Source organism: Alligator mississippiensis, chromosome 4, assembly GCF_030867095.1.
Source record: "Alligator mississippiensis isolate rAllMis1 chromosome 4, rAllMis1, whole genome shotgun sequence".
NCBI classification, from domain to species: Eukaryota; Metazoa; Chordata; order Crocodylia; family Alligatoridae; genus Alligator; species Alligator mississippiensis.
In genome coordinates, this window is record NC_081827.1 from 188,836,553 (window position 1) to 188,980,731 (window position 144,179).

At 45.2% G+C, this 144,179-nt stretch overlaps 1 protein-coding gene across 1 annotated transcript; it reads right to left on the minus strand.

Annotated features, from left to right (window-relative positions):
- Positions 1 to 10,123: 10,123 nt before the first annotated feature.
- On the minus strand, positions 10,124 to 91,054 carry COL6A1 (collagen type VI alpha 1 chain). Its single transcript, XM_006260987.4, has 35 exons — positions 90,762 to 91,054; positions 89,549 to 89,678; positions 79,507 to 79,707; positions 70,572 to 70,731; positions 68,867 to 68,986; positions 68,730 to 68,750; positions 67,863 to 67,883; positions 67,712 to 67,756; positions 66,365 to 66,418; positions 64,298 to 64,342; positions 64,154 to 64,180; positions 63,167 to 63,193; positions 63,024 to 63,068; positions 61,935 to 61,988; positions 59,296 to 59,358; positions 57,129 to 57,191; positions 56,503 to 56,556; positions 56,382 to 56,417; positions 55,648 to 55,710; positions 44,926 to 44,988; positions 32,637 to 32,699; positions 31,832 to 31,894; positions 29,253 to 29,303; positions 29,124 to 29,159; positions 28,381 to 28,443; positions 25,172 to 25,237; positions 23,662 to 23,697; positions 22,827 to 22,863; positions 20,283 to 20,291; positions 19,235 to 19,368; positions 17,973 to 18,082; positions 15,049 to 15,232; positions 14,393 to 14,567; positions 13,200 to 13,229; positions 10,124 to 12,240 (listed from the first exon to the last, which is right to left on the minus strand). Exons 1-35 carry the CDS (start codon positions 90,853 to 90,855, stop codon positions 11,630 to 11,632), a joined length of 3,054 nt encoding a protein of 1,017 aa, XP_006261049.1. The 5' UTR covers positions 90,856 to 91,054; the 3' UTR covers positions 10,124 to 11,629.
- Positions 91,055 to 144,179: the final 53,125 nt, after the last annotated feature.

Below are 144,179 nucleotides of genomic sequence, written 5' to 3' on the forward strand. Positions count from 1 at the left end.
GATGTTAACCTCATTGGAGAAATAAAGCACTTCCATGTTTATATCAAGCAATTTTTCAGATAAAGGACATTTATGCCACCAGGACCTGTATCAAGTCATCATCCAAGATAAGATTCAGTTGGCTTTCCCTAATGTAGAAGCAATATTGTGACTCTTTTTGAGTCTAATGGTAACAAACTGCTCAGGAGAAAGATCATTTTCATGGCTGAAAAAGATCAAGAATGAACTGCGAACAACAATGCTACAAGAAAAGCTGTCTGCACTAAGCATTATGTGCATAGAAAGTGATAAACTTTGTAGCTTATCATTTGAGGACATCATCAATGACCTTTCTCTCCAAAAATCATTAAAAAAATGTTTTAAATTTTATGTGATGTACAAACAGACATAGTACAGGTTGTATTGCTGTTCCCATTTAGTAAGTGCTGATCTGTGTAATTGCTCTTGTGTTGCTGTAGATTAAAGGTTTTCATATATGCTAATTAAGAAATCATAAAGTATTTTAGCTTGAAAGTATTTCATAATGCAAATAGGCTTATTGCAAGGTATATGTTTTAGTTAGATTATTAGTTTTTCATTGCACCTTCCCCTATGTATATATGCAAATATAAAGCTTTAATATTTCTATTTTCATTGTCCTTTCTGTTAGAATAATACACTTTTTTCATAATGCTATGGAGCTTCTTTAAGCTTAATATATCTTAGGGCCCCAGCATGTCATAATCCGGCCCTGCCTAGCACACAGCTCATAAGACATAAAAGAGATCAGTCTTGGGAGAAGCACATAAAGGAAGAGAGAGTGATTAACAAGCAACCAAAGCAGCACCTCTAAAGGGAGCAAACCAGCAGTGTGGGGAGATGGGCTACTGGGTAGGCTGAATTTCAGGACGGAAAATCCTTTCCGCAAACATGGAAACTGTGGAAGCCAGAGCTGATTCCATCAACAGAACCATCTATAGAGAATAAATATACAAAGAAAGCTGTACCTTTGTTTTCTCATCTCCTTGCAGAGGGAGGAGGGAGAGCACAAGGAACAAATGAGAAACTGGGCATGTCTACACATGCATGAATGCACTGTAATTACTGTACATTAAGTTTAGTACCTGTAACAACAGGTACTAAACTTAATGTGTAGTAACCGGCACTACTACGCAGTAGTACTACATGCCTTTTAAGTGGTGATAATGCGCAGTAGACTATTCCTACTGCTTATTAGCATGGCTTTTGCTGTGACGTGCTAATGCACAGTAAAATTATTCTACTGTGCATTTAGCATCTTGTGTAGACATGCCCACTGTTGCCAGGAATAATGCCTAAAGCACTTGAACAACTGAAAATGATGTCCCATTAAGGTGACCCCTACAAAAGCTTGTGCTTCTCTGATCCAGTTAGACCCTATGGCACCATCCTACCCTGCCTGGTGCCAGATAGAATAGGATTGTAGAGGATGCGGTCCATTTCTCATCCTAGCCAGAATCAGGGAGTTGAAGAGGGTATCACTACTTACATTGCAGAAATGGGAACTCTGGCATCATCTGCATCTAACTTTGGAAACATTTAAAGGATTCTCTAATGAGATAAATGGAGATATATGACTCCAGTTTGTACAAGAGACTGTTGAAAGAAACAGGTCTAATCCTAGAGGAATTCCTCCAACTCAAGGCGAGTTGAAGGGAAGCTCAAAGCAATGACAAGCACCAGTGCTGAACAGAGTCAAGTTAAGAAACTGAGAAATCAGGACAGTTGTAAGGACTGGTCCAGTGTGAAAAGCCCCACAGAAGGGGAAAAGGAGAAAAGCCCAGCCAATGGGGCAATGGTACAGTGGGTATGATGGGAAAACTACCTTATGTCTCAGTGTCACAGCTACCATAGGGGAAAAAAAGTATCAGGACAAGTGGTCATTAGGGATGTAGAGACTTTCAGTGAAAAGGAATGTATGTGCCTCACATGCTCATTGAGAGCTTCTGTATCTGCTAATGTGCCTGTAGAATACTCTCCACCATTCTGCTCTCATGTTTGCAACTATGGTATTGGATCAGCAAGCAATTTGGTTGTAGCTAGATCATTAAGCCAGTGCCAGTAGAACCCCAAAACACCAATAAACTGCATTCTCAAACTGGGGAAATGTGACCAGGTGCTGCTGATATATAATCAAACTATTCTGAGGCCAGTGAGCAAATGAAGACTGTTGATAAGAAACTTACAAATCAAGACAGTTTAACTTCAGTAAACTCCAAGTGATGGGGCACAGGAGTACCATCCCTTTCAGGAAGTAGGACTATACAAACTATGGCTTTAAGTGTCGGAGAAAAGCAGAATTTCTTCAATATGGGAAAGGAGGAAGAACAGCCTCCTTGGCCTCATGCTCCATCCTATGGAAATGGAAGGACATATTTTTGGAGGTAGATATGTGAAGGGCAAACTGAAGTTAGAAATAGGCCCCCACATGCAGCATATGAGATTATACAAAGTTCCATTAGTCCATTTTGGAATTGGCGAAAGAGGAGCTGGAAAACTCTTGTGGAGAAGAAGTATCCTTACAGCTATTGAAACTAGCCCAGAGTAGATCCACAGCCAAGTAATGCTGAAGTACCTTTAGGTAACGTGAGAATCTGCACGGACGCAAAGTCACTGAACAGAGCTTTGGAAGGTACTGCTAGCCATTACTGGCAATGGAGGTCATGTTAGTGCTACAGGGCAAAAGTGTTTACTGATGTCAAGACTGGGTTCTGATATGTTGAGCTATAGATGAGCTATCTAGCCACCCAACAGCCTTTGTCACTCATAAAAGTCGATCAAGCCCTACAATGTTCCACCATAAACTGATGTCCACACAGAGGAACTTCCAGTCTAGAAGAAGCTAGCAGGCACTAAGGAAATGTTCAGATCAAAGGATGTGAAAGGAGTCCAGCATATTATAGGGCCAGCCAACTGTCTTCAGATTCTGTGTACTCCTAGCACAAACCTGTGCACCCTCAGGAAAGAACTCTGAGCCAGAAACAGAGGTATGATTTGCAAGGTCTGGCACATAATCTTCAGTTTGCACAGGACATTGCAGTAGCATTCAAACAATTCAGTGGCAAGAGGGAATTTTCAATAAGATGCTTTCCCTGGGTACCCACAAAGCAATGGAAGGGCAGAATTAGTGTAGAGACTGGAGGCAAAGGCAAAGTGAACAAGAAAGACCCCTTCCTGTTAGGGTTGGACCACTGCAACATCCCATCCCAGAGACTAGATAGCAGTGTGAGGACTGATGGTGTCAGGGGCTAAGTCTGTTCCCCAGGACAGCTAGTCTGCTACAACCTGGCAGAGGAATGACACACAGGACACAAAGCAGTTAATAAACCAGAAGCCAGGCAGGAAGCCAACTACAGTGAAAGAGTTAAGGACCTGAGGTGACTCTGCACAGGTGAGCAGATCAGGGCCATCACTGGGAGGAAGCCCCAGTGGATTGGTACATCAGTCCTGCAGATTGGTACATCTGTGGATTGGTACATCAGCCCTTTGAGGATTAAATTTCAAACCAGGAAGAGCCACAACATTTACTTATACCAATTGGATTGGATATTTTTTCCAGTTGATGAGTTTTGCATTTGCTTTTCTGACTGGCTGCCTTGATGTCACTTTGCTATCTGTCCTTTATTTATCCCTTCAATGCATCTGTTTGCCATGTTGTGTTTGTGGGTTTATCACTTCAATGCATCTGTTTGCCATGTTGTGTTTGTGGGTTTTTTGGCTTTGCTCACATAAGGTATAACCAAAAGGTTAATGTGATACCTTCTCCCCCTTTTGACAGACTTCAGTTCTCCAGCTAGCACTACTGACACCCAGCCATTGCTTTCCTGGAACAGGGTACTCAGGGTCTGGGAGCAATGCTTCTTCAAGTAAAGAGAGTTTTGTTTCAGAAAAATGCTGAAATATGGTCCAGATTCTGTCCAACTTGCATAACTCCCCCGCTGAACATCTGGACAGCATCTGAGCTTTATAAAAAATGGGCCCGCAGACACAGAGATTTTTGACCTTCCTTCACTGGAAAAATAAAAGTACAGAGTGAAATGTCAAGGCGTATGAGAGTCTGCAACTGAGAGAGAGAAAGTGTACAGCATTTGTAAATTCACTCAAACAGAGATGCAACAGTCTGCCTCTGTTACCTGGACTGGAAGTTACAGAAGGACATTAAGGCAGTGGAACAAAGATAAATACAAGATACAAAATGCACACAAAAATTACAGCTGGTCAATATTTTTTGACCAAAACATTTCCCCATCAATATAGGCTGAGTGGATGGGCCAGAGGTCTTAGGAAATCCATAGTAGCAAAAGTGAAAATTGCAGGGCCTTAGTTTGTCAAACTGAGACTGGATCTCTTGCTGAAAGACATTTATTTGTTCAAACAGAAATTATTGGCTCGATATAGTAACAAGCTGGTGGTGTTCTTAGGCCTTTGTTATATAGGAGAGCAGTCAGTAGACTCAGTTCTGTCTGTAAAAGTCTATGAAGAAAGTAAGAAAGAAGAAAGTAATGCCAGAATTACAGCAACAATGTGGGAGTTACCAGATGAGAGAGTGCTTCCTCACAGGTACTGGCTTCACAGTGTAGACATGAATTCTCCCTTGCCAATCTTGTCCCTATGGATCAGTCTCAGGCTGAGTGTTTAATCCACTGGGCTATTGCAGGTATTGCTCTGCATGAGGAAGGTTGGCCGAGGTAGAGGTCAGTAAAAATGAGGGACCAGAGGTGTTTGTAACGAGGTGTTTCAGGCTTTAAATGGCTTGAGTACCAGACTCTGACTAGTAATAACTGTCTTTTGAGTGCCTTGGACTAACACCTCCTGGCAATCCCACTGCATCTGTATGACCTTGTTGGAAGCCAGGGAGGGAGGGTCCTTGTGCTGATACCATGGCTAAGGAACCTGCAATACTGTAGAAACTACTGCTCTTCCATTCATGAGGAAGAGATCAAGATGGCTCCAAGGGGTTCTGATTCTGCTGAGGCCTTGGTAATGCACCAAACAGGTCTTCACAGGGATGCAAAATCTGTGAAAGGATGTAGGTAAAGCCCCAACTCCCAGTCCTAGTTTGCAGCTGAACATGACTCATCACTAGGTCAGAGTCTGTGAATGTGAGATCATGGCCTGTGGTTCATTCTAAAGAAGGAAAGGAGGGAACATTTGGTTTTAATAAGGGACAGTGGACAGTGTGTCTAAGCTGCCTGGTCCCTTAGGGCATAGGCCTGAGGGGGCGTCAGAATCCTGGGATCGTATTTTACAAGACTCCTTCCCATTAATAGGAAATAAACTTCAGTTGTCTGGACTGCAGAAAATATAATGGGACAGGAAAGTATGTAGATTTAAAGAGCTGCTCCTTGCAACCTGGCCTAGCTGCTGTCCTGGGACTTTATCTCAGTCCGCAAGTTGTGAACTTTTACTGCAGTTCATTCTGCTGCCTGGCGCCTAGTTGTTACCTGGGCAAATCTCATCTCTATGGCAGCTTATCTAATACGTGCACTATCCATATCCACTGAACTGTAAAAACTCCAGGGCTCTGGCCTCTCCTCAGGAGCCTCCTTGGTGACCATCTCCAGGAGGATATTACTTGAACTGTTGCCTTGCCTCACCTCCTGCAGAAAGGATTGGAGATGGTGCTCTTCGAAGGAGCTGGAGTGGAAAGCTCCCTAGTACAGGCACCCTCATGGTCTCTCTGTGTGGCTTGACAGTGATGCTTTAGCAGAGGATGGAGGACCAAGCCTGTGATCACATGGGAGTGGGAGCAGCTGCCCGTTGTGAGCAGTGACATACTTTGAGGACATCCCTTATCAGAGCAAGACCTGCACTGTGTCCAAGAATGGTTGCAAGCAGCAGGGCCATTGCCCCCTTCCATGCCTTCTCTCAGCACCAAAAGCCTGCTGGAGTGAACTGGCCAGCAGTGCTGGGCTAAATGAAACCAGCAAGGACTGTTGTCCCATGTACCACCAAACTGTTGTGGGAGATGGCAGCAAAAACCTTATTACAAGGCTCTTCCCCACTATCCACAAGGTCACTATCCACAAGGCCATCATTTGCCATGGAAGAGAATCACCCTTTTTCCTAAGCAGGACGAGAAGAAACAGGTCTTGTGTGTCCTGGCATTCACTGCTGCCCAGCAAGTTGTTGAGTATCCCAGTGGGCAGTGCATCATCTTTCCCCTTTCTAACAGATGTTTCCTATAGGTAATTATTACCTATACCTGAGAATGCTGCCAGAGCTGCTCTTTGAACTCTAGTGACAGTAGTTCATCTTGTAACTATTAAGGCCATATTCTGATAAAGACTCAACCAGGCAATGTTGCACTTCAGTGTAATGAACTACTGTGCTAGCTTTGTGCTAAATGAAAATGCCTTATGAACACATTAATAGCATTATTGCAGTCATTGATGGTTCATCCATTGGAGAAATTCTTTAGCCAAAGTTTTCCTCTGAGTGTTATGTTATATTTTAAAGCATTTGTGGGTGCATAGCTTGAGAGCCACTTGTCTTGGGGGGAAAAAAGACATAAAACAATTAGACAAGAGAAACTATTTTCTAGAAGAGAAAATATCAGACAAACTCAGGCCACATTTTTCAAACACAGGAGCATGAATTTAGATGCCCAGCCTAACATCTAGGTCTCTATATCAAAATGCTCCAATTGCCAGAGACACTGAGAACTCTCATTTCCCATTACAGCCAAACCTAGCACTGGGTATTGCTACAACAAAGAGGCTCAGACATGAGAGCTGCAGTAGTGCTGGGAGCAGCAACATTACCTACAGCAAGATGACAGGCCCAACATCAATTTGTGTGTCCTTTTCCTAGGATTTGCTTTGAAGGTAGAGAAGGAAGGTCTAATAAGGGAACATTTGACAGCAGTCTTAGCATCCAAGATGCATGAGTGTGGGGAGGGATTTATTTTCCTTGCTTGCTTGTTTGAAAATAACAGGGAATAGGTTAGAGGTTTTAAAATTGGACAAAGAAATGTAGTTCTAGGCTTTCTATTTCCCCCTCCTCTATTCAGGTTTCCTGACTGTTGATATCAGGTTCTAACTGGACACATAGCCTTTATGTCTCTGCATTCCCATTTGTAAAAAAGGGCTAATGCCCTTCCCTAATATTCGAGGGGCATCTTGTAAAGATAAAGTCAACAATGTTTGTGAACCACTCAGTATTTTATAGTAATACGCACTGAAGAAAAGCCTGTGAGGAAATGAATGTGCATCTTCAAAGCAGGGTTTGAAGAATAGGAAATGAGCAAGGTCAAACAGGACACAGTGGCCAAGGACAGACATTACACATAAACTGGTTTAAGTAATCAGAAACTGGTTTAACCCTGTAACAGAACAGATGTGCAGTGCACATAAACCAGTTTGAAAATGGCTGAAACCAGTTAGTGATAAACCTGGTTGAATGTAGTATCAGACTTAACTAGTTTGGGTCAAGCCAGTTTATGCAATGTCTGTCCCAGACCCCTTGCTGGTTTAAGATAAAGCAGATTCCCCCAGCATCCTCTCTAAGCTGGATGGGGCTCTCTGCTCCACAGCAGGGCTGGCCCCTCTCCTCTGCTCCCTGGCTGCAGCTCCAGCGGAGCGATGCAGGCTGCTCCCTCCCCTCCCCCCACTCCCTGCTAAGCAGGAATTCCCCCCTCCCCTCTGCCTACCTGAAAGGTATCTGTGTATTAGCTAGCAGACCATGTACTGGCTCACCGGTCCCTGCTATGACAAAGGCAGGGACCAGAGGTACCTTCAACAGGTAGCTGGTAATGCCCCTCTGTTGTTTTCTTAATGGGGTGCTAAACACTGAGTTATGGTTGATAAACACTGTTATCAATTCCCTGCTGGGCTAATCAGTGTCCTGCCTGCCTATGCCCTTCCCAGCTCAGACCTGTGAAAGGGAAGGGAAGGCTGGTCTAGCTTTCCCCGGCTTCTAGCCTGAGCCACTGCAGGCATGTGCTTGCATTCTATTCACCTCCAAATTGGTTCAAGCTTTGCAGGTTAGACTAACCTGCAAAGATTGAATCAATTCAGACTTTTTGAATATCTGTCTCTAGCCAGTGAGGAGGGAGAAGAAAGTATTGAATGTCCGCTAATTTAGTGATTACCATCTATCTGCGCACCGAATGAAACAGGGTCCTGTAGAAACAACAGCAGGGGATCATATAATTAAAGACCATCTGGCTACTGAGTCTGCTTTTGCTGGGCCCCTGTCTCTGCCCTTCCTGGGTGCTGGGCCCCCTGGTCCCCAGCTTTGTCTTGCTCTAGGCTTTGGGCCCTCTGGCCCCCCAAGCTCTGCTTTGAGCTTGAACCCTGGTGGGGCTCAAGGCAGTAACATGTCCCTCAGACACTAATGGGATCACCAAACCATCCTTTAGTCCCTTCTACAAACCACCAGGTAACACAAACCAAAACAGCCCACCAGCTATAACTTAATTCTCTAGTGCACTGGCTATCCAAAATCCCCCATCCATACTCTCTGCCAGTTTCATTCCCTGCCAGCCATCAGCTCATCACTGGCCTCTATCCAGAATAGCAGGATCTCTAGCAGGCTTTCCTCAGCAAGCAACTTACTGCGGGGCTTCTTCTCCTTCAGCCTCCAGGGCCAGCCAACCCCTCCTGGCCTAGGGCCAGTTTTTATACATCTCCCTGCACCTGCCCCATGTCTCCCTGAACTGCTGCAGGTGTTTCCTGATTCACCTTGCTGGCTCAGCCTCAGGATGACTTACTGCTGCTGGATGACTTACTGCTGCTGTAGTGCTCCTGTGCAAGATTCTAGTCCCTGATGTTGCTGCCACCACTAACTCCGTGGTGAGTGCTTACTTAGGTCCCTTCCATCATCAACTCTGTTCACAGGGGCTTGCTCCCCCATCTCAGTAACGGGGCAGGGGCCCCATCACAAGGAGGCCAAATTAAAGTTGTACAAGCCACCTGAATTCTGGCAGATCCTAACCTGAGTGCTAGATGTTGAAAATGTCATATTCTTTTAACATCAGTGTTCATGTGTACAATAATAAAGGACCAATATATCTCTGAAATACACAATTTGCTGAATTTCTAAATCTAGGAAATTCATCAGTGCCCATTTCATGATCAATAAGCAATGGTTCCTTTCTCTGTTATTCATATAGAAAGTTCATGTAGAAAGTTCCTGTGCATATCTACAGATAATCCTAGGTCTCACAAGATCCCACAGGATATCTTGTGAGTTAGCCACATTTTCCACTGAGCAACTCTTAGCACAAGTTCTGAAACTGCTGGGCTTGCCCATCTCCTGGGCTAAGTACAGACAGTCAAAAATACAAGGTTGAATCAATTCAGTTTTTGCAGGTTAGTCTAAACTGCACAGATTAAATTGAAACAGAAGTGAACTGATATTTACCTTTGATTCATGAAATGCAGCCATATGCCTGCAATGGCTCAGGCCAGAAACTGTGGGGGCAGGAGGGTGCTAGAGCATGGCTCTCTGGCTGTGTGTTCACTTCCTCTTCCTGCTGCCCCTGAGGTCTCTGGGATTTGCAGTCCAGACTTACAGCTACAGGACTCTTCACGGTTGCTCATCACTTACTCCTCCTGCTTCCAGGTACCTCTGGGACTTGCAGTCCACAGTTGCAGCCAGCATCAAATTTGAGCAGGTGAAGGAGTGTTTACCCCCCTCCCTGGCCCCAGACCCAAGCCGGGGTTTTCAGGGGCGGGGGGGCAGTTCCCCCCTAGAGACTAAGCTGCATCTGTAGCTGGACTTACCCCCGCCCCCCCCCCAAGCCAGCCCTCACTGCCCCAGCTGGGGAGCAGAGGGGCAGGGCCAGCCCTGCTCTCCGGAGCATACAGCCCAGCTTAGGGCTGCAAAGCATGCTGGGGGACTGTGATTTAAGTTGAACCATGAAGGGGTCTGGGATAGAAGTTTCTTAAACCAGTTTGACCCAATATCAGTTAAGTCTGATACTATATTCAAACAGGTTTATCTTAAACCAGTTTCAGCCATTTTTAAACTGGTTTATGTGCACTGAGCTTCTGTTCTGTTACAAGTTTAAACCAGTTTCTGATCACTTAAACCAGTTTATGTGGAACTTCTGTTCCTAGCCCTGGTGTTAAACTTAGACACAGACAATTTCCAGCAGGGCTGTGGAAAACAATTTATTTGGACAAACTTCTGAAGTGAACACATTTCAGTAAAACACAGGCATAAAATAAAACTAGCTGGTAAAATGGATCTTGATTACAAAGTAAAATGAATAGCAACACTGATGCCATGTAATCAATGCCATTTCTTTTAGAAGCACATAATTTCATAGCAAGAGCACCATTGGAAACACTGAATGAAACCTCACCATATCTTCAGCATGGTCTTAGAAATTAGTGTGTAAACATAAAGGGTAGACATCACCCAGGTAGGGATAGCACCTTTGCTTGCTAGTATATCTTAGAGCCTGATCCAAAGTCCCCTACAGATAAAATGGATCTCTCCATAGACTTCAGCGGTCCCTGAATTAGGCCCTAAATCAGTATATACTGTATTGAGTGGGACTTTTAAAAAATGTCTAGGCTCTTAGGTGCCTACAGAGTTCAATGGAACTCTTATAGAGTCAAGCATCTCTCTGCTCCTTCTCTAGGGTTAAGAGGTAAGTGCCTAGGCACTTCTGAAAGTCCTGTTGAATGGGCCTTGACAGATTTTCTGAAGAATAATTTTGAAAATAACCCACATCAATAGATCATTTGCGGGGTCACTTTTTTTGTTGTGTGAGTGAGAATAGTCGGAAGAAGTGTCTTTAAGAAGTTTTTCACTATTGTCCCCTATTGTTATTCTCCAGTTTTTGTTCAAATGTAGTGGGGCCAATTTAATTGGATTTCTACCCACCCATTTCCAAGGGGGTGAATGGAAACCCAGCCAGTGCCAAAATGCACTCCATTACCTCCATTCCTGCCCTGGGAAATATGGATGGGCCACATTGTACTGAATCCCATGGCACTGGAAGCCATTTACGCTTTGCATCTGACTCTAGCACCCTGCTGCTGAGGGCAGTTTTGAAGGTCCTTCTCCCTGCACCAGTTAGAGACATGAAGCAAACCTCCCAGTTGTGACAAAAATCCCCTTCCCCTCCCTTCCTGCACAATGCTTACCAAAGACATGGTGGCTTGCTTTGGCAAGTTTTCAAAATGATGTTGGGTTAAAAACATTGTGACCTGATCATCTTTAATTTGGAGAAGAAAAAATTTAATAATATACAGAAAGAGGGTTGATCAACCTTGCGAAGTCAGGTAAATTCATAGTGGTATTAGTCTCATCAGTCTAATTTGCACCTAAAAACAGAGAAATGCAAGAACAGTATATGTTCTGAGGCTCGTAGCTGGGATGAACCCTATGCGTGTCTGCTGTGGGTGGCAGAGGGAGGAAGTTGCAAGGTGGGTGGGAACTTCCATATTCAGGGGAATGAACATACAAGGGATAAAATTAAAGCTCCAAAGCAAGGGAGAAGGGGTAGTGCACAGACAGACCCTGGTATTATGGCTTTTCCTGGAAACACAAGTTCATCAGGTTGATCAAGAGTATTGCTAACTTTTTCATTCTTAAGAGAAATAAAGCATATGTAGCCTGACACTTTCAGACCAGTGGAGGGGCATTCTGCAATTCAGTCAACAGCTATCTTCCTGGAGACTGTTTGGTAGAAGACACCACGCAGCAGGGAATGGTAGTCAGGTACTCTGAAGAGATGGCGCTCCCCATAGCTCACATCATAAACTCTGCTCTTCCCAGTGACAAGGGCACGGATGTTTGGCTCATTGACTTGGTTGCCCACTGCTAGCACATAGATCTCAAGGCCTTGATTCAGAGCATCTTGCACTGCCTTCTCTATGTCTGTTTCTTTGATCCCTTGGGAGTTACCATCCGAGAAGATCAGGACATTCTTCTTGACACCAGACGGGGAAGTCTGCCGATACACATTGGTGACATACCTGATGGCTGCATTGACATCTGTGGCATCGTTCATGTACTGCATTTTATCAACAGCATCAGCAATCACTGTGTAGTTCTGTGAGAACTCCACCTCGTTTTTCTGCTGTCCTTTACCACTGTACTGAACAACTGAGACACGCACTGTGTCACCCAAACCCTTTTTTGCCAACAGGAACCTCTCTGCCAGCCGCTTCACAAATGACTTGGAGGTCTCAAAGTTCTTACTCCCAACACTGGTGGAGCCATCCACCAGGAGCGTGATATCAGCTGAACCTGCAAAAATGACTGTGCAGAGAAAGGTCCATTGTTATTTACTCTCTTCAGATGATCCTTCTCCCCACCACAGCCCAGTGCATGCAGTGGTCACCTCTCAGGCTTCCTGTTTCTGAATGTCCTAAGAAATTTATTCTCTGATTATTTTACAGTTCTCTGTAAGCCTCCTTTCATAGTTGATCTTGTCCTTTTACCTCTCCATGCTCCCTGGAGGACTGGACTCCTGGACATTTTTTTAGCTTGAAAAATATATTAGCCCTTATAATTTAACACACCAGGTTTATTTACTTGACTTTGGGCTGTCTTTTGAGCTAAAGATGTGTACACTTTCTAAGACTGTATTTTATTTATTTCAATTATATTTCATAGTTGGCTTAAGAATGCTATCTGCCTAATTTTTGACTTCCAGGTGATTTTGACAAAATTCCACATGTTTTTTTTTAATGTCCATTTCTAAAGTTTACTGTTAGCGTGCTAAATTTATGTGCTTTTCCCTCCTCAGAGAATTATGAAGTTAATGTTGCTTTGATCACTGTGATTTAGTCATTGAAATATAATTACTTGTTTGAACCAACTTGTCTGCATCACTGGAAAGTGACCAGCCAATGGTCTGTAGCTATGCTGTAGGCAACCTGTTCTGACTTGCCTTATTCTGGCCCTCTTATGTTCATTGGCTGCTATGTATGCATCATGCTGAAGTTCTCCCATTGCTGCTGTCATTCTAAACTTGGTTGCCTCTGTCCAATACCACAACACTGTTCAATACTATTCAATAGTAGAGCCCAGAAAACATATTAATTAGTCTGAGACTCAGGATTTGTACCCATGCAGGTCCTATTGGGTGGTCCTTTCTCTTCAGAAACGCTCTCTCAGATTCCCTGGATTCCAGCAGAGGTAACATTACTCCCACACCTCTGCAATCCAACCTGCCCACCTGCCTCTGATGCATTTCATTCACAGTAAGTACTCACTTGGGCAGGTGTAGTCTGGACATTTCTTTTCTGTAAAAGAAATGGAGCAAAACACATCATATTAAATGCCATCACTCACTCAGAACATTTCCTGTCTTGGTCTACCTTGCTGGATATGAGACAGATGGCTTGTTGGTGGTACCCCGAGAGCAAAAGGCAGGGAGCCTGATCATAAAAAACAATTCAAAATGGTGCTACTTGGCATTAGTCACTAAAACAGATATGTGACACTCCCTGCTGCCCTTTGGTGACCAATAAACACAGTAGTGCTGACACTGTGGAATGCTAGCACCATTAACCAGGTCTTATTGCACAAACCCATGTTGCTATACCACTGAATGACTCAAGTTATATCTCTGAATACCAGTGTTACATGCTTCAGTTCATCTGCTCAAATGTCACCCTTGTAAAAAATGGAGACATATGAAAAAAGGTGTGTGTGTGTGGTGGGGAAGGGTGCCAGTCAGTAGAAAAAGTAGGCTTCTACTGACTGGCACCCTTCCCCCCGCCCCCCCATACGCACACCTTTTTTCAGATGTCTCCTGGCTTTACTGCTTCTGAAGTTATTTCTATGTGGCAATAAGTAAGCTTCACAGGCAGCAAAGCCAGGATGGCTTTGGCATGGCCTAGGGATAGTACCATGCTGCAATGTACATCTCCTTGTGTTCCAAAAGGAATGGGACTGCATTCCAGGCATTGTCCATGCCATCCAACGATGAGGTCTGGACACGCACCCGTAGGGCTATGATGTACGAACAGACATTGTCAGTAGACTTTGTTCCTGAAACTTAGAATGGGGTAGCCAAACTAGCTCGTCCTGCCCTGGCTGTGGGAAACCAACTCTCTCTCCTTTCTCCTCTACAAGGTGGGCTCCATATCACAGGGTGGGCTTGGTCCTTACAGCAAAGGCAAGGGAAATGGTAGAATCCCTTCATTCATTCAAATCAGGGCTGAACTTTTATCCTGACTTTAGAGCGCACCATGTCTGACATTATGGTACTAACTGAGAACATAATCATCTGGGATGCCATCAGGGCCACTCCCACTCCAAATCATCATTCAGGCTAGGTCAGCCACTCTCCTGGCTCATGTTTCTTGTTGCCCCTGCTGCACTCCCAGTTCTGAGGCACCAGCCCAGAGCCAAAGCTTAGCTGACTTCAACTATCCCCAGAAAGACACACGATGTAACCTACCTTTACAGACATGTGCGGTGACGTTTTGCAGGAAACTGTCTTCTAACAGTTCAGCATAGTTGTCTCTTTGAACAGATAGTCCTGGTTTCTGGGATGTGCCTTGACAAGAAATTACCCCTAACTGCTCAGAGTTAGGGGGCGTGCGGAAAATATCGCCAATCCCAAGAGAAACCACCTGCAAGACAAGGATAGCTTGCTGTGGTATTCCAACCTGTTGGTTATGCCTGGTTATTTATTGAGACCCTAGTAGTGCCTAAAGAGTGCAGATAAGAACTGGGCTCATATGGTGCTAAGTGCTTTATGAAAACAGATGCAGCCCCTGACTTGAAAATGTTTTGGTCTAAGACGACATGTATGGAGGGAAAAGAAGAAGGGCAGAATCAGAAGATGGAGATCATGTGTAGGCCTGAAGCCACAGTCTCTCATTAATGAACAATTGCTCCCCAGTAATACCAACACCAGCTCCTCATGCTCGTTGGATGTACGTGTACATGAATGTGGGGGAAAGCTCACTCTGCCTCAGGCCAGACTGTCGCCATTGCTCAGAACCAGCCTGCCCCCTTGCACTGTGGAAACTCTCATGCTTCACGTTTCCTGACTGATAAGGCAAAAAGGGCTGCCTAGGTCCAGGCCCGGACAGTCCTCTTTCCCATTACCTGGGTGACATCACAGAGCGAGGAGAGTGGGGCGGTGTCACGCAGAGTGTCTGACCGGCCATCTGTGATGACGATGGCAACCCTCCTTTCTGAGGCAAACCGTCGCAGCAGGTTATCCTTGGTGAACTGCAGGGCTTCTCCAGTGTAGGTCCCACCAGCTATCCACCTCAGGTTCTTCACAGCTCTGCAAGCACAACAGCAAATAAGGCTCAGACTGAATGGCCCCGGTTCCCAGATGGTCCTCAGCTGCGAATGTCATAGAAGTCAAATGTCTTCATGGCTTGAGTGAGTGCTGTGGCTGAAACGTTTGTAGTGTGGGACAGGAAGAGTTACTTCCTGGCCATATCATTAGCAAAGAAAGAATCCTCTTCACAGAGAACAAGGATTGTTCTGGCTTACAGTTTGCCAGCAAATCTGAGAGCCACTCTCAGTTAATTTTGTGGGTGAGAGCCAGGGACTTGGGCATTACATGCATGCACATGCCAGGGACCCATGAAGCTTGAATCCTGCTTCCACAACTGGTCAAATTCAGGTACCCGATTAGTTAAGTTGCAGGAGCTTCTACTAGCATAAGTTGCAGGCTTAGCTTCTACTGGCATAACAAATAACATGTACAATGATAGAGTGGCTGTGGCAAATGCATGCTGGTGTATTCAATGATACTATGTCACATACAGTACTTAGTATCACGCAACAGTTGAGTATCTATGGGCATGGCTGCCACTCGAGACTCAGACAAGCTGTCAAAGAGGGTTCTGACTGGATATGCTGCTAAATGGGGCTGCAGTGAGCAGTGCAGAGATATGCCATAGACGGGACTATGCCCACTCAAAGGAAATAATATGCCACCCACTGTCAATGTTGTACTTTGGAAGAGCCCCTCCCCATCTCCTCTGGCTCACTGGGGACAGAGGTAAGAGCCTACCGTCACAATCACAGTAGCATAACTGTCCTGGTGTGTATTGCCATAGGGCAGCCTGTTGCTGCTGCTTTCCAGAGAGGAGCCCTATAGAGCACAGGCCAGAAGGAAAAGGCAGAGCACAGGAACATATGTGATTATGCCCTGCCAGTTCGTGTAGCAGAGCAGTCTCTGCAATCCTTTCCCCTGCTGCTTCAGAGTTATACCCCACAAAGATGGGCCTGGGCATCTATATGTTCCTTGCACCATGGGGAATCCACAGGGATGCCAATATAACGGAGGCTGCACTTGTTGCCTTGTAGATACCCTTCATGCTGTGCCCCTTACCCCTTTTAAGGAATTCTCAGGGGCAGTCAGAGTTTGGGGGAGCAGCAGGGGAGAATGGGGCTGGTGTAGAGGCCCAGTGCCTTCCATGGAGACAGTCTGAGGAGCACCTTAGCTCTCTGGACTGAACCTAGTGCTCTGAGGTTTGAGGGGACAAATCCTGTCCAATATCCCCCAAGAAGAGTCTGGAAAGATCCTGCAGCTCTTGGCGCCTCTATTGGCTTCATACCAAAAACCCAGTTTGGCTGATGGTTGCTGTCACCTCCCACCCATTTGAATTCCATGAGTGCTTCCAGTAAGATTAAGTCAAGCAGACCCTGCATCTACTGCCACTTTCAAGCTAACTATGCTGTGGAAGCCATCCAAGTGAGGCAAGTGGGGAGGGTATCTAGCAGGCAGGGCACCTTTGCAAGCTGGAACTCAAGATTCTTCATGATTTCAGCTAGTCTGGTGAAAGCCACCAAACCAGTATCATATGAGTGATTGCATTGCAACTGGCAATCAAGGATGTTTCAAAGGAAGATGACATGGTGAGATCCCCTCTGATGCCCAGACTACGTGGGTGATTGTTAATCCCATCCCTCACACCTCACCAGCGCCTTGAACTGGTTTTGGTGTGGTGCTGGGGCTGGGACTGACAATCAGCTGATTTTCAGTCCCACCCCCAGCATGCATGAGAGCTGGTTCAAATCTCTGGTGCAGTGCAGAGGCTGGAACTGACAATCAGCAAGTTTTTGGTTTTTCCAACCCAGGGTTTGCACCAGAGTTTTCAGCCTACTAAGTGTCCTGGGTGATGTGGCCCTTCATGATTGGAACATGACTAGGCCTCCATTAGAGTGAAAATTAAAGGAAACAATGCCAGATTGTTTCCCAAATCAAGATAAAGACACTTGGTTTTACCACAGGAGGCCTAGCAAAGATAGGAGCTGATGAGGATGGGAACCCATGATGCTTCTTTTCATAAAGTGAAGCAGGGGTCAAGCTGAATCATGCCCCTCTGGTCTGTAAGATTACATGTTGATCTCTTGAATCTTCTGTGGGGATTGAGCCTTCCCCATGTACCAATCTTGGGCAATGGCTGCAATGTGCAAACAATAAGATGCAATTTGCGAGTCATTGATATTAGGGCTGTGCGAAACGGCGCTGTTCCGTTTTGCCTTCAGTTTTGATGGTTCGAGGGAACAGAATTCCATTTTGAATTTCATTTTGATTCGAAACAGCTGTTCCTTTCTGTTCCATTGGAACAGAAAGGCTCGTTCAACGTTGTTTCAACATTTTGCTGGGGATGGGAAGGCAGCCCAGCTGGGCTGACTTCCCGTACTGTGCCGGATCTTGCGCTGGACTGACTTCCCATCCCCAGAGCTATGGTTGAAATATTTCGACTTTCAAAACGTTTTGACTAGCCTTGTTTTGTTTTGAGGCTATTTCGACAACCTTTGTTTCATTTTGATTTTGCGGTTTCAACCTTGAAATGAGTTGAAACCGTGTTGAAACAAAATGGCCAGCAAAATTTCACGCAGCCCTAATCGATATGCACTTTTAGAGTGCTCAGCAGTCTCTACGCTGTCACGACTCATCAATCCAGAGGCACAAGCAGCATTATATGCAGATACATAACCACTCAAATAAGGCACATAGCTGACCTCTGATGGACATGCAGCTACTCAATCTATAGACTTACTGCTTCAAGGCTCCAATGTTGTCAATGTTGGCATCACCCATTGCCACCAACTCCTGGGTGTTGTCATGGCTGTACTGCACAACACCCACACGTGATTCCCCAGCCTCAAACTGTTGAACAATGGTTGGAAACAAAATGGAAGTTCTTGAGCCAAATGTTAGTAAGAAGGCAACATATCCCCTGGCACTGGCATGGGACCCTGAGGAGTCCAGAAAAAATCCAACCTGTAACTCATTTTGTGCCTGTGATGCCTAGATCTGTTTGCGAAGTCCTAGAGTTTGTCACTGAATGAGCATGAACGAAGGAAGGGCCTCACATGCAGGCTCATACCCTTCTGGGAGAATAGAGGGCTTGTTTCTGTAGTCCTAGGTCTATACTTCTTTAAGTATTCAGTGGTAATCCCTTCCAATCCTCCTCCATTTTGGCCAAGTTGGGCTCAGTGTGAGTAAGAGATGAAGGTAGGGAAAAGTGTCTTTAAACCACCTCTGTGCTTCCTCTAATTTTAGTCTGCCCTTGTCATACCTTAGAGCAACTTTGGATAGGATTTGGATTACATTGCCATGGGCGCTGCAGCAGCTAAGACATTTTCAGAGAAACTTATTGTCTGTCAAAGATTAAGTGCTTCGGGGAAACATACCCGTTCTTATAATATATTCTTAGGCCTATAATGGCATTTCCAGAATAGCTAACATCTCAGTGGCTAGGGCACTCACCTATTGTACTAGACACAGGCCTTGTACTGGGGTCCCCTGACTTAGAGCAGAGATATGAACCTGCATTTTCCAGACAAGTCCTCTAATCCATAAGCAATAGAGTGATCCTCTGTCTCTGGTCATATTTAGTTACAAGTCTAAATATTTAATTACTGGCACATAGGTGAACAGCTCCAAAAGGTGAGAGAAGTGCAGAATGATACTATTGCCTAGTGGCTCTCATGCTCATCTGGGACTGGGTTCTAGCCTATGTTTAAACCGGGCAGAATGAGAGCTCAAACTTGGGTCTCTCACATCCTAGGCGGGGTCTGTATACAGTCTGATATTGGCATCCTTCTGGCATGGGTCTCTCTCTCTCTCTGCCTCTCCTTCCCCCACTCCCCCCATTATTTCAAAAGGCCTTATCTCTGAACCAGCAGAGAATGAAAACAATGGTCATGATCCCCAACATCTTCTACAAAGTAGAATGATTGTCATCTGGCCAGCCCTACCTGTAAAGCCTTCCCCATTCTGGACACAGTACACGTTGGTGGCATGCAAAAAGCTCACCTTTACACGTTCATCTTTACTCAGCCTGTCAATGACTTTAATGATGAAATCCTTGGCAATTTGGAAGTTTTGCGAGCCAATACTCTCTGAACTGTCCAATACAAAAAGAAGATCGATAGGGCCGCATGTGCACTCTGCAGCAAGGAACAAGGTGAGAGGGGTTAGTTTTATATGCCTTAGCCATTTTAATATAGCATAATATTTTGCAGTATAGATTACACAGCCAAGCAGAGGACTCTGCTTGTGTTTGCCTTGCTGCTACAGAAGATGCGACACAAAAGAAAGCACTTAAATCACTGAACATACATTTGGAGATTTATTTAGCTCTTTTTCCTGTTGATTACTCGAAAGCCTGTTCTGACCCCTTTGTGCCTTACACATTATGTAAAATAGACATAACATTTTAAAAAAGGACAAGGGTCTACAAAACTCCTCTAATCGGGTTTAAAAAGAATCTTATCTAAAGGCTCCTCATTTCTTTCCAAAAGAGACAAAGGTGAGGCTGGTATGCTGCAAGCATAGGCTAATAAGCCAACTCAGCTAGAAAATGACTGTGCCATCTGGGTTTGATGAAGCAGCACAGTTTTCCCTGGGCAGTACCCCAATGCCTTTGGATTCTTACCCAGTCCATCAAGACTTTATGGGAAGTTAAATTGCAACTCTCTCCTCCCTGCAGGGTTTGGGAGTTGAAGGTAGCCCTGGATTTAAAACATGTCCAGTGCTTGATTCGCTTGCAAGTACAGAAAGGGTGGGAAATTATTTCCTAAAGATTGTTGGCATGGGTCAGTTGGATGCTTATTTTCCTCCAGCCAGCAAATATATGTGCAAGGCCTTGCAGCCTTCCAAATATTGTCCTGCCCCCTCCCTTCCAAGCTTTTCCTAATTTAGTCCATCCTTGGTTCTTTTTTTTCTGTGTTCTCACAGCTCATTCCATACTACAAGATTTCATTGCCTAGCTAGTGATTGTGGGTACAGGAAGGAAGGTGGGTTGGAAACAAGCAAAAGAACTAGCAAAACCTTCTTAAAACATTTGTAAAATGACACTTACCACAGCAAGCTGGAGGAGAAAGGAAAGAAAGAGAGAGGATGTTTAAACATAACATACTGCATGTTTTCTCCCACAATAATTCAGACTGCCTGTAGTACAGTATTACAGCATGAGGGATTTGCACAGTTGATGCATTTCTCCTTCAAGGAGAAATATCTCACATTTGATATATTTAAAAAGGGCTCCAAGGTTCAGACCCTGGATGTTCAGTATCTATCCTCAGTGCAGGCTTATGAAGGAATCAGACAAAATGGGTTATAATGTATAGGTCGAAAGGCTCTGTCATGTATGTGTGGAGTATATATTACATGACATAATAGCACAGCAAACTATCTCCCAGGGAGTATCCAAACGTGTCTGCAGCTCAGTGGACTGGGCAATCATTTTCTAAAGGAAATACATTTTGGAAGAGATGGTGTACCTCTTTGGGCTGAATACAAGCTGGGAAATGCTCATTCTAACAAAACAATAATATATTGTCAGAATGCACTGAAACCTTTTCTAAATATGATCTCTTTATCACATTCTGCAGTTTAGTGTGCATTAGGTAGTAGGAGGTTTGAAACAATATATGTAGCCACATTCTATTCTTCGACATATTGATTTATTACTTTTTAAATATAAATATAGGATAAACCCAGAAAGGTTAAGTAAATTACATGGCAAAGACCAGTTTCAGCTCCCCAAATACTGTGAATCCCCTGGCAATTCATTAATGTCTGCTGACCATGATTCCTTAGCACCATATGCATGGAAAGCAGCATTACCTTCCCTCAATCACAAGTATACAAAATTACACTGGCTGCTCATAGAGATCACAGAAAATTAGGGTTGGAAGGGACCTTAGGAGATCATCTAGTCCTTTTGCTCAAAGGAGGACTGTCCCCAACTATGTCATCATCCAAGGCTTTGTCTAGCTGGGTCTTAAAATCCTCCAAGGACTGAGATTCCACCACCTCTCTGGATAACTTGTTCCAGATGTTAAAATCCTTTTAGCAGTGAAAAATATTTAGGGCTTGATTTTCAAAAGTCAGCTGAAAAATTGTACAAAAAACTGCACGAGCAGCTGTGCATGTAATTGACTGTACAATTACCGTGAGTTAACAAATCCGGTATGCATATGCAATTCTGGAATTTATGTATGTCTAACTGGGAGGTGCAAATGCAAATTAATGATTTGTGCATGCAATTGCAGCAATTAAGCATTTTCATTCCCCAGCCTTTGCATGTGTGATATTAAAATTAAGTTCTGAAAGCTGGGGTCCAGAGCTTGGCTTACAGCTGCTTTGCCAGCTGCAAAGCTGAGCTGCAATGCCTCAATCAGATGGCATACTGGATGGGAACCACACCCGGTTCTATGCCTCTGAACCACTGGCAGCGACTGGCAGTTCTACATTTCATTGTGGGTTGAAAATAGGCTACAACAGGGACTTCCAGTTATTTTAGATGACTCATTTAATGAGGAAATGATTTACCATTAGCAAGTAATATTTCCCTCCACCCCAAGAGAAGAAAGTGCATGAAAATAAGGATGCCTTACCACCTCAAGTGCTATTTCAATATAGTTGATCTGACGCTAGCACAGAGCTGTTCTCTGCAGTACACTGGCATGGGCCTAAGGGCATCATGACTGTCTGTTTGTCACAATGCAATACGACTCTTCTCGCACTCAGGCTTAGAGCACTGAACAAATTTTCCCAAGCCAGAGAGTTTGGTCCACCTACACAGAGCCAAGCAAAGCAGCCAGCTTCTGCTCTAGGGGTGCGTCCAGACAGAGTGCGGTCATGTGGTATGTGGTGCTACAAACACATTTCCAGTGCCACATACCGCACAGTTCAGAGTTCTCTGTGCTGCAAGGGCATGCCGCCCAAGCATGCGCTGCTCTGCTTTTTTTTCCATGTTTTTTTTTGACCCCTGGATATTCAGGGGTCAAAAAAAAAAAAATTCAGACCCCCCCCCCCCCGAAGCAGTGCACACTTGGGTGGCATGTGCTGCTAAAAAGCAGAGCTGGGCCACTCAGAGCCACATTGCAGCTGGTGGCCAGCATCTGCCCGGCAGAATCACCATGGTTGCAGGTCTAGGAGGCCCCCAGGACTGCAGGTAAGGCTGCTGGGGCCAGCACGGTGCTGGCCCCAGCCTTCCCTATGCCACCCAGGGCAACTTACTGGGTGCCAAAGTGCACGTGGCACAGGCGTTCCCCAGGGACAAGAAGTGGTGGTGCAAGGTATACCATCACTACTTATCACCAGAGAACCAAATGTCCATGCACATCTGGAGATGCCCTAGGAGTCGTATTGTAGAAGAATGGCAGGCCTTTGTCCGTGAACAATTTAATGCCAGAATATTAAAAAAAAAAAATTCTCTTTTTTCCTTTTCCAGACCCAGCAAACCCAGGCTCTCTCTATAGTGTCACCAGTTTTCAAAAGGGCTTTTATTGCATAACCCAAAGGATATTTCTAGCTCATAGTCTTTTGGGTGGCTAGGCTGTATGTGTTAACTAGTTTAACAAATTGACAGGCATAGAGCAAAGGAGCACATACTCACAGCACATTTTCATTATGATGTCTAAAATTTCACATTCCTAAAAACAAAGAAAAAAAAGTTGAATGGTCAAGAAAAGACTTCCTCATTCCCTAGGCCTAACAAGAGAGGAATTGCTATCCAGTAAGCATTGGTGTCTCCAGAGTTGGACATTGTTTTCTCAAAGTTCAATCCTAGGAAAGCTGGAAACGGGGATTAGATTTGAATACAAATGTCACAAAGAACAGTACCGAACCCACAGCAGGTGAGAGCCAGTACTTTGCTGAAAACTGGTAAAACCTGTTGCTATGGCCATCCATGGCAGCTTCTGTCCTGCTTTAAATGCAGGAGCACTAGTCGTGGATGGTCATTTGTTCTCGTATCCAGTGATTACTGGACTGGAAATTGTGCCCTGATCACAGCACACACTGCAAGCTCATCAGTGTATGAAGTCATCAATAATCTCTGAAAAATCAGAGTCAATTCCCGTGTGGGCGGATTCCATCAAACTCATGGTAAATGCAAAATTCTGCATTTCCTCTGCCTTTATCAGGAGATGAAACACAAGCCCATAACCCTATCTGAACAAATGGGCTTCCAGTTCCACCAGTTCAGAGTGGATTTGTTTCCTTCATTTTGGCAGGGAACTTGAATTGGGACAGTGATCCAGAAGACATCACTAGGCTTTGCCTCCTGAAGGTGTCTGGAGTTTATGTAAACCCTCCTGGGAGCTTCTCTCTGTTTGCTGCTATCTAACAGCTTCCTAGAGGAATACATTTTCTGAAGTGCTTTAGCCAAGGGCAGCTGAAAACAGATGGAGGAAATTAAAAAGAAAGTGTACAAAATCTCTTTCACTCACATCTGGCCCTGGAGGCCCCCCGGGTCCAGGAGGTCCCTGTCAAAGGAAAACAGTAAAATGAAGATTAAGAGAGGAACCAATGCCATTTGCGGTTATCTTTGGACTATCTGTTAAGTAACACAAAGCAGAGTCTGGAAAAGTAGTTTTCCCTCTAGGCTAGGGTTTCAGCTCATGAGGCTCTACTTCAAGCAGGTACATCTGTCTTCTGTGCACTTCATGGAGCCGTGTGTAGGAAAGGGCTGGGGACAGCCATAAGGTACATTATTGGAAGCGGTCTCATTAAACACTCCGCCTGAGCAGGGTGGGGGAGGCACCATTCAAGCTATTTGCCAGGGAAGCCCTCCCCCACCCCCAACCAACTTCTGTGTACTAGTTCAATTCACAAGTTTAATCTGAGAGGATACCAGGAAAGTGTGATTAAGACCAGTAGCGTTACACTGGATAAGAAGGCAAATATCCTCTTCACTTTTGGCTGATCCAAGAGTGTTCTTCCTTTCTCACATGCTGCTTTCCTGCTATTGCAGCTGACTCCTGGCTAGATAGGACTCCTGGCCTTTCTTCAAAGTCTGTCACTTCCACTCCTTAAATGGCCCCAAAGATAGGCCACTGAGCAGGACATCTTCACTGACAAAATGTATGCTATTACCACAAGAAAACTAACAAGTGTTAACTATTTTGGTGAACCAAGAGAGCAGCAAGAAGGCTCTGTAGTTTTACTGAGATGCCCAAGGAGGAGAATAAGTACATCCAGTCCTCAAATGTCCATATGCTAAAGTTGGAGTACTGTCTCTTGGTGAACTGACTTGACATGAAACTTATGGTCCTGAGAGGGCTGGCAAGCTTTGTTTTGATAAAAAAATTTGAAATAAAAATGTTCTACCTTTTCAAATAAAACAGAATATTGTGTCAAACAAAAAATAAAATGTACCGTGTCAAGCTTTTGCTCTTGATTTGTGATGGAACCAGATGTCAAAATAGCAGAAGTGCCCATAGGATGGGAAATTCTGAATTTTGCTTGGCTCCAATTCAGCATGTCTACACTACATCGTATGGTACTAGAGAAAGTTACTGCCCACTCACTTCTGTTCCATACCCATTGTATGCCAAAAAACATCATGTGGTCACTGTTAGAGGTGCGCTGGCATCCCCTGTGTGTGTTCAGTTAATTCTGAAAGCAGCTACATGACAACTTTTTTGGCATATGCCATGTGTTAAGTAGGAGCAAATGGGTGTGGCATGTTTTGCAGTGGTGCTCTCTTGTGTCATCTGGCATACTACAGACATGCCTAGAGTGTCTACTTTGGATTTCATAGAGCTGCATAACTGGGCAAAGCTTTAGCAGTTGATGCCCATGACAACAACCTCTTTCAACCAGGCTTGCGTGCTACAGTCACTGGGTTTAAAGAATCTAATCAGAAAATTCTCAGTAGTCAGAACTCCTAGAAGCTCTGTCCATTTCAATAAGAAGTGCTTTCCAATGCAAACTCTTCCACAGAACTGTGATACTTACTGGGGGTCCTTCAGGACCTCTGTAACCTTTTGCTCCTTTGGGACCTCTGTCACCAGGGACTAAGTTCTACAAGAGAAGAACAAGCCATTATTGCATGAGCGGATTGAAACAGCCTTGTCAATTCTGCTGAATTATAGAAACCTTTCCACTGGATTTTTGGAGGAGTGACTTAGGTCCCCATGCATTAAATGGCCAAAATTTTGTCAATACAGCCCCTCCATCTAAAAGGCCAACTTATTATCCTTTACTCTCACTGACAAGCACTTATGGCAATAGATTGATAGCATATGTTTGACAAAGTTTGGGCCCTTCTCAGTTACTAGTATGCTTTTATAATATGTGGAAAAGACAAACAAAGCGAAGAACAAATAGATTAGGGGCCAGTGCCTGTATTTAGGAGCTCTGCAAGTTCCTATCCCTAATGAACTCAAGACAGTTACTAGCATGTTTAATGGTAGCTGGGTGGGTCTTTAGGTTGTTCCAACACAACCACTGATAAAAGTAGTTTGATCTAGCTCTGCCAATGAAGTTTGCCAAAGAACATTGCTCAAACAGGTCCAAAATTGATCAAACAGATACCTGGCTATACCAATCCACATTTTTTTTTAACATTTCAAAGTTGGGTTCCATGTATTGTATTGGATCCTACCTTAATAGTTACAATTCAAACTGAGAGCCATGAACAACCGTATTCCAAAATGTCAATTGCCCACAAGTGAAAGGAAACAGGAGAAACAACACAGGTTGCTTTTTTGTATGTCATAGGCTAACTGACATTGTCATTCATAAACATGGAGTACCACATGAATGTGGCACCAATATTTCTGGTTTAGGACACAGCCTGCATGGAGCAGAACAGTATGTTTGAAGATGCTGATCCTTGGCAAAGTAAGCGTCCCATGTACACAGAGCCATTGTCACCTATTGTATGAACAACCTTGCTATCAGAAAAATAGGGGTAATCCTGAAGGTTTTCCATGATTTTTCAAAAGACCTAGGATTCCAGGGCAACTAACAAACACCCATTAAGCTCAGTGCAACTGGAACTGCAAAGATACTGTTTCTTCAAAGATAAAACTTTGAACTATTTAGAACTAGACTAGAATGAAACACACTAGAGCTGTGGCAGGAGAATGCTATCTGGAAACTTCAGTAATGAAAGCTGAGAAGTGTAAAGCCATTTCTTGATACATTTTCTTGGATACAAGCCAGTGCTTGATACATAGCACTGTTGTGTCAGGACAGAGAATCCTCTGTGCTGTATTTTTCAATGGATATGAAACAACAGTATGGTGAGACACACCAGCAGGATTTCAAGTGAATCTGGCAAGTCCAGTTTGGCCACTGGGCTAAATGGAAGTGTGTATTTTTAAACACTTTGCACCTGATGGCTGAGCTTTGCATAGGCACCTCGTAAACATCTAAATGAAAACAATAAATAGTCAGAGAGCAGGCTTGTGTATTTTTCAATCTGGGGATTTTCTTCTTGGCCAGGCTGCTTTCCAAAGCCTACCTTCAGAGAAAGAAGCCCCACAAGAGAAACACCAGTGAACTTGAGTATGACACTTCTTCTGTCTGCTGTGAGGCTGTAAGGGAACCAACTCTCAGGACAGAGATGCCTGGCTGCTATTGAGCTGTTAGGCTGAGCATGTGACAGTTCTGAGCCCACTTTAAACTTGCAGTCAATTTTACTGTCTTCAGTCCCAATGCTTTCTACATTTCTTTTCTAATCTTTGGCTCTGGCATGACCAAACAAGGTGCCAGTGCGCCCCTAGATCACGCTGGTGGGGTAATCAGTCCCAGCCTGTATATGTGCTTCCAAAGCTTCAGGATTGCTTCTAAGGGGCTGAATTGCAGTTTCCTGCAGAAGATGCAAACATCCAAAACTGTAATTACCTTTAGATTTTCCTTTGCAAATTTTGCTTTGCAGCTCAGCACCAGACCTGAGGGACAGTACAAGGGGGTGCACTATACTCTTCTATTACTAGGAACATAAAGTGAACTCTCCTGTCATTGTGGCTGCTGATGCAAGAGGAACACTTCCACAACTAGCATTACCAGTCATAAAGTTCCTCCTGGGCGAGATACTAAAGTTTCAGCATCTTGCCAGAAGGGCCCTTTCAAAAAAATACTTAGTTCACAGGCAACATATATAAACTGTATTCCTTTAAGCTACTGGTAGAGTACATGATATGCCATGGGTTTAAAAACAATTCTGAGAGCAGTTATGGCACTGCAAGCCACACTATTCAGCTTGAAATGACCCCTTCTAGCATATGTTCCAGGAAGGTCTTTACCTCTCTTTCTGGCAAGGATTCATATAACAGAAAGTTTTAAACGTAGCATCCCAATGTAATGCCTTAAGAGAATGTAGCAGAACACAGCTGGCAGTGGCTGCCCTACCTATCTGGTAAGGAAACTCAAACAAGGAATCTTTTACTCTTCACTTACAAAGACAAATGCAGAGTTTATGCCAGCCATGTGTGCTGGTGCTGGGGAAAGGAGGATAAATTGCTCAGGCTTCTCTACTTCCTTATGCTCTTGAAATGAAAATGAGAAAGAATATTCTTGCTCTCTTCCATATGGTTCCTCCACATGAGAAGCTCGGCAATGGCCACAACCCTATTAGGAGGTACTGGTACTGCTCCGTGGTTCTTCACTTACAAGTACTTGAACATGTTCCATCTTCATTGACTTCTTCTAAGACTTTGACTGTGAGGATGCTTCTAAGACTTAGACCACATGACTGATGTTCTTAGCCAATGTTGAGACAGCTAGTCTTACACTCTGTCAACTATCTGCTTCTCCTGTGATACAGTGTACTCAGTTGCTAGCTTGCCAAGCTTCCTGTCTATTCAAACCTAAATTCAGGTACATCACCAATGACATCTGCTTCTGGCACACTTTTAGGGTCCTTGGCTTCAGGATGAAGCTATCTGAAGGAGAATATTGACACCAGGTTTCCAGTCTGTCAGTTATGATTTTTTTTCTTACAGAAAAAAGCACAGATCTAGATACAGTACCTACCTCAACCCCCAAACTATTTGACAGCATATAATGTCTGAACAAAATGATGCTACATATTCTTAGAACACGTCAGGGGCATGGCTGGAAGTTATAGAATAGGAGCAAAACTTCTGGACCATGTTCTTTTCAGGAAATGATTCAGCTTTACATAGAAAGTGATACTGATCTCACTCTTTACTCACATCAGTCCCAGGGTCTCCAGCATCTCCCTCATCACCTCTAGGACCTGGATATCCCTTTGTGCCCTGAAAGTTGACAACAATAACACTTTTCAATAAAAATTCCGGTGTTTGAGTAACATGTCCACTCCTAAGCCTATTGTGGGAGAACAGATACTCCTTGAGGAGTAAGAGATTTGTTTTAGTGTCATAATGCCCAGTTACAAAAACAATATCTTGTTGAGATAGGTAGTTTCTATATTATACAGTTAATACAGAGGAAATGCTAATGAGTACAAAGCACTCTGATTAGCTGCTACAAAACTAATGGGGCAATATTACTGCTCATCTAGGCATCAGTCTTCCTTTTTCATGGCTACCTCTCCAACTGGCACCAAACAGGACTTCTCACTACCAGTGCAGGCCACAAAAGTGCATCTGAGAAATACACACCCCAGATCTAGTCTGATGTCTACTAATATTATGACAAGTTACACCAGAAAAAGAATCCCATATAATGCACACACATACATGTCCCCACATAGCATAAGCACAGAGGTGAAAGGAGACATTTCAAACTTTTAGAAAAATAGGATTTCAAATGAGCAAGGCAGGCAGGTCAGCCCACTTTGGGAGGTTCATCTCATAGAATGGGAAGCCAACAGGCTCTGCAAGCCAATGGCTAGCTGTGAAAAATCCTAGCAGGCATAGCCAGAATGCACATGCAAAGCTCGCTGCTTAGATATGAGAGCCGGAAGCATACTTACATTAATGCCAGGATTTCCTTTGTCCCCTGGATAACCCTGGGAAGGATAGGAAGACAGTGTGTTAAACTAGAGGAACAGCAGAACTGTAAGTGATTGCCCAATATTTTCTGGATAGCAAAAGAAACTCACTGGTAAGCCAGGAAAACCAATTGTGCCATTTCCTGGAACGCCATCTTCTCCCTAGTAGTAAAGAGAAAAATAAGTGAGATGTCAACACCAAAACAATTCACTTGATTACCAGTAGTATCATGCTTTTTTCAGCAGGCTGCTGTCCACCAATAGCCTTTCACAGAGTACCATATTTCATCTTCAATAGGATATCACACTTTTCACTGGTTTGGATCATGGAAACACAGGCCCTTACTAATTTCCCTATGTGTCTGCTCCATTTAGAGTCTTACAGTCTGGATGGAAAAGATGGAAGTCCTCAATGGCAAGCCAACCATCATTTAACCATAATTTCTCCTGTGTAACAATTTTCATCAGGGATATGAATCACATGTCTTAAGAGCCCCATCTAAGAGGAGGCTTTCAAAGTTTTTCTATACAGCAGGAAACAAATTACAAGTTTCATACTGACAGCAACTTGTTTTTTGTAAAAGGACCTGACATGAAAAGCATAATTTGAACTTGTTCTTCAAAGGCTGATAGAATACAGGCATTGTATGCCCCAAGAGTATATAAAGATAACATTTTACTAGTTTGCATCAATACACATTCTCTTTATTTCCTTGAGATTCCCTTCCAGAATACTAATGTATGATAATGGTCAGAAAAGCAACTCCAACACAGTGACATCTCCTTGATAGGATCTACTCCTTGGTGCACATCCTGTCATACCTACTCACTCCACTATCTGCAATCATTTTGCTGCCATTTGCAATACAGAGGAAATCCTATTCCAAGAGGTCTTGCTAGGTTCTTCTGCAGTTCACATTTCCTAGAAGTGCTAGCTAAGTTCTAATCTCTATTCTTGCTGGGGGTCTCAGATGGAGTGAACACAGTCTGACTTTCAGATTTCCAGCCTGATTCCTCAGTGCTGGGATTAGAAAAAATATATATTCTTACTTGGAAGCCAAAGGGTTTTGATCCGGAATCACCTGGAGAACAAGCATTGGACCCACCAGTGCTATTTTAACATGATCATTTTAAGACCGCCACTGTGCTTCATAATTAATTAAAAATAAAAGCTACCTATATCAGACCTTTGGGTTGTTTATTGGAATGTATATTCAGAGGCAAGACTTGTCTTACTTAGATATGCTGGAGAACATTGAATGATGTATTTTTAAAAGGCAGTGACACTACAGCTACTATACAATTAATGTTTCTTCCATTGGAAAACATGTGAGTCAGAAGGGTCACTTCTTCATCTGGGTTAGGACAGAACCTTATTATCAAAATGAATAATGTGAAGATGTGCATACTGGAATTCTTCAAAGGCTCCAGACAAAGACTGCAAGCTATCAGATTTTTAATTCTTACATAGTAATTAACAGAAATGCTCGCTGCAGTTACATGTAAACAAAACTCAGAAACAGGATGGGAAAAGTTTAAAAGAAAAGAAAAGAAATAAAAGGAGAGAGGGAATGTTGTGGTTGAGCTATGGAAGGGGGTGGGAGAAAAACCCTCTCTGTCTCCTGAACCAGAGATTGCGTTTCTAATGACTCATTTTCTGTGGAAACTACAACCACAGACAAAAACCCTAAGCTAAGTGCTGGCTTATGGACTTTTACTACAAAATATTCAAAGCTTGGAAATTAAGTGGACAGATGGGTGGTAAAGTAACTGATTCTAGTGCACCCTTTCTAGGACATGAATGTGATTTTAAAGAAAAAGCAAACCCAATGTTGTGCACTGTGTTGGGTGCCCAGTCTCTCTTCTGTCTCTCTCCCACTTTAAATATGGCTCTGTTTAGACTCTTCTCTCCCAAATCCCTACATCCCACAAAGCAAAACTGGTGTCTAGCTTCTAGAGCTGACTTCACAGGAATAACTAGGCAGCTTCATGACCTGGGCAGCCATTCAATGCCTGGGACAACACCAGCTGTCATAGTCCCCATTGCAGCAATGCAATCAGATGCTGCTGTGGTCATCACTCTTGCCCCTCCCTGGTTGCCCCCCCTTAGTTATGCTACTGTCTGACTTAAATCCATTAGCTGAGTCTCCCATGGGCCTGATCTCTTGCTTGCATATATCATCCATAAGGTCCACTGGAGTCAATGGACCAGGTCCCCTATCTGGCATAAATTGGTGTCACTCCACTAAAGTCAAAGGCTGATATCTTTCAGCTGGTGTAGATCAGCACAGATGCACCAGAGTCAACAGGCCCAATCCCAGATGACATAAGAAGAGCATTACTTTATGAATATGATGGGATACACTGCGCCTGTTCAAAGTCAGTGTCACTCCACTGGAGTCAGTGGGCCACCTCAGCTGGTGTAAAGCAGTGTCACTTCACTGGAGTCAATGGGTCAGCTGGCATAAGTCAGTAGACTTCCAGGTGAGTGAACAGAGTGATGCTGAAGCACACCAGCTGGGAGGCATGGTCAGTGAGTGCCCATCTTACACATTCCCAACATGGAGTCTCCAGCAGGGGTTCCTGCACAAACACCAGCAGTTCTGTTAGGAAGACCAATTGGCCATCAGAGCACAACCAGTTACAAACTCCTTTTGGGTCCTCTTAGTTGGCTAAGAAATACAACTCACCTTTTCACCTATCGAGCCAGGGTCTCCACGCAATCCAGGTGCTCCAGGACCTCCTTTAGGACCCTGAAAGGACAAGGAAGAAATGGTCCTGCTTGCAGTAAAGTACATTAATGCATAGAAAGGATTTCTTCAGAGGCCAACAGCTGCCATTCATTTCATTGCTTTGTTCTGATCCCCCATTTCCTACCTTAGAACAACACTGGTAGTCTGAAGAATATAAATGGGAACAGTGAACTTTTCCAGATGGGGATGGGACTTCTATTTAGTCATGGACAGTCAAAAGAATGGACTGCAAGCCTTTTTTGCACTTCTCTTTTCCTCTCAGAGAAATGGCATAAGCCCCATCACAGAAGCCATTTCAAGCACCCTAGAGCAGACCAGAACCCAGAGGGTGCCCTACCAGGGGTGTGCCCGCGTTGGCTTCTTAGATGAGACTAGATGCTCCAGTAGGGCTCCTCCTTCAGAGACTGGGAATGATTTCACTGTCCCAAAAGCTTGTAAAGAGCTTGAAGTCATTTACTGTGTACCTCACTGTTAGCAGTACCCAAAAAACCAGACCAAAGAGATCCAGCCACCCTTACAATGAAGAGCCTGGCTGCTTGTCTTGAAAAAAAACAGCTTTGGTGTCCTTTCTCATACAGTATCAAGTGTTTATTTCAAAATCCACAGGATTGCATACCCTGTCTCCTGGGAGGCAAGAGACTGAGTTCAAAAGGATGGCCTTTTCCAACCATCACTCAGCAGCTTATTTGCCACACAGCCATTTCCTCCTTAAAAACAGACTAATTAACATGCACAAACTAACCTCAGGTCCAACAGTTCCTTCCTCTCCTCGGTAGCCCTTGGGCCCAAGTGGCCCAGCCTCACCCTGTGAAAATATAACAAGAGTAAAAATATGTAATTTCTTCTTTTTGTCACTGATTCTTGTCTTCTGAAGGCACTGAGCAGTGGTGAATCTACCCTGCTCCCATTTATCATGCTGCTTGCAGGTGCAGCAATAGAAGGATACCAACTAAAGGATAGATTTGACCTTGGATTACCAGCATGCAGCAAGCCAGCATTGCTCTACAATGCATTGTCACTGCTGCCATGGCCCAGACTCTGACAAGATGACAAGAGCTAGGTGACTCAGTCTCAAACCTCAAGGTGGGCCACATACTTAGTTCACATCCAAATTTAGCTCACCAAAACAGGAAAAAATTCCCTCATTTCTTGACACACACAGGGTGGGGTGGGGGACTATGCCTACAGAGCGCAGTAGATAGTAATGAGTCAGACATCCAGTTTGGTCACAGGTTATATTAAGGTAATGCTTACAAATGGAAATAAAAGATGAATAGATATTTCAATAAAAGAATAAAGCAATTTTTTGTGTGTCCAACAAGGCAATAGCATCATGGTTTATAACGGATAGTCAAAATACAGTGTGTGGCCTGGATCTGGCCCACCAAGTGATTCCATCCAGTCTTCAGAGGGCAGTGCAGACCATGGCATATGCAGCTGGTCCCCGCCCCCCACAGGTGCAGAGGTACTGCCTAACAGGGAGTGCAGCCCACCTTATTCCCACACGTGGCTCATCTACACAGGGAGCAGTGTACGGGGGGTGGCATGGCAGCGGGGTGGGCAGCATGATGACCAGACTTGGCTTCCTGGAATCCCCTGTGGCTGCCACTGCCAGTGTCTCTGCCACCACTGCTGGACCCAGTCTTGCTGCCTGGACATCCTGGCTTGTCTACCCAGTACCCACTGCCAGGGGCAGAGCAGGCAGGGTCTCCATTGAAACCAGCTGGGACCCCTGTGGGTGGGGTGTGCATGGGCTGGCAAGTGAGATAGGACTACAGGCAGGAGGGAAGCACGTCCAGGAGTGCGATGAGTGGATGGGACTGGAATCATGGGTGGTGACAGTGTGGGGCCACAGCCTGGGGCAGAGCTGCGATCTGTTCCTCACACACCTCTGCAATGGGCACCAGTTCCTTGGGCAGGAGCCAGCTGCTGTCCATGGAACTGCCCCCATCACAGGGATGTGCAGGGAGCAGATCGCAGCTCTAACCCACGTTCCAGACCTACGAGTCACCACCCCATTCTCCTGTCCTGCTCCTGGAAGCAGCTCCCATCTGCCTGCAACCCCAACCCATTCACTTAGCCAAGTATGCCCTGCCCTCAGGCATCCTAGACTGCTTTCTATGGAGAGCCCACCCACTCACCCCATCCAGCATCCCAGCAGTGGGTGCAGGGCAAATGGGTCTGAGGCCAGATAGGATCAACTGGCATCTCTCATTCCCTTACCCCCCACTGCGCCAGGCAGTGTAAACATCTGTGACATGGGGGCCGAGGCCAGGTCAGCACCCTCACTCCCCACCCCAGCCCTCAACAGCTCACCAAATCTCCTCAAGTGGCCCTCCAACCCAAATAATTGCTCACCTCTGGTTTATAACCATCTGTAATATGTACTACCTCTCTCTGTAACAAGACTCAGGGTCTTATTCCTGTGGCAGGGCCTTACACATAAGACTGTGAGGATGCTGTTGCCCATCACTCAGCCATTAGAGTGCCTCACTGTAGTCTACCAGTGTCCCAGTAGCAAAGCACAAGGGAACAATCCTTAGGTAAATATAAAGAAAGGAGATTGAGCCTTTCATCTCTTGGCCTTTAGATGAAGTCTTATTTCCATCTTGCAGCTTTACTGTGCTCTAAGGTTGTGGGTTTCCTTTCAAAAGTCTACGTTGCCCACTTAAACCACAGACATTTCCTATTCTCTCTAGAGTGGAAAAATGTGGCATCCTATTGAGCACTGTACAGTCATTCTCAAGAAATACGACTGGTTGATGGTGCCCACTACATCTAAAAGGAGTTGATGGTTTCAGTCCAGTTCATATGGGCAGGGGTCCCCTTAGCAAAACTACTGCAGCAATTGGCACCATGGCTTCAGGAAAGATGCCACATACACTGACCCAGCTTCCTGGTCTACATGACTTGACAAACTACCAAGGAAGTACCAACTGCTGGCACAAATGTGCTGTGGATAAACAGAGAATTTCTGTTTGAAGAGGTGCCATCCTGGTGGTTATTGTAATTCTTACATTCACATTAATAAATAATTTATGTGGTAAAGAAGTTTAATGGCTGTGCCCAGCATGCCTCATGTTTGCCTCAACTGTAAGCAACATGGTCAACTCTTGAGTAAGCTGTAGGTTATCTCCTCGGCCACTTACATGAGCATAATGGATGTAGAGGTCTGCACACTAGACTTCTCTGCTGCTTTGTGTGAGCCTTACTCTACTTTTTCTTTGGAACGAGCCTTCCATTACCCGTAAGAATCCAAACTCCCCCCGCTCCAAACACAGACCAAGCTGCTTTCTGGCTCAGTGTGTCAAAATGCAGACATAGATTGAACAGGACAAGCTTTCAGATCTGACAATTAGTATACTTGCCAGTGTAAAAGAATGCTGTTATAAATAGCCTCTATTAGCTCTGAGACCCAGAAACATCCAGGACTAAATTAGACTTCGCAGCTATGACACATCTGACCAAGGTCTCTGATTCTCTGGAGGATAATGCCATGAGTATAGCCTATATCTCTGGTTTTCCAGGTTAAAGTGACCAAGCACAGGGGGTCATGCTATGTCACCTGTGTAGATATTTAATCCCAAATCCTTTTCTAAAGGGCGAGGGACAGAAATGACACATACATTTCTGTGATTGGAAACTGGGTCATATCTGTAACACAACAGGGCTAGGGACAGATATTCAAAAATTCTGAGCCTGAGTTGATTCAGTCTTTGAAGGTTAGTCTAACCTGCCTAGATTGAATCAGTTTGCAACTGGGGGTGTGTGTGCAGTGGATGCATCTGTTGATGATACTGAACTTTTCAGTCTCCCTCTCTCTGCTTCTTCATACTGTCTGCAAACCTGACAGGCAAGGGAGCCAGCAGAGAACTGATAACACAGCATTTATCAGCCCATCAACAAAACAAAAGCCTCTCTCATTAGTTCAAACTCTTCTTAAATGGCTTTTTCCAAGGAAGGAAAAGAGGGACATTACCAGCTGACCTGTTGATTAGCTCCAAAAAGCCCTAAGTGGACACTGTTCTGTCTGCCTATCCCAGTGAAAACTGGAGACACACACACACAGACACTTCTCAGCATTAGCTAGCATACCACATGGTCCATGGGGCTGGAGTCTGGGCTGTGGGAGATGGGAGGGACAGAGGGGGGATCACTGCTTGAGCAGCAAGAAGAAGGGTGGTGGGGCGGGGAAGCCAGGCAGACCCTGTTGTGCCTGCAGCCTCCACCGGAGCTCTGGCTAGGGAGCAGAGGTGTGGGGCCAGCCTTGTTCTCTGGAGCAGAGAGACCAGCCCAGGGCTGCAAAGCATCTAGGATGAGAGAAGACTCTGGTTTAACTTAAACCAGGAAGGGGTCTGGGACAGACATTTCATAAACTGGTTTGAGTCAAATCAGTTAAGTCTGATACTACATTCAACCAGATTTATCTCAAACTGGTTTCAGCCATTTTGAAACTGGTTTATGTGCACTGAACTTATGTTCTGTTACAGGCCTAAACCAGGTTCAGATCACTTAACTCAGTTTATGTGTAATGTCTGTCCCTAGCCCAGAAGTTCAATGCACATAAACTACTTTCAAAATGGCTGAAACCAGTTTAGGATAAACCTGGATGGATCAGACTTAACTGTAGTATCAGACTTAACTGATTTAATGTTAAATCAGTTTATTGAACTTCTGCCCCAGAGCCCCTCCAAATTCAAGTTAATCCACAGTCCCCCAACATCCCAGCATGCTTTGCACCTCTCTTGCAAATCCTGCATTGCAGGGTGGACAGGCTAGCTTTGACCCAATCTGTCTGCTCCAGCCCAGCAGGGAAGTGTTCTCTAGTGCCCCCTGGCTTCTGGCCTGGGCCACTGCAGCCACGTGGTTGCATTTCCAGAATCGAAGGTGAATGTCTGTTCATTCACTTATCGGTTCAGTCTATGCAACTTAGACTAACCTGTGAAGATTGAATCGATTCAGCCTTGGGATTTTTGATTGTCTGTATTTAGCCAAGGAGTTTAAGTGCTATTTACACAGCCAAAGTTGGGCAATCAAGAGGTATTTGGGCACTTCCATGGATCTTAGACCTTATTCCCACTTGTGTGGGCCTGTATATGCTCTGGGATGATTCTATATTCTACCTGGGTAGGTATGTTACTCCATGTCAGTCCCTGAAAATGTGGTCAGAGAAAATCCATGAGGACAATCCATGAGTTTGACAGCAGAGAAGGAAAAGGAGAAGGGTAAGGGTTAAACTTTACTGACTGGACTAGAGAACAATGAAACACTGCATAGGCACCTTGACAAGCTTATTAGCTCCAGCTGAGGTTTAAGAAGGCTACCTGCTAACTGACCTGCCCACATTTAAGCACAACCCAAGTGATTATACTCTGGCTGCACAATGCAACTTTAGATCGTAGCCTGATTTCTAGTCCCTGTCCTCATGATTCCTGACCCTAGTTCCTTGGGTTGCAGCTAAACTTTGGCTACAGGTCTTGGCCTTGTATCTTGGCTTTAGCCTCTAGCTCCTGACCCTCAGACTGGTGTCCTGATTACTGACCTCTGCTTGGCATTATGGCTCCTGTCCCAAAATCTTGACCTGTAGACTGTATCCTGACCACTGATTCCAAGCAAGTACCCAGGTCTGTCATGGACTTGTAACCATCTGCAGTATCCCGTCTTCAGAACATCAATGCCCCTGTCCTAACTGATCCTGCTTGGAAATCAACAGCCCTAACCATTGGACTGGACTGCCCACACCCCAGTCCTCACAGTGTGACATATTAGGTAAGCTTGATACTGGTCTGAAAGATATCTGCTGCCTTGCGCAAAGTACAGATATTTTTGGTTTGGGGGTTCTTTTCTTCTCAGATGTTTTACATGTTGCCAGTTCACCTGAATCTTCCTACTGTTCTGTGGCAAGTAATACAGAGCTTCCTTTTGCTTCATGATCTAGAGATTTAGGAAGTGTTACCCTCACTATAATAATGCCCAGGAAAACAAAGGATTTCCCCTGCAAGTTTTTAGAAACACTCAGAAGTTTTCTCCAGTTTCAGTCTTCAAAGCAGTCTCTGAAAGACCTGCTGTGAAATGACCGAAAGATAGCAGTTGCTGCATCTAGCTCCATTTTAAGTCTTACTCCTTCTACTTATAATGAAACCCAAACAAGTCTTCTTTTTTTTTTTTTTTTGTCTTCCAGATTAAAGAGTTGTAGGAAGGCATCAGCATTCTCAGTGGACTCATTGTCTGTCTATGTGGCACAACACCGTGCTTCAGAAAGAACGTTGAATGAGCTGGCTCTGCCTGGATAAATATATCCCACTGAGAAATAGTCTATTGTTACTTGGAAGCTGAAGAATATGAAATCCCAGTCTCATCTCTCGTTGTCATATCTTTCCATCTTTACATGACAAAAACAACATTAAAAGAAATCACAGGAGCACTGCTGAGTGCCAAATAACCATGTCAACTCTATATACACTGTTTCTGGATAGATTTCAATTACTTTTAAAGCAAGGAGCATAATGAGTATCTACAAGAGCAGGGGATGGCAAAATACAGTCCATGGGCCAGATCCAGCCCGCCAAACAATCCTGTTTGGCCTGTGGGTGCCCCTCTGAAGGAGAATCATCTCTGGCCCACTGCTGCCCCTCTGAAAGCTGGTGCCTTATTGCCCTCTGTGCAGTAGGAGCTGGCCCCAGTTGCTAGGCAGCCAACCCCCACTTCCCAGCCTGCCCAGCCCCTGAGCCCACAGGCAGGGATGGTGGAGAGAGGAAGCCTCTGTCCAGTGGGGCTTCTGCCCTCTGTAAGAGTCAAAGTGCAAATATGCGCACCAGGGACTCATGTTCAGAGGAAGGGGGCTGGGGGTCATGGGTGATCCGGGCAGGGCCAGGCCCCACTGTGTGCCACCACATGTGGTTGGTACAGAGACCCATCCGCATGCCTGGGACTCAGGCTGGGAGCTGCAGGTGATTATGGCCAGGCTGGGCTGGGCCCTGTTGTGTCCTGCCATGTGTGTCTGGCAGAGACCCAGCAACATACCTAGGACTGGGACCAGGAGCTGAAGGGTGATCTGGGCCCAGTTGGGCCAGCTGTGAGCCGCCACATGTGGCTGCACATCCAAGATTCAGGCTGGAAGACATGGGTGATCCAGGCCAGGCTGGGTCCTGCTACGTGCTGCTATGTGAGGCTGGCACAGCCTCACACCTGGGACTTGGGTCAGGAGCCATGGGTGATCGATGGACATGGGCCCTGCTAATGACCATAATGTGACCCCATAAGAGGCACACTGTTCCTGTTGCAGCTGCTGGCCCACATGCACCTGCCCTTTATGTACCGCTTCTACCTGGCTCAGTTCTCTGAGCACCTAGGCAGTGGGTACAGGAACAACATCTACATGACTGGTAAGGCCAGGGGCAAGGGCAGGGGCACCCTGAAATGTGCTGAGAGCCCGATCTAGAGTGGGGGATGGGAACCAGCCCAGCTGGGCTGACATCCCATCCCTAGCCCGATAGTAGGGGGTTCTCACCTGTCTCCCACCACCTGCCTGCTGGCTGCTTCAAAACTTGAAACTTTTTGAAACTTTTGAAATGTTTAGACTAGCCTTGTTTTGTTTTGAGGCTGTTTCAAACCCCTTCGATTTGATTTAGCTGTTTCAAACTCAAAATGAGTCAAAACAGTGTTGAATCGAAACAGCCAGCGAAATTTTGTACAGCCCTACTCGACAGATCACCAAAACTCATTAAGTGGCCCTCCAGCCAAAATAATTGTCCACCCCTGTACTAGAGTATGCATACATTGTTTAAAGGGACATTGCTGCATTCCTTTACACTATAGTAACATGAATGCAACGAAAGCTTGGAAACAGCAGCAGAAAACTGTCCCTGTTCTCATTCATGTTCTCCGGAACGTTGTCCAGTTCTTGCATTATCTATGTCACCTCTACAGACTTGTTATAGTCAATGGAATGAGTATTGCTAAAGAAAATTGATGAGTTTGTAGACCAGGTTTTGGGGGGCAGGAAGTCTTAGTACCTCCCTGTCTACTTCCCTTTTGTGTGCTGTCCAATAGGGAGGTGATATACTACAGCTAGAAGTAACCGCCAAAGAGATCAAGGAAAGAATGCTCTGATCTCTCGCTTCTCTCATGAACAGAAAGAAAGTGAAATGGAGTCATGTATTAGCAGGAGCCCTGACATCCAGCCAAAAGAAATATGTTCCACAAGCCAGAGTTTGCAGATAACAAGCTTTGAAAAATACTTTTATTTGCCAAACTACTTCCCTCCAAGATTGATTACACTTTTATTTTTAATTTGGCCAAAATGAAGCATTTTTCTTCATGGAAAAACTAGGTCTTAAAATGCAATTCCTTATGAAATCTCATTGGAGCTCTGTGTCTATTTTTGCTAGAAATTGCTGGGGAGAAATCAGATCTAATGTTAGAACATATCCTGTTAGGCGACTGATAGAATCAATGGGATCCTGGGGCAGGAAGGAGAACACATGTACTAAAACTTGCGCCACAGTAGTGACTGGCTGAGACGGGCTGGCTCCCTTCATTTTACTAAGCAATGCCAAATGGAATTGCTGAAAACAGAATCCACTTTGTCCTGGGTGCTGAATAGGCTATAGAAATGAACCCATCTAAAAATCTTTGTTTTGAGCCTTGGGTTGAAGTTTAGATTGGATTTTATTTTATTATTTCCCTGAATGTCTATATCCCTAGCTTAAACTATAAACAGGCCTCAAACACAAATCAAATCTGGTGCTCTCATGTGAGTGTCCTGTGGATATTTTTTATCCACAGCACACAGCCGGTGTAACTGGAGAATGACGGGGTTACCATCACTGCCACTTTCTTGACATGCATCCAGTATATACTCAGTACCTTCTCCCCTCCCACACCTATGTACATTTTTAAGAGAACAAAATAGAATGAGAGTCTGGTGTGCTTCTGGGTCAACATAGAAAAAAAACAGGCATATATTAGGGCTATAAGCAAACAAAAGGAAGAACAAGAGGGAAAAAACAAACTCCAGAGATGCTGTGCTAGTGATGACAAGGTATGTGAGTGCCTGTGTTCACACTGAAAATCGAATGACTTTGAATGAGTAAGTTGTGCTGCAGTTGATAGGGATGAAGGCTTGCAATGCACCCCCAATCCTCACAGCAAGGAACAAGAAAAATGTTTTCCTATGTATGTCTGTGATGACATCTCCACCCCTCTCTAGCACGTGCAGATTTCAGAAGTGAAGTGGTGCTCCAAGCTGTCTTTCAGTTCAAGTGCCTGGGCTTGTCTCCCTTTAACAGCCTAATTAATGCATTATAACAGGCAGTTTCCTAATAAGGTCTATGCAGATCTGCTGACACAACCTTTGTTCAGCAGCCAGGTTCAGATGAAGTGAGGATGGCATTACAGTAGACACCTTGAGGCAGGGAGTCAGTGCTATACACGATTGCACCTACCAGATTAAGCAATTAATGATAGCCACACAAAGCTACCTGTAGCCTGCTCTTTGTTTCCCAGGAGCCATTTCTCTCATTTTCTCACTTGTTCAGGTCCCTGGTGTCATGTTCTTTCCCAGATTCTATGTTCCCATAATTTGGGTCCCTCCTGCTACTTGTTTTTACCTTTTTTCTTCTCCTCAGAAATATTCCTGCCTGCAGCCCTAGTGTTCTGGATGTCCTCTCTCATGGTTAAGACCTTCCCCTAACAACTGGCAAAGATATGTCCCACACCTTCCAAGCCCTGCACTGTGCCATCCCCCACTCAGTGACCTCTCAACACCTTAAACCACATATCCCAGAACCTAAAACAAAGGCCTTCTTCTTCCCTTACTGTACTGGAATTAGACTAGGGACATTCCTGACTAAGTATTACCCTTCTGGCCAAGTTCAGATTTGTGTGGCAAAGTTTTGGCGCAGATGGGAGAAGATGCCTGCAAGGGACAAGATTAGGTCTCCTGCTCCAGGATGGATGGATGCAGGGGAAAGTATGGGCTGAGACCTGCATTTCAGAGCCCTTTAAAATGACTACTCTTGGAAAGACTTTGGGAAGAGGCCCCCAGTCAGCATGAGGCAAATAGCATGAATGCCCTTGGGAAAGAACTGAGTTTTTTACCACAGAACTGTCCCAAGCAGCTACACTCTTTCCAAACAAATGGCAGAAGAGAGGCAGCCGCTCTGGTGTCACACTGTTAAAGGGCTTCATGTTGCTGCAGAAGCTTTACTCATGTAAAGACAGAAGGGTCTGGCTCAGCACCATCCACTCTGCCAAATGGATTTAGGTGTCAGTCCAAGGTATCCGCATACTGATTCTGATGAACAATGGCACCCACAGAGCATTATAAACCAGACTGGGCTCCTTCCCCAGAGCTTCACCTTTCCACACTGCTGCCCTGGGTTAAGCTGTGAGTTGTGTGAAGGCAGATTTGGAGTGCTTAATATCATTGTCTCTGATGTCTGCATTATGGGGCTTTGTACACATACTCTGATGCTGTCCTGACATAGGGGAGAATCAAAGCCACTGCTGTTATGGGCCACTTACCAGCAGCTGGGAGTTTTTATAATAGTGCTTGGTTCTATCTTGGGCCCTGTCAAAAGTTACCTTTCCCTATTATTTGGGCAGGAAGACCCTGGTCTCAGGGCTGAAGTTCTAGCAGGTTTTTGTTCTAGCGGCTGTTTTGCCTTTGTTCTGGCAGCTCAGCTGACAAGCAAAGACAGTTTATTGCAGCTGTGTTCAATATTACAGCTATAAAAGATTAAAGTTGGAGAGTGTGCTGGGTCTTAAGAGATTTGACAAGGAACCAAAAGTGAGTCACTGCCAACAGCTCCACTCTCAAGTGCAGAGGATTTAATAAAGCAGAGGAGTGATGCTCTGTGGTGGGCTGGAGACATTTGGCTTGGAGCTGGGTTCAAGGGACAATGGATGGTGCATCCAAGGAGGGTCCTGGTTGGAAGGGAAAGATGGGCAGGGGCAGAGAGGTCTCATGGGAAGGTCTGTTTTAATGCTGAGCAGATGAAAAACAACTGTGAGATAAGGCAGAGTGGCTCAGCACTCAGAAGGCTGAGGCTGTGCTGATGAGCTCGCTCAAGGTGAAGTGTATATGCCAGAAGGAAAGAGGGCTCTAAGAGTGTAGGCAAACTGTGGCAAATACATAAGAGCTACTTCAAGGATCCATGGCTGAGCTTGTCACACCATGAAGGAAAGTTGCAGGGTGAGTATAGAAGAAGGAAACGGGCCTGGGTGAATTTTTACCATCCCTGCGTTGGGGTCTCCACCCCAGCTGCAAGGCTGCAAACACATGGCAAGCTCACCATTGAAGTTGGTGTCGGGGGAGGAGGATGGAGCAGACATGCATATCAGCCCAGACGAAGTGCTCTTTGCCAGTCATTTGGAGAATGTGGGGCCCCTGTATCCAAGCTGGCTCAAGGACATTGCTGGTTTGAAGGTCAGGGGAAGTAGCATTTGGTGAAACTCCAGGCCCTGTGTTCATCTTCACAGTGGCCACCTTTCACTGAGGAGGGCTGTTCTGTTTCCCCCCCACAAACTTGCTTACTTGCTAAACTTTCCCACAGCCAGCTGCTTGCTTGTGGACCCTGCAACTGCTCCTCCCCTGATTAATCCCTCACTGGAAACTAAAGCTTGGCTGGGTTCTTTGTACAGTGACCAGATGCACTAGAAACAAGGGAGGCACAAGCTAGTGTCATAACCCTTCCCTGAGAGCCTGCAGCCACCAGACCACTATCACCCTGGCTATTCTACAGACCCTGATGCCTACTCTGTGCCAGTTCCTTCTCTGGTCTGGCACCCCCATGCACATCTAATCAGGGAAAAGGTTAACGGCTTGCCTGCTCGTGTGAGAACATTTCATTGGAAATGTTTGCTTCAGCAGCTTGTGGCTGCATGGCAGCCAGAAAATAATGAGAAACTAGGAGCAGACCACTAGACTAGGCTAGACCTGGAAGGGATGAAGCCCCAAAATACAGGTACAGGTACTCCTCACTTAACGACCTACCTGTCTAATGACCGCGCGGACTTACAACCAGCTCTCCGAGCAGTCGGTATTGTACGAAACGTATTGTGGAAACGGCAGCGCGGCGTCTCAAGCCAAGGCACGCAGTATCAAGGGGCGGCTCCTCGCTTATCGACCAATTCGCTTAACGACCTAGTCGCAGGAACGGAACTCGGTCGTTAAGTGAGGAGTGCCTGTACTATTTATGTTGGTTTTAGAGATAACAGTGTCTCCCATGCAGATCTCCATATGGTTGCTCATGGTTGAAAGAAAAAGGTCCATGCAGCTTTGGCAATTTGCTAAGTGCACATACACTAGATAGGGGTGGCTTGATTCTCACAGCATAGATCCCTAGATGACTGTTTGCTTTGTCTGTTAGATGGAAAAATTGGTCTTGCCTTTCCAAACGATAAAAACACTCAGAGCACCAACGAGACTGTTCGCGCTCTGGCTCATTTTCCACTGGATTTCCCTCAGCCACGGAGCTAGCACAAGAACTTGTGGGCATAATTCTTACAAAGTGACTTGAGGAAGTCAGGACTATTGCAGAAATGAGACCTTAAGTAGAGCCTGAATTAAAACAGGACATTCACAGATGCAAGAGCTGTCAACGCCAATGCCAGGGAGGGGTGGAGACTTTCCTCAGAAGTGCAGTCCCCCTAACTCACATGACTTGAAGAGCTGGATCTGGCCCCAGGCCTTAAAATTCTGTGCATTGCTGCAGTTCATATTTGTAGGTTTCCAAATCTCTCTGACAGACTTGCTGGCATCTGTTTCTATGGGGGATGAGGAAATGATGTGGAATTTTTTCAGTCCCAAACAGCCAGCCAAGTCTCCATTTTCTAGGTGTGTTCATGTCATGGATTCCTGTATGCACCGTTTCTACTACCCCTAAACTCAGATCCGTCTTTTCAGATCAGAAGCCTGGGAGCACACCCATTTTATCCTTATCCACGTGTTATTTATCTGACAGACTCCCCATTTCCCCTCCTTCTCAATTCTAGCAAGATTCTGGATCAATTAGCCAAGTTCTTACTGGATCTCCAGATGATCCAAGAGGTCCTTCCCGTCCTTGGTCACCCTGAGGGCCAGGCTCACCCTGAAAATGAAGACAACAAAATGTATAAGTTCAAGGAGGCATTTTGGAAGCAGAGTCCTGCAAATGCTAGGGGAGAGCAGTAGAAAAGCAGCACAAGCAGCTATACTGGGCAGAAAAAGGACTCTTCTAAAATCAGAACTTTATTCAGACATGGAGCATACTGAAAGGGGCACTAAGTCACAAAAACCAAATGGATTCATCTAACACCCAGGAGAATTCACATGCAGAGATCTGGCTTCACATAGGAAAGAGGCAGGATCTAACTGGAAAGTCCAACCTACTAAGGACCCAATGTCTCCCCAAAGAAGGGAGGTGGGGGATAACATTGTGTTTCAAACTTGGATTCATCTCTGGCAGCTGAAAAGGTGTTTTTTTTTTCTTTTAAAGGAATCTCATTGCTGCTTCAACAACCCTCAGAGGGTCACTTACTGCCATTGCCATCTGTTCAGAGGCTAGTGGCACACACTGGCCCCACTCTGCAAGGGGTTATAAAAATACCTGTAGCGGTGACCCCTTGCCCCAAAGGGTTTACAGAACAAGTCCATGTCTCTTTACAGCCTCTCTCTTCAGCATGCTCTGATTTTTTTTAATATTGCTGCTCCCAATAATATATACTGCCCTGATACTTATACTCAAATAAATATGGGCTCTCTGCCTGGGTTGAAGGAAGGGTCTTTCCCCTCCCCCAGGCCAAGAGCATAACAACAGCTGTTTCACAGCTGTTGCATCCTGTTTACTCGCACAGCAGAGTTGTAGCCAACGAACCTATGTAACAGGGAATGCAATGGTCACATCCCTTATGTCCAAACTGGTCCCCAGTGTCCACACTGCCAGAGCTACAGATGACTTACAAAGCAAGTGGGTGGGGAGAAATTGGGGATGGGGAATCCTCCTTGCTGGCTTCCCTAGGCCTTCCCTCTATTTCTTGGCAATCAACCACAGTGGCTCCTGTGTGCTTAGGAACTTCCGTGCTCACGGAGCTGGTGAGTGGGGATTTGGCCCTGGTGAAGAATTGAGGGGGAGAGGAGAGCAGATTACTCTAATTCACATTGCTGGGTTAAAAAGGTTTTCAAGGACCAAAGGCCAAGGGAACAATCCTAATGTTAGATAGCAGGACAGTGTGTGTATAGTGGGTGCCAAAAGGATGGGGATGAAACTATTCACCTTTTTCTCATGAAACACTTTCAAAGGGACAGGATATCCCCGCTACTCTGCTAGCGCTCTCTCCCTCACACCTGTTAAAAACAGAATGTGTGAAGCCCTGCAGGCTGGCTCCTCTGGCAGCTGGGAGGGAGTGAGGGGAGATATCAGACTGAGGTGAATAGACACCGGCTGCTGGATAGAAGCAGTGATTCTCCAATGAATCTGGGATTTTTAAACTTTCAGAGGGTTTATATATAATATTAATAACATAATAGAATTAACAATGCATACATTATTATTAAATTAATGTGTCAAATGTTTTATTTTAAATTAATAATTCATTTTATTAATAATGTAATGTTTTAACTATTATATATAGTTGAAACAGATTAAAATTGTCCTTTCTGCTCTGCTTTGGATAGCTTAACTCATTACATTTTAAATGAAAAACCTTATTTCCTTCTGAAATCTCCCATTTAACATTAAACCTTAGCACCCACTCTTGCGGTTTTGTCAAGAAGTTCTAGATTTAGGGCAAAAGGTAGGGATTTACACAATGCAAGGTTACTAAAGAAATATCTTCCAGTGACTATATCAGGCTGACTACAACCACCAGACAGTATGGGGCACTGTCTAAGTCTAGGGACGGACATTCGAAAAGCCAGAGCCTGAATTGATTCAATCTTTTCAGGTTAGTCTAATCTGGCTAGGCTAAATCACTTTACAGACATTTGTAACTGTACAGACATCCCAGACATGCAGGTACATGCCTGCAGTGGCTCAGGCTAGAAGTCAGGGGATGCTAGAGCAGCCCTCCCTTTCCTTCCAGTCCTGACCGGGGGGGGGGGGGGGGGCGTGGCCAGGCCCCAGCAGGATGCTTTGATTAGGGAAGGGCTCCCCTCTCCCACTTGACCAGCCTAGCAGGGAACTGATAACAGTGTTTATTACCCCTAAATCAGTGTTTATCACCCCATTAAGAAAACAGAGGAACATTACCAGCTACCTGTTGATTTTTCCTTTGTCCTGTCTACCACAGCATGGACCATAGCCAGCATGTGGTCTGCTAGCTAATGCTGAGAGGTGTCTGTAAGGCAGAGGGGATGGGAAGGGGAGGGGTTGTAGTTTCTGCTTGAAGTTTCTGCTTGAGCTCCGGCCAGGGAGCAGAGGGGAAAGGACAGCCCTGCTGTGGAAGAGAGAGCCCCACCCAGCCCAGAGAGCATGCTGGGATGCTAGGGGAGTCAGGTTTAACTTAAACCAGCCAGGGGTCTGGGACAGACATTGCATACAGTGGTTTGACTCAAATCAGTTAAGTCTGATACTACATTCAATCTCAAACTGGTTTCAGCCTTTTACAAACTGGTTTATGTGCAGTGAACATCTCTTCTGTAACAGGTTTAAACCAGTTTCTGATCACTTAAACCAGTTTATGTGTAATGTCTGTCCCTAACTTAAGAAATAAAAATCTGCAAACAACCCCCAGATATTTTGCACCATGCCTGCATGCAGGTGGGCACAGACCATTCCAATACACGTCATGTCTGTGAAAGAGATGGATGTACTGCTAAGATTCTAAATGGAAAGACAAGAAATGTTCATGCTCTGTCAATCCCAGGGCTCAGTGTGAACTCGAAGCCTTTTAGATGAATAGCTAAATCTCAGTAAAGCAAAATGCACTCCACTTATGTGCACAGCATATTGTTTCCCATATGTGCACTTCCACTGTGCATTCTCGTATCTACACTTAGATCTGTTGGCAATGCATGGTCTGACCAACTTGGTAAGTATCTAAACATTGTCCAAAAGAACTACTCCTTTCTCTATTTCATAACCTTATTTGAACCAAGCGCTTCTTCAGCCTGGCTGTGCTAAGCCAGTCACTGGCACACTGAAATAAAAAAAATCTTGTTAATACATCTCCGTTACTTTCCTACCTTATTTAAGACTCTGCCTATGGCATAGAGCTTGGACAAAATACCAGTTTAGAAGAATTAAATCCATTGTTTGCTAGCTAGAAACTTCCATCAGGGCTGGCCAAGAAGTAAATATAAAACATAACATTCAAAGGGCCCTGAATACTGATGGAGAAATTTCTGGCAATGCAGTCATACCTCGTGTCTAAACTGAATCTTGGAAATTAGTCCCTCTCTCTTTGTTAACAATTTCATTCCAAGGCCCTATTGTGGCTTCATTTTCATGCACATCTGCCCACATCTGCCTTGCAAACAACATACAGCAGGGTTGCTGTTCCCAGAACATAGCATGTAAACAGGAAATTACAATTTTGGCATTTTCCAGCAAGCAAGGTTCAAAAACCCCATGGAGCTTCCTCTGTACTGTGCTGTGCAGCTTCCCCCGTAGCCTTAAGAACTCCTGCCCAGTTTCTAAGCTGCTAGTGTCTTAGAGTTCCAGCATTCATTGCTAAAAAAGGGCAGAACATACTGCAAGAATTCCCCTGAGGGTAATCAAGCTCAAGTCAAGTCAGCCCTGAGGCCACTGCGACCACTGGGGTACTTTAGATGCTGTAACAACCCTCATTCACTCTGTCCTGTGTTTGGCTAGTTTTGTACACTCTACCAGTTGAAGCCCAATCCAGTCCTTAATATTGGTTCCCCAGCTCTTGTTGGGTCTGCCTCTTTTTCTCTTTCCCTCCACTGTGTCTTGCATTATGATGTTGGCAAGGGTGTCCAGTCTTCTCGTGATGTGTCCAAATCACTGCAGCTTCCTTTGTTGCACAACCTCCAACTATGGTTCATAGGTTCCAATTTCTTGACTGATTTGCTGCTTGACGGACTCATTGGGCTGGTGCTCTGTGTACAAGACATGAAGCAGCCTCCTAAAGCAGCACATTTCAAATGCCTGAATTCTGTTCTCTAACTTCTTATTAAGCATCGATGCCTCACAGCCATAAAGCATCATAGAGACGACTACTGCATGAAGCAGATGTAACTTTACCTTTTGTGTAATATTGCTGCTTGTCCAGATTTTCTTTAAGATTTCTAGTTGGCTGGTGGAAATGGCTATTCTGGTCTTGACTTCCTTTTCAGATGTTAAGTCTTCTCTGATGGTGGCTCCCAAATACTTACAACTTGTTACTCTTTCTAGTTTTTCATTGCCGATCTTCACATCAAATATGCTGTCAGTGATCTTGGGATTTGTCATGACTTTGCTTTTCTTAGCGCTTATTTCCATTCTGCAGCTCTTTGCAGTTTTGTCTAGCATTTCTGTAAGTTCTTGAAGCTCTTCAGATGTCCCTGCTATCAGTTCGATGTCATCAGCAAAACACAGGTTGTTGATATTCCACCCTCCAACTGATATGGTGCCTGTGAAATTCTCTAAGGTATCTGACATGATTTGCTCAAGGAAGAGGTTGAAAAAGCAAGGTGAGAGCAGGCAACCTAGGCACATTTCTATTGAAGTTGCAAACTATGCAACAATATTGTTGTTGATCACCACTCCACTACTTGCATTGCTGTGAAGTCCTTCTATTAGTGTTATCAGAAATCTGCTGATATTATGCTTCTTCTTAGTGAGCCAAAGTGCTTTGTGCCACACCCTATCAAAAGCTTTCTTGAAGTCTATGAAGTATGATGTTCTTTTTGGTGATCACAGTGCTTTTCACACAGTACTTGGATGTTGAGGATTTGCTCTGTGGTATTTCTGTATGCTCTAAACCCAACTTGCTTTTCTACCAGCATGGTTTCCACTTGAAGCTTTGTGCATTGGTGGAGATTCCCCTATTTAGAAGGGAAATGATGACTGATTTCATCCATTGGGTTGGCCAAGTTTTCTCCCTCCATATCATGTTGCAAATTTTGTGAAGCATGCTTGTTACGTTTGTTAGGGTGACAGTGTTTGGATCGTAAGAAGCACTGGATTTGCAGCTGAATAAAAGGCTATAACCTGTGGCCTAGCAAGCTGCTAACCACAAGGCAAAATGGTATGTTAAAAGTAACATTGCAAGATGCTCAGGTAAGCATTTTCCTAACAATATAATAGCGTTGTAAGATATTTAGTTCATCGTGTAAGAAGAACAACATGCAGACCACCAGCTATCATTGGGAGATAAAGCAGAAGCAAGACCTTGAAATGGTGAAGAAATCAGCAAAAGACTGCAAGTGACTGAAAGAAGCTGGGGTCAGGGTCTTAAACACACTCATAGCAAAAAGATATGTAAATAAGTTTAATGCATAGGCAATTCCATGCTAATGAAGTAAACAGTAAACAGAGGCGGAGCTTAAGATGGGAAGGACTAAGGGTGGAACAAAGGAGAGGCAAAGGTGGGGTAAATGTTAATAAGCATAAACTAAGGTGTATAAATATGGAAAGAACTAATTTTTGTAGCAGCTCCCTGGTTTGTTGGAGCATTGTCCAAAGCTGTCTCCATTTTGAATAAAGCTGTTGACGAGCAATGTGTGCAGGTGATGCATGATGGCATCGATTTGTTGTCTCCCTAGTTGCTGGGCATCACATGGAGTTGAGGTCTAACAATGTTGTCACCTGTTTTCAAGAATTCTGCAGCTATGTTGTCTAGCCCAGGTACTTTCTAAATCTTCAAGCATCTAATGGGTGCTTCTGCTTCTTAAGGTGTCTGGGTCTTCCTCTTCAGTGTTTCCAGGTACTCCTTTCTCTAGTTTGTCAAGTACCTTGTGCTCCATTTGCATGTTGTAATTATAGAGTTCCTTTGTATACTCTGCCCATATCTTGTGTATTGCATTGTTTTCAGTAAGTATTTTTCCATTCTTGTCTTCTACAGCCACTGTTCTTGCTTAGTGTGTTTTTGTTATCTTCTTCAGGCTCTCAAATGCTTTCTTGTTGTTGTTGTTCTCAAAACCACTTTGAATTACTTCACACCTGTTTAGAATCCAGTCTTCTTTCACCTTTCTTATTTCATTTCTTACATTCCTGTTTGCTTCTCTGTAATTGAGACTGCCAGATTCTGAATCAAAATGTTTAGCTTTCGGTGCTCGTCATGCATCATACATTTCCATGATTTTGTTGTTCATCCACGGTTGACTCTTTTTCTTAGCTGTTCCAAGCAAATCTTCTGCTGTTTCTTTGATTGCTTGAATGAATCCATCTGTAATGTTTTGTAAGTCAGTTAGCATTAGGAGTGGTTCAAATTTTCCTCCAATTTTTATGTTGAAGTCAGCCTTTATTGTGGGATCCCTGAACTTTTCTAGGTCATATTTGACTATTAGTATATTTTTGTTTGCAATCTTCTTCAGTTTCAGCTTTATTGTCATCATTACTAAATTGTGGTCACTGCCAACATCAGCTCTGGGAAATTATTTGGTTTATTCAGGTTGATGCTTGATTGGAAATCAATTAGACGTGAGAATGTAGTTTAATTGATTCTTGCAGGTGCCATCAGGAGACATTTATTTAACTCTTCTTGATGGTTTGTGCAGATAAACTTGTGTGGGTAAAGTGAAAAGTGTGATATGAGAAATAAAGTCACCAGGTCTAAACGGTGGAGATGAGATGGGCTGTTCAAAGCTTTCACAATCCACCGTGAGGGAGAAGGTAGTAAGACATTTCTGACATATTCTGGGGAAAACCTAGCACTGAATGTATTCATGGGATGGTTTGGTGGCAGCTGGCAAAGCAATGACATGACAACTGCACTGACCTAAAGGATCTGTAGGAAATCCCAGACCTAGCCTCCTAGATCTTGGTCTTCTCTGCACAGCTGTAGTTTCCCCAATGGCACGGCAGCAGGCTGGCTTATTGTGAGCCTGTTGGCTCTGTCATCCCACAGCTTTCTTTTTGAGCGTGGAGTTGATGCAGAAATAAATGACCAGGAGCAGTTTGCTGTGAGAGCCACTTGTTGTAGAGGGCATTCTTCTCCCCCTCTCTAGCTGGCCAGACCTTCTGAAATGGGGCATGTTCAGAACCACATAGAATTCTCCAGAGGGCTGCCAGCAGCTTCAAGTTGGAGGAGTGTGTCTGAATGTGCTTAAAAAGCTTCCCCCCCACTACCCCAGCACTTTCAATGCTCATCTCATCCTCAGGCCTTGCTTACTGCCCTGTACGCCAAGTAACAAGTGGGTGAAATGGCTCTGCAAGACCAGCAAGTTTTGGGTGACACTTGAAAGGGAACCTCTTATTTTTGATAGTGAGCCAAGCGAATAGAACAGCCTGCCAGAACCCTTGTTTGTTAACAGCTCTTTGCAGCAGAAAGACCTGCAGGGATGGAAGAACTTTGTGCCCAGTACAGGAAACCACTTTTTATTAACCAGATGCAGCTGTTTGATGTTTGAAATTCACAGCTCTCGAAGAAACTTTTTCTACCTGCCTTACACTGCTGCAAAGCAGACTGAGCAGGTTTTGAATCTACATCTCTGATCTCCACGGAGAGTGGCCTAACTGCCCGGCTAGGGGGTGGGCAAAGTGTTGAGGGAAAGAATATTCTCTCAGTCTCTTATTCATTGTATATCACTTTGCATAAAAAAATATTTACTGGATCAGAGAAAGTGAAAAGGACTCCATAGCTTGGTGGTGAGGGCACTCACATGGGACCTGATTTTAAATCCCTGTTCTGAAAAGACAAAAAGGGGATCTCAACCCAGGTCTCACCCATCTCAGGACAGGGGCTAGCAGTGGATTGTTTTCAACTTCTTCTTCTGGAGCTGCTCCGCTTCATTAAAAAAATCAAATATTCATTGACTCCAGGACTAGAACCTGAATGCTCTATGTGACTGCTCTGGTCATGGTTTGGAGAGTCTTTCTGGCCTCTCTCTCTGTCCCAGTCAATATATAGTTGAAGAACAGTGTGAACAGTATGACTAAGAAAGGTCAACACCATAACACACTAATATGGTGGACAGGGCACTTTCCTGGGGATTCAAGTTTTCTTTGGCTGTGGAAGGTTTTAAACCCAGGCTTTCTGACATCCCATATCACTGGCTTCTTGGCTTAAAGTGAAGCGGATGGTAGGAGGGGGGAGCATTTCCTCCAGTGAACTGGTTCTGTGACTCTCCCAAAATAACCAATGTCAGCAAAAACTATTAGCCATTCACTGAATATATGGAATAAAGAGCATTTCCAAACCTCAAAGGCCTTGCACACAAAGTGACAGTTTACAGACCACTACTGCTGTGCTGTTTGGACACAGATATGGAAATCTTAGTCAAGATACTTTGCACTGATCTTTATAGTTGCCCGGCTACAAAAGCAAAACATGGGGTGCGCGTTCCACCGACTCAGTTCTGAATCTGGCTGTTAAGTAAGCAGTAGCTTCCCAGGTGTTTTCACCGTGCATTTCTTAAAACATGTCTGAGGAGAAAGAACTCGTTTGTGTTTTGGTTGTACAGTAAAAAACAGCAATGACAGCAGCCTTACCATGTGTAAGAGAGGGACAGGCAGGCAGTAATTCATCAGTGACAGGTCAGTACGGTATGCCCTACTTGTTGTTGTTCTTATTTCTCATCACCACCACCTCACGAAGCAACAGCACATTTTCCATCTCCTTGACACAAAGTGTGGCATTGCCTGGTGTTTTCAGCACGTTGATTTTGGACAAGTGAGTACTACTGCCCACCCACTCCTCCTCATGAGCCTGTTGAATGATTCACCAAGTGGCAGACATGCAAAATACTTTCCTACTTACTCCCAGCCCATCCTGAAGACCTCAAACCCCTCTTAAAGGGGAACTGAGGGAGAACTCCCCCTTTCTCCACACATACACACACTTTCCTGCTCACCACCCATCAGTGAATGGCATCTGCACACTCCCTAATGAGTCACAGGAACAAGGAGACTGCTGTGACCCTAAAAACCTGTACAGGTCTCTCTGAAACAGCTCTCATGCAGAGAATTCATGGAGCTGAAATACCAGATTCATGCTAATGCCATATGAAAACTCAGAGCCATTTACTGCCAAGCACTTCTAACATTTTCACTTCATTTTCTCTGCTGTCATTTTCTTTCTTCCATCCCAGTCCCTTGCTTTGCTGCTATCCTCCACAACTGTCTTAACTTTTGAGGTAGAGAAGTTGGAAAATTTCCCTCCAAGTCCCAGATTCCAAAGCAAAAATCATTCCCAATGTGAGCAATCTTCATGCAGGAAAGGAGAAGTTTTCCCTGGGGCCTCTGAGACGGCAGCTTCCTTTTCACAGACTTCTTGTCACACTTTTAGCTTCTTTTCAACAGCAGAGTCTCCCAGGGCATTTTTACACATGCATGCACCGCAGTGCCAGATGCTTTGAAAAGCGCCTGGCGCTGCAACACTTGGAGTTGTATAGGTGGTGAAATGTGCATCAGCACTGAGAAAATGGCAGCAGTGCGCTTTTTAACTAAAACACATAGAAGGTGCTTTAGTTCAAAAGTGCACCACTGCCATTTTCTGCATGGTGACACACATTTCACCATTTATACAATTGCACATAGACCCGAACGCAGCCATGGGCAAACCAGGCAGCCACCCAGGGCCCAGACAGAAAGGGGGCCTGAAAATGGGGAAAAAAAATTGCAAAAGAAAGTTTTAATATTGAGCATATACAAGGGGCCCAATACTAAAAGTTCACCTGGGGCTGCCAGGAGTCTAGGTACACCACTGACTGTGCATGATGTAGTGCAGTGCGCATCAACTTGCATGCAGAGCAGACTCGATTAATCAAGTCTGCTACGAAGTGGCTGATCTCTGGTGCATTGTGGGACCCCAAACTGTGTGTATAATTGCCCCCAATGCCTGAAGAGGGGTGTTTGTGCCCAAAAGCTTGCAAAGAACTTTTCCCTAACTGTTTAGCTGGTCTAATAAAAGTTATCACATCTACCCAAAGAACCTTGCCTGTCAGCTTCCTTTAACACTCTTCTATCCTGGAAGAAGGGTTGGCAGCAGAGTGGAAGGACAAGAGGACATGATGAACTTTTCCTACAGAGAGTAAAGCTGTGCTGCTTCAGCTTGGCCATACCCCATAACTCCCTCCTTGCTGGCTTTGCCCCCAGGACCAGTAGAGAATCAACCAGATGGCTATATTCTCTGCTATACTGTTGACATCTGGGACCCACATACTACAGACCCAGATACACAAAGTACACAGGAAGGAGGAAGACTCTTTTCCACTGCCACTGTTACCCTCTGGCCCCACTGCCACAGGAACTGTTCAGATATGCACTGTTGGGCTGGGAGCATAACAGCCCTCATGATTAAGAGGTCCAAAGCTAACATTTCACGATCCTTTGGAACCTGGATCTGTCCATCCAAGCCCTCAGAAGCAATGGCTACGATGGTACACAGTTTCATTAAAAAAAAACCCAACAACTAGTAAATAGTAGGAACCAGGTATAGGAGAGATTTGTTTGAATGCACAAGAGACCTTTTCATGCTATCTTCTGACCTAGTGGTGAAATCAATGAGGTGCTGGCCTATGAAAGAAGTCTGATGGGATCAGATATTGGACACATATTTGCACTCTCTAATACATGCCCTTTCCTGGGTTATGCTGGGGAAGCACCTGTGCGGAAGCAGGCAGAGATAATGCAGTGAGAGAAATAGCATCATGAGTCAGTAGTTACCTTGTCTCCTCTTGGCCCCCGAGTACCAGGCGTGCCCTGCGGGCCTCTCTCTCCATTACTGCCCTGTTAGAAAAGAATCAAATGCTGGTTCAGAACCTGCTACACAGCAGTGCAGGCTCTGGTCACATTGTGCTCTTCATTTGCCCTGGTCACACAGATCTTGGATGATTCTTCGAGGAAGATCATAGCATTGGACCAGATTATCCTCCTACCATGTAAATTGTAAAAGGAGGCAGGAGAATCAAAATACCTCAGGTGCACTACCACTTCCAAACCCCACACAGCCTAGTGTGGAGTGACTGCTGAGGGCCATGAAAGGAGAAGTAACACATGGCCTCTGTGAGGATGGCTAAGGTCTCCCCTGAATCTGTTACTCCAGTGCCAACATGGAAGTATCCTGCAACTGAGAATCTAAGACAAAATGTCATGCATAGGTTTCATGTCTTCTTCCCTCATTCAAAGACTTGCACAGGATTTAGCTTCAAAATTCTGACTGAATTATTGGACTGGACTGGACTAAACCCCAGCACACTGTTGGTAAAGCCTCAGTGCTCTGAGGCTCACTGTGTACATCAAGAGAAGATACCCATTTCTTTCCTGTTAGACTTCTAGTTTTACCATTATGTTCCTGATGCTCAACACTGAGTTACCCCAGCTCTGTTGAGGACTAGCCAAACACAGCAGTTACAGTGCCCTATATCTCATCACTGTGACATATTGCAAGACTCTCTTACCCTTTCTCCAGGAGGGCCATCCTGACCAGGATTTCCCTGCACAAAAATAAAAGCTTTGTTAAAACATTTGAAGCTGCCAACAAATGTAGTCATCCATTCCAGAAAAGTACAGATGACTCACCTCATCCCCCAGCTCCCCTTTCTCTCCATTGGCACCAGCACTCCCAGGTGGACCCTACACAAATAAATGAGACAAAAAGCAAACAAGATAAATCCGAGATGAGTTTGAACTAAAGCCTTGTGGCATTGTCTTACAGCTGCAACCTACACAATACAGCTAATCTTCAGAAGAAGAAAGCTGGCCAGAGGGACAGCTTCTGCCTTCAGACAAGAAGGTTGCAGCAAAGGGGGAAAGTCTCTGAAGATCAAACTCTAAGATGTGCACTTGCTTCTTCAGCACTTGCTTCTTCACCTGTAATGGGAGTTCCCATGCGAATAGCCTGACACACTTGTGTAAGTGTTTTGAGGGTAGGTGCTAACAGGGAGCAGGGTCACTGTTCAAACAGTCCATGCATTCCTCTACAATTGCTTCAAAAGTTTGTGACAAAGCAGCAATGTTTCCTTTTGAGTCTGGATTTTTAGAAGAAATAAGAACCAAAGGCAGGAAGCTATTCTTGCTGTGACTGACTGGGTGGCGATGTTGCTACCATATAAAGCTAGTCATAGCCCTAGCACCAAGACATGTAGAAGGAATAACAGTACAAAGATGAAAGGAGGGGCAGCCTTAGGTGAAAGCACTTTACTGACCTTTTCTCCAGTGTTTCCAGGATTTCCTGGCCTACCAGCTTTCCCATTAACTCCAGGCTCTCCCTTAACAAAAAAAACAAACAGTGTTATTAAAAATAAAAATCACTGTTCCCATCTCAAATTGCTTCATCTAAACCAATACATTTCAGGTATGTTATATCATATTGTGAGCAATCAAAAACATTTCCTAGGTTCTTACCCAAATTATTTTCCTTCAAGATTTAGATCTTTTTTTTGTAGGCCATAGAGAGATAAACCCAGGGTAAAAGACCAAGAGGGTCTTTGTTACCCTCTACATGAGTAACAGTCTGAGTACAAGCAGATCTATCTATATGCTCTTCCAACTTCCAAGAGAATTGCCCACTTTGAGCCTTTTATAGCTAAGGATGTGAAGTGGCAGTGTTTATGTTATCCATCTCAAAGGAAACAGGAGTTCAAAAATGAGAAGCTATGAAACCAAACAGGCTTCTATATCCACCTTGTACTATTCTCTAACCAAGTCGGGATTGCATGCATGTATTCTGTGGATGCTTCTGTGCATTCTAATATTAACTCCAGGTCACTTGGCAAATTTCAGGAAGTGATATGTTATGGTGGGGCATCTATTCTTATGAGAAAGGCTTCAGAGCCTGGGACAGTGTTTTATAAGAACCCTCCAAAAACAAAATTCTAGGTTCATGAAAAATTTTACACTGCTGTTGAACAGAACAGGGACACAGCAGGTTGTTGACCTTGTAGGCAGGTTATAATAGGAACTAGAGGGAAAAAGGGAGGGAGGAAGATTTCTGAGGTTACATTAACAGGCTCAGCATAGTTTTATGAAAACTTGCTAAGAGCACTGAAAAGCCTTGGGGTGACAGAATGCAAGTCAAGAAATTGGGCTTCCAAAATTCTAACTCCTTTAGTTGACAAAACCCAAAACCTCCTTAGAAACATGCCTATTTTTTAAATTAAAAAAAAAGATGTGATGGTTCTAGATGCCCACAAGCCACAGAACCAGAACTGCCTTGCTGAATCTCTGCTATAAAGCACAATATTCAGCAAACTGAAAGCATTGCTGGGGGGGTTACATACTATGCATAGTCTGCATCATGGAGTTTTGTGTAATGGCTGATATTTTAAGACCTTTCAGAAATAATTCAGCAACAGCCAGAGGTATAACAAGGCATCTGGGTGCCCAAGGCAACAGGATACATAGGGGCCATGATCATACAGCTGTGGTAGACGCTCTTATTTTTCCACCCTCCTCCCACAAGTTGGTGTCTGGGGCTGCTGCCCTGTTGCCCCACCCTGGTTATGCTACTGGTGACAGTCGTTTCAATCTTCTTTTATGAAACCTGATGTGAGCATTAGCACTTTGACATTTTACATTTCACATCTCTCCAGAAACAGCCCACCTTATTGTTTCACCATTATTCTGGATTACCTATCTTGGAATAGCAACATTTGTCATGAGCCACTGAAGTGAATTATGCAAATTGAACAAGCATAAGGAAGCTGAGGATGGATGAATCGCTGCACTCCTTGGCTTCACTCCAGAGCCTATTTGACTAATGAATGCCTTGCTTGCTAGTCATCCTAGAAGGATCCCCCACCAATAGCTGCCATGAAGAAGACTTCTTAACACTAAACTTTTTATACAATTGCTCATTTTTATACAAGGTGGTGTTCAGTTGTTAGATTCATTTGGAGCTCCAGCTTGATTTTTTCTTCACCCCAGAAGTCCACCAAGGGAAAGCCTCAGCATATAAATTAATTGGACGTCAGTAACAAAATCAAGATAGTTGAACTCCTACACTTCCCTAGGCCTAGCAAGAGAAGCATGTTTGACATCACACTGAGAAAAGCTGAGCATCTGCAAGTCCCACAGATGTCAACAAGAGTTTTGCCCTGAGCTGGCACTGGAAGCTCTGCTCCATTGGTATTCATTTTGGTCCATGGATTTGCATTCAAGGAAACTTCAATAACAATAAATGATGCATCACTCACCATTAACCATTAAATACATTTTCTATAAGTGGTTTCCAAGTCTGCTCATCTCACTTGTAAGCTTCATTATGGAATTTTCATTTAGCAAACAATGACCTGCCATCCCCTGTACCATTGACAGAAGAAAGCTGAAGTTCAGGTGTGGCTGAATGAATACTGTCTGAAATTCATGACTCACCTTTGATCCTTTGAGGCCATAAGCACCAGGGTCTCCCTTAGGTCCAGGAGGGCCTTCTGATCCCTATTACAAATAAGCTAGTATCAATGTACACAGAAAATCAAACCGGCATCAAACATCCCAAATATCCTATTAAGTTTCCACCATTCTGACTGAAGAGGCATATCAGTAAATTAATAAGGGATCAAGGAAATTGAGAGCATTTCAGAATTACATGCCTTCATAGGGCTGAGTCACATGCTGTGTCTTATGAAAACTGCTGTAAACATTTATATGCTTTTGCAATGAAAAAGTAAATTAAAACAAAGCAGCTTGTGATCTCTGTCCTGGGTGGATTCAGGAAAGGAATGAGCGGGGGGGGGGGGGTGTGCTACCACACCCACTTCAGCTCAATGATCTCCTGAGCTCCCTGCTGATCAGTGCAGGCTCCTGACAGACCTCTGCCTGCCTGTGCAGGGACCTTTCTGAACTCACCAGCTGGTTGAGATGGGCTCTTGCCAGACCCATTTCTTTTGCATGTCTCTGGAGCCTGGGGGAGACCACTGCTGCTGTTCCTCCACCCACAACACCTTCCCTATGCTAAATTCAGGGGCAGGGGAAAAGAAGGGAACTATATTAAAGCAGTCACTCCAGCAAGAGCCTACACCAACCATCTGGTAAGCTGAGGGAGCTCACTGCAGCTGGAAGGGGGTTCAGCTGCAACAATGCATTGCCTTGGGATTTGCCCCAATTCCAGTTGTTGGAGTAGAGCAATAGCATTTCTATTTGAATTTTTTTATTAACAGTGATGGAACATTATGTTCTGTACCATAACCTGACTAATAGGAAGGGATCAAATCACTTCCTTCAAATGACACACCTGACAAGATGGCACAATTTGACACACAGAAATGAATGACTAAAGGCTACACCCATGTTCCTATATAGTTTTTAGGAAAAAAGTGCCCCTTAAAAGCCATCTCATGGAATGCAAACACCCATCATTCACATCAATGACTGCAATGTAGCATAGACATTTCCAAACTACCATTAAATGAGCTAGTGCAGGTCCCATCATGCAGGTCAACACAGGTAAATTCACCCAGCTTTTCGGGTAGATCTTGCTGCCTGTGTTGAGCTTTGTATTGCTACAGCTAGCTCACATCAAGTTGGCTTGTGTATCTTAACACTAGACTATAGTCACTATTCTGGTGGCATAGCCCATATTATTTTTAGGTGACCTATATACAAAACACAGCTGGGAAATTAGTTCACTATCTGGGAAATTTTCAAGCCTAAAACAGCTTAAGTATTTTTAGTGGTATAACTATAATTTTAAGATTTATTTTAATTACCTAATCCATGAACTGATAAATTGCCTAACGTACAAACTGATAAAACTACATAAATGCCCAGTGTAAATAAAATTGTATATATATAACTATCTTTCTATCTTGGATTCCTTTAGAGGATTATATTGCATGGTTGAATACTTAGTGTCATTTTCTTTCCTCTCTCAAACACTGAAGCTCTCCTAGAAAAAAAACAAGCAAGTAGGTTTGTGTGCATTGCATGTTTAATGATAACTTAGGGCTAAAAGCAATGGTTTTCCACATTTGACTATTTGGGCCTTAGGGTTTTCTGTTTGAAAATTGTGCTTCAATAAAATTGCTACTTTTTGACAAATTTCAGGATGTCTGAAGTGCTATGAAATGCATGTCTTTGTTTTTATTTAAAAAATGTATTCAACTATGAAAGTAATCATCATGCATACGTGTCACGGCTACAATCAATTACCTCTTTTGAAGGCTAAATTATTAATCAAGAATTTTGCCGAAATTTTTCTGTGCAATGTACTCAGAATCCTCTGTTTTAACCTATGGTCAATTTGGGGGTTTTATATTTTGGGTCTTTAAAAAAGAGGAGCCTTAATCCACAGAGGTAGGGTAAAGTCTTACAGACACCTATGCATATGACTGACTTTTGTCACAACCACATGTATTTCATGGAGTTTAAGCCTAAAAGGAACTGTTAAATAATCTAATCTGTTTTTTTATAATCAGATCATCTAATCTGATTTCCAATAATCCTTAAATTTAATCTGTTTCTTCTGTATTGATCTCAATAATTTGTTTTTGGCAAAAGCCATCTTCCAGAAAGTCATGCATTCTTCATGGGAAGGCACCAACAGATGGAAACTCCATTATTTCCCCTGGTAACTTGTTCTAATGGCTAATTCTGGCTTTCAGATTCATCATCATCATCATCACAGATCTCAATTTGCTCTATAAAATTAATCCATTCTGATCTAGTGCTCTGAATGTCCTTGAATAAAACAAGTATACAACAACATGTGGCTAATAACAGCGAATCCACAGGTACTCTGGAACAATTTCTACCAGATTACATCCACCTCCTAAAAAAAACCCTCTTCTATTCTCAGATGACAGGGCTGAGGTGAGGAATTGTATCATATCTCTGCAGTCACAAATATGTCACCTCTCCACTGTGATTTCTCCTGGGCCCCAGGAAGTGCCACATATTAAGATTCCAGGTGCCTGGCAGGCTGATTCCCAGTCACAGGCATTGCCATTCTTTCTGCCATGCTTTTAATTAAAGACAATATATGTTAAAGAAAAACAAACCACCAAAGTACATACGTCAAATCCTGGAGATCCTTTGCAGCCTGGTAACCCAGGATATCCATCTTCACCCTATTAGCAAAGAAAAAAGGCCTGCAGTGAACCTCCTGCTGAAAGAGCCAGCATGGTCTATAGGACTGAAGGCAGTTGGAGGTGTGGAGCTTTTACCATATTAAGCTCCAGCATGGGAATTCAGCCCTGCCCAAATGGGTAAGCGAATGGGATTCCCAACTCCTAGTTGGCTCTGGATCTACTGATTAATGCTGGGGTGGGACTGGACAGAGGACATATGCTTAAGTCTGAGCACATGTTGCTGCTGCATGGACACAGCCAGCCAATGGTCTAAGATTAGTGCTAGGGGAGAAGCCAAGAGCACAACCAGTCTGCATAGATATGATGAGCCTGTGCAGCATACAATAATCAGCTGGAATCCAGACAAAAGAAGGTCCCTGACTGAAGACGGAGAAGTGGCACTAGGGCTGATTTTTCAACTGTCTGAGATGACCATTGTTAATTAAGATGGCTGTTTGTCTCAATAATTAGATTATCAGTGATTTCTGAATGAATTCCTTCTTCCCCAAAGGCAGTAGGTCTCCAGCCTGAGTGAGAGCTTGGGACTGACTACTAATAATGGGAGCTATCCCACAGAGTTCATGTATTCTTCATAGTGTTCCCAGACACTGCTGCAATGGGCTGGCTACAGTGTAGATTTACTGTGGGCTGAATCCTTCCCTCACCAAAGAGCTGAGAGGAACAGCAGAATGAGGAAGCTCTGCATGATCCATGGACAGGCAAGCCCTGAGCACACAGGATCCTGAGCTGGACCTAGGGGGCTGTGCTGCCAGCTGGAGGGTTGGGTGTGGGCCAGAGCTGCACTGTTTTTCTTTCCTTGACCCCCCATTGCAGTGGCTACACAGTCCCCAGATCATGGCCTACTCCTGCACCAAGCCCTGATCACTCTCTGGCCTGAGGCGATGGGGAGCAGGAAGCCTCCTGAGCTTCCTGGCCCAGTGCCAGGTTTTTCTTGTCTGAATACCCTGTGGTTTTGTGGGTGGCAATACTTGTGTACAGCCTTGCCTCCTTCCATGCCCCAAAGACAAATCTTACCTTCATGCCATCAATACCATCAATACCACGCCTGCCCTTCTCTCCCTAAAACAGAGAACAAGGGAAAAATGGTTACTGCATCTTCACAGCATCAACAGAAAAAAAGAATGATCGGGGGGGAGGGGAAAAAAGCTGCTACTGACCTTGGCTCCCTTGGAGCCTCTGAAACCCTGTGGAGGGAAAGAAGAGAGAAGTTAATGCCTACATGCAGAGCACAGTCATGTCTCTGCCACACTGATATCTGTGATAAGCCCAATGCAGAGCAGCAGGGGGGGCTGGAAATAAGGGATGCAGTGTCCCCTTTTGAAGTTTGCCATTAGTTCTCTGAATGAAAAGGGGCTTTGCCCCATTCGTAGCTAAAGGAGGATAAATTCACACCAAAGGGCATTTTGCATTTGCAAATATCATCTCTCTTTGTTGCATGTACTCACTTCTGCCCATAGCACTTTATCTCCACCTCCATCCTGAACAGGATGTTACTTCTACCACAGCCCTGGAGCAGTAGGCAGAGATCAGAGATGGGCACACAAGGAATGCTAGCTTTCACAGTTAAAGAAAAGGATAGCTGATCTTGACTGTTGCTCCCTGAAACCTAATTCCTCCTCATTCCATAGAACAGGGTCCTTCACTGCAGGTGCCCTCTGATCACACCTCACTGAAATACAAGGTCATAACATGCAGCTTTGTAGTGATGCTGGGCCAACAGCACTCAGCTTGGTGATGTTCTGCATTGGACAGGCGTACACCATGGGGGTTCATCAGACAACTTCAGAATCCCTGACAGGCCTTGAAAAACCCTACTTCTTTTCAGATACCCGAAGCAAACCATATTTGGTATGAGTGTGATGGGTGGGGTTGCCAATAACCAGTCATATAGAGGGTGTGTGTAAGTGCGGACAAGAGAGTGAAGTATGCTTAAACAACAGTGATGTTCCTCCCTTCATGTATTTTGACAACGGCAATGGGGGAGGTTGTGCTTTACCTAGTGAGAAAAGCTGTGAAGACCACTGTCATTCAGCAGCGTGGGGAGGAGAGGTTTCTCACAGAACACAGGGAGGGTAGGCAGTTGTTGGAGTAGGACTGTAGGGATGAACAGAAGACAAGGAAGGTGCATCGCATGCCATACTCACCTTCTCTCCTCGACTACCTTTGTCTCCCTAAACACCAAAGACAAGAAAAATAAATAAATTAATTACACATAGGCATCAAAATACAAGTCTAGGAAACAACACAAGTAAAGTTCTACCTCAGGCTGTAAAGGACACTCAACGTACCTTCATCCCCTGGTAGCCAACAGGTCCAAGGTCTCCTGGTGGTCCCTAGGGGACAAAATGAAACAAGTTATAGACTTCATGGAAAGAACTAGCCAGCACAGGCAGCTACTTCTCTTGCTATTCTGCAGCATCCTGGGAATATGCAGTCACCAAGGGGATCTGGTGACTCCAACTCTCTCCTTGATGAATCCCTACTTTTTAACTACATTTTTAAAAAGCCCACATGCCTCAAAATATCACATGCCTAGAATATCTGTCTCCTGATTCATTTTATTCTTCTAATTCTACATTGACTTGTTCTCCACTTTTCATCATCTGCATAATACCCAGTATCCTTCATCTGGCCTCCAATCAGCAAACAGAAAGGAAAATTACAGCAGATTTATTTCAGCTGGAGATACATAGGGTATTTTAACACAATTTTTGCTCCTGGACTTGGAATGCAAACTTCATTGGTAAATCATATTGAGCAATTCCTCTTTATAAAGAAGCAGACAGAGAGTAATGCATCAGCTTCCGTGTTGCAAACATCTGATCTGTTTAATCAGCTGAAGGAAACCTAATTGCTTCTTCAGGCAAGCAGGGAAGGCATTCATGCCCTCTGATCCTTTCACTGTAAAAATGTGGCCCATCTCAAAGGGTGTGGAAATTGCACACACTAAGAGGCGTTGTTGTTTGGGAAGAATATTAAGTCTAGGGAAGAATCCCTCTCTCTCTAAGGGATTTCAAAGTTGAAAATACACAAGCTGACTAACTGCAGTAATGTGTGTGAGAAAAATACACCTCTAAAAATAAATGTACCTTATAAAAATGGGAGGAGAAATGGGAGGATGTTTTCCTCATCCATTTTGAAGATCATTTGCTAAAATACAAGCCTCTAACACTGCCCTGTTTTTAGCATGAAAGGGGCATCAGAGCATAAAATACATAGTAATGCAGGGTGGAGGATGGGACATTTGAGTCAGAGAAATACCCTCTAGAAAAAATGGCTATTTTGGGTGTGGAACAAGCATGCCTTGTGGCCAGAGGTTTACAGAGAGGAGGAAGGCCTGCCCATCTGGGCCAACCTCACTGTTCACACCACTTGTGTGGTGTTCCACAGAAACCTGGGCACCATGCCTGGATGTGGAGAGGTGGATGAGAGCCCTTGTTTCCAAGACTATAGTTACCTTGGCAGCTACATCTATTTGGCTGCAACTACGTCTTTCTGCTTCTCTGAACTGTTCTTGTAAGACTGGGATGGGAGCCAAGCACAAATCTTGCCTATGAAAATGCTGCTAAGCCTCTAAGAAGAGCTAAAAAGAGGGCAATTTTAGGGTCAGCTACAACTGAAAACATTGAGTTCTCAGGAGAGCTGACCACGTTTCAAACTCAGAATGATCAGGGAAGTCTTGTGGATTTTGCTTGTTACCTGATCCAGTGAAAATTGAAAGGCCTGTTTTTGCCAACTGCTCTGGTAACCATTGTTACTTAATTTACTACTTTGGTTGGCTTCCTAATTGGTCCTGCACAGATGGCACTGAACCCAGTCCATCATTCTTCGCAACATGGGAAGACAGGGCACAGGACTGGAAGAGACTTCTTAGGCCATCAAATCCAGTCTCCTGCTATTGCAGGCACTTATCTCATAAAATTGCTTTCATAAATTTATCAAGCTCCACTTTAAAACCACTTAGGTTTCTTGCCCCCTCACTGTTCCTACTGACAGCCTGTTTCAGAACCTGACAGCCATAATGGTTAGGAACCTCCTGCTAATATCCAGCCTAGATTCATTTGTGGCCATTTCATATTCCTTTGTTCATGTGCCCCTATTTCCCTTTAACGAGCTCTTTCCCCTCCCTTGTGTTTATCCTCCCAATGCATTTATGAAGTGACTAGCATAGTGCAGGGTTGCTTAGAAGAAGGTGAATAGACAGAGGCAAGGTGTTTGGGCATGGGCAAAAGCAGGCTGAGTGGAAGCTGAAGCTCTACCAAGTTTCACAAGAATCATTAAAGGAACTTCCAGTCAAAGTGTGGCTTCTCTTGGAGCCTCCCAGTCAAAGTGACACCAGTCATTCCCCTACTTACAGGCGCTCCCGAGTCTCCTTTCTCACCAGGAAGACCTGGCTTTCCTCTCTCCCCCTAGAAGACAAAATATTAATGAAGTTAAGACATGATTGCATGCTATTTTTTTATATGAAACAAGAGTGGTCCAAATTCATCCACCTCAGATAAATTTGGCCCAAAGAATTTGCATTTTATTAGCTTACTCTTAGACTCTACTGAATGTGTTTCCAGTTTCAACATCTAAGAATGTGACATTTCATATATTTGATGTCTGTGACAAGGACCTTTCTGATTCATAGAAGATATACATTTCTAGAACTACCATAAGAAAAAGGAGTAAACTCTGTATATTGGAAATTGTAACAATGGGTTCACAAAGCCTTGTTCTTATGTTCTCCCCATCTCTACTTACTGAACGTCAGAGAAAAGCAAACACGGTCCTGAAAGTGATACTGACACTTCCTAAAAAGTGGGCTACTGCTATACTCCATGTGAAAGAGGTTGGGGAAGGGTGGGGGGAAATCACTGAAGGTAAGTTAGTGTGGGAGAAGGGGGTACTTGCATAGCCAGTATGGATGGAAGCTTTTTGGTTACAGGCATCATAAGGCCTCCCAGTACCAGGAAAGCCCATAGAGTACAGGGCCTTGCCTCATGGGAAATGAATATATAACCTTCTCTTGCTGTGCCCTTCACCATGTTCCTAATGGAGATGAAGGCATGGTTCTGAACCCATCCCTGCTCCTCCCATTCACATTGCTTTGCATTTGGTTAACATCAGCCACCTTGTTCTCCCTGCTGATAGTAACTCACTCAAAGGTGGGATACCAGCAGCAGTGCTTCTTTTGTCATTTGGGAGTGGAGTGGGAAATATCATAGACTTCCTCTTGGCACCTTCAAGGAGAGAAGTACTTGATATTGGCCAGCGCTGGCCAGATAGGACTGTGAGCAGCATCCATATAGGATTCTTATTCATGCCTTTCTGGATAGACTCTAGAGGATACACCTGGGGTGTAGGCAAAGTGAGGGTACTTTTGTAAGCTATCAGGCAGCAGAAATATCTGACAGAAGGTGGCAAGCTTTAGTGGGGGACAAGTGGTCTAACAAAGTTAAAACCACTGCTGCTGTTCTCTGCTTGAACCAGTAATCCCTATTGTCTTGATAAAATAAGCCTTGCTTGGGACAGCTACAGGATAGATGACCACCCACCCATATTTGCCATAGAACTAGATGGCAAATATATAGGTTTGGGAAACCAGGAGCATCCCATCTGGTGTCCTGCCCATGTCTTTCCAGCACAAACAGCTCCTGTTCTTGTGATATACCCTTATTACCTGATATGGTAGCTAGTGTTGATGTTTGCTTACTAACCTCATATCCTGGATCCCCGGGCGGCCCTAGAGGCCCTCTAGCAGGCTGTAAGAGACCAAGAAGATATAATTGTTAGAGTGGCCACACATAATCAAACATGGAGAAAAATGTATTCAATGGGAGTTAATAGAAGGCTGAGAAAGCTACTCACATGGCACTCATAGGAGCAGCACTGTTGAAAAAAGGAAAAAGTAAAGCATTAGAGGCATGGAGGGACAGGACAATGGACACATCTCAGTAACAAACCCTCACTCCCAGGGAAGAACTGAAACATTCAATTGCCACACACCCGCCCCTGAACTCAGCCCCCCCGAATAGCAATGGGCAAGTTGGACTGGGACATGTTTACAGATAGGCAGCTTTGGACAGCAAGTCTTGCTGTAAAATGTCACTAGGCATCAAAGGGACGTGGTGTAACATAAGACCATATTCTACAAACTAACCATTTGCCTTGAACAGGGAGGTCAAGTTTTCCCTAAGGGAGAAGATGCCAGCACATATCCCTCTATCCACTCTGGACCTGAGGAGAATTAGTACTCTCAGCAACAAAGATTGGTCTGGTTGATCCAAAGCACTGCAAGCTTTGTGTCTAGCCAGGCTCCACCCCATTGGGCACCTTCTATCAGCTGGTAGCAACTGCTACAGGACTGCAGGCTGCACTTTTGCCAGCCAATGTCAGGAGAGCTATCCAAGAAGACTTCCAAGCATGAATTCAGCAAGACAGGAGCAACCTCTCTCAGCCACCTGAGCTCATCCTTTTGGAGTGCAGAGTAGTCTCAGGTTAGCTCTCCAGGACCTGCGAGTAGCCACACTGCTCCTGCTCACTGCTCTTTATAGCACAGGCTGTTAAAGCAGGGCCTTCGAGATGCTGGGCTTGCTGTTATGTTGTACTCCCAGAAGTGCCATTTCAGATGGTGAAGGCAGTAGGTTTAGAAGGGAACCCTTTTGGATTTGGAGGGAAATGGGTCCCCACTGCACAACTGAAAAGCATGTGGAGAAACATAACTGGAAGACTCACCACTTGTTCCACATTATTTTTCTGAAAAATAAAAGAAAAAAGAGCATTTGATGAGGTCACATGGAACAGCGTATCATGTCTGTGCAGTAGGTTAGAAAGAAAAGCAAACAGGAAGGCAAGAGGAGGAGAATACTCACAATCATATCAATGATGGTGTCAATTGTGTTTTCAGTGTCAGCTGGGGCCTGTATAAGGCTGGTTGCTGTAAAATTGCGACGATAGCTGTTGTCTGTAGCAATCACACTCAGCCTTGGCTCCTGTGATACAACAAGACAGAGCAAAGTCAGACTCACAGGGATACAGGTACCTAAGTGCCTTCCCAAGCACCCTTCTATCTAGGGCTGGCTCAGAAGACAATCCAGCCCACTCCATGCTATTACAGGTGACCAGGTATTTGATATTAAGTCCAAAAAAATCCACTTTTACACCACACATCTGAAGCCACAAAACACCCCGGCTATCACCCTACAACCAGCTTAGGATCTTCAGTACAAAGCACCAAAGGTCTCAGCAACTATAACATGCCACAAGGAGATAGTAACAGAAACCAAGGATGCTACTAATGCCATATGCAGTAGAAGGGAATTTGTTAAGTGAAAGATGCCCAGATATTCCTAGCAGTAGAGCTAGAGTGCAGTTGTAGCCATGATGGTCCAGGAAATGTACAAGAGGCATTTGTGATATCTTTTATTGGATGGACTGCATAGGTCTGAGACCTGAAGGCAGGCACCTGATGTTTGAAAGTTTATCCAACAGCTCTCCCAACTATAGAGCAGGTCCAATAAAAGATATCACACAAAATCCTTGTCTCTCCTGCAAATGATCCTAGGAAGAAAACCATGTCCTATATTACAGAGAAAGGCAGAAAACATCCAACATTCCCAACCAGTCTGACCATAGTGGAGATTCCTTCCTGACTCCAAATCTGCCAGTTGGTTTAAACCTGAACATGTAAGCAAAATGGAGAGGTTTTCCACTTCAAATACAACCCTCTAATTTCTAACTGTAGCAGTGGCCAATTTCTGATGCAGCAGAAGGAAAACCCTCCTGCCCTCCACCCATCCCCATCACTAAGTTATGCTTTCAAGGTGAAAAAATTCTTTCCGGGCCTTATTGCCTTTATAAATTATATCACTAAGTCATCTTGAGCCTCTGTACATGGCAGCGCTGCTGTTAAGAACACTGTTTCTGTTCACACGCTAGAAAAACGCTGAAAACATTTTAGCTCTTATATGCCTTTACTACTATCACATTAATCATCCTGAACTTACTATTTTGCCTTACAGTCACTAAAATCCTTCACTTATGGACATGACTTGTTTTACTAATGCAAGCGGGACTAGGTATTTGTCTGCTTGTCTCATCAAACTGCCACAGACAATCATTTTGAATCCAACTGAGTCAGGAACAGACAAAGAAAATTTCACCACCGTGTGCAAGCAATGCTAATCTGCATACAGAAACAGAGCAGCACAATATTTAGAGCTGGAAATTTCGTGAAAGATGGAGTGTCGGGGTGGGTGTTAGACTGAGGAATTTAATTTGGGATCATCCTCCATATTTGTCAAAGGTACAGAATCAAATTCCTGGTATAAACTTACATAAATCCATCAGTCCAGTATTTCAGATAGAAAATCTGAAGCTAAGACAAAAAGACCATACAGTGCCTGCCTTTTCTGCAATCATACAAAGGCTTTGAAGCCTCATAGGAAATGGGTTATTCTGAAGCAAAAAAAGGATTAACTGAACGCACTAAATAATATCCTGTTTCTGCTTTCATCCCCTGCAACTCTGCCTATAAAAGGATAATACCAGAATAAGGGCTTCAATTGAAATTCATACCAGATGGTCAGGCGAAATGGCCACAGAGAACACTTTAATCCCTAGATGTTTGGCTTCATTAGCAGCATCCTCTAGTCCTCCGCAAGGCTCCTTGTACCCCTCCAGGGGATGACCATCCGTCACCACAATCAGGTATTTATTCTCCTTGTGATTAGAACCACTGTGACAAGTCAAGATATTTGATTAACGTGAACAGTTTTGAGGAAAGTATTCAGTTTCTATTTGACACAAACTCACAATGTTATGTTGAATTAAGGTGGTGCCTGCAAAGACACTTATCTGGGTGGCACTGCTTCATTTGTGCCAGACAGATTCTAGGCCATGAGGAATATGGCTCTGGAAGAACAAACCTGGGAGATCAACATGAATACAGATTACAGCTGTTGGAGAAGCAGTGAAGGGGAGGGGAGAAATGTCTTTCTTTTTTACAGGCTGTGGTTCATTTTTAAGTGAGCAACACAGTATCAATATTTAAAACCGATGTCTTCATAAAAATTGGGCTCACTGAAGTTGTGCGTGTCCTGGAATGAGCCCATTTAATCACAGTGACTAGCAGCACTATACAAAGGCCAAATGAAAGGTCATGACATGACTTATCTTGCAAAACAAATGTAATAGAAAGGGGGTTTAGCATAGGATTATAATTTTATGGGCCAGGATTTAATACTTTTTCTAAGTCTATTTATAGAGAACTTGAAGTATTAAATATGCAAGAGTCCCACAGATCTTTGCTTTTCAGTTTCACTTTGCAGCTGGAGGCAGAAGCGATAAAGAGAAAGCAAATGCTACCTAAGTACAATTAAGCTTAGCTGCACAGGTAATGTCTATGTACCGAACAGCTTAACTTTCTACAAGAAAAACTTAGACTTAATAGATGTAGAGTGGAAAGGTTAGTAGACTAATTACAATTCTACAACAATTTCAGCAGCTAACTTCTAAATGAATCAGGGAGACATAGGGTTTGGGGATAGCTGTATCTTTGATATGGGAGTTTACTCTTTCCCACAAAGAATAGAAAACCTTTCACATATGGAATTTAACAACACAATTGTGCAGTTCCAGTTCAGGTTTCAAAAGTATCACAATAGATCCAACTAGCTTTGGGGGGGAGGAGGCATGGCCCAATAAATCAAATGAATATTGATCTTTAGACACAAAAATTAGTAGTAATACCACCCGTCACGTTATAATGACATAATAGCAAGCTTTTCTTGCCAAAGACAAGTGGAGCTGCTTTGGTTGCCAGTAATTCCTATAAGAATGAGGATTATGGACCACTGCGATGTGTTCAGTTGTAGGCTACAAAGCACACAGAACAAGGAACATGTCATGTATGAGCTATTGGGTAAACAGATGATCTCCAACTTTATTTCTAATAGTATGTGTGCAGTATAGAGCTCATCTATATGGGGGCACTCAGAAAAATGTAATCTAAATTGAGCTTTAAAGCTAATCAGTTACACTGCATTAAACCACTGTGTGGACACTTACTCAGAATGAATGTGGCTGACAGTCTCAAGCTAAACTGAATTAAGGCCATTTCTGTTCAGAATAAAAGTATCCACACAGGAGCTTAAAACAGTTTAAACTATCTTTCAGTTCATACCTTTTTGTTAATTAACTTTGACTTTTGAGGGCCTTGTTACACATTAATTTTAGGCAGCCCCTGGAGTTCTTAACCTTTTGTGTATTAACATTAACACTTGAAAAAATGTATGCACACTTTAAGCAGCTTAAAGTTACACCACTCAGGTTTATCTCTGATTTGTGCTACCCAGCTTATGGTCCATTAATGCAGGGGCGGGCAAAATATGGCCCGCAGGCCGGATACAATTCACCAGGCAATTTCATGTGGCCCACAGGCATGCACCAAATAATTGTACCACGCTCCCTTGTGCGTGGAAGAGCCCAGGCAGCATGCAGCTTCCAGGCAGGGCTGCTGCTGCCACTGCTGCAGCCAATGGGGGACCTGCTTGGCTTCCCCAGCATCCAGAGGCACCTCATCTCCTTACTGCAGCGCTTGCTCAGGGCAACAGATAGGGAAAGTAGCAGGGGTTGGGGGGGGAGCTGCAGCTGGGCAGGAGCGCAGAGCGTGGGGTTGGCAGGAATGTGGAGTCTGTGGTCAGGGGGGCAACGGGAATGCAGAGCCCACGTCCAGAGGGGCAGTGGGAGCACAGAGCTCAGGTGGGCAGGGTGTGGGTGTGAGGGAGGATGGGAGGTGGGTCCCACACACTCCCCCCCACCATGAGATACAGCCCCCACTGCTGGTGGCAGCAGTAGCAGGAGGTGGGTGCTGGGGGCCCTGATGGCCCATGCAGGCATTGCTGCCTGGTGGCACTTGGCTCTGGCCAGTGCTGCACGTGGCGGCAAGAAGCATAGCCAAGCCGGCCCACCTCTATCATGTGGGGCTCCCTGCAGTGCACATGCAGCTCCTAGAACTCACACAACACCAGGGGGAAGCCCCACGCAATGGAGCCAGCTGCCTTCCCCACCCCCAGCCATGCAGGTCCTAGGACTCTGCTGGGAAGTAGAGGGTAGGGCTCCTCTCCACTTCCAGTGGAGTCCTGGGACCTGCATGGCAGGGGGCAGGGAAGGCAGCTGGCTCCATTGTGTAGGGCTTCCCCCCGGTAGTACACGTGTGCCAGGAGCTGTACGCGTGGAACCATGTGCCACCAGGCAGCAGTGCCTGCATGGGCCATCAGCGCCCTGAGCTGCTGCTGCTTCTGCCGCTGCCGGTGAGAGCTGCGCAGAATGGGGGGAGAGTGTTGGGAGGGCCTCACACCCCCACCCTTCCTCACACCCTGTAACCCCCATGCACTCACAACCTGCTACCACAACCCCCCAGCATGCCCTATGAGTTATTATGCAGTCCCCTCTATATACAGTATGCAAACACAAATTATGACAAAAATATTTTTTGTAATAAAATTAAAATATGTATTGAAAATGTTTGACTTTTATTATATGATTTGGGGTTTTTATGGTTCCAAGGTGACAACCCTCCCATCCCAAAAGGAGTACTTCTGGGGACAAGAGGAGGGGCTTCCAGTGGCAAAGGTCAAGGCTTACGGGTGGGACTTCTGGTCCCAAGATGGTGAGCAGGGGATGAAGCACCTGTCGAGGGGTGGGGCTGCCCTTGCAGTTCTCAACACCAAAACTCATTAAGCGGCCTTCCAGCCAAAATAATTGCCCACCCCTGTATTAATGTGTGGCCACTTCTCAGAGATGAGCTGCTCAAATTGCAGTCCTCCGGCATCCCAGGATGAAGCGCCCCCTCCCTTAACCTCCTATTCTGTGTGGACAAACTTTCTACCCCCTGAACTCTATTGCTCAGAGGGTGGTTCTGGCACCAAGCCAACTCCCCTTCCCTTCCATGGGGGTGGAAACTTCCCACCCCCGGGGGTGCAACCCCGTACAAACAGCATACAGAGCACATACCAGCTAGTCATGTTGCAGGGCATGGACAGGTTCAAGAGTGGGGTCTAGGGGAGTTGGTGGGGGTGAACAAGTTAGGCGGCTAGATCATGTGCCCATGAGCTGGGGCTTCTTTCCTGGGGAATGGGCAGTAACTCCCCCAGAAGCGCCTTCTCTCACTGCTCCCATCCCCCAGCTACCCCAAGAAGTACAACCAGTTCTCCCTATTCCAATCCCAAATCCCAATTTATTAAAACATGAGACCTTGTTTAATTTACTTCCTCTTTATTTCATCTTCAATTCTTTCTTATTTTTATTTCTTTCTGTGTTATCCTTCAGCACCTCACTTCCTTCATTTCACCACCTTTCCCCCACCCCCATTCCACCTCCCACTTCATTATCAACCCCCATCCCATTAACTTTCTGTCTCCCAGCTTCATGTCCCTCCTTGTCCGCCAAAGCCATTTCTCACACACTTCCACCTACAGCAGGGATAGAAGGTTGTCCAAGCTCACTAGCCCCATAATGGCAACTTATAGCTGTAGCTCCTAGTCACGCCCCTGTTCACCAGCCCTCTACTGGCTCTGGTTCCAAACTTGAGCTAGCACTGACACCGATCAACATTTGCGCAGCTCAAAGTGCAGCATATAACAAGGCCCTGAGTGTTCCCCTGTAGACAAGCTCATACAAATGGATTCTCAGTAAGCTGGAATCTCTATTAGCTTTGTGCTCTACTTCTGTCAGTTCACAAATAAATCATCTGAGGAGCAGCAGCAAAGATGAAGTGGGAAGCCCTTAGATTTGGTTGGAAGTATTGCTGGGAAATCATTCTCCACCTGGTTAGGATTTTTTTCAGCAAAATAAATGTTATGGGAAGTGACATTTTCACTGGGCATTAGTACATCCAGTCAAAAAGCCTGAGTCTTTGCTGATTAGTCTAAACTGCAGAGATTAAACTGAGAAACAACTGGACACACATTTACTTTTGATTCAGGAAATCCAGACACATGCCTACAGTGTCTATGGTCAGAAGCTGGGAGGTGCTAGAACAAGGCTCTCTGGCACATAGCCAGCATGGGCTGTGTGCTTGCTTCCTCTTTCTGCTGCCCCAGATTTGGGGGGTCTCTGGGATTTCATAGAATTATAGAAGTAGGGTCAGAAGGGACTTTGTAGATCTTCAAGTCCGAACCCCTGCCTGGGCAGGAGAGAAACTGGGCTCAAGTGACCCCAGCCATGTAGGCATCGAGCCGCTTCTTAAAGACCCCCAGGGTACGGGCCAGCACCACTTCCCTTGGAAGTTGGTTCCAGATCCTAGCCGCCCTAACTGTGAAGTAGTTCCTACGGATGTCTAATCTGAACCTACTCTCCAACAACTTGTGGCCGTTATTTCTTGTTATCCCAGGGGGCGCTGGGGGAAACAAGGTCTCCCCCAAACCCTTCTGGTCCCCCCTAGTGAGTTTATAGATGGTCACCAGGTCCCCCCTCAGCCTTCTCTTGTGAAGGCTGAACAGGTTCAGGTCCTGTAGCCTCTCATTGTAGGGTCTGCCCTGCTGTCCCCAGATCATGCGGGTGGCCCTCCTCTGGACCCTCTCAGTGTTGTCCACATCCCTCTTGAAGTGGGGCAACCAGAACTGGACACAGTACTCCAACTGTGGCCTGACCAGTGTCGCGTAGAGGGGGAGGATCACCTCCTTGGCCCTGCTTGAGATGCACCTGTGGATGCACGATAGGGTCCTGTTAGCCCTGCCGACCATGACCTTGCATTGTCGGCCCATGTTCATCTTGGAGTCAGTGATGACTTCAATATCCCTTTCTGCCTCTGTGCTCTCAAGAAGGGAGTTTCCCATCTTATAAGTGTGTTGCCAGTTACTACTGCCCAAGTGCAGCACCCTGCACTTGTCCGTATTGAAACGCATCCTGTTTTTGTTAGCCCACCCCTGCAACCTATCCAGGTCTTTCTGCAGTCTTTCCCTCCCTACTAGCGTGCCCACCTCACCTCAGATTTTGGTATCATCAGCGAATTTGAACAGGTTGCTTTTCACCCCATCGTCCAAATCACTGATAAAGAAATTGAATAGCGCGGGCCCAAGGACCGAGCCCTGTGGGACTCCACTGCCCACTTCCCCCCAGGTTGAATATGACCCGTCCACCACCACCCTCTGAGTACGACCCTTCAGCCAATTAAAAATCCATCTGACCGTGTAGGCATCGATGCCACAGTCGCCTAGTTTTTTAATGAGGATGGGGTGAGAGACAGTGTCAAAGGCCTTGCTGAAGTCCAGAAAGACTACATGCACGGCGAAACCTGCATCCAATGCTTTTGTGATCTGTGACCTTTGCAGTCCAGACTCACAACAGTAGGACTCTACAGGGCTGCTCATCATTTCCTCTTCCTGCTTCCAGGTGCCTTTGGGATTTGTAGTCCCCAGTCATAGCCAGCAGTAAGTTTGAGCAGGGGAAGTGGTGTTTAACCCCCTTCCCTGGCCCCTGGCTCCTGGCCCCAGCCCCCAGCCGGGGTTTACCGGGGGGGGAGAAGGGGGAAGGGGGAGAAATCCCTGCCTCTCCTCCCCCGCCCCCAACCCTTCTCTGCCAGAGGAGAAAAGATAGCCCAGGGCTGGAAATCATGCTCAGATGCTGGAACTCTAATTTAACTTGAACCAGGAAGGGGTCTGGAACAGAAGTTTCATAAACCGGTTTGACCCAAATCAGTTAAGTCTCATACTCCGTTCAACCAGGTTTATTTTAAATGAGTTTCAGACATTTTGAGACTAGTTTATGTGCACTGAACTTATGTTCTGTTACATGTTTAAACCAGTTTCTGATCACTTAAACTGGTTTATGAGTAATGTCTATTCCTAGTCAAAAGATCTTATTATAAGAGGGTTTGTTTCTTTGGAAGGCCAAAAAGAACAAGTAGGACCTGAATTCTACATGCACATTGCTTTGAGTAATATTCCTGTTTCCAGGACCACCCCAACCACCTAGTTAACTATTTACTTGCTACTGAGCATTGATTAACAGTATTCTATTTAAAAAAACAGCAGTGAAATGCCTGCATTTCCTGATGGGTTCAACACAATGCTGATGGGAATCTCACCTCACACAATCAATTCCGCCAATTTTGTTGATAATGGCCTCACAGCCTATAACATACACCTTCTAGTTGGAGAGGTTGCTTCCTGCTGGGATTCCAGCCAAGTCTTAGCAGCAAAGGCTGCCAAGGCTGCACTAAAATGAGGGGAGGTGAATCCTTGTCTTGAGAGAGCCAAAAATAACACTTTTTTTGCCTCACTCCCTCCTCCCCATTTTGATCTAGAAAACACAGCAAACCTGCAAAGAAGCTGAAGAGTGTCTCCTCCTTCAACAGCAGTAGAACCTACCAAATGCAAGTTTTGTGACATCTTGGTCAGACTTGCAATGGTGGGAATCACCCTAGATCATCATGGCAATTCAGTATTCTTTCTGCCAATACCTTCAGCCCAGCTACTGCTAATGCAATGAGTTTCAGCTTCTAATTTCTCTCTCTTGGGTGACAAGGCTCTAGGCAGCCAATACTGGCTCAGAGTCTCTCACACCTTTCCTATAGTTCCATAGTTTCATAGTTGGTAGGGTCGGAAGGGACCCAAGCAGAGCATCTTGTCCAACCCCCTGCCATGTGCAGGTAAGGATGCTGGGGTCAAATGACCCCAGCTAGGTAGCTGTCTAGCCTCCTTTTGAAGACCCCCAGGGTAGGGGCGAGCACCACTTCCCTTGGAAGTTGGTTCCAGCTCCTAGCCACCCTGATAGTGAAGTAGTGCCTCCTGATGTCTAGCCTGAGCCACCTGATATCTAGCCTGATTGGGAAGCCTGAGGCACCACCAGAGAAGTTGGTTCAGGTGGTTGGAGGAATTCTGTCACACTATCATTTTAAGCTGTAGCCAGTGGTGGGCTCTCATGCATACAACTATGTGTAAATTGGATGTTCTGTTGCTAAGAGCTGTCCTTAAGACCAGTGCAAATTCAATCTCCTCTAGAGAATGAGGCTTGTCTCTCAGATATGTGGTTATCCCCTATCTATGTTTAGGTATCACTTGCTCACTCCCTGAACCACACAATGAAACAATCCCACCTTGCACCCAAGAATTCAGTAAGTTAGTGACTTAGTTTAAAGGTATTCTTATCCCTTTCTAGAACAAAGCAATTGTACAACAAATGTTAGCTCTGATCTGAGCTACTATTTCAGCCACAGGAAATGCATCAGCCCAGATTTGGAACACTGGTTGCAAGAAAAACAGCCTAAAATGTGGTATTTGTTACTGATGTTGATTCCCTCCTAAATTGGTTTGTGCCGCTGACCGCCTATCCTCCCTCCCAACCCTCATCCTTGTGACCCCTCCCTCCCAGAGTCCAGGAGAGCACAGAAAAGCACAAAAAATGAGGAGGGAAGTTAGGGAAACTGACCTTTTGGAAAGAAAAAGTGAAAAGTCTTAACAATTTCTAAAAACATACATTTGAAAAGTTTCAAACAAACATACATTGACTTAGTTTAAATTACTGCTTCGTCATCTTGAACCTTGCACATTGTAGGGCTATAGAAGTCCATGTTCTCATTACTGACATAGCAAATCTCCTTCTCCTACTGTTTGCTACTTTCACTTAGGTCTTATCTGCACCTCAGTCCCCAGACTGGAAATGGAGCTCCAGAAGTGAACCTTTCTATTTGGAAAACCATGTGTAAAACCAGGCCTTAGATTGCAAGCTGTCTAGGGGAAGGACCACCACTTTCTGTAGGTTCATATGGTAAGTAGCACAATGGATCCCAGTTAGAGTTTCAGGGAACTACAGTAAATTCAACAATGAAAATGAAGGATTTTAAGAGGAGGAATTTTCCACCCAGAAATGGAATCTTGAGACTCAACCCTATGAGAAGAGCCAAGAGCTTTCTAGCCGGTTTCTGGGGACAGGAGCCATGAGCAATGACCTCAGTTACATCTACTGAAGCAGCCCGAACAATTTCTCATTACAATTAAATGCAAGATCAATTTATTTTATCTGAAATTATATTTATTCAGAAGTACATTCAACTGATGGCACCCACAATGGATACACACGCACAATGGATAAAACATTTTTGCAGGTGCTGGAGACCAGTTTAAGCAAATTGAGACGAAGGAGAAAATATTTAGCTACTGTAGAGTGCCACTGCAGCAATAAAACTTACACCAGCTGAGGATCGCCCAGGGCTTTAAAGGAATGTTTTCGGCACAGAAGCCAAAAAATAAAACAAAAAAAAGAGCTGAGAGAAGTGAAAGGGAAAGCATGCGGTGGGCTATTATTGCTGAAATGAGACTACCAGGACCCACTGGGAACATTTTCAAACTTGCCCAGTGACACAGCACTAACAGAAGACAGCCGTATTGAGTACTGTGCCAGCAGATTAGCCAAGAATGACTGTGAACCAGAAAAAGACCAACCCTTTCCCTTTTCTACCCATCTGCAATGTCTTTCAAACATCATGCATAAGTACAGTCTTTTCACATACCTGATCAGCACCTCCTCAATCCCTCTCTTGATGGCACAGTCTGTGTAGGTGCCCTTCCCAATATACTTCACATCAGACACTCTCCTCTTCAGGTCATCCTTTTCATTGGGCATACGGGTGAGCCCTTTTATTAGCTGCACTTCATCACTGTAATGCAGAGCTCCAGCATTCCACACCAAGTTCCGGTCACATCGGTAATACCTGGAAAGATGAAGAGGGACATGTCATTCTCTGTGCCTATTTCTTCCATTACTCCAGCCAGGTCTCTCTCCCAGCCCCCTTTCCTAAGTCCTTCCACAGATCTCCTGCTTTTTTTCCTCTATAGGCCAATACCTAAAGAGTCTGTATAGACCCGCAGCTAAACATTTTGGCAACTGCAAAATCCTGCTGACTTACAGAGACTGCTTTTAATAATAACGCAGGTACTGAATCAGATTTTACTTGTCTTCCCTTTGTAAGCCCTTGTTTGGAGTCTGTATCCCATTGAATGGCAAGTGGCAAAGTATTAACAAACTGAGCCTTTGTGCCTTTCATGATGTAAGATATGTTTCCCAATTCTGTTTAACTTAACAGAAAAAGATAAAGGGGCGAATTAATCACTGGCTACAAGTAACACTGAGAAGGGAACACGACTTCATCAGTCTAGCAGATAAATGTGTAACAAGAAACAATGACTGGAAGCCGAAACTAGTAGGGCTGTACAAAACAGCACCGTTTCGTTTTGACTTCTGTTTTGCCATTTCAACAGAACGGTATTTCATTTCGAGTTTTGTTTTGTTTCGAAAGCACTGTTTCATTTTGTTTCGTCGAAACTTTCGCTGTTTCAATGCTTCACCAATAGGCTATAATGGGTAAACACAAAACTGCCTATAACTTTGTCATTTCTTGCCTGATTTGGATGAAACTTGCAGGGATGGTAGCCTCTTCCAAGGTCATGAAGCCTGCAAAATTTCAAGGAGATAGGTGAAGGGATTTTTGGGAAACTGCACCTCAAGCTGCTGACAAGCAAAACTCGTGACAAGTGTGACTGTGTGTGTGTTAAGGCCCAGCTGCTTTTCCGTCCCTCCCCCAGAGCACTGGGATTGCAAGGGACCTCAAGGAAGGATCACAGTCACTGGCCAACTACCCAATCAATATCAGAGCAGTCCTTCCCTGCTCTCCCCCACCCCATAGTTTCTGTTTCCCTGCAAGCAAGCCCAGCTTTGAAACTCATAACATTTTGAAACTTTTGAAACATTTCGAGCGCCCTCATTTCGTTTTGAGGCTGTTTTGAAGCCTTTCATTTCATTTCGATTTTGCTGTTTTAAGCTCAAAGTGAGTCAAAACAGTGGTGAATGAAACACTCAGCAAAATTTCACACAATCCTAGAAGTTAGACAGACTGAGACTACAAGTATGGCAAGGATTTTTAACAAATAGCAATGGGAGGGGGTTGAAAATACTGAAGGTTGTAGTGGACACAGGCCCTCTCAGAGGTCAAGAGAGGCCTGGGCCACTTCCATTTTTTAAGGCTCAAAATACAATGCAGCAATTTGTAATAAATGTTCCTTTTTATTTAATGTGCTTTTCTAGCTTTTTTCTTTTTCTTTCAATCCTGTCAGTGTATCTCTGTGTCTGTATGTATAACCTCATTTATACATAAAAGCCTGCTTGTATAACATCAAAAGTCTAAATTTGAGGCCCTCCGTGAATGAGAGGCCCAGGCCTCCTGGCCCCCCCGTGATAGGCCCTGAGTGGACACATCATCACTAGCAAATTTTAAGTCAAAAGGAGATTTTTTTTCTCAAAGATCTGGTCTAAGTCAAACAACCATTAAACCAGAGAAGCCTTACGGCCTGTGTTACTCAAGAGAGCAGACTTAGATGAGTATCATGGTCCCCTGTGGCTTTATTAGTTCCCTCTACACACTTTTCATGCTGAACCTGTTTCAGATTGCCATTGAAAATGACAAGTCTATTTTGTGTGCATAAATGGATATGGATATGCATGCATGTGCACGTGGGGGGGCGGGCCAGAAGTGCCATGATTATAAGGTGCCTGACATCTTAGCCAGAATGTATCAAGCTGCCATAACAAAAGCCTGAAAGAAAAGTCTTTACTCACCATCAGAATGCAAAGTCTCAAGTGAAAGAGATTTCAGAGACAGAAAGTAAAATAGGATAAAACATTTCATCTTTCTCCTCTTTCCCTTCTATATCCATGTTTTCCTCTTTGAGACTATCCATTCTTCTGCCCACACACATACATACACAACACTACATGTAAATCACTTGGACATCAATAGCTGCTAACCATCTTTCCTCCCCTCTTGTGATTCCAATACCTACTTTCTGTTATGTTGTGGAGTGTCGGGCACCTAGCTCCCCCCCAGGGCACCATCCATGCCACCCAGTGGATAAGCAGAGAGTATGCGCTGTAGCACAGGCACTTCATACTTACTGGCACTCTGGATGAGTGGGCTACAGCATCCTAGCATCCATGTGTGGCAAAACCCCACCACAATCGTGCCATGCATGTGACGTTAGGTTATTTTTAAAAGACACAGTGAGAGGTCTCTGAACATCCTGTTGAGGGCCCATCTTTGTTGATACAGTTTAGAGCACGTGAAAAAAAAAGCCTGGCTTACCAATACAGAGACTGATATCTGTCAATAAATTGGCCACAGGGACCAGGAATGCTGGAAATCCCAGCACAGGGTGGGCCAGAGCCTCCCCAGGTCTTTCAGGTGTTCTGCTTGTGTGCTAGACTAGAGAGGTTAAGCTGCCATTTAAGAACATGTTCATTTAGCAGAGGGAATCCAGGAAGAGATGGACATCATCCCCTACCCCACAGGAACAAAATCCTGAACCTCTTCTCCTGCTACCCTACAAGCCAAGTTCTCCCAAACCTAAGGACATGCTGCAGCAACCCCTCCCCTATGCCATCAAGCAGCTGACTGCCCTTTTTTCCAGGATCCCTCTCTTCCCCTCTGTGTTAACTGACACTCCATCCTACCATCCACCAGCATCTGCTTGCTCTATGCCTATTTTTGTGTCTGGTTCCCCTGAAGACCTTCTGCTTTATACATGGTCTCTACTGCTTCAGCTGTTCCCTGTGCCTTCCCAAACAGAGCCATTTTTTCCCCCACTTTGATTTGTATCCCTGCAGGACAAAACACAATCTCACTGATCTTGTCAAAAGGGAGACCAACAGGTTCTGCCATGACACTGTCTGCCTGGCTCCTCCCTACACCTTCTGCCATGCCTAAGATCTAGGTTGGAATGGCTTCAGCTGGTTGTGGGGGGCTGGCAGAGGTCCCCCCAAGGTCCCCCAGCCCCCCTGACCTCCACCTGCTCCCCCAGCCCTTCCCCCATGGCTGTCCCTGCCTGCCCTAGCGGTACTTTAAAGAAAAGCCCCATTGCTCACTGGGTCCTGCTGGGCAGGGGGCGATCCCTACTGCCCCCCACTGCCCCATGCTGCACGGGAGCTCTGCACAAGCCCCCTGACTCCCCTGACTCCCCAGCCCCCCACAGGTGCCCCGCCCAGGCCAGCTCCAGCCCTTTAAGAAATAAAAAAAAGCCGAGAAAAGCCCCGGGACTCACCGCTCCTGCAGCAGCCTCAGGGCTTCGGAGGCTCGTGCAGAGCCCCCCATGTGGCACAGGGCAGTGGGGGGCAGCAGGGATTGCCCCCCTGTCGTCAGCAGTGGTGAGTGCGGGGGAGGTTTCAGGGGTTTTTTTCTTAAAGGGCTGGAGTTGGCCCGGCCACAGCAACCATGGGGGGCTGGGGGAGTGAGGGGGGCGGGGGACTCATGCAGAGCCCCCCCCCATGCAGCATGGGGCAGTGGGGGGCAGCAGGGATCGCCCCCCGCCCAGCAGCACCTGGTGTGCACCGGGGCTTTTTTTTTAACAAGAGCCAGGAGCTGGGGTGGGCAGCGCAGGGCAGGGCAGCCATCGCCGGGCTGGGAGAGCAGGCTGGGGATGGGCCTGGCCTGGCTGATTTGGAGATTTGGCCAAATTGAATCGGGACAGCGATTCAAATCACTGAATCGAATCACTGTCCCCCGAATCGGCTGAATCTGAAGCGAATGCTAGCTGCTTCACACAGGCCTAACTTTCACTCCAAAAACAAGCTTTCCCTCCACCTTTTAGCATTAAGCATGGCTAGAGGGTTACAGTGTGAGGTTCTCGCAGGGCTAACAGTGGGGTTTCTGTCAATCCAAGTGAACTCTAACAAGCACCTTAAGAACTTTTTCAACAGTCTTCTGTCAGTTTCCTGCAGAGCTGCCTGCAAGGAACCTGGGAGATGAATGGAGATTGCAGGAGGAAAGAGATCGGAAGAGGTGCTAGATGTCAGTCTGTGTATGCATGGCTGAAATGTTAGCTGCAGGTGCAGCACCTCTATAAATAATCCTCCTAAAAAAGGGCCAGGTTACAAGCATGGAGTCCTCCTGCATTTTACTCGACATGTGGTACGCAAAACTCCATAGGGCCTAATTCCTCAGCCTATAGTTTGTGCAATCACTCATGCTTTGGTAAAATCTAAAAGGTTGCATGCTACAGCTTCTCCACACATTCTGCACAGGAGAAAAAGCTTGCTTATATCAGTCATCTGCTTATGCCTCCAAGGAATGCTTGGCAAGTGTATGGCCCCGAAGAGCCAAAACCCAACTGAGAAATCCCTGTAGGAATCCCACAGATTTTAACTAAAATCTCTGATGAGAGTCATGGGGGTTGTAAAGCCATCTGCCAGGATCCCTTGCTGCTTTTCAGTGTTCCCACTGATTGGGCTGTGCAGATGCAGTCATCAGGGAAGAAGACCAAGTCAGCCTGGGCAAGAGGGTGACAGGGTCAGATTCTTGCAGAACTGCCCAGAAGGAGTTTGGGAGGCTGTGACAAGACGAATAAAGAAAGCTGGAAGTCAGAATAAGAAGAAGGCTGATGAAGGGAAAAGATACCCAGGGGAGGACAAAACATGGGAAGGGAAAGGTTAGAAGTGGCAGGAGCAAGAAAAGAGACTCCCATCACCTCTGCTGGGAATACTGAATAGGGAGAATCTGAGGAAAGCCTCCATAAAAGAGAATCTGTTTGTATGGGGAGTGAAGGGAAAAGAAAGCCTCTGAGACTGACAGGTGAAGTACTGGTAAGATGCAGTGATGCTGCACAGAATGACCGCGCAGATCTGGAGTGCAGGTTCCAGTTGCAGCAAAAGCACGTGTGATGGAAGGGAGGTTTGCTGTGGGTCTTGAAAGGATGTGACAGCTGAGACACATATGATGACAGGAGGGGAGACTGGTAGGGGGAGAAACAGGAAAGGCTGGTGGGATCTATACAGAGGGAACCGGGGAAGCAAGAGGAAAACAGGGAGTATGACAAAATATAGCAGTGTGGGGAGTACCATGAGTGAATGGCACCTTGACACAATCATTAAGCACCTCTGCAGTGAATCAATTATTACATAACCTGCTGGCCAAAGCAAGCCCATCAATACCAGTGAATCACCTGCGCAACTGGAAAGGTATCAGGCCAGTCTGAGAGTAAAGAGGACATCCATTATTTCTAGGCTTTGCAAAATTCAATTTTTATGTTTTCATCATTTTGACAGCTAAAATCAATGTTTATTTTTAAGCATTTATTTCAGTTTTTAATGTTTAAAATGTTCAGGGTCGCACAAAATTAGGTTTATGGGGGCAGACAATTGAATAATGACAGTATATTGTTAAAAGCTTTATAAAAATCACGTCAAAATATAAAAAGTAAATATCCATAAATCAATAAATCATACTTGCTTTAAATCATTCTGTTCATTCATTAGGAAAGAGCTGGGGAGGCAGGGACCAGAAGAGGTGGGCAGCTGCACTCCCAGAGCTCTGGGAACCTGGGCAGAGGTGGGGGCCACCTTGCCTGAAATACTCTTCCCCTCCCTTCCCCTCCTTTCCTTTCCTTTCCCCTACCCCACCCCAACCCATCCTGGCTTCTGGTAGTGGTTTGTTTAAGTAGCCTGTTATCTCCCTCCAGCCAGCTTCCTACCCCTGTGAAGGAGCAGCTAATTGCTAAATTAATATTAGGCCACCCATTGTTTTCCTTTTTAATCCCTCTGCCCTGTCCCTCCCTAACTCTCTTTCTCTACTGTCTAGTAACAGGAGTAAGGGTTCCTTGTTACAGTCCCCTTTCTATAAATTTCAATTATTACCAAGGGGAATATTTTTCCATCAGGCTGTTAGTGTAATAGACTTGATGTTAATCGATAAAGATTGAACCACGCCAAACCTAAGGATTTCCATAGACATTCATGGGTTCTCTGGAGGCTCAAGTGGCAAGAAGATGGGGCAAGCCAGTGTGAACCCTGAATAGTTAGCAGGTCATTTTCCTTACATTACTTTGGATAAATATTTCTATATTCCCCTGGGAGTTGGCTATATCAGGGAAATCAGACTGCCAAACACTCACTATGGTCCCGAGAGAGGTCAATGACCAAATAGCAGAATTTTGGCTCAGGTAGAGTTCTAGTACCAGAATAAGCCCCATCACAAGCCCCCAGGTCACCCTGAACCTAAACCTCAACCTTTTGCACAGTCTAGAGATGAGCTGCCCCTTTGTCTCTGTAGCGTAGGAGTGTCTCTCTGGCTGCACATCTGGGCACCATCATAAGCTTCCTGCTGACCCACATGGAAAGAATGCAGATTGTACGGGCTGCTGACAGAGATGGAGCACAGCTACACATCCTGGCTGTGTGTTCCTCAAGAGCTTCCCTGCCCTTCTCTCTCTTCCTAGGAGACAGGGGCTTGTGGGCATTCAGCAAAACTACTGGGAAAGTGCGGGAGTTGTGGGGGCACCTTCCCCAACACCCAGACCTGAAAGCTGGGCATTTTGAGTGGTGCTAGGAGAAGAGGAATGAACACTCTCGGCAGCCCCTGGCATCTCTACTTTAGGGAGGAAAGTGCTACCACCATTTTAAGAAAGTCCCTCTAACATACTGTCTAGCAGTCATCAATTCCTGTGATAGCCTTCGCCCCCTCAAATGTCTTCCCCACCATTCCAAAATTTACCCAGACACTGCTGTTCCCCCTACTCACCCTAACCCTTCCAGCTTTCTTGCCCCAATACTTCATGGAGGCCCAGCAGCAGAACATCTGCATAACACCATGGTGAGTGCCCTTGGGGGAACATATGCTCAACTGCCACCAGTTTGATAAGGGCTGACAGGGACTGGCTCTCTATGCTCAGCATGTGGTAGGTGATTAACTTGGGAGGAGAGCTAACACACGTCATTTCCAGGCAGAAGCCAGTAGGACAATCTATGGTGGTACTAGTAAATCAGGAACAGGACCTTGTCAGCAGATGGCTTACTGGGTAGCTGGGGAAATGGGTCCCTTTTAGATCTGGTGCTACCACCTAAGGTTTCCCTGTGTAGGGGCCTTGCTGAAGCAATCACAGAATACGTTATGACTCCCTTATCAGTAGCAGCCGTGTCAACTTGGCGTTTGAGGGGGTTTCAATAACTAATCATAGTTACCTTAGGGCTGGTCTATTGAGCCAGTCAGCAGCCTGAGGATTCTCTTAATTCCTCCTTAAAAGTCACTATGCACAGGAGGAGGATACCCCAGGATCCTGCTGAAAGCTGTGTGTTCCTGGTCACCAGGCTGCAGTCATTCATGGTTTTTAAGATGAATGTGTTGCAAGGGAAAAGGCTTGAAAGTAAATTAGGAAAGGCTAAGATCATCCAATGGCCAGCTTGGTGAAAAGCCCCATCCAGCAATCTAGTATCTGTGGGCTAAGCTCTGCTTCTCCCATTGCTCCCTGCCAACAACACCAGACTTGTGCATAGTGTGGGTGCTTCCCTGGAGTCCTGCACCCTGAGGAGCATAGTCTCCCAGCACTGCAGTTATCTGTGTAGACACATACTACAGAGGGGTTTTTGCGGACAGCAACATCACTACATGATACAAGCGATACAAGAGAAATGTGCTGCCACAATTTAAGAAGGGCCGGGAGTTGCTTAGTGTTTACCAGCTAGCAGGGCTGTGTGAAATATCGCTGGGTGTTTTGTTTCACTGGTGTTTCGACTCGCTTCGAGCTCGAAACAGTGAGATCAAAATGAAACAAAAGGCTTCAAAACAGCCTTGGAACAAAATGAGGGCACTCGAAATGTTTCAAAAGTTTCAAAACATTTTGAGTTTCGAAGCTGGGCTTGCTTGCAGGGAAACAGAAACTAAGAAGGAGGGGGGAGAGCGGGGAAGGACTGCTCTGATATTGACTGTGTAGCTGGCCAGTGACTGTGATCCTTCCCTGAGGTCCCTTGCAATCCCAATGCTCTGGGGGAGGGACGGAAAAACCGCTGCATCTTAACACACGCACAGAGTCACACCTCACGAGTTTTGCTTGTCAGCAGTTTGAGGTGCAGTTTCCCAGAAACCCCTGCACCTATCTCCTTGAAACTTGGCAGACCTCATGCCCTCAGAAGGGGATACCATCCCTGCAAATCTCATCTGAATCGGGCAAGAAATGACAAAGTTATAGGCAGTTTCATGCTTCCCCATTATAGCCTATGGGAGAAACGTCGAAACAGCATTGAGACAGTGAAACAGTTTCGATGAAACAAAATGGAACAGTGCTTTCAAAATGAAATGAAATGAAACTTGAAACAAAACACTGTCCTGGCCAAATGGCGAAACGGAAGTCAAAACGAAACGGTGCTGTTTCGCACAGCTCAACCAACTAGCCCTGAACTCCTTTAGCCAGTCAGATTTAACACTGACCTGACAAAGAGAATCTAAAGGAGAAATCTGTACATAAAACATGGTAATAACTTTAATCCCCTACAACAAGCACCTAAGAAGATATAAAATAAAATTGGACCAGGAAACTTGTTATATGTTAAGTATTGTTAAGCTTTGCAGGATTCAATTTTTAATTGATAAACATTGGTTTTGCCTGACACTCAAAAGACTGATAGAAAAATATTTCTGTTGGCAATCAAAATTTACATAAAGGAAATGTAAAAAAAAATATATATATAAAAATACATATATACATATATATATATATATATATATATATATATATATTTTTTTTTTTTTTTACATTTCCTTTATGTAAATTTTGATTGCCAACAGAAATATTTTTCTATCAGTCTTTATATATATAGCTATGAGGGAGGTAAGGAAATTCAGAGCAGGGGGTACTGTGCTCATGCACAGACCAGTCACTGCAGAAGCTGGGGGGCCATACTGGTAAGGCAGTGCTGGGAGGGGTGGGTGGAGGGTCTGGGTGGTCACTCTTAGTCCCTGCTGGGACTGGGGCCAAGCTCCCACAGAGCCCAGCCTGGCCTCTGCAGGAGTTTGGCCCCTGCCTCAATCATGCAAAGGCTCAGCTGGGCCGAGCCAGCTGCATGGGAATTTGGCCCCTGGACTGTCTGGGATCTGGGCAGAGCAAGGGGCCAGAGGCACCAAGCTCCTAGGTGCTACCAGCTCTCCCCTCAAAACCCCACTCCCAGCATAGCCTTACTGGCACAGACCCTAGCTCCTGCAGTGGGCACTGTGTGCATGTGCTAAATTGATAAAAATCGGAAAACACCCCTAATTTCAGGCAATCCTGAAGATCTGAATTGATAAAAATCAAAATAAATGATTAAAAAAAGCTATTGATTTTTACTGTCAACATAATAAATAATAATAAATCTCATTTTGCCAAGCCTAAATATTGTTAAAGGAATGCTGCCACCTGCAGTTTGGAGTGGAGATGTGCAGAATAACTCCACTTTATTGGGGAAACACAAGACAGACAACTTTTTTTTTTTTTAAAAGAGCATCAAGCTTGCGTGTACAAAGTCTATGGGGCCACAGATATTCTCTTTTCATTTTTTAGACAGATATACATTTCCCTGAGGCATACATATACAATCACCAGAAAGCCTAATACAAATTCCCAAGTACATGATCCCTTCAGTAGTGCCACTTTTTTTTTTTACACTATTACATACAGATTGCACAGAATATCAGCAGAAAATTAGAATGATGTAATAAGCATAGGGGGAAGGGGAAGAAAAAGATATCCATTTATATTTACCTGTCCGTTAACTTATCAATGAACCGGTTGGTAAAGTCTTTCACTTGGTCAACCAAATCTCCAATTGGCTTCACCCTTAAAGCAACACTTTCTGAGGTATCCAGAACAAAAAACAGATCCACAGGGCAATCTGCAATAAAGAAGAAAAAAAAGAGAGAGAAAGACAAAGAATTTAAAATACTGTGATGCTATACATTTCAGTTGTTCTACAAGATATAACAGGGTAGACTTGGTTTTCCATGGGTCATGGTGAAACATATGTGCAAGAGAGAGAGCTAATGCATTTTGTTAAAGAACATCTGAAATCTAAAGCCCTTTCTAATATGCTCTCAACTCTTAACACTTCCATGTGCCAGAACACAAAATATGTATATAAACTCTAAGACTTCTATGGCATTTCTGCTTTATGATTTGTGGTAAGTTGCTTTGAATGTGAAGTCATATTCAAAAGAATTTTTCTTCATTAGCTTTAACATCTTTCTCCCCAAACTTGGTATTTTTTTCACATTGACTGTTGCAGTTTTTAAAGTGGAAGTCTGTTTCTCCAGGCTTCTCTGCTCTAAATAGGATCTAATTTCATCCTTATAAAATGTTTCATGAAACAAGTGTTATTATTTAAAACAATATCCAGACATAGCATTAAAGTTTCATCTTGTATGCCTTTCCCCATTACAGAATAAAAATAATTACAACTAAGAGAGGAATCATTTTCTGCAACAGGAACCCATACAATTGTTACAAGTAAAGGAAAAAACCTAAAAAAAATATATATTTTTATAGATTGTGGTAAAATGTTAAAAAAAATATTTACAACACATGTCAGAATGTTAAACACTTTGCTAGTTGCTTCTTTTATATTTCTTTACTAATCACCATCCCCAGCTAATAACACACATGGCAGGTATAAGAGAGCAGAAGATAACTGGAAAATAAAAAACTCCTGGACGCATAGAGAGGTGAGGGAAGCAAGTCGATCTTAGACAGGCCCTTTAAATAATCGATTTAAAATAATCAATCTAAAATTGATTTCTTCTAAAAATCCAGGCAAATCTAAAGCTGCATTGTAAACAACGTGAAAAGCCTTTTCCAAAGTGCAAAGAATAAGGTAACACAGTAGTATGTCCATTTGAAGTCAGATACAAGTTTTCACATTGTAGAAAACTATTAGGAATATGAGAAGAGAATAAAGTACAGCAGAAAGTGACTTTCTTACCTTCAAATTTCACAACTGTTTGCTGAGCCAGTGCCCCTTTCCATAGGAAACAGACTTCAAGTAGGAAAGGGAACAAAAATGTTCTTAACCTCATCTTGACAGTTTCAGATTACCATTTAGGGATATTTAAGAAAAGAAAGGGAAGGAGAAACTAATGAAGCCAGAGGGGAAGGAGTTTTTACCCAACTTGAGGATTTTTTCTAACTTTCTACTGTATTTCTGCAGGAGGAGGAGTTGGAGAGGGAGTTAAGATGAGAAGGAGATGGATATTGTAGAAGCTGGTTTCTCAGCTCTGGAGGGAGGGATTTTCTCTGTCCGTTTCAGCTCAGCCAGCTCAGTGAGTCACTGACACACGCACACACAGTCCTATCTTAGGAGCCTTTTTCTTTAATCAAAGTGTCTTTTTCCTTTTCATATATTGTTGCACCTTCAAAATCATCTTGATCTTCATCAAATCATAATTTCAAAAATATTTTGCACTCTCTCCCTCTTTACCAAACTTATCTTGCAATGCTTTATGATTTAATGATTAATGGCATAGCTACATGGATCTTAGTCTCAGAAGAAGAATCCAGATGGCATAAGCCTAAATATAGAATCCCTTCAGTTACAAAAAAATCTGCACATCATTTTTTGACTCAGTTGTTAACTTCTGTGCGGGCCAGTCCTAGCATCATTGATCAAATTGCCCATTGAAGTCAAAGGTTGTTGTGTCAGATGGCATTCAAGACTCATTTCAAATTCTGGCAGGCCTGGCCCACTCTCAAAATAAAGACTCAAGGTCTGATTTTCTCACGGCTTCTACTTTATGGAGACAGGCACTCCCTACCCCCGTACCTCTCCCAAACCAAAGCATGGGAAAAACAAATGTTGCCCCTTTGATTTGCAGATGTGAAGATAACTCTGCATAGTGAGAAGCAGTAAGGCTTTCTAGCTTCTTATTCCAGAGATGGCATTTTCCTCCCCAGCTCATATAGTTCTTTGTACAATGAATGAGAATCTCGCATCGGCTCACACCATCTATACACCCAATACCACTATCACTCTTGACTACATGTGAATCCCAACAACAGTAGGCTCATGGACTAGGTTGACTTCCTTTCATGATTTACTATACAGCCACTAGAGCAAAATCTATACTGCTGTACATTCACAAGGAGATTTAGGAGCCCAACTCAGCTACTCAGATTTAAAAGTGTTCACTATAAAGTATAAGTGTTTATATATCAATGTGAGAACCCCACAGAAAAGAAAGAAAGAAATCAAAGGACAGGTAGTCCAAAGTATCTGCCAAATGCCCCCAAACCCTTCAATGTAACATAAATCTCTGAAGTATAGTGGAATGATAGAAACCAAGGCAATAATGTAATATTTAGATGTGGCCTGTTCCGAAGGAAAAGATTAATCAGTAGTGATTGGAGAGTAATACCAAACCTAAAAGTTTCCATAGTGTCTCTCGGATACAGTTTCCGAGTGAAAGGTACTACATAGCATAATTTGCATAAATAGTCTTAATTGTAGGAAATAAATATTTTAATGGGTTTATGTTACTGGATTCCACCTCTGGAAAAGAACCTTGAGTGAATAATGCTGTGGGAGATCAATGAGACAATTAAGAGTCAAACGGCAATAATTAATAAACAGCTTTGATTTTCTGCAGATAAAAAGTCAATAATTACCATATGACAAGGTTAAGAGAAGCAGTTTTGTTAGGTTTCATAACCTAAACCTTACCTCTTGGAACTGCTAGTACTAGAGCACAGAAGTCTAGAGAAGAGGCTATTGATGTAACATACACAGCTGTTAACTGAAAAAGTAACTATAGCTGAATTACTTAGTATTCATGACCATAGTAATCATCATCCAGGTGAAAGATCCTAGCAGCCACTAGCTTGGTGACAATTAACTTTAGAAAGGATGATTTAAAAATCAGAATGCAATTTTAAAGTCAAAAAAGAAAAAATGACAAGTATTTAGATGCATGGAAACTATATAATCTTATCCCCAAAAACCATGCACATTCCTAGAAAAAAGAGGAGGCAACAGAAGTTTAGTTAAATGGAAGTTCAACAGGCTATTTCAGTCAAACAGGCTGTCTTCAAACACTGGAAATCCAGCCTAAGTGAATACAACAGAGAGGGGCCTTAACAGCTGCAACTAAAATGGAAATTTGGATGCTCAGATGAAATTTGAATGAAATAGATATACTTTCTGCATGTAAATTAAGTAGAAATCCTGCAAGATCACCAACAGGTCCACTGAGGAGTGCTTAGAAGGTATAAGAACAGTAAAGAAAAATTACTGGTTTGAATTAATCTTTTGTAAGAGAGGGTACAGGAGAGACATATGCCCCAGCTGACTCTATTCAGCTAATAAAGACAAGGCACTGTAGTGTCAAAAATCAGAGCTAGATAAATCAAATAATAAATTCTTCACCTGTCACAAAAAGCTTTACATTAGTACTAGTCTGGTTAAAACTCTGTAAAAGTAGAATTATGAGACACCTAGTGGAAAATGATAGGATAAGCGTTCATCTGTAGGGCTTTGGCAAAAGAAAATCTCTCCTATCCCCAAGAACCATCTCAGCATAGTAACAAGATACTACTACTATTACTTTTTAATTGTATTGCCACCTATCTAGGAGCCATGTTTAATCAGGATTAACTAAGGGCTATGCATTTCTGTGGATAATTAGAACATCCAGAATTCTGGTAGGAAAGATAAGACCCTTCTGTCTGTAAGAAATGTGAATGTTCATGCGAAAGAAACAAAGCAACAAACCCAGCCCACCATGCTCCTATTTGGAGACCAGATCTCCATTGCCAAACAAAACCTAGCTGCTGCTTCCATGCACCTATGCCACTAGCACTGCTCACCACTTCCCGACAGCCCTTCATTATCCCTCTTCCTCATCCCACAGGACACTAAAAGCAAAGTGAAAAGGAAAGAGGACGGGACAGAAAAGTTAAAGTTAACCCATCATCTTCCTCAGAGCCCCAGCCTGAAAATGAAGAACAGAAACTCCCAAGAGGCGAACCGGAAGAGCAAGCATAAGTCAGAGACTATTCTGATGTGCTGGGTGAATTGTTCCTTCCTTCAAGAAAAGGAATCATCAGTGCCTGTTATAATCTTTCTACCTGGCCCTCACTCCAAGAAGTGGAGAAAAAATGTCTAGAGTCCAGATCTGAAGTGTACTACCTAGGCACCCTAAAACTGACTTTAGGTTCCTGACCCCACAAGAGGCATCCAGAACCCAGATTTAAGTGTCTGGATTATACAGTGCATGGTCAGAATTAGGAACCTCAGAATGGTATCCTGAGCAGGGATCCAAACAGGGCTAGCCAAAAAGAAACACTTAGCCAGGGGTAGGTCTAAAAATGCCCCTCCGGAGGTTAGATGCCAGAGTAAGGGCTGCTTGGAGGCACCTCCATCTACACAGGACCCAGAGCCAGAGCCAGAACTCCTTCAAAGAACTGAACAGGGTTGACTGGTCTTTATTTAAATGCGAGGATGTGATGCGGCCAGCCACCATATTATATAACAGCTTAGTGGCCAAAACAGTCACCCAGAAAGTGGGAGAACTGAATTCTAGGTCCTTTGCAATCTCAGGGGGCACGTCTACATGTGCATTTACTGTGCATTAAAATTTACTGTACAGTAAGCGGGTTTAGGCTGGCATCTACATGTGCAGGCATTAAAGCACAGTAATGCTGTATGTGGACCAACTTGGGACTAAAGTTAGTCCCAAGTCAGTCCACTCACACAGTGTTACTGTGCAATAAAGTGTCTCTATATGCATTACTGTGTAGTAACTGATCAGATGTAAGTTTGGTACTTGCATGATGCAAGTATCAAATTTATGCTCAAGTCAGCATAAGGCCCCATATTTACTGTGCAGTATGGGTGTTCACATGTAAATGCTACCCATACTGTACAGTAATTTCTGGTTACTGTGCAGTAAATGTGCACGTGTATGCACCCAGGGAGTTCTACCCATACCTCCTGCCTGCCAGAAGAGCAGTCTAACCATTAAGCTGTAGGCAAAGCAGAGGTGAAAAAAGGTGACCTCCTGCTTTGAGCTACTAGGTAGTAAAGAATGCAAGATTCAAGAGGCCAGAGACCATAGGCACAAGAGGGAACATGACCATGTAGCCTAATAGATAGGGAGTTTGCCTGGGAGAGGAGAGAAAAGTCTTCTCAATTCATATAAATAAAGAAACCCAGAAGAGAACTGAGACCTCTAAGATGTGGTGGAGACCAAAGACAAACTAGATATGACCCAACTACTGAATCAAGCCTTTGCCTTAGCCTTTAGTAAGAATGAAGTGGTACCAAATTGTGTGGTACCAAATATGAACAAAAACTTAGAGCCCTCACTCTAAAGGACTGGAGAGGAAATTAGAAGAGCTTAGATTTTTTACCTTAGTAAAATGAAGTTGAGAGGGGATATAATAACTTTTACAAATACTGGTTTATTTGTGGAGTGAATATCAGAGGGAGAAGATGTATTTAAGTTAAAGAACAATCAGCAGAAAATCAAATGGCTACAAATTAATTGCAAATACATTTAGACTGGAAATGAAAAGAAGGTTTCGAACTATGGAAGGAGTAACGTTTTAGAATGTCTTTGATGCAAAAGAGGTGGGGTACAAAGAAGCCAAAGCATTTCAGCATGGAGATTAGCAAGATTATAAAAGGGAAAACATGAGAGGACAGGGTGTTTTAGGCTCTGTAGTCAGCTCAGGTGCTATATAAAACCCATGGTTGGGTTGAAAGTTAACTCCCTCTGTCTGTGGAAGATGTCTGGCCATCCTATGATGATTCATAAGTCTAAATCCAATTTTCAAAATTAACTGAGGGCCAAGTCTGTAAAGATGTTTATGTATCTGACCATCTATCTGCTGTAGAGTGTCTGAATGTATTTGAGGATCCAGGACTTCACAGGCAAAGTAAGCTCCTAGACTACTGCACCGGGCAGCAGAGTTTCAGGAAAAGGTGAATACCCCTCAGTGGTGGAAGAACAGGTTAGGGACTATTTAGAAAAGCCAGATGTGACAGGTCCATGGGGCCAAATGTAATGCATCCAACGGTACTGGGGAAGTTAGCTGATGTGACTGCAGATCCACTGACCATTATCTTTAAAAATTTATTGCAATTGGAGGGAGGTCCCGGATGGTTGGAAAAGGGTAAATATAGTGGCCATCTTTAAGAAAAAGAAGGAGGAGGGTCCAGCGAACTACAGATCAGTCAGCCTCATCTCAGTCCCCAGAAAGATCATGGAGCAGGTCCTCAATAAATCCATTTCTAAGCACTTGGAGGAAAAGAAAGTGATCAGGAACAGTCAGCATGGATTAACCAAGCGCAAGTCATGCCTAACCAATCTGATTGCCTTCTATGATGAGATACCTGGCTCTGTGGATGCAGGAAAGCAGTGTATGTGATATACCTTGACTTTAGCAAGGCTTTTGATATGGTCTCCCACAGCATTCTTGCAAACAAGCTGAGGAAGGATGGGTTGGATGAATGGACTGTAAGGTGGATAGAAAGTTGGCTGGATCATTCAGCTCAATGGGTAGCGATCAATGGCTTGAGGTCTAGTTGGCAGCTGGTATCAAGTAGAGTGCCTTGGGGCTGGTCTTGGGGCTGTTTTTGTTTTGGTCTTGGGGCTGGTTTTGTTTAATGTCTTCATCAACAATCTGGAAGATAGGATGGATTGCACCCCAAGCAAGTTCGCAGGTGAGAAAAAGCTGGGGGGAGTAGTAGATAAGCTGGAGAGTAGGGCTAGGATTCAGAGTGACCTAAACAATTTGGAGGATTGAGCCAAAAGAAATCTCATGAGTTTCAACAAGGACAAGTGCAAAGTCCTGCACTTAGGATGGAACAATCCCATGTACCCCTGCAAGCTGAGGACCAACTGGCTAAGCAGCAGCTCTGCAGAAAAGGACCTGGGGATTACAGTGAACAATAAGTTGGATATGAGTCAACAGTGTGCTCTTCTTGCCAAAAAGGCTAACAGCATACTGGGTTGCATTAGTGGGAGCATTGCCAGCAGATTGAGGGAAGTAATTATTCCCCTCTATTTTGAACTGGTAAGGTCACATCTGGAGTACTGTGGACAAGTTAGAGACAGTCCAGCAGAGAGCAATGAAAATGGTTCAGGGGCTGAGGCACAAGATTTATGAGGAAAGGCTGAGGGAACTGGACTTATTTAGTAGGGCTATGCAAAGTTTCAGTCCCTGATTTGATTCGGTGGAGATTTGGCCCAATTCAACGGCCAAATCTCTGAATCTGAATCTAATCAGAGGACCCTTTAAACTCTCTGAATAGATTCAAAGCGATTTGAAAAGATTTGGAGATTTGGACATATATACAGCTTTACATGTTTTTTCTACATACCTCTAGGTAGCAGGCAGCTTGTGAGTGCTGCGATGCTGGAGTGCATAGAGCATCCCACAGAAGTGCAGGAGGCTCCCCACCACGCTCCGCTGCAGACCCAGAAGTAGACCAAAAGCACTTCCGGTCCACTTCTGGGTCCACTGGGGAGTGTGCAGGGGAGCCCCCCTGCACCCTCTTGGCTTGGCAACTGGTGCCTCCTAGGTTGGGAGGGGCACCTGGGGTCCACCTCTGGCTAATAGCCGAGCTAGGGAGGTGCAGGGCAGTGGGGGGAGCAGCACACTCCCTGGCAGACCCAGAAATGGACTGGAAGTAGTTCTGGTCCACTTCTGGGTTTGCTGCCAAGTACACTTGAGAGTCCCCCTGCGCTGCTGTGGGACGCTCCATCCACCCCAGCATCTTAGTGTTCACAAGCTGTACCTGCTACCTCAAGGTATGTAGAAAAAACTTTTAAAGCTGTGCCTATGTCCAAATCGCTGATTCTCCGAATCAGCATTGAAACTTCAGATTTGGATTTGACTGAATCGAATCAGGGACAGTGATCTGAATCAATGAATCGAATCAATGTCCCTGATTTGGCAACGGGGGATGACATGTTAGGGGACCTCCAGATCGGTAGCCATCTGGGGGACAGTGATCACCTAATAATAGAATTCACCGTAAGATGTCGAGCGGGTAAGGTAACTAGTAGGGTGAAAGTGCTACACTTTAGGAAAGCTGATCTCAATGAACTCAGGCAATTAGTCAAGGACGCACTGCAAAGTAGGAGTTTTGAAGTGATGGGAGCCCAAGAAGGGTGGCTGTGCATTAAGGAAACGATCCTTTGGGCACAAAGCAAGATGAGCCCCGAGCGAGGCAAAAGAGGGAAAGGGGCCAGGAAGCTTCCCTGGCTGACCAGAGAAATCCAGGGCAGCCTAAGGGCCAAAAGGGGAGCACATAAAAAGTGGAAACAGGGAGAGATCACCAAAGACGAATATACCTCCTCTGCTCGTGCTTGTAGGGAGGCAGTTAGACGGGCCAAAGCTACCATGGAGCTGAGGATGGCAACTCAAGTAAAAGACAACAAGAAATTGTTTTTTTAGATATATAGGGAGTAAAAGGAAGGCCCAGGGAGGAATAGGACCCCTGCTAAATGGGCAGAAACAATTGGTGACAGACAGGGGGGACAAGGCTGAACTCCTCAACGAGTTCTTTGCCTCAGTGTTCCTAAGTGAGGGGCATGACAAGTCTCTCACTGGGATTGTAGAGAGGCAGCAGCAAGGAACCAGACTACCATGCATAGACCCTGAGATGGTGCAGAGTCATTTGGAAGAACTGGATGCCTTTAAGTCGGCAGGCCCGGATGAGCTCCGTCCAAGGGTGCTGAAGGCACTGGCCGACATCATTGCACAGCCACTGGCGGGAATATTTGAAAGCTCGTGGTGCATGGGCCAAGTCCCAGAGGACTGGAAAAGGGCCAATGTGGTCCCCATTTTCAAAAAGGGGAGGAAGGAGGACCCGGGCGACTATAGGCCAGTCAGTCTCACCTCCATCCTCGGCAAAGTCTTTGAAAAAATTATCAAGGCTCACATTTGTGAGAGCCCGGCAGGACAAATTATGCTGAGGGGAAACCAGCACGGGTTCATAGCAGGCAGATCATGCCTGACTAATCTAGTCTCTTTTTATGACCAGGTTACGAAACGCCTGGACACAGGAGGAGGGGTGGATGTTACTTAGACTTCAGGAAGGCCTTCGATACGGTATCCCACCCCATACTGGTGAACAAGTTAAGAGGCTGTGACTTGGATGACTACACAGTCCGGTGGGTGGCGAATTGGCTGTAGGGTCACACCCAGAGAGTCGTGGTAGATGGGTCGGTTTCGACCTGGAAGGGTGTGGGCAGTGGGGTCCCGCAGGGCTTGGTCCTTGGACCGATACTCTTTAATGTCTTCATCAGTGACTTGGACGAGGGAGTGAAGTGTACTCTGTCCAAGTCTGCAGATGACACAAAGCTATGGGGAGAAGTGGACACGCCGGAGGGCAGGGAACAGCTGCAAGCAGACCTGGACAGGTTGGACAAGTGGGCAGAAAACAACAGAATGCAGTTCAACAAGGAGAAATGCAAAGTGCTGCACCTAGGGAGGAAACATGTCCAGCACACCTACAGCCTAGGAAATGACCTGCTGGGTGGCACGGAAGTGGAAAGGGATCTTGGAGTCCTAGTGGACTCCAAGATGAACATGAGTTGGCAGTGTGACGAAGCCATCAGAAAAGCCAATGGCACTTTATCGTGCATCAGCAGATGCATGACGAATAGGTCCAAGGAGGTGATACTTCCCCTCTATCGGGTGCTGGTCAGACTGCAGTTGGAGTACTGCGTGCAATTCTGGGCGCCACACTTCAAGAAGGATGCAGATAACCTGGAGAGGGTCCAGAGAAGGGCCACTTGTATGGTTAAGGGCCTGCAGACCAAGCCCTACGAGGAGAGACTAGAGAAACTGGACCTTTTCAGCCTCCGCAAGAGAAGGTTGAGAGGCGAACTTGTGGCTGCCTATAAGTTCATCACGGGGGCACAGAAGGGAATTGGTGAGTATTTATTCACCAAGGCGTCCCCGGGGGTTACAAGAAATAATGGCCACAAGCTAGCAGAGAGCAGATTTAGATTGGACATTAGGAAGAACTTCTTCACAGTTCGAGTGGCCAAGGTCTGGAACGGGCTCCCAAGGGAGGTGGTGCTCTCCCCTACCCTGGGGGGTCTTCAAGAGGAGGTTAGATGAGTATCTAGCTGGGGTCATCTAGACCCAGCACTCTTTCTTGTTTATGCAGGGGGTCGGACTCGATGATCTATTGAGGTCCCTTCCGATCCTAACATCTATGAATCTATGAATCTATAAAATATCTTATAATAGATGTTTGACTTTTAGTATATGATTTCATTTCTTTTCTGGTTCCAAGATGGCAACCCCCAGCTCCCAAAAGGAATACTTCCAGGGGCCAAAGGGAGAGACATCAAGTGGAAAAGGTCAGGGGTTAGAGTTGGGACTTCCGGTCCAAAAATGGCAACCGGGGCAGAGCAGCTGTCTGGGGCAAGGCTACCACTGTGGCCCTCAACAGCTCACCAAAACTCATTAAGTGGCCCTCCAGACAAAATAATTGCACACTCCTGAATTAAAGACTGCTGCATCTACATTTCAGAAAGATCTGTTTCTCTGAGGGGAAGGATTAACAATGAGACTGATATTGGGAATCTAGATTGATGCTACATGTAGGATTTCATAGATTTCATAGACATGAGGGCTGGAAGGGACCTTGGGAGATCATCAAGTCCAGCCCCCCGCCCCAGGGGCAGGAAGTTAGCTGGGGTGAAAGGATCCCAGCAAGATAAGCGTCCAAACACTTCTTAAAGGAGACCAGAATAGGTTCGCCACCTCTGGAGGGAGTTTATTCCAGGCCTTGGGGGCTCAGACAGTAAAGAAGTTTTTCCTTATGTCCAGCCTAAAATGGTCTCGGAGGAGTTTGTGACCATTGGTCCTTGTCATCCCTTGGGGCGCTCTGGCAAACAGAGGTTTCCCCAGATCCTGACGCACACCCCTGATGTATTTATAGGCTGCCACCAGGTCACCCCTGAGCCTACGCTTTTCCAGGATGCTACTAATATTCTGTGAAGGGGACTACAAGGCTTGTCCTGCTCCTTCCTCCATGGCTGAAAAAGTTCCCTTGGTACCTAACCTGAGGCATCGTCACCAGGTAAGAGGGGAAACCATATCCCATCTGCATCATGGGGGCTGTGTGGGGCAACAAGCAGAGGTTGGGTGGAGTTGAGGCATGAGCATGCTGGGGAGGAGTGACCTTGTGGGTGCTATAAAAAAAATCTGTATCATATCTCCTGGATGTAGGATGCCTCTCTATGTTCTTAGTCCAGCACCTCTATTTGGACTAGGCCCTTGGCAGTCTCCCTCTCTTTTCAAAAGGGGCCTGGAAGCTGGAGGTTTGGGGTAAGAGGCATATTGGGAAGCAATGTGTACATCTAATGAGACTGTGAATACCCAAGGCAAAAGGGTTTCCTTCGGACAGCCTGGGATTCATACTCTTTGCAGTAGGCGTGTGTGAAATGGGCCCTATTTGATTCAGATTTGGCCCAAATAGGGGACAGTGATTCAATTTGTTGATTCGGATCACTGTCCCTGATTCAATTTGGCCAAATCTGAATCTGAAGATTCAATGCTGATTCGGAGAATCAGCAATTTGGCCATAGACACAGCTTTAAATGTATTTTCTACATACCATGAGGTACCAGGTGTGGCTTGTGAATGCTGCGATGCTGGGGTGGATGGAGTGTCCCACAGGAGCATGGGGGGGGGGGGTCCCCACATGCTCAGGGGCGAACCCGGAAGTGGACCAGAAGTACTTCCAGTGCACTTCCAGGTCCTCAAGGGAGCACACTGCTGGGGCCCCCCATGCCACCCCCCGCTTGGCCATCATCTGCAGGGGGACCCTGGGTGCCCCCCCCCAGACTCAGGAGGCACCAGTCACCAAGCCAGGTGAGTGGTGGGGGGCCCCACTGCACACTTTCCAGAAGACCCAGAAGTGGACCAGAAGTGCTTCTGATCCACTTCTGGGTCTGCTGCTGAGTGTGCTGGGGAGCCCCCCATGCTTCTGGGGGACACTCTATGTGCCCCAGCATCGCAGCATTCACGAGCCGCCTGCTACCTAGAGTTATGTAGAAAAAACTTTTAAAGCTGTCTCTATGTCCAAATCGCCAAATCTTTCCGAATTGATTCGGAGGGTTCCAATTCAATTCGGAGAGGTTAAAGGGTCCTCTGATTCAATTCAGATTTGGAGATTAGGCCACTCAATCGGGCCAAGTCTCTGCTGAATTGAATCAGAGACCAAAGCTTCACACAGCCCTACTTTGCAGAACTAGTTAGTAAAAGAGAACTGATTTCCTTTCTGTCTCATCCTCCCATGTGTTCTTAGCAAAATACTGGTGCAGAGCAAAAAACTGTTGCACTCAGCCTCACTGCTATTGTAGATTTTATTCATTTTATTTTTACAGCAAAAGACATTATAGAGAAACTGTCTCTAACTTAAAATGTTCCTCACTGCTTTGTAGAGTAGCAAACTGGAAGGGAGCCTGCAAGTCCCAGTAAAAGATCTAATGATAATGGTATGGTTTTGCAATGCATCTTTTACCATATTTGGGAAGTGGTGCACATCTGTAGTTGATCAAGAACACATGCTTTTCTAGCAGGCGCACAGCTGCACCCAATCCCTGCAGTGCACAGCAAAGGCAGCCTTTCCAACCAAAGAGTAACAGCGCCATCAGGGTTGCCGAGCAAAGACTGCAGCTAGTTTGCTAATTCCATAAGTTCTCAGCAGCCCTGGCCACAGAGATCCCGTCCATTTTAAAGTTTGTTTTTTGTCCGAGTTGCTTTCTGTGTTAAATCAGAGCTAAGAATCTTTTTTTTTTTTTTTAATTTATGCTTTCCTAGGTTTTGTTATTTTCAGAGATACAGTCCACATATTTGATCCTCACCATGTTCATAAAACAGCACCAATGTACGTGTGGATAGGAACGTGTGGGAAACCAGAATTCATGTTCCGAACAATTTGTGAGCTAAACGCTACACTGTGCCGGCTCTACCACTGGAGTTCAAGGTGGGGCCAGGGGTGAGGAGCCAGCTGCTGCTGTCGCCTTAATGCTCCCCTGTACACAGGGACTGCTCCCTGTCAGTGCCTCCAGGGCACATGCCATTCTTCAAGGGCAGTTCAGTTAGCCTATGGGGAACTTCAAGTGTGGGAGGTTACACTTGCCTGAGGGGCACTCTTTTTTGGTACCCTGCCTCAACTGGATCTGCCTGGCCCCTCTCCTCATAGGTATTGCTGTCCAAAGAGAAATGATTCATATTACGTGGCAGATGCAGAAAGCTCAGCCAGTCTGGGCTTGTGGGACGTGAAGATTCTACATATACAGTGTGAATGCACAAATCCCATTGCAGAACAGGCAATGAAAATAAAGTAGGATCAGAGTGTCTAGATCACCTTTCATAGTTCCATAGTTGGTAGGGTCGGAAGGGACCTGAGCAGATCAAGTTCTAACCCCTGCCATGGGAGGAAAGAGTACTGTGGTCAAATGACCCTGGTGGGTGTTCATCTAGCCTCCTCTTAAAGACCCCCAGGGTAGAAGCCAGCACCACTTCTCTTGGAAGTTGGTTCCAGATCCTAGCCGCCCTGACAGTGAAGTAGCGCCTCCTGATGTCTAGTCTGAATCTACCCTCTGCCAGCTTGTGACAGTTATTTCTAGTCACTCCTGGTAGCACTCGGGGGAACAGGGACTCCCCCAATGCCTACTGGTCCCCCCTGACTAGTTTGTAAACGGCCACTAGATCCCCCCTCAGCCTTCTCTTGTGGAGGCTGAACAGGTTCAGGTCCCGTAGCCTCTCATCATAGGACCTGCCCTGCTGTCCCCTGACCATGCAAGTGGCCCTCCTCTGGACCCTCTCCATGTTGTCCACATCTCTCCTGAAGTGCGGTGCCCAGAACTGGATGCAGTACTCCAACTGCGGCCTGACCAGTGCCGCGTAGAGGGGGAGGATCATCTCCTTGGACCTACTTGAGTTGCATCTGTGGATACATGACAAGGTACGGTTGGCCTTCCTGACTGCGCCCCCACACTGTCAGCCCATGTTCATTTTGGCGTCAATAATGACTCCAAGATCCTTTTCTGCCTCTGCACTGACAAGAAGGGAGTTCCCCAGCCTGTAGGTCTGCTGCTGATTCTTCCTCCCCAGGTGCAGCACCTTGTACTTGTCAGTGTTGAAACCCATCCTGTTCTCATCCGCCCACCCCTGTAACCCGTCTAGGTCTGATTGCAGCCTTTTCCTCCCTTCTAGCGTGCCCACTTCCCCACACATCTTGGTGTCGTCTGCGAATTTGAACAGGGTGCTTTTTCCCCCTTTGTCCTAGTCGCTGATGAAGATGTTGAACAGTACAGGCCTGAGGACCGAGCCCTGGGGGACCCCACTGCCCACATCCCTCCAGGTCGAATAAGACCCGTCCACCACCACTCTCCAGGTGCAGCCCTCCAGACAGTTAGTGACCCAATTGACTGTGTAGGAGTCAACGCCACAGTCCCCTAGTTTTTTTAATGAGAATGAGGTGAGAGACAATGTCAAAGGCCTTCCTGAAGTCCAGAAAGACTACGTCCACTGCTACCCCTGCGTCTAAGGGTTTTGTGACCTGGTCATAGAAAGCCACCAGGTTGGTCTGACAGGACCTGCCTCTAATGAACCCATGTTGGTTGTCCCTAAGCATAACCTCCCCTGCTGGCCCCTCACGGACATGCGCCAGGATAATTCTCTCAAAAAGCTTACCCAGGATCGAGGTAAGACTAACGGGCCTATAGTTTCCTGGGTCCTCCTTCCTCCCTTTTTTAAAAATGGGAACCACATTGGCCTTTTTCCAGTCCTCTGGCAACATATCAGAGCACCACGAGTGCTCGTAAAGCCGTGCCAGGGGTCCCGCAATGACCTCTGCCAATTCCCTCAGCACTCTGGGGTGGAGATCGTCAGGACCAGCTGATTTAAATACGTCCAGTCCCTCCAGAAGTTCCCTGACTAGGTCTTCACTGACCCTAGGCCTGGGTGTGCCTCCCCTGGGGAGTCCCAGTGAGGGGGGTGACCCAGTCCCTGCTCAGGAAAATGGAGGCAAAGAAACTGTTAAATAGGTTAGCTTTGTCATCTGGTGCGATGACCAGATTTCCTAGCGTGTCTTGCAGAGGACCCACATTAATCAGTACCTTCTTTTTACGCCCTATGTATTTAAAAAAGGACTTCTTGTTGTCCTTGATCCAGGTAGCTAGTCCCAGTTCTATCTCCACCTTGGCCTTCCTGAACGACCACTCTTCTTGGACACCCGACTCCTCTCCACTCCAGGACCTTAGTGCCTCCCCGACTATTCTTCTTACCTCATTGAAATCTGCCCTCCTCAAGTCCAGGGCTGCTGCCTTGCTGCAGGCCTTTGCAACCTTGCGCTGGATGGTGAATTCCAGCAGGTGATGATTGCTGTTGCCCAGGTAGTCGAGCACCCACAGACCCCTCACCAGGTCATCGCCCATGGCCAGGACCAGATCCAACAAGGCATCTCCCCTGGTGGGGCTGTGCACTTCCTGGGTTAGATGGAGGTCCTGTATCTAGGATAGGAACCTACGCGAGTGTTCAGACCTGGCTGACTGCTCTTCCCAGCAGATGTCTGGAAAGTTCAGGTCACACATGATGACCACGTCCCTTGACCTAACTACCTCCATGAGCTGACTTAAGAATTCCCGGTCTAGGTCTTCCCCTTGGTTGGGTGGTCTGTAGTAGACCCCCACCGTTAAGTCCCTTTCCCTTCAACTTCCTTGTATTCTAACCCAGAGCACTTCAGTCTGCCCCTCCTCTGACCCCGTGGTACTCGTTAAGGATGTGTATTTCTCCTTGACGTAGAGCGCCACACCCCCACCTAGTCTATTCCTCCCTACAGTCAATTCATGTGTATTTATTATCTATTTATACAGCCTTGTAAATGTCTTAGAGAGTACAGAAAACAAGAGTTCCTGCTCTATGGATGTTTGCAGTCTTAAGAAAAGGTATGATATTATACATACCCCCAGTTAAACATCTAGAAGATATTAAACTGATTGAGTAGTAGCTCTTAACCTAAGAAGTCTTTACAACTCGTTGTTAGAGGTTAAAAATGTATGGCTGTGTCTTCTCAGATGTCCAATGACTGCATTATTGATTTTAAACATAGCTGTGAATTTGTAAAAGGATATGTCGTCTAGGCTTTTTGGTGCCCTAAGGTCACTAAACACAATTGAGGCCCAGACCAGTAGTATTAAGGTATCACTTCACAGGAACTCACATTAAAACATCAGAAAACTCCAAGCTAGCTTTACAGAATTCCACCCAAATTTTGCAGCACGGAGTGCCAATGCTTAATGTCAGCCACGTGAGGCTTGGCAGTGTGACCAACAATGTCACAATCCTGCTGCTTCGCAATCTCGGGCAAGTGTCTTGGGACACAAGTTAGCTTTGAAAGATATAAAAAGTATTTCCCGATTTTCATCTTGTTTCTCTACCAGTCAGTCTCTAATGAAAATTAACCAGGCAGCAAGAAAACTTCAGCAGTGAATTGTAGTATCCAAGGAGGTGTCCAACTGCTTTGCCTCCTCACACTTCAACTGGAGGAGAGTCACCGAGGGGCTACAATGGAAGTCTATGGTGGAAGTTAATGGGTGGAGGTGAAGGAGGAAGCCTTGGAATACTTTCTTTAAAGTCAAAGATTCTCTGCGTCTTTCAGCCCATCCATTTTTTTAAACTCCCCCAACACCCTGGGGGTGACAAGGACATGTGGGACAGATGCATCCTCATACAAAAGCAAAATGTAGACACACAAGCGCAGGCCTTTGTCCTCTGTGTCCTCTGCCCTCCTTCCACTTGAGCTCTCTCTAACTCCCCAGTGCAGCACACACCCACCCACCCACAGCCTCACAACTCAGGACACTAGTTCAAGTCATAGTAAATTGGTAGAAATATCTGGGTCCCTCCTGGTTCCCCTGGGGCTCCTCAGCTGTGAGGGTGAACTAGGGTATTTATCTATAATTACAAAAGCTAGGAAATTCCTTCTCTTTTCAAATGAAAGCTGAGTGAGTCATAGGCCTTCACATAAAATTTGGACTATTATAGAACTTTTGGCAGAACGGTAAGAGCTAGCAATACCATCAGCAGCAGGCTCCCAGTCCCTCTCCACACACACTTTCCAAATCCTTCATACACATACTAGTTTCCTCTCCAACTCCAGCCCTCTGTAGCACCCATGGCTGGCTCTCACCACTACCATCTGGATCCAGTCAACAGGCGAAGGAGATGCCTGGGGTCCTACCTCCATTGTCTCCCTTTCTGAGACCATGGTGAGGTGTTGATACTAGTATCATAGGTGGTGGAAGGCCAGGGCTAAGGAGGCTTAGCCCCCCCCAAACTGATTTCATGGAGGCCAGCGACAGCAGCAGCACCATGGCACCGCCATCCCGCAGTGCCCATTGCCACTCAGCACCACTGCCACGCTCCACTGCCGCAACACTGCACCCAACACCCCTGCAGCACATTCCTCCACTGCTGGCACACGCCAGCTCCACAACAGCTCTCAGCCCCCACAAATAATATTTTCTCCCACCACTACCAGGTAGTGTCTTTACTTCAGGGGCGCCTGTCCTACTCAAGACAGGGGATGCCAGCAGGCATCTCCCCTTCCAGTAGCAGCACAGCAGCAGACTGTAGCTGCAGGCAACAAGGGAGTAATCCATGAGGTGCTATGAGCACTGGCAGGAAGAGCCCTCCGCACCCAGCACTATCAGTCTCTTCTCCCTTGCTGTCTAGTACTTCATAGTACCTGAAACCAGCTAAAGGAGCAGACCTGAGCCCAGAACTGTAGTGGTCCATGAAACCCAAAAGGGGTTAGAGCAGGAGACATCTTATAGACTGGGAATACACCTAAAGACTTGGAAGTATCATTCTAAGTAGCACAACAGTGGAAAGAGGTCTCGGAGTCATAGTCAATGCAAAAATGAACATGAGTTGCCAAAGTGATGAGGTAATAAGTAAAATTAACCACACTCTTTCTTGCAGTAGTAGGTGCATCACAAGCAGGTCTAGCGAGGCGATACTTCTCCTCTATGCAGCATTGGTGAGGCCGCAGCTGGAGTACTGTGTCCAGTTTTGGGCGCCACACTTCAAGAGAGATGTGGATAACCTGGAAAGGGTTCAGAGGAGGGCTACTTGTATGGTTGAGGGCCTGCAGGTAAGATCCTATGAAGACAGACTGAGGGACCTGAATCTCTTCAGCATCTGCAAGAGGAGATCTATGAAATCTTCAGCCCTGTCCAGCCAGGGGCATGGACCAAGGTAGTCAAGGGCCCTAAGGCCCGCCGCACCAAGGCCCCTGTCCCGCCAGAGCTGAGCAACAGGTACGCACCTCTTGCTGCTCCAGCAGAGCCTGCTGAGTTGCCGGCTCCCACAGGCAACATGGGCCCAACTGCAGCTACCGCCCCTGCTCTCCCCAAGACAAAACGTAAGGTTTTGTTGTGGGAGACTCCCTCCTGAGGGGGACTGAGGGGGCAATCTGCCGCCCCAACCCCTTAGCCCGGGAAGTCTGCTGCTTCCCGGGGGCCTGCATCTGGGACATTGCGGAGAGGATCCCAAAGCTCCTCCAACCCACAGACCACTATCCCATGCTCCTTATTCATGTGGGCACCAATGACACGGCTCGGAGTGCTCCCAGCCGGGTCATGAGGCGCTACAGGGATTTGGGAGCGGGGCTAAAGGGTCTGGGGGCACAGGTGGTATTCTCGTTGATCCTCCCAGTCTCAGGCTATGAGCTGAGGAGGGAGAGGAGGATCCATGTAGTCAACCAAAGACTGCAGCGCTGGTGTCATCAGGAAGGCTTTGGCTTCCATGACCACAGCCCGCTCTTTGGTGAGAGAGGCAGTGAGTTGCTGGGAAGAGATGGCCTCCACCTCTCTCCCCTAGGGAGGAGGCTCTTCTCAGCCAGACTGGCTGACTTGCTCTACCGGGCTTTAAAATAAGCCTGCTGGGGAACAGGGGGACTACCGCCACTGCTGGCCCGCTGAGAAATCCTTGCAAAGCCAGCGGGTCAAGGCACTTAAGGGAGCCCACCCCTGCCCCAGCCCTGGTAAAATCTGTGGGCAAGGAAGGAGCCCCCCAGGGGACACTTGCCTGCCTGTACACAAATGCCAGGAGCTTGGGGAATAAAACAGGAGGAGCTCATCCTCCTACTCAATGCAAATAATTATGATGTCATAGGGATAACGGAGACCTCGTGGGACTCCACCCATGACTGGACCACGGGTATAGATGGCTATACCCTGTACAGGAGGGATAGTGTAGATAAAAGGGGTGGGGGTGTAGCTCTCTATGTTAAGGAAAGCACACGTCCCTGCAAGCCAATATTGGCAACCAGGGTGGATGACTGGAGACCCTCTGGGTTAAAATCCGTGGGGAACACAGTACAGGGGACACAATGGTGGGAGTCTACTACAGACCTCCCACCCAAAGTCCAGAGCTTGACCAGGAATTTGCCCGGGAACTGGCTGAGGCCGCATGCTCCAGGACCATGCTTGTCATGGGTGACTTCAATTACCTGGACATCTCGTGGGAGTATCGCTCAGCAAAATCTGAGCGGTCGCAAAGCTTCCTCTCATGCGTGGATGACCTCTACCTGACTCAAGAAGTCTATGGGCCAACGAGAGGCAAAGCGCTGCTCAACCTGGTACTGGCTACTGGGGATGACCTAGTCGGCGACCTAGTGATCGATGGGAAGCTGAGTGACAGCGACCACGAGCTGATCACCTTCACCATCCGCCGAAAAGCTGGCAAGTCAGTCAGCAACACGGAAGTCCTTGACTTCAGGAAAGCCAACTTTGACAAGCTCAGGAGGCTTGTCAGTGAGGCCCTAAGGGACCATGACCACGGGGAGAGGGGAGTTCAAGAAGAGTGGTTGCTCCTCAAGGAAGCGATCCTCAATGCACAAGCTAAGTCTATTCCATCTCGGAGGAAAGGCAGCAAGAGGGCACAGCAGCCCCCCTGGCTCTCCAGGGACCTAGCAGACCTCCTGAGGCTAAAAAGAAAGGCCTACAAAGGATGGAGGATGGGAGTCACCTCCAAGGAGGATTATTCTGCACTTGTCTGGTCCTGCAGGGAGCATACTAGGAAAGCCAAGTCTGCAACTGAACTCCAACTAGCTTTGAGCATCAAGGACAATAAAAAGTCCTTTTTCAGATATGTGGGGAGCTGGAGCAAAAGCAGGGGCAACATTGGACCCCTGCTGAACCAGATGGGGCAACTGACAACTGACGCCCAGGAAAAAGCCAACCTATTAAATGGGTACTTTGCGTCGGTCTTTCATCGGTCCCATGGGACGCCCATGCCCGCTACGGGACAGGGAAGTCTGGGTGAGGGTGATCCCCTGCCCTCCATTAATGCTGACCTCGTGAAGGAACATCTTGAGAAGCTGGATACCTTCAAGTCAGCCGGCCCTGACAATCTACACCCCAGGGTACTCAAGGAGCTGGTAAGCATCATAGCCCAGCCTCTAGCACGGATCTTTGAAAACTCTTGGTGCTCTGGTGTAGTGCCCGAAGACTGGAAGAAGGCCAATGTGGTGCCTATCTTCAAGAAAGGGAGGAAAGTGGATCCAGCTAACTATAGGCCCATCAGCCTGACTTCTATCCAAGGGAAGATCTTAGAAAAGTTTATTAAAGAGGCCATCCTTAATGGACTGGCCGATGCCAACATCTTAAGGGATAGCCAGCACTGGTTTGTCGCAGGTAGGTCTTGCTTGACCAATCTCATTTCCTTCTACGACCAGGTGACCTATCACCTGGACAAGGGAGAAGAGATTGATGTCATATATCTTGACTTCAAAAAAGCCTTCAATCTGGTATCCCATGATCACCTCTTGGTGAAACTGGCCAATTCTCGCCTTGGGTCCACCATGATCCACTGGCTGGAAAATTGGCTCCGGGGTCGGACCCAGAGGGTAGTAATTGATGGAAGTCACTCATCATGTGACCAGTGGGGTCCCCCAAGGCTCTGTCCTTGGACCCATATTGTTCAACATCTTCATTAATGATGTGGACACTGGAGTCAGAAGCGGACTGGCCAAGTTTGCCGACAACACCAAACTTTGGGGCAAAGCATCCACACCAGAAGACAGGCGGGTGATCCAGGCTGACCTGGACAGGCTCAGCAAGTGGGCAGACAAGAATCTGATGGTGTTCAAAGCCAATAAATGCAAGGTTCTCCACCTTGGGAAGAAAAACCCGCAGCATCCATATAGGCTTGGCAGTGCTACGCTGGCTAGCACTATGGAAGAAAGAGACTTGGGGGTCATCATTGACTACAAGATGAACATGAGCCTGCAATGTGATGCTGCGGCTAGTAAAGCCACCAAAACGCTGGCTTGCATCCATAGATGCTTCTCAAGCAAATCCCGGGACGTCATTCTCCTCTTGTACTCAGCCTTGGTGAGGCCGCAGCTGGAGTACTGCGTCCAGTTTTGGGCTCCACAATTCAAAAAGGATGTGGAGAAGCTTGAGAGAGACCAGAGAAGAGCCACGCGCATGATCAGAGGTCAGGGAAGCAGACCCTATGATGACAGGCTGAGAACCCTGGGGCTCTTTAGCCTGGAAAAGCGCAGGCTCAGGGGTGATCTGATGGCCACCTATAAGTTTATCGGGGGTGACCACCAGTATCTGGGGGAACGTTTGTTCACCAGAGCGCCCCAAGGGATGACGACTAGGTCGAATGGTCATAAACTACTACAAGACCGTTTCAGGCTGGACATAAGGAAGAATTTCTTTACTGTCCGAGCCCCCAATGTCTGGAACAGCCTGCCACCGGAGGTGGTTTAAGCGCCTTCATTGAACACCTTCAAGAGCAAACTGGATGCTTATCTTGCTGGGATCCTATGACCCCAGCTGACTTCCTGCCCTTTGGGCAGGGGGCTGGACTCAATGATCTCCCGAGGTGCCTTCCAGCCCTAATGTCTATGAAATCTATGAAATGTTCCAGAACCCATCAGGGTTTAGGCAAGCAACTAGGTTCCCCATATATCACAGTCATGCCTTACCTTTGCATACTGTGAAAATCATGACAGGGGTTAAGATCTGCAGCATCTATGTCCTACCTAGTGTCCTTGCAACAACCCCACATCTGGGAAGCTCAGCATATTTTTCTGAGTCAGCTCCTCTGACTGGAAGCAGGATTTAGAGTGGTGGGGGGGGGGGGGTTCAAATGAGCAGAGAAGGCAACTTTTGAAGTACTGACTGCCTCAAACTTCGGGAAAGCATTAGGCAAGAACTTCCAAAAATCATACGTATGGCTTTAAAAAATGAGATTATTATTATAAATGCATTCTGTTGGCATCCTGTCTACTAGCCTTCTGATTTTGGAGCAGGAGTGGACACTTCCCGATCTGCCTGGCAAGCAGGGGATAGAACCTTTTCCTGAAGCCTGAGATCTTCACTTATCACATGAATTTGAAAGCAGGAGGTTTAAGGCGTTATGGAAACACTCAGAATCACAAGAACGAGGTACACTAATGTCTCACTTTGAAGACAGCTCCACAAAAATGTTGCAGAATTAATTATTTAAATATAATCTCTGAAACACAATCCCACTCTAACCAGGACTCCTTGAATCTAAACACACACAGTCTAATAGAGAATAATAAACATTAGCCAAACCTGTAACTGATAATGCTTTGAGTCATGAATGTATGGTCAAGAATTGTCAGGATGTAGGCAGTCAAGGCTTGACCCTAAAGGGTCACAAGCTGGGGTTATCAGGGAGCAAGAGTCCCGACAGAGGTTAGGAGGCCCCGAGACACAGGTAGTCATCCTAGGTAGAACCATGAGTTGGCAAGGGAGGGTGGAGGGGTGGGGGTCAGGAAGAGAAAGCATAGAAAGTAGGCACCCAGACCACAGTCTCTCCCCAGGGAGTTCAGGAAAGGCAGCTATATCTTCATGGGACCAAATTGAAAGCCACAAGCCAGGAGGGACTGTCAGAAGATAAGGGCCTGGACAGTAGTAGAGGGGAAAGGAGCCAATAATTCAGTCTGGAGTAAAGGGGTCCAGGCTGGAGTCTGGAACAGGGAATCAGCTGACAGAAGCTAAGAACAAGGATGAAGCCAGGAAATCAGCAATTAGGACTCAAGGATCAGGAAACTAAGAGTCAGTCACATAAGGTTACACACAGAGACATCCATCCTGTTGAGCAAGGGACTGAAAGATCTGCTGCTTATAAGGGGCAGCCACACCCATGCAGGCAACTGGAGCTGGCGGGAAGCAGCTTGGCTGTTAGCAGCTAGGACTACTCAGGTAACCAGGGCCAGCTGGAGGCTATTTAGCCTGCCTGTGGCTCTGGCTCCTGACAAGAACCTTTTATCCTTGAGTTATAATGGGTGACCTCTTATGAAGTCGATGCTGAGAACAAGTGGTCCTAGAAGCTTTAGTAAGCATGAGCTGTTTCTTGGACAGGAAAGGGAAACTGAATGTCACTTGGCTAAAATAAGCTTGGTGGAGAATTCTCTTGGATATTGTAGTGCTATTCCAAGAGACACAGACCCAGTACTACACCGAAGGGTTAGGTTTGTTAACAGATGTTAATCTAATTTATTAGGAGGAATAGTTCCTCATAGCCAAGGCTATTATTTTGTCATAGGCAGACAAGGTTCTTTGAGTAAATCTGATATCTTTTATTAGACCAACTTAAATAGTTGGAAAAATTCTTCTTAGCAAGCTTTTGGGGACAAACACCCTTTGTCAGACTGAGGAAGTATCTGCAGATGGTCTGTGCTCTTCCTGGATGAAGTGGTAAAGCAACCAGAATCCATTTCCCGGCAGCCCCAGTGGTGGTGGCTCCTTCCAGCTGCCACAGCTTCCAGACCCAGCCCTGCTGCCTGGACACCCCAATCCATCTGCTCTATACCTATCAGTGGGTGCAGGACCTACACAGGCAGTGTGTGTGGCTGGGATGGGGCCACAAGCTAGCAGGGAGCAGCGTCCAGGAGCAAGATGGGTAGGCAGGGCTGTGAATAGCTGGTGTTTGGACTAGATGACCTCCTGAGGTCCCTTCCAGCCCTAATTTTCTACGAATCTATGATCTTGCGGTGGTGACAGCATGGGGCAGGGACCAAGACTGGGGCCAGGGCAGAGCTGCAATATGCTGCCCTCACGCCCCTGTGATGAGTGCGGGTTCTGTGGGAGGGGCGTGCAGGGAGCGGATCATGGCTCTGCCCTGGCCCTGGCCCTGTGCTGTCACTGCCCCAAGATCACAGCCCCAGACACAGCTCTCTGGCTACCTGTGGCCCCAACCCATCTGCCAGGCCACGAGACCTGCCTGTGTGGCTCCTGACTGGTCCTCATGGAGTCCCCAGGATTGCAGGGTGGTGATAGTGCAAGGCTGAGGCAGAGCCAGGATCCTGCTTGTCCCTGCCCCCAGAACCAGGGGCCCTGCACTGTCACCACTCTGTGATCCTGGGGTCCCCATGAAGACTGGCTGGGAACTGTGCGGGCAGGGCCTGTGGCCAGGCAGACAGGATGGGGCTACGAGTGGCCAGAGAGCTTCGTGCAGGGTCAGAGCCAGAGCCAGGATCTTGGGGCAGTTACAGCACAGGGCCAGTGCAGGCCGTGATCTGCTCCCCATATGCTCCTGTCCACAGGGCCCTCATCCAACACAGAGGCATGTGGGCAGCAGATCTCGGCCTGCCCTGGGCCCCAGCCTTGTGCTGTCACCACTCCAAACCCTGGGGTCTCCCTGGTCCCGCCCAACCACCCCACTCCCAACACTGCTCCCCACCTGCCTGCGCCCCATCCCATATAAGGAGTTTTGGTGAGCTGGTGCTTGGGTGGGTGGGGAGGAGGTACTGACCTGGCCCACAACAGCTTAGAAAAATGCCATGTGCAGCCCGTGGGCCTAAATAATTGCCTACCCCCGCCTTAGCTGATTTGCACAACCAGAAAGCACCTTATACGCAATACAGGACCGGTGTCCAGGAAGGCTGGAGAAGTTATGGGTGCCATAGATGCTTATATCCAGGCTGCATGTGGCAATTTTACTGAGATTCTGACTGCACATTCATGTTTTATTTTGTGGACAGTGAAATACCATGGCACAAGCTGCACTGATGCATCACAAGTATAGCCCGGGTACACCCAAGTGTGTGCCCTGATCCCAATCACAAGGGAGTGGTGAGTGGTGAGGGTGCTGTGGGAGGGGTCACCACCACTGACTTGTGGTTCCCTCCTACCTCTATAGAGTTAGACTTGAGACAGGCTGTTAACTATTTACAGTATTTATTAATATATAATTTACATAAACATAAAACTAAATATCATATACATATATTTACACAGAGGACATTAGCCAATAACCAAGGTCAAACCCTAAATAACATTGTGGGAGAATCACTCCCAACCACAACTCCCAGGGAAAACAATATATATCCACAATGAACCCACAGCTTCCCCACCCCGTAGTGAAGAACCTGTACTCAATGAAAGGGTCATGCAAAATTTAACAGTGGAAATGTGATTTTACCCCTATAGAGGAATAGTTCCCTCCTCCCTTAATGCAAAATGATAGTCATCAAATGGGTCCCTACCCAGTTAGGGGACCTAACATTAAAAAAACAACAACAGGGTGTTTTTCAGAAATTACTCTGCCCTATGATAGCACTATTTACCCATCAGAAATAAACAGTTTCAGCAGCATCACACAATACAACATCACATTTCAATGTAAGGTGCAATCATAAACAATCTTAATAACATCTACTCCTTAATATAGTCCATGACCCAGGCTTGAGCCGCCATTTGTGACTCCCAGAGTCTGAGCTCTGTGCGCTGAGATGTGCACCGTGATGCCTGGCCACCAGCCGGAGTTGCAGGCTCCAGCCGCCATTCATTGCTCCCAGGGCCCAAGCTCCATGTGCTGACATGCGTGCCATCTTGAGCCCAAAGGTATCACACCCTCCCAGGGATCTTCAGGAGTTCGGGGCTATTTCCCACTGGGGCAGCTTGTCCCCAGATTTTCTCGCTCTAATCTTCCATCTTCAGCTCCCCTGTTGCATCTCCCCTCATACTGGGCATGCTGCTCTTTATACTCTCTAGGGCTCTGCACCTGAAGTCTTCCAGACCTGACAGCGTTGCAGTCTACAATTAGGTCCGTGGAGCTCCCCTCCCCTCAGGAAAAGGGCGCGGCTTCACGCCTTTGGCTGCCTCCTGATTGGTGGATGGGCTCCACCAATCAAAACAGCAGAATCCTGAGCCTGGGACTCAACCCAAGCTCCAAAAGGTAAGCCTGCTGCACAAGGTTCGAAAATGCCTGGAATGATTATTTTTTCAGTCTCTTGGGCTGAGGGGGTTGCTAATCAGAATGGGGTACATTGTGCCGGATTAATTTAATGGATTACAATGGGGAAACATTGATTTCTTGGATCTATAATATAATACTTAGATTGTAACTCTCTGTCCTAACTCGTCTAGGGACATGGTGTGCCATTTAATTGGCTTGTATACATTGCATGCTGGCTTCTTATAAAGCTTTTGGCAGAAATGCAGCTCCTGACAAATAAGAGGACAACAAGTCCTTAAACACAGAACATTATTACATTTACAAATGAATTCAAAGAAAAACTGAAGCGCATTGTACTCAGATCTGCCAGCCACTACCAAGAAGTAACTGTGTTTTATTAGCTAACAAACAACCTGAAATCTGGAAAACTCTTAATTACTTTAAAAAAAAAAATTTTTTTTTTAAATGCAGGCAGCTGCAGTTGCAGGGATAGCAGCTGCCCGCTTTTAATTAGTGAAAAAACAGCACCCAGATTCTGAGCAGCAGAGCATAGGTGAGGTGTGCTGAAGAGCCAGAAGACATAGAAGTAGGGAACTGTGTGATTGCCCAAACAGGATAGTCTGCGTTCAAGGCTGGTAACTCATGGGTATACTGCAACCAAAGGGCTTGCAGGCAGAGGCTATACTTGCTCCAGGAAAGGAGTGTAGGGACTGTTAGTATGGATGAGAGGGTGGTATGGGCATGAATGCAAACCCAAATACACATGAGATCATAGGAAATGCAATACGGGGTCATATTACCAAGCTTTCTAGTACAATATGGTGTCCCTCAGTGGCAGAAAACAGATCCTAAGGAGGAGAACATTTATGGAGGACCCACCCAAAATGATCCATCCCCTACCCCTCTTCCTCTAATCTTCCAGCATTTAGTCATAATTTGCAGTCTGCACCCCTAAGAATCAGATTTAATATGTGCTGATGGACCTATCCTATGAGAATTTCTCCAATCCTCTTTTTTACCTGGTTAAATTCCCAGCCTCTACAATATCCTGTGGCAATCAGTTTCACAGTTAAGTACATGTTGTATGAAAAAGAACTTCCTTTTGTTTGTTTTAAACCTGCTTCCTAATAATTTAACTGTATGTTCCTTAGCTGTTATACTACGAAAGACAGTAAATACTAATTACCTATTCATTTTTCCACACCATTTGTTATTTCATAGACCTTTATCATATCTGTCCTCAGCCATCTTTCTGAGAGCTTTCTTAAATCCTATTTAGTTTCTGTCCATACCCTTTGACCATCCATATTGCCCTTCTCTGTACATTTCTCTGTCTACTATATCTTTTTGGAGGTGGGGAATGCCTTGCAGTATGAACACATCCTTTGACATGGCCTCAAAGCTAAAGATTTTACTCCTGTTTAGGCACTTGGCTAAAGGGCCATGGGAGCCAGTAGACTTGATCTGTCATCTACCCATAGGCCCAGGGGTATCTGTGAGTGTGTGAGCACAAGGTGGGCTCTAAATATTTTACCCTGGAGAAGGTACTTTTGAAGTGAGTAGACATAGCGGTCATATCTATGTAAATAGACACAACAGTACATTTCTTAATTCTAGGCTGAGAATTTTCTTTGAGATATTGCGACCAAGTCCTTGTAAGTCTGACTGGCATGTAAATTTGACTGACAAATTAAAATCTGCACTGAATGATACTAGTACAAAATGCACATGCCCAGAATCAGCCTGGACTAAAATCAGACTGCATAATAAGGCTCTGAGTTATAGTGATTTGATTAATTATTATTTGATAAAATCACCTTTTACATTACATTATTCTTAACTAGAATTTATATTTTCTGCAATTGTTTGTTTGGTTTTTACATTCTAATTTTAGCAACAGAATTGAAACAGTTCAAAAAATTCTCAAGTCTGTGCTTAAGCCAAGAAACTGAGATCCAAAGAACCATAAGAGATGTGATATTAAAATGACCAAACAGGTTTGTATTTAATACCATATTTAGTTTACCATACTCACAGTGTTCTCAAGCTGCATCAGCAGTGACATACATTCTAAATCACTAGAGAAGTAGGATTTAGAATAGAGTAAATAAAATACAATTAACAATGTATCCCATTAAACAACAACAAAAAAAACTATCCAGGAAACTTTGTAGCTTAGAAGGCAATTAAAAAATATATTTACTGAGGTTAAACACACCATTTCCATAGTTCTCCTGTATGGCTGCTGGAATGACTACTACATAAAGTCTTAAATAGTTCAATTATTGCCCATCACTGTGTTTGACATAAGAAAAAAGGAAATGCTTATTACTTTCCCTCCCCTTACAATGCACGCTGTCCGCACAAGGTACAGGGCATTGGGAGATGAAGAAAATTTCCCTTGTAGCCTCTTCAGATCAAAGCCCAGGTAAGACCTCACACAAAGCTACAATCTACAAAGTTTCTAATGACATGCAGTCATCTAAGGCTCTGCCCAGGTTTGGGGAAATTCTCTGCAATAAATCATTCCTCTTCTGGGGGTTACATGATACCAAGCTCTCTGTCCAGGCTGAGTGGCAATGTAAGCACTGGGGGCAAGGTAAACCATTGCCCACCTATCCCCTGCCTCTTCAGGAAGTGACCAAAGAGAAAGAGGCACAGTGGTATGAGAAAGCAGGTCATGGCCTGGCTGATCCCACCTATCTCCTGTATCACTAAGTCAAACAGGCAGGGGACAGCTAAGCATGTCCTGAGACGTGCTGAGCTTGACCTTTTGTGTAGGCAACAAAGCTGCTGGGAATAGGACAGGGATATCACAGTCTGGTACTGGCCAAAGAAATAATAGACTCAGAAATTTTCAAGGCAAGAAACTTTCTAATACTATTAATTAGTCACATCTACACATGCAGTTAAGTCAAAGCAACAGACTCTAGCACTTATCACGCCAGACTTCATTGCTTCTCAGGCATTACATTTACACATGCGCCCAGGAGCACAGCAGGTTGACCTAAGTCAGAGCAGCCCCAGCTGGCAGGGGGCTGGCGGGGTTAGCCTGCCAGCTTAGGGGTGCTCTGGCCCAGCTCAACATGAGAGTTCTCCAGCCCTGTATAAAATTACACTTAGGGCACCTATTCATGTGACAGACCTCTGCTCCAATGCGTGCTAATTAGTATGTGTTAATCAAGTCTGCTGCGAGTCTGTTAGAAAGTGCTAATTAGTATGCTCCAGCAGCCTTTGCATCATCCTTGTGCTTCAATATGGTGGTGGGGACACTTTAAAGCTGCTCAAATGAGCTTTAGTTAAAGCACCTCCACTGCCATTTTGAAGCGCAGGATGCTGAATACATGTGACGCTGCAGGTACTTTAATTAGAGCATCTCTGAGTGTCTCAAGCCGCATTCTAACTTGTGGGTGCATCTCCATGTGCGCTTTACTGTGCAGTAGACTAATTTACTGCACAGTAAAGTGTCACCATCTATGTGTGTGTGGCATTTGGGCCAGTGTAGACTAATTTACAGTGTTGTCAGATAATCCCGTCAAACAGGTATTACCTGGCAACGGAGTAAATTACTGCACTTAAACACATGTGTAGACAGTGATGGTGGGATTTGTTTACTCCAGCTCAGATTGTGCCAGAGTTTATTCAGTCACATTAGTTCAATGTGCAGATGTGCCCACTCTGACTGCGTGTCCTAAAAGGGTTCCAGCATCTACTCCTTGAGTCCAGCATCTTTAGTCACATAAAATGGCACCTTCTTCTTAAGGCATCTCATTGAGGGCAAATGTGAGGAAGGGTGGTAGAACCTGGGCTGTTACTTCTGCAAAAAATGCAGTCACTGATTTTCAGTTTAAGAAGTAAGTGCTGCCCCTCCTATCTACACTTCCCTTAGAGAAGCCAGATTTTAGCAGACACCTGAATTTCCCTGGTCACATCCATATAAAAGAGAAGCCTCTGCCTGTCAGTCTAGCCCATCTGCAACAAACTTCTCTTTTTTCTAGTGAAACAAATGCCCAAGACTGACTAAGTGTTCAGAGTGACTAACACACAGGCTGGAAGAAACAGCATTATACTTCTGTTTTTATAGAGTTACCTCGGCTCCTCTATTAATAAGCCTAGAACACAGAGCCTCCCAAGTTGCAGAATGGCAAAAACCATCTTGTCCCAAAGTCAGAAATGTTCATTTTACGTGTTTTTCAGATTTTTTAAAACTCTACTGTCCTGTATTTGGTGCCAGTTATATGTTAGCATCTATCATCCAAAGAGTGGGAGTGGCTATGTTTTTAGATGGAGCATTTATTTATGGTTTCAGCCATGCCAACCAAAAGCTCTATCAAAAAAAAGTAGTTTTCTGGTTTCAGTAAACATGCTAGTTAAACTTCCCATGACATTACCTTAACTGTAGGAGGAGATGATCAAGAAATCCTTTAAAGCAATGAGCTAGCAATGAACCAAGCCATGGACAGGGCTGTGTGTGGCTGGTAACAACTGAGTGCCAAATTGAACAACTCAGCATGCGATTCCATGTAAGACTGAAAACCGCACATTATGGGATTTGTGTGACATTTGCTTGGAAGGAGCAATGGCCCATTTAAGATGAGTGTTGGACAGTAAAGTATGTCACTGTTAAACAAGATCCTTTACCCAGAGCTGCAAATGAGCATCTCCTTGGACCACACACGATGTTCAAAGCCAAAATGGAGAATGCCCTTCAGAAAGAAACTTGAGACACTCCTTAATGAGCACTTGCATTGTGTGTGTGCACAACACATGCCAAAACTTGAATGAAGCTGCAAACTGCCTAATGAAATCTGTCACCACAAAGGTTTACATTCCTAATTTCCTCTGTCACTAAAGGGAGTCAGTAATTATCCGTGTTGGTTTCTTCTCTTCTGAGAGAATGAGTTGAGTCATACCAGAGGGCTCCCTTCATCAGGAAGAGAGGATGATTTAATATGGGATAAGGGGGCAAAGGATCTCTGTTCAACTCAAGTTACAGGCCCTGTGTGTGATGTTAGGCAATCAGTCAGTCCTACTGTACCGCAGGTCTCAACTGCTAAGATAGACATGATGGCAACAATAAGATTGCTCTGCACTATGTGCAGTGTAACAAGCATCACAAGAATTTCAGTGCCACTGGGAAATATATAAGGCTGAGCAAACTTTGTTGGTTAAACATGCAAATTCAAGGACACTGAGATGTTTTGCATATTGGTCTTGGTTTTTCTAAATTTTTTGTTTTAAAAACAAACAAAACCCCAATATAAAATGAAAAAATAAACATATTGCAACATTTTTAAACATTTATTTTTTTATATAAGATGATTTTCAACACTTCTTTCACATTTATTTCTGATAAAATTTAAAATTCTTAAAAAAAACCAACCCTGCCCAAACCCAAAAGGAAATATTTAATTTGGTGTCAGATAAAATAGTTCATTTGATGTAAAATAAATGTTGTTTTCAACATTAGAATTAACTAAACAATGTCAAAATACATGTCAGACAAGGTTCTTTGGGTAAATCCGATATCTTTTATTAGGCCAACTTGGTCTACAAGCTACACCCCTGAAAGATACGCATCAGATGTCTTTAGATATGTTAATCCAGACAGTGATAATCTCATCTGTCTATTATAAATTGTTTGGGGGGGGGGGGGGTGTTATGCCAGCCTTCAGAAATAACAAGCCTTACAGCCATTGCCAGTTCTAATCGACATTTGATTCTAAAAACATTGAAAATTAATTTTTTTGTTAGCATGTGGATGAGAGCAAAGCAGCTGTGGCTTCCACTGAAAAATTGGGAAAATTGTTAAAAAGTTTGTAGTTAAGGGAGCCACTTCCTCAGGGCAATGGCTGCAGTGGTGGTGCATTTGTTTTGGGTCTACTGAGAGTGTTTGAGGAGTAGTAGGGCAGAGAGAAAGATGGCACCTGAACAGGGTTCAGGAGAGAGGCAGCGTACAGAATGCATAGCTGAAGGGCTCAAGGGGCTTCCTCTATACAAGGCAATAACTGCTCAGGGGCTTCCTCTATATGAGGCAATAATTGCCCACAGAGGACCTCTGTCAGCAGAGTTTATGGAGCAGGAAATTGATTCCAAAGGGTGTCGCCAATCCACAGCTGAAGTCACAGCCAGACAGCAGCTGTAGCTCAGGGTCCCACTCTGATGTTTCCCATTCAGGAGGATTAGTTGGCCCTCTGAGTGGTTCTAGCAGAGACAAGAGAGCTAGGCTGATAAGCAGCTGCCATAGGAGCTTTTGAAGATTAAATTAGCAGTCATTCACAAGCAGCATGAGTTCAGGGGCCTTGGGAGTTTAACTTGGCTCAAAGATTTTCAAATGAATCCCAGCAATGCTGGCTTCCTCCAGCCAGGACAATCAGGAGTGGTCTCTAAATCATGGTACACTGAAGGACTCTCATCTGTTTCTGATGGCTGCAAAGCAGTCCCTCTTTCCAGACATGCTGACCCCTACCACACTTAGTATGAAGTGTTACACATTCACTGGCTCTCACTCACAGTCAGCCTTGGGCCAGCCAACACCAAGCCAACCCCGTGACCGAACTGTGGGCTGCATGTGTGCTCTGACGCACTATTGGTTTTGGATGGGTTAATGTTTTTTCCAGTTACCTCATGCTGGCCTCTGTTTCTATGGAAATAAAATAAAACATCTGGTAATAATATTTCTTTAATAGCTGTCTGAGTCTGTGGGAAAGTTTGGCCTGATTTCGTAAAAAATAAGAACAGATTTAGTTAGAAAAGGAATTTTAGAGGCAGAGCAGAATGCTCCAAAGCCATTGAGTATCAGAGTGAGCGGAGAGGAGGGCAGTAGACATAAGTTTTATTTTTTTCCCCTTTTTCTAGAGCTGGTCATTTAAGGAAAAAATTGGGGTGAGGAGGAGAGGAAGAGGGAAGAATCAGGAAGCCCCCTTCTACATGAGTCTAGCTGTAAAGTAGTCTGTTTTGGACCCTGCTCTGAAGACAGACTTATGCACAGACTTATGATGGCTCTGTAGTGCCATTTTGCTTTTGATTGGGATCTGCTTAAGAAGGGTTTTGTGCTGCCTTTCCCTTGGTGGTTGTTGGGACTGGGGTGAGAAGAGAAGCCTTGATTCAAATACCTTCTTAGGACATTGATATGCACTAAGTGGTCTCATAGCAGGTTGCCAAACCTGTCCAGCACTCAATAAGGAACTAACAACAATTAGTACATCAGGGAAAGGTTTTGAACACATCCCATGGGATGAAAATGAAGTGAATGCACCCGTTAGTTAGGGTGACCATACATCCAGGTCTGGCCAGGACACTCCCAGATTCTGTAGGCAGGTCCCAGCTGGTTGGTTAAAAGTCCTAGGCCAGAGGCATGGTGCACCAAGCAGATGGCCAGGCAGGCACTGCTGCTGCCATGTGGAAGGAAGGAGATGCCATGTGCAGGTGGGGTGGCACTTGCTCCACTCTGCCTGTCTTATTCCTGCACAGCAGGATCAGTGCCTGCCCAACTGCTTTCCTGGTGCACCATACTTCTTCACCTCCCCTCCAGACTCCAGCCTGGGACTTTCGACCAACCAGCAGGCACTAGTCTTTGCATTCCAGGAGTGTCCCGGCCAGACTGGAAGGTATGGTCACCCTACCATTAGTGGAACTGAAATTTAGGACAGTGTTACAGCGCTCTTGATAGTTAGTTCAAACTAGGGAAAAAGAACAGTAGCAGTCAAACCTCTCTGTGTCATCAGCAGAGATCTGGGTTTCTCGTTTACCATGGAAAAACGGAGTAAAATGCAGATTTCCCCCTTTACCACAGGAAAATGTGGATTTCTCATTTTAAACAGAGAAACCTGCAGTGTTGGCAGTTCTGCAAAATGCTATCTGCAGGCTGACCGAGCTCCAGTGAAAAAACTGAAAAAAAATTCAAGCCAAACAAAATAACAAAGTATTTGATTTGGGTTTTGAGTTTTGGGGTTGTTTTGTTTTTAACTTTTAAATCTTATTTTTTTAAATTACATGCAACTCTGTGAGCAACATATGCATTTGGGTTAGGGCCATAGAGCCTTCTTCTCCCTCACTCTGCTACAACTAACAATCAATGAAATATCTGGGTAAAAATTGATAAAAGCTCTCTGATTCTTCACCCCAAATTCAGTAATCCCAATTTAAACTTTTAAGGTTGAAAAGTTGATGGCTTGTCTCTCCCAGTACATTTGATTTCCCTGATTCACTTGCTAGTTCTGGCCAGGAGCAGTAGTGATACCAAAACACCACAGATAGGTAAGCATGCCATATGTTCAGCCCAGCTAAAAACAGGCAAGCCCTGAAACCAAAGGGTAGTTACTAATTGCTGGAGAAGGACTCTGAAGTTGAGCAGTTATGCAGGTGCTTCTTTGAAACAGCGAAGGGCTAAGCATTATCATCTTCACTGCAAGGAGGATGCAGATCTGTTTTGGGGAAATCTGTTCTTATGCTCAAGGCATTTTTACTAAACTTAAGGCATCTGATGAAGTGAGCTTCCACTCACAAAAGCTTGTGCCACACCCACCTCTACCTACCTATTTACTTTGGTTTGGCTATAAAAGGTGCATCTCTGTCTTCTGCTCAGGGAACCACACTTGGACTTAAGCCTCCAAATGGAGCAATTGCTCCATTATAGGCAAGCAAGAAGTGGCCAGCAGACCAGTCCTAATTAACTACCTGCTGTTCCTATCCAATCCCTTTTCAAAATGCTTTTAAAGTCAACTGAAGTTTAAATTCCCAGATTCATAACAAGGTCTTTTAGTTCTGTGCTTGTACAGTGATTGGCAAAATGAAGTTCTCAGGGACAGAGGCTCTTCCATGGTAATGCTAAGCAAATGAACAATAAACAGTAATGAAAGATTGAGAAAAAATATAAACAAGGGCTTGAGTTAAGCCTACTGGGGCAGAGTCACACACTCCCATACATTGCTGGGCAACTTGTGGGTAAAAGGCAACAATTTCTTCCAAATTACATTGAATTGGAAAATTAGGATCTAACTCATTTAAATCTTCAGAAAGCACATGGCTTGTTTCCCAAGCAGTCCAAGAGACAAATGAAATGTTCCTTTAAGGAGAAAGGTGTGTGTGGGAGGATTAAATAAAACACATGTCCACTGAAAATTTTACTGAGAAAATGATACGTAGCTAAGAAAAAAACACCCCCAAATGGGATGTATACAGGTTTGGGGGGAGGGGGGGGTTGTTGGTTTGGGGGTAAAAATAGATAAAAACAAAAAGTTAAAACCTGCTTATGTATTTATTTGTTTGATAAAATCAAAAAGGGCTCTGGCTTATGGTTTTATAACAAAATTTAAAACTTTTGAAAGGATATAAATATTTCATTTTTTGGTTAGTCAAAAATCCAGTTTTCCATCAAAAATTAACTTCCCTATTATTTTAGATGTTTTCAATCTGAATTAGAGCTTGTTAAATAAATAAATGTGGGGTTTTTCCCCCAGGAGGAATCACTTCTCAATTTTAAATTAACTCTCATTAGTACAGTTCCAAACCCAATATCTTTCAAAAACTGTCTTAAAACTCCACACCCTGCACAAAAAAATGTTAATTTTTTCTTCTACCCAAGAAGAATGTACAATTTTTTTTTCCTCGCCTTCATCAGCAATGAAATTTAGATCTGCTCCTTTCAGGGTCAAGTTATGGTGATTTAGCTCACTTGTACAGCTACAGGCTCATGCAAATATAACATTTTGATCATAACAGCAACCGTATGCTTGAGTGGCAGCTCTCCCTTCCATTTTAAAACTGCAAAAAAATGTATGTTTGTACGTTTTTTAGATATATAGGGAGTAAAAGGAAGGCCCAGGGTGGAATAGGACCTCTACTAAAGGGGCATAAGCAACTGGTGACGGACAAGGGGGATAAGGCTGAACTCCTCAATGAGTTCTTTGCCTCAGTCTGCCTAAGTGAGGGGCACGACAAGTGTCTCACTGGGATTGTAGAGAGGCAGCAGCAGGGTGCCAGACTACCAAGCATAGACCCTGAGATGGTGCAGAGTCACTTGGAGGAACTGGATGCGTTTAAGTCGGCAGGCCCGGATGAGCTCCATCCGAGGGTACTGAAGGCACTGGCTGATGTCATTGCGTAGCCACTGGCAGGAATATTTGAACACTCGTGGCGCATGGGCCAGGTCCCGGAGGACTGGAAAAGGGCCAATGTGGTCCCCATTTTCAAGAAAGGGAGGAAGAAGGACCCAGGCAACTATAGGCTAGTCAGTCTCACCTTCATCCTTGGCAAAGTCTTTGAAAAAATTATCAAGGCTCACATTTGCGAGAGCTAATGTAGCATTTGTGAGAGCAGGAAAAATGCAGGAAAAATTATGCTGAGGGGAAACTAGCACAGGTTTGTAGAAGGCAGATCATGCCTGACTAATCTAGTCTCTTTTCATGACCAGGTTACAAAACACCTGGACGCAGGAGTAGGGGTTGACAGTTTACTTAGACTTCAGGAAGGCCTTCGATACGGTATCCCACCCCATACTGGTGAACAAGTTAAGAGGCTGTGACTTGGATGACTGCACGGTCTGGTGGGTGGCGAATTGGCTAGAGGGTCATACCCAGAGAGTCATAGTGGATGGGTCGGTATCGACCTGGAATGGTGTGGGCAGCAGGGTCCCGCAGGGCTCGGTCCTTGGACCGATACTCTTTAATGTCTTCATCAGCGACTTGGACGAGGGAGTGAAGTGTACTCTGTCCAAGTTTGCGGATGACACAAAGCTGTGGGGAGAAGTGGACACACTGGAGGGCAGGGAACAACTACAAGCAGACCTGGATAGGTTGGACATATAGGCAGAAAACAACAGAATGCAATTCGACAAGGAGAAATGCAAAGTGCTGCACCTAGGGAGGAAAAATGTCCAGCATACCTACTGCCTAGGAAATGACCTGCTTGGAGGCACGGAAGTAGAAAGGGACCTTGGAGTCCTAGTGGACTCCAAGATGAACATGAGTTGTCAGTGTGACGAAGTCATCAGGAAAGCCAATGGCACTTTATCGTGCATCAGCAGATGCATGACGAACAGAACCAAGAAGGTGATAATTCCCCTCTATCGGGTGCTGGTCTGACCACAGTTTGAATACTGCGTGCAATTTTGGGCGCCGCACTTCAAGAGGGATGTGGATAACTTGGAGAGGGTCCAGAGAAGGGCCACTCGTATGGTTAAGGGCTTGCAGGCCAAGCCCTATGAGGAGAGACTAGAGAAACTGGATCTTTTCAGCCTCCGCAAGAGAAGGTTGAGAGGCGACCTTGTGACTGCCTATAAGTTCATCACGGGAGCACAGAAGGGAATTGGTGAGGCTTTACTCACCAAGGCGCCCCTGGGGTTTACAAGAAATAATGGCCACAAGCTACCAGAGAGCAGATTTAGATTGGACATTAGGAAGAACTTCTTCACAGTTCGAGTGGCCAAGGTCTGGAACGGGATCCCAAGGGAGGTGGTGCTCTCCCCTACCCTGGGGTCTTCAAGAGGAGGTTAGATAGGCATCTAGGTGGGGTCATCTAGACCCAGCACTCTTTCCTGCCTATGCAAGGGGTCGGACTCGATGATCTATTGAGGTCCCTTCTGACCCTAACATCTATGAATCTATGTAACCTGAGTGACAACACCTCCTAGGGCTGCCTCCAGAGTGATGTAGTGTATGCATTTAACATGGAGTGTTTTTTCTCCCCATACAGAGAATGGCACACCAAGAACCTACTGCCCATCATTTCCTGGTTGCTGGCATACAAGTCTAGGCTACAAAAGGCCACACCCAATTAAGATGCACAGAAGTCAAGAGCCACCTTCCGACTGTAAATCCATTGTGTTATACATCCAAAATCAGATGCCAGAATGATCTCTTAAGTGACAAGCAAGAGCCAACCAGGTGGGGTGACTAGAAACCAGGTTAACCCATCTGAGCCAGTAGCTTATTAAGATGTGGCACAAGGACTTACCCTTCACACTATGGGGCATCTTTACATGTGCTCTAGGGGTGGGGGAGGATGCTGTAATTAAAACACCCACAGCATCTCATATTGTTCAGCATCCTGCACTTCAAAATGGTCTTCAATGAGCTTTAGTTAAAGCACCCCCACTGCCATTTTGAAGCGTGCTGACACTGTATATAAAAGACACGGAGGCTGCTGGAGTGTGCTAATGAGCACGCTCTAGCAGACTCAGTTAATCAAGTCTGCACCAACACTGGAATTACAGTGCATTGGAACAACCATCCCGCACATCTACAGGCATCCTTGTTCCTATAGGGTGCCTATAGACGTGCTTGTTCGTATGCTAATTAGATTGCGTCAAGGCAGACTCAATCGAGTCTGCTCCATGCTCCAATAACAGCCCTCCAATGTTGACTCACTGGCACATGTATTAAGCCCCTGCACACTTCAAAATGGCTGTGGGGGCATTTTATCTAAACTTCATTGAATGAGCTTTAGATAAAGCATCCAGCAGCCATTCTGAAATGTTCAGGGGCTTAATACATGTGACTGTGAGATGTTTTAATTAGAGCAGCTGTCCAGGAACCAGTCTAATTAAAATGTGCCCCCCCTCTCGACCAGCCATAGAGACTGGGCAGCCCTCACAGGGACAGCACATTCAGCATTTAGCAGTGAGGGTTATGGGGCTGAAGCCATATGATCTGTGCTATGATCTGTTAGACAGTCAGCCACCTGCCTTCAGGTTCCACATGTTAACAGCAATCCCATTGTTTCCAAACTCTTTTCTACATTTGTTCCATATACTTTTTGGGTAATACTGTGCAAAGCAAATTTACAGGGATCACCCACCCACCTACACCCCCAACCACACACCCATCCCCCAATCTTCAGCATGGCATGGCACTGGGCTACCAAAAGCTAGTTTTGATGGCCCACTTTTAAATGTTGATGCTAGCTGCTTTCACTCTGTAGGGTCTGTTCTTGTTTTCCATTTTCCTTGCCCTGCACACCCTCTGTATTCTTGGAGCATAGGGACTATTGGCTTCAGCCCCATAACTCTCACTGCTGAAATTGGGAGTGTGGCAGTAATAATTTCCTTGCTGCCATAATCAAACTGTTAAGGCTGGGCATTCTCTCATGTGGCTGGCCTCTCATGGCGAATTTCCAGCAGTTATAGCATGAAAACTTCTTGGAAAAAAATATACCGTCAGTGCTGAAGGTTGGACAGAGAAGATTTTCCAGTTCTCCACATAAAAATCAAAGCCGGGGCGATTCCTGTGCAGTGGAATGTGTTCCCTTGGGTTAGGTACACCTTCATCGGGATGGGAAGGCTGTGGTAAGAAGGAGCAGGGAAAGGCCATCCAGAACAACTTTGTCCCTGTTAAACACATCTCTCTTCCTTTCCTTAGCTCTTCACACTTCATAGTTTTGTTTTCTAGAAGAGAACTGAGGTGTACTGTGAATCATGAGCACCCTCCATTCAGCACCTGTCAGAAGCAACAAGGGCTGGGTTCAATTTGGGGGTACTAAATATATTTCACCTTGGCTTGAGCCCCCACCCAGACTACCTGGGGAACACTAGATGAATCACTGGGGTGTCCAGGAAAACCAACAACCCTTCCTTCGCAAGCAGTGTAAACACAAAATCCAAATTTATTACAAAGAATAAAGAAAAAAGTAAACACTAACTATAATTTTAAAACACCATAAGCTACAAAACAAGGTGTATAGGTGGCACCCTTTTGAGGAGGCTTTACCCATATCCAGGCAGTCTGGGACTTGGGGTTCCCCAGCAGGTAGTTTTGGGGGCCTGCACCCCTATACCTGCCGTTCAGCAATGGCTGGAGAGGGGGCCCATGCCAGAGGGTCCTATGAGTGCTCCATGGGTTCACTGCACCACAGGGAGCTGCTACAAAGCGTAGGTCCTTCTGCATTGCAAGGGGCCACTTGTTGCTTCCTGTGAAGCTGTAGCACTGATCTCCACTTCCATGTGGTGACTTTGAGGGGTTAACTGCAGTTTTTATCAGCATATCACACCCCAAAGTTTCTAGTCTGAATCACAGCTCTGCTGGGGCTAGAAACTGGAGGAGAACTCGAAGAAAAGGCAGGCAAACAGCAAACGAGCCTGAACTGCAACCAGTGCCAACCACGCTGCATGGTCAGGACACAGAGCTATGAAAGCAACATGTCCCAGGCCCAGACATGCAGCAAATGCACACTAGGGCTCAGCAATACAGCTATACTGAGACACAACAGCTGTAAAACAATAAAAGCGGGACTCAGACCCGTCCTGCACCAGGGCCTGAACATACAACAAAAGAGCACCAGGCCTATTTGGCTGCGACCTGGACATTGATAGCTATACTGCTATGCTGTGACCTAACAGCTATGAAACAACAAACAGGGACCAGGCCTATCTTGGCTTGGGCCTGAACTACAACTAGCACCCAACCACACTGCTTGGTTGTGATATAAACTGCAAAAGGAACAAAAGAAGTCCCAGGCCTATTTTTCTGGGCCTGGACTGGGCAGCCAAAAGTTGGTCAGGGCTATACAGCACTGAGGTCTGGATAAACAACAAAAAGTGCCAGGGCTTCACCCTGGTCCAAATCTGCCAGCCAAACATATGGCTGGGGTTCTGCTCCACACAGGTGAACTGAAATGCAATAGCTGTGAAACACCAAAAAGAACCCAGGCTTATAGATACAGCCTGTACCACCATGATGAGACACTACAACCCCCAGCACAGGGGCCAGTAGTTGCCAGGCCCCCATTCCTGGCCAGCCTGCTCTAGGGAAGAATATACTCATGGCATCATCCCACTCAAGGCCTGCGTGGCCAAAACTGCCAGACAGACATGCACCAAAAGGTTGCAGCAACAACTAAAACATGCCAGGCTCTCAGCCCTGGCCCAGAGAGTGCCAGCAAAACCACCAAGCTCCTACCTTGGCTGCAGGGATTGATAACCCCCCACCCCCCACGGTATCATCCCACTCAAAACCCAGAAAAACAAAAGGAGAAAGAAAAGGGAGAGAACAGAGGTCTTTAGCCCTGAGATAGACTTTCTCTCCCTGTACCTGAGGCTTTCCCTTCACATAGCTTCAGTTTGCTTCTCTGGTGAAGGATGGAGGGCAGATCCTCCATGGGGAGCAGGCTTTTCTGGCTCCCTATTTCATTTTCAGCCTTCAGCAGCCCCAGGAGGAAAAAAAGACCCAGCCCAGGTGGCCTGACCCTTAAATTACTTTTCTGATGTCATCACCTGGTCCCAACCAGAAGCAGCATCATTTGAACACTGCTAATGCAGACTAATCAATCAATTCAAAGATGCTCAACACTCCCAGTGAAGTGGCCAGTCACCAAACTGGTTCTACAGCTCCCTCAGAGGGAATCTTAAAACAATAATCTGGACACAATGAGAGGGAGGGGATGTGATCCTCTTCCCGTCCCAGAATAGGTACAATATACAGCACAAACAAGATACACAGCAACATGAAACCAGAACACACTTTGCCACACACAACCCAAAGTGTGCATGGGTGATACACATGCCTGTCAATGCTGGAGCTCAAACTTCCAAGAGAGGCAACATCATTCCCATGATTTACAGTAAAGTGCTGAGAAAGGGATGCATTCCTCTACCCTGTCCATCTTAGATTCATAGACCCATCAGTGCAGGGAGCTAGGCAGAGCTGCGAGAACTCTAAAGTGGCAAGGTAGGGTCACAGTAACTCTGTACGTGGAAGATGTCTTGCACTACTTTAGAGCTGGGTGACCAGAGGTTCAGAAGCCTCTAAAATTCCCCTCTTACTCATGACTTCCATGCAATCACCACAGATCCCCTGGGAGTTTGTGAGGGTCCTTGATATTCTGCTTTCTTTCAGCTTGTGGACAGCAGCACAGGGTATGGACATACATTCACATAGGCTAGGGACAAACAACCAAAAAGCCTGAGCCTGATTGATTCAGTCGTTGCAGGTTAGTCTAACCTGGCTAGGCTGAATCAGTTTGTAACTGCACCAACATCCCAGAAATGCAGGCATATGCCTGCATCAGCTCGGGCTAGAAGCCGGGGGGGAGGGAGTGTGCTGGAGCAGCCCTCCTTACCCTTCCATAGGGCTGAGCTGAGGGGGGCATGGCCAGGCCCCAGCATGATGCTCAGATTAGGGAGCCCCGCCCCCAACCCAGCCCAGCAAGGAATTGATAATACAGTGTTTATCACCCCTAACTCAGTGTTTATCACCACATTAAGAAAACAACAGAGGGACATTACAAGCTACCTATTGATGCTGCCTTTGTCCCGTCTGCCACAGCATGGACCATAGCCAGCATGTGGTCTGCTAGCTAATGCTGAGAGGCGTCTGTGTAAGGCAGAAAGGATGGGGAGGGGAGGGGAAGGGGAAGAGGAGGGGGGAGCAGGGGGAAGCCAGGCAGATGCCTGCAGTTTCTGCTGAGCTCCAGCCAGGGAGCAGGTGGGAAAGAACAGTTCTGTTGTGGAGCAGAGACCACTGCCCAGCCCAGAGAGTATGCCAGGATGCTGGGGGAGTCTAGTTTAACTCAAACCAGCAAGGGGTCTGGGACAGATATTGCATACATTTGTTTGACCCAAACCAGTTAAGTCTAATACTACATTCAACCAGGTTTATCTCAAATCAGTTTCAGCCATTTTCAAAATAGTTTATGTGCACTGAACATCTGTTCTGTTACAGGTTTAAACCAGGTTCTGATCACTTAAACCAATTTATGCATAATGTCCATCCCTAGCCATAGTCAGAAGTAAATTATATCAGGTCTGCATACTGATGAAAGTTATATGATGACTAGGAAAGAACAGACATGCAGTTATCCTGGTCAGTAGGCACCATTACAGCATTCCACCTCCAGGTGGTGGGAGAAAGGGAAACAGCTCTGCTTAAACCAATGCAACTTGTCTGAGCTTCTTTTAGTGACCACTGATGAAAAGGCTAAGCTTCAAATGTGTCCCCTCCCTCCTCCCCCACCGTTTGCCCACATGCATTTCCTGAATCAGTGTTTCCAATTAGTCCTGTCCATCAAGCCATTTGAATGATTCTCCTCCCTTCATTGGTGGGATGACATCAGAACTGTAAGACAGAGAAAGCTGGTGGCCACCAGCCACAAGCTTCAAATGGGGAGCTCAAACCCAGAAGCATAACAAGATGTGCCTGAACCCCTTATTAGTTGTTTCTCTGACTATTCAGTTACATCTTGAGTTGTTTCACCCTCTGTCAGTTCTACTGTACCATTTTTATAGATCCCTTTCATTTTTCTGAAGACCTTTATTAAGTATTGCAATCCCTACATTTCTAACAAAATTAAGTCAGTCCTTTAATTTGCTTCATAATATAGATTCCTCAGGTTCCTTGCTGTATTACAGTTATGTCTATGTTGCTTTCTACTACTGTAATACCTGCCTTCCAGTGACCTATCCACACCTGATATTATGGACAGGAAGGATACTTCCCTTTAACATGACAGTAGTGGCTTTTTTGTGCAGGATTCTGTCATTAGCTGTTTCTGGCCTGGTCCAGATTGCCTACCTCAGTGCAGTTAATGGCTGAACTAACCAAATCAGTGATGCTTCCATCTCTTTCTAATCCATACAAGATCTTTCTTTGCTTGCCTTCAGGATAAAACACATCTCTTTACATTTAGTTTTCTTTCCCACCTCCTGGTCAACTTCTTTAAGGAATCTTGGTCCTTTTAAATATGGTTTCATGTTCAGCAGGTCTCTGGCTTATCTTTCCAGTCTCTGGGTCATGCAGCAGCCCTTCAGAAAATTTACTCAGTGCAAAGCCATTTATTTAAAATCTCAGTGGTTTTCTGAGCCTTTAGGTAATCCAGGGATCAGCAGATGAGAGCCTATAGGGCCTTGTAGTCTGCACTTAGAATATCTGAGTTACGATTTAAGGCCCTGGTTCTGAACCGTTAAAGTTAACTGTTGATTCTAGTGAGTGTAGAATCAGGCCCTGAAAGTCTAGGATGTGCCAAACAGACTTCCAAAGACCAACCAGTGTTAATGAGGATAATGTCCAGGGGCTTTGGAGAAGACAAAGGGAGGAGTGGCAGAGAAACAGCAAGTAGACCCAGTAGCATAACAAGTCATAGGCAACTGAGGCACAAGCCCCAGCTGTGCACTTACAGGGATCTCATGAATGCCAGCACTGCTGCTGGTGGTCCAGCCATCACAGCTGGCCCGTCTGCTGCTTCATCAGTTTTATTGAATTGGTCTGTATTGTATACACAATGACCATCACTGCGGTCAACACCAGGGTCTGAACCAGCCCCACAACTTTGTATAGGTGGAACTAGAGCCAGGATCTGTAACCACAACTGCAAGAGACTAAACATCTGTGACTTATGCATAGATGGGATGCATAACACATTACACAGTGGATCACACATGCTCTATGAACAGCAGTAGGCCTGTGATTGCCCTAATTAGATTACCTTACAATTAGATTTCTTGGCAGTCCTCTACCTAACAACCTTAACTTAGTCTTAACTATTCTCCCTTGTATATGCTACTAAGAACACACATGATTTGCATCTGAACTCTGATCAAACTAAATTAAATTCCAGTGATTAGTTCTTTCCTGGAAGTAGTAAGTGAATTAAAATCCTTGTCTGGAAATGGTATATTCCCAATCCAGTCTGAGAGGTGCCAAGCCATGTCCTTGGCTCTTTAGCAGAATCTGGATAGCAGATGGAACAAATTCTTCCATTTTGTTGCCCTGCTGTTGAAAACACAACCATTTGGAGTGAACGTCTCTCCCCCCCACGTGTTTTAATGCTCTTTGGAAGAGCAGCAATGCATTGAGCTGCAAGGTAAGCAAATAGGAGCTGTAGCACTTCAACAAGGCTCTTGAGAAGCTTAACTTTGCTTTTACAGCAGGTGTTCATTAGATAGATAACACAGGGTTCTTAGTACACTAATATATCGATTAATGAGTGAAGGAATTTCCAGGCCTGGCTTGACACTAAATGCCATTAATAATGATGGGGTATACTGTCTAAAATGACAAGATTAAGTTCTTGCCATTAAAGAATTTTATAAACAACAATAGAAACCTGGAGTGAGTTCCTGGGAGAGGAAAGCAGCCATCTGCTGTGTTTGTGTTGATGCAAGAGCTCCTCCTAGTGATGAAAATGTTGAATTGTTATGAGTTGGTTCAGTGAGGCATTTGCAAAAGAGCAGGACTGAATACAACATGGTTGTCGGATAGGATTAAACATAGAATAAAATGAGGAAGTTGACATTTTTTGCATTCTTCCATAGATTTCATTCTTTAGGGCTCAGCTTCATGCCATTCCCCATGCTGCTTGTTACTTTTTATCATGACCTGCAATCCAGAGACCTGTCCCATCAAAATCCTCTTAAAAACAATTGGTTAAAGCATTTCTATGTTCCATTTTCCCATTATTAATTACTACACCAAGATAACTCCTTGAGTTGCTTTCCTGACTGTTTAGAGCTTATATTTAGACTGTGAACTCCTTGGGCTGGCAATGCATTTTTGCTCAGACATTGCCTTTAGTAGGTCTGCATGAATAACTGGTTTATTTGTTGTTTGCTTGTTTTCTCCCTGCCGAAGTGAAAAAAAAAGGAAAAAAAAGATACGAGTCAAACAAAGTAACAAAGTGTTTCATTTGGATTTTGAGTTGTGGGGTTGTTTATTTTTTAACTTTTTAAATCTTTTTTAAAATTACATGTATGTAGCAGTGACAACAACATTTCAAAACAAAAAATCTTTTATTTTAAAACATAAACAAAATGGTTCAGTTTGTAAAAATATATATTTTCAAGTTATCTGCAACAGAAACAAATAGATGAATTCATATGTAGCCATAAATAGTTTCAGTAGACGTGAATCTGCATTTTTCTGCAACTATCCAACTTTTAAAAATTCAAGTTGTAGCATGGCATGATTCTTCTGGAGGTTTATATATCAATTTTTTTGCAAAGCAAAACCAGCATTAGTCCTGGAATAATATCTGTTTATCTCCTTGATAGACATGAAGTAACAGCATTCTGTTTTGTGGCCAAACACACAATACTCAGGGTAGGAGTTTAGTAGTCAAAAACAATATGAATCTGATTTCATGTTTCCTGTGAAGAAACCAGTAAACTGAGAGCAGTTCATGCAAGTTCTCTTTCGGAGAGCCCAAAGGGTTTGCACTGAGTTAGCACACATCACGTTTCCAGGGTGCTCATGCTCTGTATGTTCTTTTTCACAAAGCTCTGCCATCGTATTGGCACATGCAGAGAAGCAAAGCTGCCATTCAGCATTAAACCTTCCTGGCTGAGCAGGAAAGTAGTCAATTATTTTGTTCAAGTTTCTTTGCTGATAAGAAAAAAAATCCATTTTTTTTCAAAACCCCAAACTTTTCAAAACGTTTTTGGTTTTATTTTATTAAAAACAGAAGCATCAATGTGTTGCTTATTTGAAATTTCAGATTATGCAACAGTGTTATAAAGAAAATGAGGCCTTGGAAATGTTTTTGCTTTCTTCCTCCACCTCCTATTTTCTTCCCTTTCCCATTTTTCCTTTAGGCTCTCTGTAACTTTTCAGAATTTCCTCAGATTTAAATAGATTTCAGGGTGGCAAAAGAAAACATGGGAAAAATGGAAAAGCACACACCCACACACAAACACACATGCAAACCCTGCAGCACTGTTCACTCTATTGTAGGAGCTGATGAAAGAGGGAGAAAAGTAGGAAAAAAAGAAAACACAACCCCCAAAACTTCAAAATATTCAAATTTGCTTTTTATTTTTCCCAGTTTTTGTTCTTCTGCCCTGCTCTGCTCTGCTCTGCTCAGCAGGAGTGCTGAGATCACTGCCCACATCCTCTGTTTGCCCTGGTCTAAATCCAGGCTACTCCCACCAGCGCATTTCTGTGTATGCAGTCCACAATGAGACAAGCAGTGCCAACCTGGCCTGGGTGGGAGATACTGGTGAGCATATTGCTGGTGTTGCTTTCTGCCAGTTCCCATAATGCTAGTTACGTATCTAGGGGACCGTGATGCACGGGAGTCAATAAATACTTCTGGATGAATTGGCCTGGTTCACATCCTTCCAATCAATGCAAGGAGGAGCCATTTCTATGCAAGTCTGTTATCTCACTCTTGAATGAAAGGATTATTCACCTTCATTGCAGGGGAAGAGTCTGAGCTGTGGGAAAAGCGGGTTCTGGGCAACCTAGAGCTGGTGCTAAAGAGAATAAATACTGTCCCCTCTCCACCACCATGAAGATTGCCTGGCACAACCTCAGACTGTCTTTTACCGGGAGCCTTGCCAGGGTAGCAGCAGCCAAGGGGAGTCTCTGGTAAAGCCATTTTACCAGGAGCTACAACAGACCTGAGAGGTTCTGGCTTCTCAGGGGCTGACATATTTTTGTCAGGCAACAACAAAAACTTTTGCTCCTTTCTGAGTGGGAGCAAATTTCTTTTTCCACAAAGGGAACTTTGCAGATTGCTTCTTCTCACACTGTAAGGCAGATGCATCCTGCTGCCAGCCATCCTAGCTAGCCCTAGATTTGTCTGTGTATTGGGGGTGCTGGAGAGAGGGCATTGAGCAACGGCTAGAGATATCAATTTGCCCACCAGAGGATACCATTAAGCATTTGCCCTTTACTCTGTGCGTTGTCTCAGAGCATTGTCACAGAAAGCAGGCCGAGCCCTGAGTTAGGTGATCGAGGCATCGCATTTTTTCCAAGGCAAACATCTGGCTCATTGATTTGCAGTCTTGTGCAATTGTCCCCTAGGATGAGCGTGAAGCTTCCTAGCTGGCAGATGCTATACATTAGTGCCTGCCTTGCTCTAGCCCAGAGCAATCACTCTGCAGGGCTTTCTGAAGCCCGTTTTAGAGTCCGCACTGCCCTGCAAAGCAAGGGCCTTTGGGCAACGTGGACATTTCTTCAGAGTGCCTACTTAAAATATCCTGTTCATGCTAAAAGTTCTTGCCAGGCAAAGGCCTCATGATATAGCACACGATTGTGACAAATGGCTTATTTTTACTTAACAAAGCTTGTTGCTAAGCAGATTTATTGCTCATGGATCTCTCACTCCAAACTTACTCTCCTTCTGCCAGCTTTTGCCTTAGTCCAAGGATGTTAACAGTAGCACTGAGCCAGGCAGGATTGGAATGCATCAGAAACCATCCTCCTGCAAATGATTTTCTTTATAAAATGCACTCTCACTCCTTTTGCCATTTTCTCTTTACACAACCAGTGCAATAGGAAGGGATCACATAGACATAGTAGGCTGCCCAACAGCTGTTGACATACAAAACACACATGGCATTGCTGATACACACTTCTGGATGGCAGAACACAACCAGTAAGGCGGGTTACACAAGTTATTTAAAGGAATATTACAAAATTCTTATATAACTAGACTTGTAAGAAAAAAGTGGAACTTTCTACCATGGATTAGCTATTGTTAGTACTGATTACCTTCAGGGGTTGCTACCAGAAGCATCCTTTCCTCAGATACTTGAAAATGGGACAGAGGATAGTAAAGGGGGGGAGGGGGGCAGGTGAAAGGCACTGCCAGAGTGGTAAAGTATTTGCCTGGTTTGCTGCCATTGTGTTGGTTTATGTCAGGGGTGGGACACATACAGCCTGCCAGACCATTCTATCCGGCCCATAGGACCCCCCCCAAATTTAGAAAATTAATATTTATCTGCCCCTGGCTGCCTGTCACACAGCCCTCGATGGCTTACCAAAACTCAGTAAGCAGCCCTCCGCCCAAAATATTTGCTCACCTCTGGTTTATGTGCTGGGGATATATTTTTAAAGTATGCCAATGGTGCCTGGATCACACAGTTAGGCTCTTGCTTTAGTGTATCTATAAATATAATGAAATACAGCACCTGAAAGTTTGTGGGAATTTGCTCTGGTGACTACACATTGGTCTAGATGTTGAGGATACTGATGCCTGTTGGCATGTTTCCGAAAGAGGAACTTTGCACTCCTTTGCCAAGAGGTACTTAGCATGGAACTGGATTTGCACTACATCTTTCAAATACTGCACTAATGTGCATTCCCATCACCTTGCACTGCTCAAAGAGTGGCAAAGACAGAACTATAACTGATGATGAGCAGTGGTCTCCACAGAAAGCACAGGATTAAGCTGATGCTGAGGGATACAGCAGCAGTTCCTCTGCAGATTTTTTACAGGACAACATCTGTAGGTAAAACTGTCCATTTGTGACTTCTAAGAGCTATAAGTCCATTTGACTTTCACCCACATCTCACCCTAACAATATGGGGGCAGGTGATGACTTTGATTACTTGGCTGTGCAGGGAGTAGATACAATCTTCCCCACTCTGTACCCATGGAAACCAGGCAGGAGGTCCCAGGGTCTGGGACTGAACTTATGAATAAAGTTACTCATGTACTTAAGCTTTTATACCATCAGAGCCTTGATTGGTACATTTCAGGAAACTGTAGATGCAAGGAAGCATTTCCTGAGTATGGCAGTAAAATAGATTTTATTCCTCATCATCTGAGCAAGGAGAGTTATTAAGATTGTTGTTACTGAGCTATCCCCCCTCCTAACAATAAATGGATTTTTGTAAAAAATCTGAACATTTTCACTTCTGAGCTTTTCTATTTGAAGCTTCAAGTGTGTTGAAGAAAATAAAATACATTTTCCCTCCAGCTCTTGCTATTGATATCCTGAAAAGGGATTGATGCCATCCTGCCTTAATCCCAGGTCAGTGCTGCCTTTCCCTTACTGTGCCTATAAGAAGTAGAAATTTCTTCAAGCTTAAAAGTGGAAAATAATATCTGTCAAAAGATGCCTGAAATCTCTGATCCTTGAAGTTAGGTCAGCCTAGGTCTAAGGCAAGAGAGGGGTTTTTTTTTGTTAGTTTGTTTTTATAGATGTCCAAAAATAAACCCAAATTCTTACATAGGAGCAAATGAAGCTCCAGAATGCAACTGGTATGGAAACGCATCCAGGGCTGTCAGTGGGAGCATCTACACGTGCCTCTTAAGCAGGCTTAGCCTAAAATCGCCATTTTAAAGGTGTATTAAGGGGGCAATATAAAGCTATGTGAGCCTAAATTTGATACCTGCTTTATGCGAATAGCTAAGTTGCATTAGCGCACGTGTAGATGGGCTAACGTGCACTAACGTGGTGTGCGCCAATCAATACACACTGAATTAATATGCATTAGCACATCTGCACATGCGATAATGCGACTTAACTATTTGCACCTACATTTAAAGTGTCTTAATGTGCATTAGCACATCCATATATAGACGCACACCAAAATTGCCTTAATGCACTGTAAGCAAAGGTGTGCGTAAATACACATGTAAACATGGCCAGTGAGGCAGTCTGGTTTGTCAGGTGTTCAAGACTTTATCAAATCAGGAAGAACCGTGGGTAGTGTGATAGGGGATATATGCTGCAAAGGGTTCTGAAAGAGGTTATGATACCAGATCAGTTTCAAATAGCTCCTGTAATGAGACGATAACATCGGTGATCCATGGAGATGTTGCAAGTGATTCGCACTGACTACTAGTCACGTACATATGGCTCACGGCAGGATTACTGTCAGACCGGATAGCCATTGCCCAAGAATTCCTAGGCTGGTTTTAAGGTTTTTTCAATGGTTGTTGCAGCACAAGGCAGCCTTTTTAGCTCAAAATCAGAATTGAGGCAAGAGAGCATGGAAAACCAGGGCTCAGGAATGATGACAATTCCACCCGTCTGATCTAACCACAGAGTGACTCATGGAAAACACCTCTGCATCGACAGGGGCCCGGGTACCCACACAGACCACTGCCCTCAGCCCACTCAGGATATATTGACACTCCCCGGGGTTCTCCTCTTAGCTTTCTCACAGAGGCACAAGAGGAAACATACTCTGTGGCCGCTGAATGCACTCCTGTGGCTCGGAAGGAAGAGGGAGACTGTCAGTTATGATTACCCAGCGGGGAAGCTTCCAGCTTCTATGGCAATACAATACTCAGACAGACAGTGGTGACTCAACAGCAAAGCCAGTCAGGCTCGTGCAAATTGAAGCTTAGCCTCAAACTCTTCTCTGTTGGTATCAACATCCCTCAAGTGAGAATGATCCAGTTTCTTTCCATACAGTATTTGATGCTGTATTTGCTATGGCTCCCTGCATGTCGGCCTCCTCCAGCCCGTCACGCTTTGCAGTGTTATTTAGGCCAACGTTCTGTTGAACAAGGGGTGGCATGTCAGCTGCAGCAGCTGTTTGCATACTAGAGCTCAACACCATAAGAAACAATATTGGCTCCAACTGGCGCACAGGCTAAGAAGTCTCAAGATAGATTGCCTCACAGCTTTCCCTGGTGCAACAAGCTACTTGAGCCCTGGGTTTTGACATCACATGCCTTCCAGTTGACATCCAAGGGGTCAGGCCCCAGGACCTGCTAAAAAGCTTTCCCAGCTGGCCTCTACCAGTGAGTTTGGCTTCCTCATTCTTCTGCCATGTGTTGTTTCTGGCACATGCTCTCTTATCCCAGAACCATAGGATTTGCTTTCCTATGATGATCTAATTGTTTTAATCCTAAAGTGAGAATGCTAAAGACAGGATATGCAGAAAAATCCTGAAAACAAGCCCTGGGGGCCTTTCAGTGGCCAAGGCTTCTGTCTCCTCAGCCTCCTAAGCACTGTGGTGGGTATACCCTTCTACAAAGGAACGCTCCTGCTGAAATTCATAAAATGCCACTTTGCTTCCCTCCTTGTGCTTCCTAACACTGCCCATCTGCAGCAGACCAGTGCAGCCCAGCCTGTGGGTGATCACCATGTAGGTGAAGAGCTGAGCTTGTTGCCTGCAAAGACTGTGTCCTCATTTTTTTGTTACCATTTCTTCCTTGCTCCATGTGCCTGTTCCCAAGCCATGGTCTCAGACATCAGGATTAGCCCAGGTTCCTGTGCTATCCAAGGCCTGGTCTGTAGGCCATCATGCTTCTTGGAATTTCCCCCATACTGCACACTGGTGGCATAGGACAAAGGACAGCACAAGAGGTAATGATCTTGAATGGCAAGACAAGAAATGGAGTTTGGATATTAAGAAGACCTTTCTCACTATAAGGGTGATTATGCCTTGGAATAGGTTACCTAGGGAGGTTGTGGAAACTGCAGCCCCAGAAGTTTTGAAGAGCAGGTTAGACAGATACATTACAGTCTGAAATGGTTTAGACAGGGATGATCCTGCCTTAATCAGGGGGTTGAACCAGGTGATCTGATCTCCTCTCTGCTTTTCCATGATTCTAGGCTGCAGCTCCACCCCACCATGCCCCCTCCAACTTGTGTGATGGCCTTGGAAAATAACTTTACAGCTGGGAGAATCCTCCTCCCTGGCTGGATACTGGGGTCTTAGGGCCCCTTTATCTGGTCAACTGGGGTTAGAATAGGGGGAGGCTCTTATTCCAAGACTGTGAATTCCTGTGCAGGGATTTTCTTCTTACTGCTCTTGTGTACCTTGCCCAGCCCAGTGGGGTCATGCTCCCCCACTGAGGCTTCCAAAATTAAACACAAACAAGCACCCCAAGAGAACGCTCCTTGCACTAGCCCCTTTTTTCTACTTAGCACACCACGTTCTTGGTCTCTGCTGACTTGGAGCTTACAAATGCAGCTGCTGAGGCTGACCAGCTGTTTTAGATATTTCCGCTTGTATCTCCTGCTCTGCTGACCTGAGGGGACTCTGACGTGGCAGCAGCCAGATGCTGGTCTGGCAGCAAGAAGCAGCATTGCCCCCTTTGGAAAGAGGCTGTTGCAATGTCATGTGGAGCAGAGCTGAGGTGGGGCTGTGATGTGAAGGGGTAAGTCCCCAGTGGGCCTTTGCATTCCTAGGAAACTGCAATAGCTGGACATGCATTAGCTGCTGCAGTCCCTGAAAGACAGCAAGATTGACTGTCCTTTGCAACCAGTTCCCTATGAAGCAGGCTAGACATCACATCATGGTGACCTCAGACAGTACTATTGGCTTCAGGGAAGCTCTGCTGATTTACACCAGCTAAAGGCTTGGTCCCATGTTCTAGTACAGACACCAGAGGATGGGAGCACTGTCTGTGCAAGCACCAAGACATGGGTTGCCAGGTCTGGGAGAAGATCAGGAAATAATGATTGGAGGGCTACAGAATCAGAACCGGAGTCACAGAGTGGAAGGCAGAGTCAGAGCTGACAAGTGGAGCCTAAGAGTAAGCTGGGTCTGGAACCAGAGTCAAGAGACGAGCAAAATCAGAGAAGCAGAAAGAGCCCTATTCCCTGGAAACTTCCTTTCCCCGATCTTAAGTAGCTGCAGACCAGCCAGCCAGGTGCTGGGGAGGGACATGGAGGGGTGAGCTTTGGGCATTGATGGAGGTCTTAGGCAGGCTCTATCCATCCCCTATGAGCTGCAGTGAAGGTGGCAGGCTGGGGTAAGCAGTTGTATGAGGAAAAAAATCAAGGTCAGGTTTGGGTCTGCAGACCTGACAGCCTATGGTTTAAACCTTCTGGTTTAACACTTAAACCTTTAAGATGCTCACAAGACCTCCTCCCAGCCTGGAGGAAGCAACAGGTTCTGTAATAGTGAAGGGCAGGAACTCTGAACTCTAAGCTGGAAGTCCAACTAACAGCGGGTAGGGAAAACATCAGGTCTTGCAAGGTTTCTGGGAAGGGATGGTTTCCAGAGGCACAGGGCATACATGAGATCTCTTTACTTCAACCAACCCTGAGTAAGAATCCTGATAAGTTCATCTCTACCAACAAAGAGAAAATGGCACCTCCCCCTGTCCAGCTGTGAAAGCCTTGTTCACTGGATACTTCTCGTTGCATCTCTGACACCTTATGAGGCAAACCTTGAGACCATCACATATCAGGCTGTCCTAAGTCATCAGGTCCCTCCAAACTGCAATTGTATTGCAAGAGCAGCAAATGGACGTAGGGCAGATCCCCATGCTCCACACTACAGCTCCTCACACAGCTTCCCTCTCCAGCGCTCAGACCTTCCCTCGGGGCTGGCGACATTCCCCCAGGAAGCAGCAATTTGGGACTTGGATGCCCCAGAGCAGTGTGAGAGAAAGTCTGATAGGTCAGCATGGGTGAACCCACCCTCCTTTCACCAGCCCCCTTGGAGCACTTAGGGAGCATGGTCCCTAGCATGGCTGTCCCCTGCCTTGTCGCAATGGATGTCAGGGTTCT

Excerpts from the sequence above, each read along its gene's own strand:
- COL6A1 (XM_006260987.4), bottom strand. The coding sequence starts at position 90,855 with ATGAGGTTAAGAACATTTTTGTTCCCTTTCCTACTTGAAGTCTGTTTC. Across the intron at positions 59,359-61,934 it reads AAGGATCTCCAGGATTTGAC|GGATCAGAAGGCCCTCCTGG; the intron begins GTATGTACTTTG and ends TATTTGTAATAG. Across the intron at positions 14,568-15,048 it reads CGCTCTGTGATGTCACCCAG|GTGGTTTCTCTTGGGATTGG; the intron begins GTAATGGGAAAG and ends CTTGTCTTGCAG.